The sequence below is a fragment of the Pristis pectinata genome, chromosome 8 (assembly GCF_009764475.1).
Source record: "Pristis pectinata isolate sPriPec2 chromosome 8, sPriPec2.1.pri, whole genome shotgun sequence".
In the NCBI taxonomy this organism is placed as follows: domain Eukaryota; kingdom Metazoa; phylum Chordata; class Chondrichthyes; order Rhinopristiformes; family Pristidae; genus Pristis; species Pristis pectinata.
In genome coordinates, this window is record NC_067412.1 from 73,514,815 (window position 1) to 73,620,213 (window position 105,399).

At 39.9% G+C, this 105,399-nt stretch overlaps 3 protein-coding genes across 4 annotated transcripts; all 3 read right to left on the minus strand.

Annotated features, from left to right (window-relative positions):
* Nucleotides 1-13,200: 13,200 nt before the first annotated feature.
* Nucleotides 13,201-40,463, minus strand: LOC127573481 (centromere protein I-like). Its single transcript, XM_052021745.1, has 7 exons — nt 40,343-40,463; nt 38,332-38,467; nt 36,295-36,419; nt 31,726-31,774; nt 21,948-22,181; nt 18,804-18,842; nt 13,201-14,347 (listed from the first exon to the last, which is right to left on the minus strand). Exons 3-7 carry the CDS (start codon nt 36,408-36,410, stop codon nt 14,240-14,242), a joined length of 546 nt encoding a protein of 181 aa, XP_051877705.1. The 5' UTR covers nt 36,411-36,419; nt 38,332-38,467; nt 40,343-40,463; the 3' UTR covers nt 13,201-14,239.
* A 12,011-nt stretch (nt 40,464-52,474) lies between these two features.
* Nucleotides 52,475-76,207, minus strand: LOC127573480 (centromere protein I-like). Its single transcript, XM_052021744.1, has 12 exons — nt 76,057-76,207; nt 72,504-72,629; nt 72,059-72,177; nt 71,335-71,442; nt 70,372-70,420; nt 67,762-67,808; nt 63,621-63,710; nt 57,367-57,489; nt 57,005-57,154; nt 54,464-54,583; nt 53,849-53,940; nt 52,475-52,588 (listed from the first exon to the last, which is right to left on the minus strand). Exons 1-11 carry the CDS (start codon nt 76,145-76,147, stop codon nt 53,881-53,883), a joined length of 1,083 nt encoding a protein of 360 aa, XP_051877704.1. The 5' UTR covers nt 76,148-76,207; the 3' UTR covers nt 52,475-52,588; nt 53,849-53,880.
* A 5,681-nt stretch (nt 76,208-81,888) lies between these two features.
* LOC127573533 (ADP-ribosylation factor-like protein 6) lies at nt 81,889-103,674 on the minus strand. Of its 2 annotated transcripts, none has more exons than XM_052021849.1 (7): nt 103,370-103,674; nt 97,108-97,169; nt 95,647-95,715; nt 93,307-93,368; nt 90,375-90,504; nt 87,775-87,830; nt 81,889-81,998 (listed from the first exon to the last, which is right to left on the minus strand). In XM_052021849.1, exons 1-7 carry the CDS (start codon nt 103,490-103,492, stop codon nt 81,967-81,969), a joined length of 534 nt encoding a protein of 177 aa, XP_051877809.1. In that variant the 5' UTR covers nt 103,493-103,674; the 3' UTR covers nt 81,889-81,966. The 2 variants fall into 2 exon arrangements, with proteins under 2 accessions (XP_051877809.1, XP_051877808.1); XM_052021848.1 differs by having other exon boundaries at nt 93,307-93,401.
* Nucleotides 103,675-105,399: the final 1,725 nt, after the last annotated feature.

Genomic DNA, 105,399 nt, shown 5'->3' on the forward strand with positions numbered 1-105,399 from the left:
GCATAGGGAGTGGCCCTGGAGAGCACCTTTGTTCCTGAACCTGCCTGACCATTGGCTTGTCTAAATCACCTGGCCAGGCTCCACCCGGTACTATAAAAGTGTTGCACTCCCCTGGCCCTTCCTCTTTCGACTGCCCCAGGAGTAGTGAAACCACGCTGCAGAGACCACTGGTAAGAGTGTGCACCACCATGTGGTTTGGCAGCGTCTTAGTTAGATTCCAGGGAGTGTTAGAGCCAATGCTTGTCTAGGTCAAGGTATTCAGGCATTGAAGTATTTATCCCTTGATAAACTGTACCTTGTTTATTGTGAGTGTGTGTGTGAGTGAGAGTGTGTATATATCTCATCCTCATTGTGATTCCCCCTCACATTCGCGGTCTCCTGCGTGTGTGTTTGCACGAGTGTGTATCTGTTCCCATTCATTCTGTCCCCGCGTTTGCCTTTGTGATTAAACTACTTTTAAAATCCAAAGCCTGTGTCCAGAACCCTCCATCTTTAAGATTCCAAAAGAACCTTTGCACACAACATCAGGTGAGAGGCTGAATATTCTGTGCCAAATGACGCAATTCCTGGCAGCCAAAGCCTTTCTGTTATCTACAAGGGCACAACTCAGGAAAGCAATGAAATACTCACCACTTTACTGGATGAATGCAGCTCCTAGTAGAGATCTGCTTAGGTACAAAATTAAAATCCCAACCAGATATTTTTTTTAAACATCCAATCAGACCTGGAGGTATTTACATGAACAACTTGCTATGTTGCACACACATTGTTATTGATTGAGGATAGTAATATTAAGCTGATAAAAAAAAACTCAGCTGAGCTGGCATAGCACAGCCTGACCTAACTCTGAATGTTCCATCAGAAGATATACCTGCCATTTTTGAGGTGTGTACTATCTACAAAATATACTGTTGTTACTTGCCTGGGTTATTCTGACAGTATTACTTAAATCTATGATCGCTACCATCAAGAAAGATAAATATAGCAGACATGTGGGAACCCCACCACCTGTGGGTTGCCCCTCCAAGTCACAAGTTGGAAATATGATGTTGGTCCTTCTGGTCACTGGGCCAAAATCCTGACATTTCCTACCCAACAGTAACATGGGATTCCTGTAACAGAAGGACTGCAGTGATTCAAGGAGGAGGCTTGTCACTATCTTCTCAAAGGCAAATAAGGTCAAGGAACAAAGTCAGCGATGCTCATATCCCAAAAAACAAAAATGACTAAATTAATCAGGCTAATATAATACAAGTTTCCAATGCCTATTCATTTGCACATTTTGGTTGCGACTATGAAGCTGAGCCCTTCAATGGTATTTCCACATTTTTTTTAAAAAAATGAACACATTCTTGTTACTTCTCATGGAATTGGAATATTATTGTCACATTTACCGAGGTACAGTGAAAAGCTTGTCTTGCATACCGTTCATACAGATCAATTCATTACACAGTGCATTGAGGTAGTACAAGGTAAAACAATAACAGAGTACAGAATAAAGTGTTAGTTACAGCTAATGCAGTGCAAGTAGACAATAAGGTGCAAGGTCATAACAAGGTAGATTGTGAGGTCAAGAGTCCATCTTATCATACTAGGAAACCATTTAATAGTCTTATAACAGCTGGGTAGAAGCTGTCCTTGAGCCTGGAGATACATGCTTTCAGGCTTTTGTATGTTCTGCCCGATGGGAGAGGGGAGAAGACAGAATGTCCTGGGTGGGTGGGATATTTGATTATGCTGGCTGCTTTACTGAGGCAGCAAGAAGTATGGACAGACACCATGGAAACCAAGCTGGTTTCTGTGATGCATTGAGCTGTATCCACAACTCTCTGCAGTTTCTTGCGGTCACAGGCAGAGCAGTTGCCACATCAAGCCATGATGCATCCAGATAGAATGCTTTCTATGGTGCATCAATAAAAATTGGTAAGGGTCATCAGGGACGTGCCAAATTCCTTTAGCCTCCCAAGGACGTAGAAGCGCTGGTAAACTTTCTTGGCCATGGTGTCTACGTGGTTGGACCAGGACAGGCTATTGGTGATGTTTACTGCTAGGAACTTCAAGCTATCAACCCTCTTGACCTCAGCACAGTTGATGTTGACGTGAGTATGTGCACCACCCCCTTTCCTGAAGTCAATGACCAGCTCTTTTGTTTTGCTGACGTTGAGGGAAAGGTTGTTGTCATGACATCATGTTACTAAGCTTTCCATCTCCTTCCTATTCTCCGTCACACCGTTATTTGAGATGCGGCCCACTATGGTGGTGTCATCTTCAAACTTGTAGTTGGAGTTAGAGCAGAATCTGGCCACGCAATCATGTGTATAGGGAGTAGGGGGCTGTGGATGCAGCCTTGTGGAGCACCACTGTTGAGAATAATCGTGGCAGAGGTGTTGCTGCCTATCCTTACTGATTGTGGTCTGTTGGTCAAGAAGTCAAGGATCCAGTTGCAGAGGGAGGTATTGACTCCCAGGTCTTGGAGCTGTTGATGAGTTTGCTTGGAATTATAGTATTGAAGGTGGAGCTGTAGTCAATAAACAATAATCTAACGCAAGTCTCTTTACTGTCCAGATGCTCCAGAGATGACTGTAGGGCCAGGGAGATGGTGTCTGCCATAGACCCGTTTCAGCAATAGGCAAATTGCAGTGGGTCGAGGTTGTCTGGAAGGCTGGAGCTAATGCGTGCCACGACCAGCCTCTCAAAGCACTTCATGATGGTGGATGTCAGAGCCATCAAGCAGTAGTCATTAAGGCACAGTACCTTATTTTTCTTAGGTACCAGGATAATAGTGGTCTTCTTAAAGCAGGTGGGAACCTCAGAATCAAGCAGGGAGAGGTTAAAAATGTCTGCAAATACACCACCAGCTGATCTGCACAGGATCTAAGGACACGGCCAAGGACACCATCCAGGCCAAATGCTTTCCATGGGTACAGTCTCCAGAAGACTGATCTTACGTCCACAACAGTGACTATGGGTTCAGGCGCATTGGAGGTTGTCAGGGTGGGTGGTGACATACCAATCCCCTTCTGTTCAAAACATGCATGGAATGCATTAAGCTCATCGGGAAGGGATGTGCTGTTGTCAGCAATGCTGCCTGACAGTTTTTGTAGCCTGTTATGGCATGTAAGCCCTACCACAACTGACGGCTGGTCTGGGACTCAATTTTGGACTGGTACCATCTCTTGGCACCTCTGATAGCTTTATGGAGGTTGTATCTCGATTTCTTGTAAAGATCAGGGGCATCTGATTTGAATGCTGCAAGTCCCAGACTTCAGCCCATTCATTCCTGTGATTATGCCTCCTTTCATATCTCCCCTCTCAACAGCTTTGCTTCCCCAAATCCTTATCCTAGCCTTGAATACTCAATCATCCTATGCTTCTGCTACCTTCCCAACCATGATTCTGGAGATAAATCTTGCCACCTATTGCTGATCTTTGGATTCTGCTAATGGATAACCTATATTTAGGGCAACTACATGATGAAGTGGATCACATACTATTTAAATAAGTGGGTACGTGATCCAGCGTACTTCAGTTTATATTGGTTCTGTCCACATGAGGGCATTAAAATACAAGTGTCCCTGTCAATGTGTATGGCCCTCACCACAAGAGGCCACTGCATGATTTGGAAAACACTTGCTTATTTTTGCAAATAGTATTTCTCTCTCTTCCCCAAACGCAGAGTTCTTTTAAGAATTTGTGTCCCAGCGCAAAGCTGGATCTTCTTTCTACATTTATTTTCCTTCGTGCCCTCCAAGAGTTGACCTTATGCATAAAACCCATTTCTTGATGCTTTACCTATCACATTAAACTACTACCACCGCAACATCCCATCTCAACATTTATGTTAGCTGATACTGTTATCAGTTCTCCAACATCAAAATTAAAACTATCCCTTGACCCCTTTATTCTTGCAAACTACCAACCTTCTCATTCTTGAATATTTTGACACCCCCTAAATTTGTGGCAATTTTTTCAAAGAACTCCTCATATGAATCTTAGTTTTCCAACCCTGCCAAAAACAAAATGGCATCCCAAGTGACTGTGACAATGATACCTTTACATGGTTGGCCTCCATTGACCTTCTAGGTGACAAACAATTTTGTAGTTCTATTCTTAGGTATCTAGTTATCGCAATTCACCTGGTTTGGCTCCACATCCCACTTTTACACCATCTCTGGTGTTTCCAATGAACCTTCCTTGGTCCACTCTTATTTTTCACCAACACAGTATCCCTTAATGTTGTCAAACACTCACTTCTACCCCACCACCACTTTCAAACCTCTCATCACCTATCTGAAGTACCACTTAGACCATCTGTTTTCAACCCTGTTGCATCACAGTTCTACCCTTGTTTCTGCTCATCTGCTATTGGAAGTCTCATCGACATCTTTATTATCTCTAACTTATCTGTTCCAACACATACCTTGCAAGTCAATGATGGAAGATCATTATCCTGAAATGTTAACACTGCCTTTCTATCTCTCTATACCATTTCCTGACCAGTTGAGGATTTCCAGAATTCTGTCTTTATTTAAGATATCCAGCACAGATCCAATCCCAGTATAGACCAGGGTCAAGCAAGGATTTATTATCAAACCAACCCTCTTAATTTTTCTTGTTACGGTAATTCACTTAGTCTCACTTCTGCTGGTGTGGTGCTAATCCACAAGACAAGCAGAAAACTCTTGAACTTTAATCACCTCCACTGCAGAACCACAATCATTCCAACCTCAAATCATTAAGTTAGTGTGCCAGTACAGCTTTTGTATGTATACACTTAGAAACTGAGTTCAAAACTATTGTTAATTCCTTCACTGAGATGTATGAGAAGACAAAGATCAAATGCATGCTCTTTGCTACATTTCTGAAATAACCACCCTATTCTGAGACATGTCATAGCAAGTGATTCACAGGATTACAAGGAAAACACCTAATGTCCATAAAGCCTTCTTGAAAAATGTATACAATCTCACTGACTCATGACTCAATAACTATATCATTTAAATTATATATAAAATGAATAATAAAAAATAAACATTGACCCAAGACCACTCAAAATGATGGAGAAATATACAGGAAGGCACCAACCGCTTTGTCTCTACATATTGAGGCTAACTGCAAACAGCAGAAGAAATACACAATATACTGAACAACCCACATACCCTCCCCATCAAGCTCCACTCTGGTAGATTCTACATAGAATTCATTGGTCAGCTCAGAACCCACAGAATTATCCTGTGATCAAGTCATCCAGATCCTGAGGAATTCCAGAGAAGGAAGCAATGATACAAATTGCAATAGTTTTTGTTAGAATGAGATTATCAATTTCCACCCAACACACTGGGGTAGAGAACACTCAGTTTCAGGTCTTCCAACAAAAGAGTGCTAAAGAGAGGCCAAACACTTCTCTCATGAAAACCCTAGAAAATTTGGGGCAAAGGCATGGAGTAGTGGAAATGCAAGTGCTGGTTGTTATATTTGAATAGGAAATTTTAAAATAGAGAACAACTCAAAAATTGGAGGATAAAAACCCTAAAGCTGTCATCCATAGGACAGGTATTTCCATTTAAGCGAACCTACATCTACAACAGAAGGGGACTGAACTACTGCCAGCTGTACAAGACCCTCTCTCTTTTTTTGAGTTCAATCCTGCACACTCATGGTGGTCAATCTGCTGATGATGCAGTGATGTATGTCATTTGGTGACTAACCAGGTTAACCATTCCTACAGTCTCTGACTCAATGGTCAATCTGTCAATAACTTCTCGTGATTGAGTAGGTCACTCCTCCCTGACTGCAGTGTCTTAAGTAGCTTGAAGGCTGTTCTTTTTAAACCAAAGTCTGCTGGCCATTATCAGCTTTCTTTATAGGTTCTCCTTTTTCCTTCCAACTGATGTTCACATGACCTCCCCTTTTAACCACCGGATACAAATCTGGTTTGTCATCTGGCCTCTAGTATGCAAGAAATTACTTTATATCATCTGTCTGATTCGAATCAGCATTACATTTGACGTAGCACAGCCAATAAATCACAAATCTGTAATTAAGTTACACTCCATGTTTGAGTGTAGGTCAGGTGATTCAGCACACCGCTACCTTTATCATGTTTGTTGTTGATTCATAAGTAAATCAGTTCACCATCATTAAGAAATGTCATTGTTTTATTTTGATGGGAAAAACTCTGGGCTTATTATCCTTTGGAAGAGCTGATGCATGGGTTTTTATTTTTGTGATGATTTTGATGTTTAACACTTTCAAATTGATGGAGGCAGATCGAAACATGGTGGAACTGTGGCTGTTATGTGTATTGAGTAAATCTTGTTGACAGCCAGACCACAGATGTTCAGAGAGGAAGTGAATAGTTGAACTGCAATAGTTTCTCAGCAAATGTTTTGCTCCAGATTCCAGCATCTGTGGTCTCTGGTATTTGCAATAGTTATGCATTTCCTTCACCTCATATCTTGCTCTTTAGAAGCAACATAAAAAGCACTGTAAGAACTCAACAGATCAAGCAGCATCTATGGAGAGAAAGGGACAGTCGGCATTTTGGCTTGAGAGCCTTCATCTGGACTGGAAAGAAAGGGGGAGCTAGCCAGTATTAGAAGGTAAAGGGAAGGGGTGGAGCAAGAACTAGCAGGTGACAGGTAAAAGATCTTCAGAAGTGCCAGCAATCAGGGTTCAATTCCCGTCGCTGTCTGTAAGGAGTTTGTACGTTCTTCTGTGTCTGCGTGGGTTTCCTCTGGGTGCTCTGGTTTCCTCCCACATTGCAAAGATGTACGGGTAGGTTAATTTGGGTTTAAAATGGGCGGCGCGGACTCGTTGGGCCGGAAGGGCCTGTTACCACGCTGTAAATAAAATTTTAAAAAAAGTATAGTGCCACTTGGTTCTTTGCAACATGCCGAGATATTAATTTTGGTTGTGTGGTGTGTAGCCACACAATACCTTTACTGTACAGTTGTCTAGCTCCTTTCAGGTTGGTAATATACAAATGCATGCAAGTTGGAAATTTGACATACCTCCAGCTGGTATATTTGTGTGGCACTGATCGGTCTGAGAAGAAACTCATTAGCCTTGGGCTCGGGTAATTTGATTACATCAAGATGTGGAGAAGGGGAGGGAAGGTACGTGACTTAAGAATTGAGCATGTGTACAAAAAGAGATATTAAGGAAAAAGTTCAAAAAGAATATTTCTGTATAACTGCCATTCAATGAAGTGGTTTCCAACCTGGGGAACAACTACTTCCAGAAATGGAGGTGTCAAAAGGGTCCAGGGTGCTTTAATAATGTTCAAATAATTTGATCAAAACATTCAGAAAAAAGTAAAAATAGTTTTATTGCTCACTGTCTGTAAGAATACCCATGATAACCACAGATCCTCAAAAGGAACAGCCCATGATGTCAGGTAGTTGTCTAAACAGTCCCTTGCCCCATCAGGTATCTCCTGCTCCATTTGAGTCTGTGTTTTCCACATTTGACTTTTCAGTCACCTTAGAACCCAGAAAACTGGAGCAGAATCCCCAGGGACTGCCCGAGAAAATAATGATCATGGGGAGGGAGAGATGCATATTTCATAGATTGTGGGAAAAGTGCAGTTTTTATTGAAAAGGTTGGAAAGCTTTGCAAAGATTATGTTGATAACAAATACTTCTGATAGCAAAATCTGGTTTTCCCCATTTCTTAAAAATGAAAAAGGTTACTGCATTGCATGATTCATACAAAGTCTTCAACCTGCTGTAAGTCTTAGACCAACTACAACAGAAGAGCAAATCTGTAGACCAACCTACACATCCCTCCCCCAGTCATCACAACGAAAGTTCAAGACACTACGAAACATCACTTTTTAATGTGCAGTTTCCCAGGTACATTGGTTATTCATTTACAACCCACAAGCACGTGCAAATTTCCCAGATTAGTACCAAAAATGTAAGCATGGCAATCTGAAACCATCAACACTGACTTAACTGATTTTTAACTTTGTGGCTATTTCTTTGTGTTTGAATTAAAATTTGCTTACCAAATTCAAAATAAAATCAAAAAATGCTGAAATACTGTTTTTGCTTCTATTTTTATTTCAGATTTCTAGCAGCTATAGTACTTTGCTTTTCTTTTACTCACTGAATTCTGTTTGAACTTAACTAAAACGCAGTCAGGTTTGGAAATATACAAATTATTTCTGTACAAATAAGCAGGAAACCTCATCCAAAAAAAAAGAATGACAAAGAATTAGAGAGCACTTGAATCTAGAGGAATCTTGTGTAGTTTCAGTATAAAACAACTAGGTTTTAAATAGCTCAACAAGATTACATCCAAAATAGGAAAGTATAACAGAGGCAACCCCAACACTACTATTTTAAACCAGACTATCCATTGAGAACTGTTAACTTAGTGTACACTTGTCCTGCACAAAAACAGATACTTACTAGAAATAACCCATTATGTACAGTGCACATACCAAAGTGGTCAAGATCCTGCTTGAAATATTTCCATATCTTTATATCTTTAGTAACTTATGGACAGGATCCCGGTGAAGTTCAGAGTGCTGTATTAGTAGTCATTCTCATTCTGTGGATGTAAATAGGATCACAGATACCTTTAAAATGTTATTCAGAACTTTTTCCCAATAACTCATGCAATATGACTTGCCATAAGATCCCAAGTTCAGTTATGGATTTGTGTCAAGTTATCAGATTTCATTTGGGAGAGCAAGAGAACTAAATTTATTCCTGATTTATTCCTGGGTTAGAAAGTGCATGTTGGAAAGGGATGAGATGCTTCTGCTCCTGTTCAATACTATCTGAGAAAATGAAGTGAAATGTATGGGTATCATTCTGAAAACCATACATGTCAACTATTCACAAATAATATATACAGTCATAGATATTGAACACTTCTGTATTCATGCACGGAAACCCTTACACCCGTTAACGGTAGAATTGCTCCAAAACTGTTTCATTGAATTTTTGATTGAGCACAATCAAGTCTCAAATAGATTACTGCAGCAAAAAAGTACAAGAGTCATACAGCACAGAAACAGGACCTTCGGCCTAACTGGTCCATGCTGACCAAGAGACCTATCTAAGCTGGTCCTATTTTCCCACACTTGGCCCACATCCTTCTAAACCTTTCCTATCCATGTACCTGTCCAAGTGTCTTTTAAATGTTGTTAATGAACCTGCCTCAACCACTTCCTCTAGAGCTCATTCTATATACTGACCACCCTCTGGGTGAAAAAGTTGCCCCTCTGGTTCCTAATAAATCTTCCCCTCTCACCTTAAATCTATGCCCTTAGTTCTCGATTCCCCAACCCTGGGAAAAAGACTGTGCGCATTAACCCTACCTATACCCCTCATGATTTATACACCTCCAAAGATCACCCTTCATTCTCCTATATGTCCTATAAAGTCCCAGCCTGCTCAGCTGCTCTCCATAACTCAGTCCCTTGAGTCCTCAAATCTCCTCTGCACCCTTTCCAGCTTAATGGCATCTTTCCTATAGCAGGATGACCAAAACTGAACACAATATTTCAATGTAGTCTCACCAATGTCTTGTACAACTGCAACAAAACATCCCAATTTCTATAACCAATGTCCTGACTGATGACGGCCAGTGTGCCAAAAGCCTTCTTCACCTCCAGCAACGCCACTTTCAGGGAATCACCCTCTGTTCTACAGCGTTCCCCAGAGCCTCAGCATTCACTGTGAAAGTCCCACCCTCATTTGTCTTTTCTGAAATTGCATCACCATACACTTATCTGAGTTAAGCTCCATTTGCCATTCCTCAGTCCACTTTCCCCGCTGATAAAGATCCTTCTGTAATTCCTGATAACCATCTTCACTGTATACGACACCACCTATTTTAGTGTCATCTGCAAACTTACTAACCATACCTTGAATGTTCTCATCCAAACCCATGTCTCCTCCTTTCTCCTGACCAGAGCCTCAATATCCCTCATCATTGATGGTTCCTTACTCCTGCAGCCTTGCCCTTCACTCAAACAAGAACATGCAGATCATGAACTCTCATTATTTCACTTTTAAAAGCTTCCCGCTTGCCAGACGTCCTTTTGCCCACAAACAACCTACTCCAAACAACTTTTGCAAGTTCCTGTCTAATACCATCAAAATTTGCCTTGCACCAATTTAGAACTTTAACTTGTAAACCAGATCTGTCCCTTTCTGTAACTAATTTAAAATTGATAGAACTATGGTCATTGGTCCCAAAGTGCTTCCCCACTGACACCTCAGTCACTTATCCTGCCCCATTTCCCAAGAGTAGTTCAAGCTTTGCCCTCTCCCTTATAGGGTCTTCAATATATTGTATGAGGAAACTTTCCTGAACACATTTAACAAACTCCACCCCATCTAAGCCCTTAGCACCATGGCAGTCCCAGTCTATATTAGGAAAGTTAAAATCCCTTACTATGACAATGCTATTATTCTTGCGACTCTCTGCAATATCCCTGCATATTTGTTCCTCTAACTCACATGAACTATTAGGGGGCCTATAGTACAATCCCAACACAGTGATCATCCCCTTATTTCTCAGCTCCACCCATAAAGTCTCACTGGATGATCGCTCAAATGAACATAGAAATTAAAAACTCATTACAAATAATGGCATTAATAGGATAACAAAATTACAACTGGACGTCAGAGCATATGTATGATTGTTGTCTGTCATGAGGTAAAATATATAAAGTGGACAGAACTGATATCATAAATTGATTGATAATAGGCACCTCAGAATGGTACCCAGATTGTAATCGCATGCCAAGCTCCAACTGATTGCCTTATTAAAAAAAATAGGTCTAACAGTCGCAATAAGCTACATGGGCTTCCCTGCTCCAACTCCCAAATTACATACTTTACTCCCTCTAAATACAAACCACTCTAAATCTTTAATTACTTGAAATATGTGTCATTATCACATTGTTCTTTGAAGAAGCTTGATTGTGCTCCCTACATAACAGTGACTGCACTTCAGAAGTACTTAATTGGTAAAGTATACAACCATGATTTAGGAGCAGAAGTGTGTCTTTCAGCTAGCTCAAGTCTGCTCTGCCATTTAATGATCAAGGCTGATCTGATTATAAGCTCAACTCTGCATTCTCATGTAGCCGTGGTAACCTTTATAACCCCTTGCTAATCAAATATCTATTTACCCATCTTAGAAATATTCAGACACTGGCTCTGCTGCACTTCCCTAAAGTGTTCCTAAAACTCAATCCTCTGAGAAAAGATTTTGCTGCATCTGTCTTAAATGTAAAATCTCTTATTTTTAAATGATGACTCCTGGTTCTAGATTCTCCCAGGACACCCACCATCAAGACACTTATGATCTTGTGTTTCAACCAGGTGCCCTCTTACTTTTCTCATTTCTAGCAGATAGAAACCCACCCTTTCTTAGAAGACAACCTGCCCATTCCAGGTATTTGCCAAGTAAACCTCTGAATGCTTCCAATATATTTGCAGCTTTCCTTAAATATGGAGGACACTGCACTCATTAATCCCCTATAGAACTGAAGCATAACCTCCTGACATTCTGTTAGTTTCCCTCCTATAGAACTGAAGCATAACCTCCTGACATTGTTAGTTTCCCTAATAATTTGCTGTACCTATTTGACAATTATGAATCATGCACAAGGCCAGCCAGATCCCTCTGCATCTCAGAGCTCTACAACCACTCAGCAGTTAGATAGTGTGCTGCTTTTCTTCCAAAAATCAATAATTTCATATTTTCTCACAATTCACTCCATTTGCCAGATCTTTACCCATTCATTAACCTACACCTCTTTGTAACCTTATGTTCTGTTCACAACTTACATTCTTACTTTGTGTCATTAACAAATTTAGCAACTATACCTTTGGTGCCTTCATCTAAATCATTTACATAAATTGTAAAATAAATTGCCACACTTACCATTTTGTTTTACAAATCTTACAAATAGATTCTTGTATCTTCGTTGTATTCTGTTTTTATTTAAAGCAGCAGCAGACAGATGCACTACTCTTCTATAAGCACAGGAATGGGTCAGAATTGTTCCAATTTTAAAGTAAGCAAACTGAGAAATTTAAAATAATTGCGAGTGAAATAAAAGTAAAATTAGAAACACAAAATACATTTTTTTTTACCTAGTTGATTTGTACATACATGCATAATAAAAGTTATGCAAGTACAAAGTTGCACAGAAGTATTGTATTTATCAGAATGTGAACAAATTAAAGCAGTTTGTGTACCTCATTTAAATTTACAGGATTAAAATTCATTCAGGCTGACATCCACTACATTAGCAAAGGTTTTGTTAATCTCTGTTGACAGGGTAGAAGAGGTTATTGGCAAGATATTATTACTGTCCAAGTTTAAATACCTGACTTGGAAGCAGTGGACAAAGCTGAATTGATCCAATTCTGACGAAAAGGGCATTAATCTGAAATATTGTTTGATTCTCTCTTCATATATGCTCCCTGATCTATTGAGTATTTCCAGTGTTTTCTATTAGTTAGATTGATTCCTGGATAGATAAAGTAGAAAGGACATATGATTTCTGAAGTTTAAAAGACTAAGCCAATCTTCCCTCTGATACATAAAAGATACCGAAGGGGCTCATTTGGGTGGCTGAGAGATTATTTCCTTTGGTCGGAGAGTCCGGATCCAAGGTCAGGGTCTCAAGATAAGCAGTCAGGCATCTTGGACTCATGATGGGAGAAATTTCTTCATCCAGAAGGCTGTGAATCTTTGGAATTCACCAACCCAAATACTGAATATATGCAAGGCTGAAGACAAAACATCTTTAGAACATATAGGGATTGAGTAAGAAAGTGAGGTTGAAGGTAGATAGATCAGTCACAATCATCTTGGGCAAAGACCGGAAGGCCCATGTGGCCTACTCCTATTGTTGAAGCTATGACTCTCTGGGGTGAGGGGGGAAAAAAAAATTTGCTCCTTCCTTCAAAGCCAATTTCTTTCTATCTGTAGCAAATGGTATCTGCAGTGGGAACTGAACTGATAGCCTACACTAGGCAAATATACTGCACACCTGTTGTTGTCATCATCATAGGTGTCAACTGCACTATTTAAAACAAAACTGCAGAAACCACAGATACACCAATATCAGAATTAGAAAAAGCATTCCTGCACTATTCATTTTTATATGCTCAAAAGACTTTAAACAGTCACTTTTTTACATTACATTTATCTACTAATGGAATAAAATGCTACATTCATAAGACTTACTAAAAAGAACTCCTTTGCAATTTAAGACAACTACAGGCATCAACATTTGAAGTGGTTCTCACGATCTGTTTCAGACTTCTTTAATTGTTAGAAACAAATTTCCATTGAATTTATAACATTTTTGGAAGAAAAGTGCTTTCTATAAATGATATTCCCTGTGTAAGTATAAAACTTGTTATTTTGAAGACACTTTATCATCAATAAAAAGTGTAAACACTGTAACCACAATTGAGGAAGAGTCATAAAAACATTTTATTCATCGCCCTTCCCCCACAAACATTTAACAATATGCTCAGCAGACTCTCTTAGATTCTCCTGAGGGATGCTGTAAAATTGTGTGCTCTTTTCACTTGTATCCAATATTATTTGTTACAGTAGCATTTCACTTCAGTAAGCTCTTCAATGTTTTATGCATCTCAGGGAAAGAGGATAATGCAGCAGAATACTATTACAGAACTGTCTTTTTACTGTTAAGTCTGTGGCTCAATTATTTGTCACCACAATGTCTGAAGAGTTAAGATCCTATCAGATTGATCATCTTGTCCAGTATCATTCTCAACCACTTGACACTTTCTACCAGCCTCTACTATTTCTCATTTACATACTTGCAGATTTTTCAAAATAACACAATGTTTCACACTATAGATATCATAGGATGTTAGCTTTGTTGGTACCAACCTTCTCAATAATGATGAATCATCACAGTTTACCATTCAATGCAACATTGTGCATTTTAGCTCCTGTAATATGCTCTGCAGACATCAAGTTTCTTAATAACTGACTTGCAAGGCTGTTGTATTTGGATTACCATGAGGACTAGTTTCCTTTCTCAAAGCTTTACCACACATCCTTCATTCAATATCACACTTCCATTTATTCTGATGCCTAACTCATTTCATGTATAATTATTAGTTGTGAAGCAGATGGATCGCCAGTATGTACAGCAAATTATAACGAAGTGCTGTGATATCTCTCAATTTGCAGATCTTTGCAGTGCATTGCCTGTAGCTTAATGTCTTGAGCTGGATGATATATGGGTGCTGCCTTCAAGGAAGTATTTAAGTCCATTAAGTCCTTGGTTGTAGAGATATTTCACATACCAGTTCCACACCTTTCCCTTAAAACAAAACAAATTGTAGAGTCAAAAGGTATTCCATAAGATTCAGTTCTGTCACTGGATAAACATTCTTGTTTAGATACAATATTTCACTTTATAATCATGGCACTTACAGGCTTGTTATTTAGAAATGATAAATAACAAAAGGTGAATCATCAGTAATTTATGTAGCACAGCTAAATGATAGTAGGACTTGAGGCCACAGAAAAAACAAGCAAATAATATTAAACACTGAAGGCAAAAGGGACTTAAAATGCCACCACAATAAGGAGCAAATGAGAGAAAAGTAAGGTTTGCAGGCAAAGCTGAGGGAAGGAAACAGTATTAGCTCCAAGGGTGAAAGGATCAGATGAAAGCAAACAAAAGAACTAAGCCGTATTTATATTGTATCCTTCATGTTCTTGGGAAGCGCCTCAAGATCAAAGCAGTAAAGCCAAAGTATTTTTGAAATGTAGTTATAATATAGGTTGCTACTTTATGCAAAATCCCACAAATCTGAAAGGAATAAAAAAAATACTAATGATAGCTTTTCATAATGGCATTGGTGGATGGAAAAACGTCAGTTGGGATACAAGGAAAACTCTCCTGCTCTTGTTTTAATTTTTTATATTCACCTTAAAGGACAGATGGAGCCTTGGTTTAATTATCTCATCTAAAAGATAAAATCCCTGAAATTGTAGCATTGTCCAAGTACTACATGAAAACAGAAAAATAGGAGTAGGCCATTCAGCCCTTTGAGTCTGCTTGACTATTCAATATGTCATTGTTAACTCACTAATGTGGCTGATACTTAACTCAAGGTCAATTAGGAATGATGATATATGAGCAACATTCAGATGAACATCCTGTGCACAACTAAATTACTGCAATTATACAGGGCCCTGGCAAGACTGCACCTATAAATTGTGTACGTCTGCTTTCGCTCCCCATGGAAAGACAAACTTATGACAGGAATATAGGAAGCCAAAAGTTGGGGTCAGAGTGGGAATGGGATGGAGAATTAAAGTGAGAGGCAATTGGAAGCTCCTTATGGACAGAGTGTTATGCAAAGCGATCACCTAATTGGGGTTTGGTTTTTCCAATATGGAGGAGGCCACATTGCAAACACAGCATGCATTATACTTTTTTGTAATAAGTGCAAGTGAATCTTTGCTTCATCTGAAGGAATGTTTGGGTGCTTGGATGGTAGGAAGCAAAGAGTTAAGAGGCTGGGTGTCACACCTCCTGCTGTTGCATGATAAAGTGCTTTGAGACAAGGAATGGCTGGTTCAGATGAAAGAGCAAACTAGGGAGTTCTGGAGGGAATGGTTGGGGAGGTGGGGTGGAAAGGGGGAAGAGGCGTGTCTGGCAGCGGCACCTTACTGAACCCAGCTGCATGTTACTTGAATTCTCCGTCCCAGTCTCACACCGACCACCATCTTTGAAGCCCACGTAAACACAAGCAACAGCACCTCATCTTCTTTCTAGGTACGTGCAACCCTCAGGACTCCATATTGAATTCAACAATTTCAGGTAACTAGCCTTTCCTAGTTACTCTGATACAAGGCCATTCACGTCAAACATTAGTTTCACTCTCTACACAAATGCTATCTGACTTGGTCATAGAATTGTACAGCACAGAAACAGACCCTTTGGTCCAATTTGTCCATGCCAATAGTGATGCCCACTTATGCAAATCCCATTTGCCCACATTAGGCCTGTATCCCTCTACTTCTTTCCTATCCAAGTACCCGTCCAAAATGTCTTTTAAACATCGTAATTGTATCTGCTTCTACCACCTCCTCTGGCAGCTCATTTCCATATAACCACCGCCCTGTGTGGAAAAACTTTCCCCTCAGATCTCCTTTAAATATTTCCCCCTCACCTTAAACTCATGGCCTCTAGTTTTAAATTCCCCACCCTAGGGAAAAGACCACCTACCCTATCTGCTGAAAATATCTACCCCATCTCACTCACTAAGCATCCCCAGTATTCCCTTTTATTTCAGGTTTTCCAGAAGTTGCTGTATTCTACATCTCAGAGTTCCAGTACTTCGCTTTTGTCCCCCTCCCACTCTTCTGCGCTATTTCATCTCCCTTCATTTGTACCTCCTCCATATAGATCAGCTATGATTAACAATCATTCACCATCTTCTTTTAAATGGCATCAACAGTGTGCATCATCCCCATCCTCTTGATCTCCATTCCATCACAAACACTCCGTTTGTTTTCTTCATCCTTCTCACACAACTCAAAATACGTGTTTTCTCCTTTTTCCAGTTCTGATAAAAGATCATTGATCCAACACATTAACAATTTCTAACTCCCCAGATGCTGCCTGGTCTACAGAATATCTCCAGCATTTTGTGTTTTCATTTCAGTTTTCCAGCAGTTGCATTTTCTTGCTTTTAACAAACCAAATGCAGGTTAGGCAACTGCTTGGCAGAACATCTCATGCTTTCAGCTGCTTGACAAATTTTCCATCCCACTCCTACTCTGACCTCATCTTTGACCTTGCATCTTGGTCCGACGCAGCTGTGTGCATGCTCAAGGAACATTATCTCATCACCCAGCCTTCCAAGCTCAACATTAAAGTCAACAATTTCAGACAATCAGCAATTCCAGCCTTGCACGTTTTATTTTCAATGTTTTTCAATACGATAGAGTAGTAGGTCATTCAGCCCATCAAATCTATGCTGGCTTTTGGACCACTCCCATGCATTTCCCCGTAAACTATTCTTGCTCACGTGCCCATCAACTCCCATTGATTCTCCAGTCATCTACCTACACAATGGGCAATTTACAATAGCCAGTTAACCTAAACTCTGATAATCCAGCACACCTGGGACATTGGTGGTGACAAACTGGCAAATTTTCTGGACAATTAGATATTATTGGTATTAATACACCCACACATTTTAATACAATTTTTAAAAAAAGATTTTACATAGCATGATACATTTTCCAGTGAACCAGACAAGTTCAAAAGGAGATACAAGAACTGGGGCACCAGGTGAGCATGTCATTTCATTTGGGATGTGGTAAGAAACCCAGGTCACAGGGAGAGTGTGCAAACTTCACACAGACAGAACCCAAAGTCAGTATCAAACCCAAGTCACTGTAGCAGCAGCTCTACTAGCTGTGCCACTATGCTGCCCTCTTCTGATAACTGCTAATTTTATTTGTCTTCTTCTACTCACATCTTTCCCACGCGTACCTTTTGGAATTCACAAGCCTTTACCACCCTCTTTCAGGCAGCACCACCACATGTCAAACTCTCCTGGATTCCAACCTATCAGAACCTTCCTTCTGGTTCTCTCTACCGCTGCCTGCTGTTTCTGCACAATTGCTGCTTGACCTGCTGAATATTTCTAGCATTTTCTGTTTCTGTTTTAGATTTCCAGCACCTGCAGTGTTTCACTTTTCTAGAAAAAAATCCATTGAGGTTTGCAGGGGTGAGGGATTTCAGTTTCACAATTAGACAGGAGAAGCTGGGGCTGTTCTCCACAAAACAAAAGTTGAAGCATTTTAAAGAAGTGCACAAGATCATGAAAAGTTTGGATGGGGTAAATAGAGAAAACTGTTCTCATTAGCAGATGTTTCAACAGAATATACAGACTAACTATGATGATAAAAGATATAGGGAGAATGCAAAGAAAAACTTTTGTTTTAATAAAACCAGTGAATGGTTATGATCTGGAACTTGCTGTCTATGACAATGATAAAAATACAGTCGACTGTGGCATTTAGAAGCCAGTTAGGTAGGGAATTGGAAAATGATTTGCTAGACTACATGAAAAGAGTAGGGGAGTGGAATTGACTGAATTACTCTGCAGAGATGGTATGGACTTGATGGATTGCATGTCTTTGTGTCATAATAATTCAATATACTGTAAAACTCTGATAATTCACTACCTAACTATTCAGAAATTCCCATGGTATGGCATCTAGTTCACCAATTAATGGTTCCTATAACCCCCTTCCCACTCACCTGGGGCTCCAATCCCTGCACCTCATTTTCAACTTACCTGGTTCACTAGAAAATTTAATCATACTGTGTAAAATCTAAAAACACATAAAAATGTGTTGGGGTATTAATAGCAATAACATTTAATTGTCCAGAAAATTTGCCAGCGTGGCAACACCAATGTACCAGATGTGCCAGATTATCAGAAGAATTTTACAGCATGTTTCACCACAGATTGAATTTTTGAATTCACAATCCTGAAAAAGTCCGAATTCTAACACTGACTAATATGGACAGAAGGATATTAATATACATTATGTATAAGAGAGATAAAAGTTGTGTGCGCGCGTGTGAAAGAGAGAAGGGAAGAAGAGACAGGGAAGAGAGAATAAATCATTTATATAAAATTGAAAAAGCATTATAACTAGATCTTTATATCAGAGGCCCCAGATGAATCACTGAAAGCTCATTTCATCATTTACATACCAAGAAATACACTTAATTAGCATACCTGTATTGCATGGAATCGTTTCTTTCCATTGGGCCAACCCTGCAAAAAGTTTAATCATGGAATTATCAAAAGTAAGATTACTAACCATGTCACAAGCAAATATTTCATTTTGACAATGTAGTAAACTCTACCCACCAACCTATTGAAAAGTGCACCACTGTGAAATGAGACACAAGAACCACTTAAGGAATAATCCAATCATGAATTAGTAGAAATATTTATAGAAATTATGATTCATTTTTTTCATACTTTGCGGGAAATTATAAAAGTTATATTATAAAATTTGTTGTTTTAACTCTGCTCCTATGGAACTACCATACATATTACAATAGAAACAAGTAAACATTTAAAAAATTGGGGAAAAAAAATCAAATTAACCCTAAAATCAGAAGTGGCCAACTTTTAGAGTCAAGGACCATGGAATAAAAAAAATTATAGTGTGCAACTGTCTGTTGAGCACGATGCTGAAGTGGCCCATCTGCCAACAAGGCATGCACCTACAGTCCGTAAATGTAATTTGCCCCAATCTAGAATATTATCATGATTACCATGTTTAGTTTCTAAGTTAACTTTTACATAATTCATTGATAACATTTTTGATAACAGCACAATTTTTAATATTGAGGCTAATTTTCAAAAATTGCAGAATTTGTAAGGAATCATTTGTTACACTAAGATAGGCAACACCAGGCTCTAAATGTAGTTAGAATTAGGCTCACTCTAACTGCATTTAGACAGGCAAAGAATAACATGCTTCTAACATTCTTCATAATTTCATCTGCCAAAAAAATTCAAACTGTCATATGCCAAGAAAATTCAATTCTGCAATGGAAAATTATTAGTTATCAAAACTTGCAATAAGCCACAAAAAGATTTGAAAATAAAATGCAATATCCTTTTAAAATAATTAAACAGTAGTAATATTTCACGTAACCAGATGTTCATACCAGCAAAATAATTTTTCTCCATTTCAGGGCAACCAGTAAATCTAGTGACTTTTAGATCTTTGTTTCTCATCACTTTGTAGAACCTGGTTTGTACTCACTTGTGCATGAATGGAGAAAATAAACTAAAAGCAAAATGGCAGAAGAGATTGATACATGGATTTTTACAAGTTGTACATATGAATAGAACCAAACTTGAAGAATAAGAGCAAAAGTTTTGAGCTTCAGGTATTTTGACAAAGCACAGCCTCCAAACCTCAAATATTACAGTGCTGGTTGCTACTGGGCCCCATCATATGATGCTGGCTTTTCACAAAAGATCAAAAATCTTAAACCTTAATTAAAATGTGGAATAAAACTAATCTCAGAGATCCAGGGCAAAAGGTTGCAAAATACTCATCTGCAATGAAAACCATTTTCTCATAGCACAGATGAGGACTGTAAATTACTTTGATCATTTTAGAATAAAGGCTGTAGGGATTTGGGAGAGATAAACTTAAGAGAAAGTGAAAATTAAGATACATTTAAAAAGAACCTTCGAACATCATCAAACAGTTTGATAATAATGACAACAGTCTGAAATATGTGCGGTAGTGTAGCGGTTAGCATAACGCTATTACAGCATCAGGAACCCATGTTCAATTCCGGCCACTGTCTGTAAGGTGATTATATGTTCTCCCCATGTCTGCGTGGGTTTCCTCCAGGTTCCTCCCACATTCCAAAGACGTACAGGTTAGGAAGTTGCAGGCATGCTATGTTGGCGCCGGAAACGTGACGACACTTGTGGGCTGCCCCCAGAACACTCTACGCAAAAGATGCATTTCACTGTGTGTTTCGATGTACGTGTGACTAATAAAGAAATCATATCTTAAATAGGGAATGAGGGAAAACAGCAATAAATAATGTGATTAATCATTAGGCCAAGAAATAGTGGAATAAATAGTAGTCAGAAGCAGATAGTGGATTCAGATGGGAGACTATTGAAAGATGAAAGAGGCATAGGAGAAGCAACAGGTAGTGTAGGGGTTGGGAATGAACAGGGAAATAATCAGGAGTAGGAGGCAAAGTAGACGGTATTGGAAACTAAGGAACCTATGAGCATGGCATCTGGTGTTAAAAAGGTAGGTCAAACTGAAACTTTGTTTAAAGGTTTGAATGTTTCCTTGCCTCCACAGATTGTCAGACAGTAGACTTTGAAGATAATTAGAAAAGTGCAAGATTACATAGTAAATAACAAGGTTGCTTGTACTGCAATTCATTATTCCTCGTTGTCATAATGATTGATACTGTACCTACCATTGAGTGGGGTAGGATTGAAAGGAAGCTGGTGGAAATAAGGGTGTTGAAAGTATAAAAGCCCAATATTCATCAAGTTTACAAGTAATATTAGTGTTGTACGGCTACAGGAAAGAGCGAGAGAGAGAGATATCTGGGAGTAGCTTTAGGAAAAAAAACTAGCCTCACTAACTTGATCCTCAAATATGGTCAGACATTCTAAATTAGCATCAAAGGGTTAACTGGAGATAAAAATGTGCTCGGAGCACAAGGCTGGCTAGCTAACTAAGGCAGAGTTGAAAGTACCATGAATAAGGATTTACTTTGTGCAAAGGTCAAATACGGAAAATAAGACAGCAATTTCATCAGGGCAAAAACGTGCAGGGACTGAACAGCCTGATCTGCAATGAGGACAATGAAGCAGAGGAAAGGAAGTAGCTAACAATCTAATATTCAAATGAAGCTTAAGTGCCAGAGAAGGAAGCAGACAGGAAAAATTGAGATTGCAGCAGAATTGTTCTGTTAAATTGATGAAAAATATTTATGTTGGATAGAACTTCTTGATATTACTTTAGATAATGCTAGCCTGCAGTGCTCAGCTATATGTCTCCTTTATCAATTTACATGACAAAAAAATTGTTTCCCTCCTGCTCTAAGAAAAATACAGATCTGTACAAACATTTTATTTTGCTCCAAAAGAAGAGGGAGAAAAGAAAATCACAGGTACAGACCCAGCTTTAGACTACTGCAGTTTCAAACGCAGGGTTCCTTCAAACACAACACTTAATTAATAAAGTTATTCCAAAATAACGATGAAGCTATACCAATACAAGCAGAAGAAAACTCACTCACACACAAGTACATTTTCGCATTGATTCTCTCAAATCTTTGCCCTTAAAGCCTTCAATTCTCAATCTATATTTACCTTCTGGATAAAATTTATGGCATGCCCCATGAGTGCTGGATGATTAACAATAGTAAAGCTGTCCTTTGAATCTGTAATCTTTGTTTGTGCCAACAGATCATCTTCAATCCCAATACTCATCAAGCAAATATCTTGTACGAAGTTTCCAGATGTCCACAAACAGCTGACTGCAGCTTTCACAAATGCATTGTATTGCTGAAATGTTTTCCTGTTCACCTTTAATCCCATGTGCACCTGAAAAACATTTTGACAGATACAAGTGAAGTATCCCAGTTCATCAAATGAGTTACCCAAATTTCAGTTTTAATAGGAGTTCTAAATATATCTGAATATTTTCACAACATATGAAAAAAGACATGTAAACCAAGCTGGTATCCAAATGAACTTTGATTCCTCCAGACAAACTGTATCCACAGGAATAGTTCTAGAAGTTGCTTAGTTAATTTTTAGTTCCCTTAAGGTGTGAAATTCTGGTAAAAGTATATCGAGACAATGGCTTTAGAAAGCTACAACCAACCTGTTGTGCCTAAAATAAAAACTGATGAGCCAAGTTTTCTTGAAGAGAATCCTTTTTGCTATTCTAACCAACAAGCTGAAAATATTAATACATGGGCAAAATACAGCAGACTGTAAATCTGAAACACCTGTACCCACTCTCACTGACCTGCAGAGTATTTATAGCATTCTTTAGTGAAAGAAGAAAATATTCAAGCTTGAAGTTAAAAGATAAAATGTCAAAGGAAGTATCCACCATAACTAAAGTTTACCAAGTTATTGTGTACAATGCCATGGCACAGGTTTTAGCTCAGAGGCAATGCTCCATTATAACAATGCCGCATCATAACAATGCCTGTGACAAGAAGTAAAAGTTCACACAGCACAATGCATCATCAATAACAGGTCAATTGTTGATGCAAGAACACAAGAAATGAGCAGGAATAAGCCAATTATCCTTTTGCGAATGTTCCGCCATTCAACAAGATCAAGCTGATCTTCTACCTCGATATCATGTTCCTGCCCTTTCCTTGATTCCTCTAATATTCAGAACACTTATCAATTGTGTTTTGAATGCAATCAGTGACTGAACTTCAACAGCTCTCTGGTCTAGAGAATTTCAAAGATTCACTACCATCTTGAGTGAGGAAATTTCCCCTCATTTCAGTCTCAAATAATCTACCCCTTATTTTGAAAGTAAACTCATTAGATGGGGAAACATCCTTCCTGCTTCTACTCTGTCAAACTCCTCAAGTATTTTAAATGTTTCAGTAAAATCACTTCTAAATTCTGGAGAATATAGGACAAGTCTGCTCAGTATCTCCTCACGTGACAGCTGTTCCACCGAGAACTAGTCTGGTGAATCTGCACTGCACTCCTTCTATAGCAAGTATGTCCTTATTTTTAAAGGCAAGGAGACTATACTCCAGGTGTAGTCTCACCAAGGCCCTATATGATCGAAGTAAAACATGATTTCTCTTTCATGAATACAAGTCGACTCTGCTCAACCAGATCATCATTTTCTTAGTCTCGATATCACATCCTTCCAGCATTCTCTCCCCCCCCCCCCCACCAAGCTAAGTACCAACATCAAGCAAATGTATCAGTAGTTCCTCATTTTCTCATTCCCTCCTCCTTTAAACAATGGGGTCATATTGCAGAAACCATTCCATCATTCCAGAATCTATAGAATTTTGGAAGACGATAACCAGGACATCTACAATGCCCATGGACACCACTTTCAAAACTCTAGGATGAAGATCATCTTGTCCTATGGATTTATCAGTTTTCAGGAACACTAATTTCTCTAGTAGAATTTCAATAATACTGATTTCTTTTGCTTTTTCATTTGCAGAAGACCCTTAATTCTCCAGTATTTCAGGGAAGTTTTCTGTATCTTATGTATTTTTTCTTAAAATCTTTCTGCCATTTCCTTATTCCCCATTCTTTTATTTCTGCAAGGTACCAACGTTAGCCCACACTAGTACAAACTCCTCATATATATTTATGCTTCACGCAAGTTGACTCCCTTGTTCTATTTTCCCTTTATCCAATTCTTTGCTGAAAATTTGGTGCAATTGTGTTATTTCTTTAAATGCTAGACATGGAGGGGTATGATAGTGGACAGGAAATGTAGTTTCCCAATCTTCCGCAGCCAACCTGCACGTCATCGTTCCTTTTGTTTAGATTTAAAACCCTGGTTTCAGATTGGACTTCATGATTTTTGAAATTTATGTAAAATTCTATCATATTTGCTCTCTCTCAGTTGCCCCATTACAAGATTAAACTTTCTTGTTGAATAATACTCTATCTACAAAAGCCTTTTCTTTATCAGATTCCTCAACATACTGATCTAGAAATTTATCTTGAATACATTTTACTTTGTTGGTACTCATTTGATTATAAGTTCTCCCTTCCCTCCCCATCTTGCCCCCCCCCCCCCACTGATTACTGTACTACCCATTAGATGCACCTCAGATTTCCTTTATAACATAGCCTAAGCCACAATTATTATCTTGTATACAACTTGTCTCAATGATTTCTGCCCCCCCCCTTTCGCTCCATTCAAATACTCTAATTTTACAATGCCATCTGCCAAGTTCCTTTCTAACCACTATACTGATATCATCCCTTAGCAACAGCGCTATCCCAACTCTATCCTTTTTGCCTGCCCTTCTCAAACATCAAACACCTTGGAATTTTTAAATTCCCAGCTGTAGTTGCCCTGCAGCCATATTTCCATAATGCCAATTGGATCAAACCCATTTGTGATTATTTGTACCATTAATTTATTCACTGTTAGCATTTTTCCATTCTCCAATTCTTTGTTTCCACTGCCTGTATTGTTCACAGTATTCCTAATTTACACTTCCAGCTGCTTTTCCCTCCTGACTTTCATTTCACGTTCCTATCCCTCTTCTGACTTGTACATATCCCACTTGCCCAGAAATAGTTTCAAAGTCTCAAAAATCTAAAGCTCTCCCATCAAGCATCAACTTGCTCAATCCTCCTGGTTCTGTTAGCACAAAGCACTGGGGGTAATCCTGAAATTACTAGTTCCAAATGGCAACCATCTTCACCAACATCTTCAACTTCTCACTTCAACAGTCTACTGTCCCTGTCTGCTTCAAGGAAACCTCTGTTTCCAGGCCCCAGGAAAAGTAAAGTGTCCTGTCTCAATGAGTACTGACTAGTAGTTCGAATATCAACCATAATGAAGTGGTTTGAGAGATTGGTAATGGCCCACATCAACACCAGCCTCCAGGACAATCTAGGCTCCCTACAATTGGCATACATAGAATATAGGTCCACAGAGGACACACCTCCCTTGCACCTAATTTTGGCCATCTATAACTGACTTCTGGATTTTTTGATGGGGAGACCTCAGTCGATTAGAATTTCATCCACCCTGACCTTCGACACTGGTGCTCCCCAGAGTTGCGTGCTCAGTCCCCAGCTCTTCTCCCTGTATACCCATGATTCTATGCTGTATACAATGATGAGATGGAGTACAGGAAAGAGAATCGCAAACCTTGTGACACGGTGTCAGAACGAAAATGTAGCCCTTAACGTCAGCAAGGCAAAAGAGCTGGTTGTTGACCTAAAGAAGCAGGGAGATAAACACAACCCTGTCCTCATTAACAAAGCTGCTGTAGAGAAGGTCAATGGCTCAAGTTCCTAGCCATCACATCACCAATCTCCTTGGGTCCTTCCATACTGTTGCGATGATCAAGAAGACACATCAGCGTATGTACTGACTAGGCGTCTGAGAAGATTTGGCTTATCCATAAGGATTCTCTTGAACTTTTACAGATGCACTATAGAAAGTATCCCAACAGGATGCACTTAAGCCTGGTAATGACAACTGCTCTGCTCTAAACCATCAGAACCTGCAAAGAGTGGTAAACACTGCCCAGTCCATCACAGGCTCAGCACATCCTTCCACCCAGTTCATCTTCACGGGTGCATTGCGTAAGGAAGGCCAACTATATCAAAGGTTTCCTGCCACCTGGCCATTCTCTTTTCTTTCTATCTTCATGGAGAAGAACTCAAGAACAGTTTCTTACCTACTGCTATCAGATTAACTAGTCACCTCTTTCAGATCCCCTTCCCGGTGGTGCTGCCACCACATTCTCAAACCTTTAATCCTACCTCATCTATTATGCCACTTTAGAATTTCTTTTTGTACTGCCTCAGTTTACACTACTTTACTTTGCATCATTCTGTTTTTATTTCACGTCGCTGTATTTATTACCATGTACACTGTTTACACTGAGCTTCATGCAAGCAAGAATTTTCATTGCACCCTGGTGTATATGACAATAAATTAAGCTGATTTGAACTTGGTGGTCCTGTTTTTTTTAATCTCTTTCCTAGCTCCCCAAAATTTGCATCCTTTCTTCGACTTAATTCATCAGTACCAATGTGAAGGACTAGAAATTGTGGTCCACTCTCTCCCTTCAGGATGCTTTACTGCTATCAATGATGCCCTTAGACCCTGGTATCAGGGAGGCAATATATCATTCTGAAGTCACAACTATGGCCACAGAAGCACCTGTCTCCCTATCAACTGAATTCCCTGAGCTCTCCCAATTTTCTTCCTCACCTCCTGTGTGAGTGAGCCATCTTTGGTGACACGTTTCCAGCTCTGGCTGCACTTCAGGGAAGAACCACTGCCCTCAATACTATCAGAATGGGAAAATCTGTTAATGAGCAAAATGGACACGTGGGATTCTTGAACCACCTGCCTACTTCTCCTCATCAGCCCATAGTCACCAATTCTCCTTATGTCTGCAGTCTTAAGCTACAGTGTAACTTCATCCCTAACCACTCTATCCATCAAATTCTCAGCCTCGCAGATCTGTCAATTACTCCTGCTGCCATTCCAGCTTTGTAAACCATGGTTCAAGCTACTGCAGCTTGAGACACTTCTTGAACTTGGTCTTCCAGGTCAACAGAAGTGTCCACGACTTCCAACATGACACAGTGTACACATACTACTTGGCTGAGCTGCGTTGCCAATAAAAATTCAATAGCTATCTCCTTGCCAAAAGCATCAGCAAATTGGACTTTTCCTGTATGGGTTTACAATAAATAAATTGAAACACATATTGCTTCCAATACCGAATACTGCAAAGTGGCAGATTAATTAACAAAGTAAAACAAAAGGATAATAAATAAATAGCAGATCTCTCAGGAGTGTTTGTGAAGTATAGAAACAGAAACAACATTGGCTTATCTGATACAGGCTTATTGGGCAACAAGGAAATAAAGGTAAACAAATGGAAGGGAGAAATCAAGCAGACAAATTGAAAAAATAGGTTCCAACTAAATGTGCAACACCAGGAAGAAGTATGCTTTTTGTTAAACAGAAATGCTATTCCTTTGTTTAAACATTTACAATTACTGTTAAGAACAACGTTAATTTTAAAAGTCAAAATGATTACTGTCTGAAGGAATTGAAAATATGTTTACCAAATTAAATAATTAACAGGTTAAACAAAAATGCATCTTAAATTGAGCTGATAGCAACAATGAATGGGCTTGGCAATTTGGATATACAAACAGGAAGACAATAGAACAGACCAAACAAAAGTGAGCAAACTTTAAGCAGCTATAGATAGCTCTAAATATCTTTCAAATTAAAAGTTTTTGAAATATGACAGATGTAACATGAAATTTGCAGTTAGTTTCTGCTAACCAAACTTTACCCATAGAATACATGGATGCATTCCATTAGTTTAATTTTTATGTTTTGAAGTGCTATTGTCTTTTGAAGTACTTTTATATGCTTTGAGGTGCTTTTAAGATAGGATAGGTATTTAAAAGGGAAATATATTACATCTCAAAAGGAATACGAGTTGTTAATGCACTGGTAGAGTATCTCTCCAAATGAGAGCAGTAATTGCACCAGAGTTAAGGAACATAGCATGCCCAGGGCACTTAAATTTAAGTTAAATTAACATTAAAAGATGCCATCATTTTTGGATCCCACAAAATAGGAGTTAGGAACACTAGTTTGCCAACTAACAAGATAAGTAGTCATCTCACTTGAGGCAGCAATAAAGCTGTTGACAAGTCAAAAAACTTTATTATAAATAATATAAATAAATGGATATCTTTACTAATAACCATTAGAGACATGGTTGCATAGCGACGAAGGTTGGGATTTAAATATTCCAGGATACTTAACATTTAGAAAAGGTAAGCAGAAAGGAAAAGATAGGGCAGCTCAGATATAAAGGATGAGACAAAAGCAGCTGAGTGAACGGATCTTAACTCAGAAAATGAAATATAATCACATAGGATAGACCAAAAAAAACGATAAGGGGCAGAAAACATTTGAGGTATTTGTAAACATTCAAGGTAATGTAAGGCACAGTATAAAACAGGAAATCAGAAGTGCATGTAACAAGGGTAGTACAATATTCATTTATATATACAATGAGGCAAACCAAATTAGCAGTAATAGCGCACAAGATGAATTCACAAAGTATGCAAAAGATGTCACTCTTCAACCAATATACTGAGGATGTAGAACAGTGTAATGAGAAAAGGTTAATTAATTGTCTGCTAGTTTTAGGACCTTGAGGAACAGTGATCATAATGACAGAAATTTAGATAAAGATGGATTAGTTCAGTTTGAAACCAGGGTCTTAAATTTGAATAAAGCACATTCCAAATGCATGAGGTACAAGCTGGTTACCGTAGATCAGAAAACTACATTAAAAAGTATGACAGTAAAAGTTAGCCTTATTCATTTAAAGTTAAAAGTTAGCCATTGCTGGTTTAGAGAATTTATGCATATTTTACATTTAAATATATATCCCTAATCTAAAGAGGATCTTGGGCCAGAAAAAAAACAGAAGCAGAATAAATACAAGTGGAGATAAAAGATAACAAAGGACAAAAAACAAGAGTTGGAGTGGTTTACAGGTTTGCCAACAGCAGCAAAACAACTGACGCGAATTAATCAAGAAATAGGAGAGGTTTGTAGCAATAATCATGGAGGTTTTAATTTTTACTTTTGACTGAACATTAAATTGGCATAAATAATTTGGAGGGCAAGTTCACTTGGAGTTTTCTGAAACAATACATTATGGAACCCATTCTACAGACTTAAACCTCATTTTGTGCAATAAAACAGAGTTAATTAATCATGTCATAACGAGCGATAATCTTGGAAAAGACAGCCCGATATGATTGAATCTTGTATGTACTTTGAGAGAGACACAGCTAAGTTAGAAACACAAATTTTGAAGTTAAAGCCAACTACATGTAGGCATAAGGGACACACTGGCCATAGTGGATTGGGAAATTAGATTGAAAGCTAACCAGTAGACAAATTCTTACAGGTTTAATAGTATAGATGAGGGGCTGGTGTTTCCCTTGATCAGGGTATCTGGAATCAAGAGTCCATTGCAAAATAAAAGATTGGCTTTTCAGGACAGAGATGTGAACAACTTTCTATGGAATTCACAACCTGAGGGGACTATGGTGGTTCACTTACTGAGTATATTCAAGAAAAAAAATTGATAATTTTTTTAAGCTATTATGGCAATTAAGGGATTAGTGCAGGGAAGATCTTACCAGCAGAGGGGTCAAATGGCCTACTCTTGCTTCCAATTTTTATTTTCATACACAAAAGTAAACATTTAAATAGATATTTTAATATTCTCAAAAAATGTTTAATACTCTGAAATAAAAGCTCTACAAGAAAATTGATCCATTCATTGTTAACAGAGGAAATTATAGAAACTGTACGATTAAAAGAGGCTGAAAATGTTTGGAGCATTGGGAAAATTTCAGGAAGCAACAGTGAAATGAGCAAAAAAAATAAAAAAGACCAAGTATATTAGTGAGACATAAAAAAATTGCTAGAGCTTATACAGCAATGCAACATTGTACAAAATAATACTGATCCACATGGAGACAGTGACAAGAGAAATCAAGGGCGATGAAGAAATAGCAGGGCATTAAACAAATATTTTATACTTTCATTACATAAAATACAAATATAGCAGAAATGAATGAAGGACTCAATGATCAAGGAATTTAAAATAACTAATGCCAGTAAAATAAGTACAAAGAGAAATTAATGGGATTAAAACTAGAAAAGACCCCTGGGCTCGATAAACTTCATTCTCACATTCTATACAAGTGCTACTGAGATAATGGATGCATTCCAAAATTGATAACCTTCCAAAATTCAAGACACTTTTTTTGCTGCCTTCAAATCTGATAGTACTGCTGCAGTTACGAGACAGAGACAGAGAAGTTGTTTAACCAAATGTTGGAATCCATATTAACAGGACATTTAATAATACAATTCGACAGACCCAACATGGTTTAATGAACCAAAAATCATATTAGTCAAATCTACTATGAGATTGTAACAAGCAGGGTGGATAAACATAAACTTGCGGAGGTCATTGATCCGGATACCCAAAGAGATTTGATTAGGCACGCAAAGATGGAGGATTAAAGTACAAGTACATGGGTAATATTCAAGTTGGATGACTGGTTCTAGTGGGCTCCCACTGAGCTCAGTGCCCTTGGGCCTTTATCTATGTACAGTTGATGTTAATAACTTAGATGAAAAGACAGTATGACATACCAAATTTATTGATTGCTCAAAGCAACTTTGAAAGTGAGCTAAGAGGATTTGAAACGTTGCATGGTCTGTTCCTGCTTTTTCTTTTGTTCTTATCTTTAGAAGACTCCTTAAAATTTGGTCTGACCCAATAACTTCAAATGTAGCCAAATGTGAAATTTTCTTTGATAAATATGCAGCGTTTTGCCAGATGGTATATAAATTCAGATTGCTGTTGGCTATAATGGCTGTTGACAACATTACCACCAAATCACTCCTTCAAGGATATGGGAACAAACATCTTTCCCCTCCAGCACTCGATTAAGTTACTTCAGTTATATGGTATAACTGATAATTCAGCCATTCTGCTCTTTATCACACATTTCCAGCATTCAATTGTTCCCTCCCTTCTTCCAGCAATTTCAGATATCATTAATATCCCCCTACATGCACCTCTTCCGGAGACATCTTTTGTTAAAATCTAGCTTTTATCATCTTTTCTTTCCTGTCAATACCAGCACAATTTGTGTCATTCATTGTCTAGTCTCCACCCTATTACAGACTTCTGTTCCTTCATCTCTCCCTCTTTCACATCAAGTTAGTTTCATTTCTAACTGCTAACTACTGATAAAAGGGTCATTGATCTGAAATGGTAACTCTCTCCCCATACCTACTGAATATTTCCAGTATTTTATATTTGTATTTCAGAATACTATAGAGAACTTGTGTTGAGAAATTTAGTCAGCCGGAGTCAAATTAAATCAGCTATAGTTAAAGGGGTGGTCTTCTGAGGCTGATATGTCTAAATCATAAAACTAGTTCCCAAAATATTTGATTTCTCTACCAGTGACAACCTTATAAGACTGACCACACTTATGCAACAGTCTACAAGGCATTCTGGAACGATTCAGATGTAAGATCAAACACACGTAGTTAATATATCAAATACCCCCAGTTGTTGACTCGCAGTAAACTTATCAATACTGATAGCCATCCATGACCACAAGCTTATGAAGGGTTTTAAGACAAGAAAGTACCATTGACAACATGGGCTTCAAACAAGGTAAGTGATCAGTAAAACCAAAAATTGCATTTCACTATTTTACGAAAGCACAAGAACTACATTGCAGTGCAATTCTGAAGGATTCAGTTTTGGAATTCTCAGTGGCTCTTCTACTATAATATCCTTACATTTTTGCCTGGATCCAAAGACTTCAAAGCTATAAGATTTGTACGATACCTGAAAAACAAAATAAAGAAATGATGTTTTTCTACACATTTGCATACAATTTGTACAACAAAATAGTAAACTGCAGACCACAGAACTGTAAAATAAATTTGAAAAACCCTGTTAAATATTTTCCCACTATTTTGTTCAAAAGCAGTCCAAGCTTCAAAGAGCCAACTTTACTCATTGAAAAGAAAAGGGCTCAAGCAAATGAAAGAAAAGCGTTGACTGTTCAGGTTAATAATCATGTATTAGAATTGATGAGACCAGTTTTAATGAAAGGTCATTGACAGGAAACCTTATCTTAGTTTCTTTCTCTACAGATGCTGCTGGGCCTGTTGAGTGTTTTCAGAATTTTTTTTTGAGTTTCAGTTTTTGCAATATCTCATCTTTTGTACCAAAGGAGGGGGTATGAATAGAGAAACAAAGGACTGCAGATACTGGAATCTAGATGAAAAACCCTATGATGCTGGAGAAACTCCGCAAGCCAGATAGCATCTGTAGAGAAAAGCAGGCAGTCAATGTTTCGGGTCAGGACCCTTCTTCAGGACGAGGGGGTCTGAATATTTGATCAAACAGGTGCATTTTAATGAGAATCAAAGGAGAATAGGGAAGTGGGAAAGATTTGGGATACCATTTTAATTTGTTGGTCCACAGACTTCGGAAGGCATGCCCAATGAAGAGCAAAGGGAGACATAATATACAAGACTAGAGCTATTAGGTGCAAAGACTACTGGAGAGGGAGGAAGATGTCAGGCTCGCTGAGGTTACAGAGGCGAGAAGAGGTTAAGCCATGGAAAGATTTAAATTAGAGGATCTGTTATAAAACTTTGGTACTTCAATAACGATACAAGAAAATTGCAAAGTGATGAAGACAATAATACATATTCAACAGACACTAGGCAAATACCTACAAACTGTCTCAATACTACCTGCTACTGCCATCAATTAATCAGGCTGAGCCAGCAAAATGCATTGAATTCCAAACTCAGATTTCTCCTTCTCTCATATCAATATTAGGAACCCTGTCACATGCCCTCCTTTGTTCTTTATTTAATCATGCTTACTAAACTCACACGTATATGATGTTAATCCATTAATATCAGCCTTAGTCTGTTGCTTTGTAAATTTCTCAAGCACCCATCTAACCAGCAGATTAAAAATGGATAAATTAGCTTGGTGTAGGAATTGATAGGATTGGGATGGTTGCTTTGGCTCAGCAGAAATTTATCAAGGATAGAAGATGGGTGGGTAATTGGAGTAATTGTTCATGGAGTCCTTGATCAGGTGCTTCAGCAGAAGATGGACTGAGACAGTCGGAGATTTTTTTTTAAAAACAGAGCATTACAGAATGATACAGCATGGAAGCCGGTTCTTCTGCCCACTGAGTCTGTGCCAATCATCAAGCACCCATTTAGATTAATTCTACATTAAACACACACCAGTCATCCTCATTGATGGGTCAGCGGTGGAAAGGGTGAGAAGCTTCAAGTACCTGGGCGTCAACATCTCAGAGGACCTGTCTTGGGCCCAACACATTGATGAAACCACAAAGAAGGCATGCCAGCAGCTCCACTTCATTACGAGTTGAGGTAATTTGGTATGTCATCAAAGACCCTTGCAAATTTCTACAGATGCACGGATGCATACAGATGCATTCTGACTGGTTGCATCACCATCTGGTATGGAGGGCTCCAATGCGCAGGACCGAAAGAGGCTGCAGATGGTTGTAGACTCAGCCAGAATCCATCACAGGCACAACCCTCCCCACCATCGAGGACATCTTCAAGAGGTGGTGCCTCGAGGCAGCAGCATCCATCATTAAGGGTCCTGTCCATCTGGGACATGCCCCCTTCTCGTTACTATCATCGGGGAGCTGGTACAGGAGCCTGAAGACCGACGCTCAATATTTTAGGAACAGCTTCTTTCCCTCTGCCATCAGATTTCTGGATGGGCCACGAACACTACCTTGTTATTCCTCTTTTGCACTATTTTTGTAACTTATAGTAATGTTTATATCTTACACTGTACTGCTGCAACAAAACAACAAATTTCATGACATATGTCAGTGATAATAAACCTGATCCTGATCCCATCTTTTTTATTTGCCTCATTCTCATCAATTCCTTATCCTGTCCTTCTATCACTCATCAACACACTCGGATCAATTTACATGTAACTAATTATCCTATCAATCCACACATCTTTGAGATGTGGAAGAAAACTGGAGTACATGGAGGCAACTGAATTAGTCATAGAGAAAACGTGCAAACTCCACACAGGTCAGGATCGAATCCTGGTCACTGGAGCTGTGAGGCAGAAGCTCTACTAGATGCCCCACTGCACTGCCATGAGGTGCAATAAGCACCACTGAACTACAAAGCTCAGACCCCCTGGTTTGAATGGATTACCTACTTACCAGAAAATGTTGCATGTTGAAGGCAGAAAGAGAATAGGGATACTAGAAAATGTTGCACGTTGAAGGCAGAAAGAGAATAAGGATACTAAAAAGGCTTTGGTGATGGTAGGAATCTGCAGATGAGAAAAGTATTACTGACTCACCATTGTCATATTCAAAAGATAAAACTGCAACTAACTAAGGCAGCACCAGAGAGACAGGCAGTGTCATTCATGCAAGATGTGAATGTTTCAAGCACAAGGAATTTATAATGCAAATTGTAGGGTGTGTCACCAGCCAACATTGCCAAGTAGAATTCAAAGAAATTGAGGAAGGAAAGCAGTTTTTTGATAGAAAGGACACAAAATAGGTTTCAAACAGCAGTATGCAGAGCCACTTCTGTTCACAACCAAACTTAAAATTCCAAGTTTCAATGGTGGAGAGGGAAAACATAAAATTTAGGTATGGCCATTAAAGTTTTATGATACCTTTTTGTTTGAAGCAGTCCCTTAGGATCAAGGATAACTTGCTTCTACCCTAGTTTTGTGGGTTTTGAGGTTGCTAATGAAGCCAATTCAAGGACCAAAAACTCTGCCACAAATGGCTGACAGGTCAGGTGAGTAACTTTGGGATGGTACGTTATTTCTGCCACTTATCCAGCGCTTCTGTGTGCTTTCAATGAATGGCTGAGGTCATCAATATCATCCCGAATGCTTCTGCTTCAATTTGAAGGATATGGGCCAAATGCAAGCAAATAGGACTAGCTTAGATGGGTATCTTGGTCAGCGTGGACGAGTTGGGCTAAAGGGCCTGTTTCCATGCTGTATTGCTCTATGACTCTATGAGTCCAGGAAACTTTAAAACAGTTTGTCACTCTATCAACCCATACTTCTCAACAATCCATTATTTTCCCCCACTTTTTATTTCTAAAGGCTTTCCCATCATCACTGAGTGGGGTAGAGTTGCCTAGCATGTCCTTGTACCTCTTTTTGAACAAGGGTGTCACATTTGACATTTTCCAGGCCTCTTACATGTGCCTGTATTGAGATATGAAAGATTAGCAGCCCCCTTTCCCTCAGCAACTGCGGATTTATCTCACCTTGACCAAGTGACATTTGCATTGAGTCCAGGAAAGGTTGACTACCGTCAATGTTTACCCATCCATTACCTCCACATTTTCACTGAGATTTAGGCAGCATCCTCTTCCTTGGTAAAGAGGCAAAATAATAATTTGGTATTCTAGCCTTGCCTTTTGCCTCAATACGCAAACTTAGTTTAGAATTAATTTGTCCCCACTGCTCTTAATATCTGCTTACCAAATGACTTGAAATCTGAAGTTAACAAGGGAAAGAGGGGTAAGCTATAAATTCCACATGGCATTTAGCAAGAAGCTACAGTGAATTTAAGATTTACCCAATCCACTTTGCAAACAAACAAATATTGACACGAAAGTTTATAGATTAATTTATATTACATGTCCATTACATAAACTGTTCTACTGGAAATAACAATTTTTGATGTGTGTGTGGCTGAATGGTGATTGTCAACAGCTTGGTTGACAATAGAGTTCAGCTAATCTCCAACACAAGTAGAGATGAATACTATTTAGGAGAAGAATATCAGCTATTTTTTCTGATCCATGAAACCAACAACAATTCTCAAATTCTTGCCCTCATTCCCATTGGTTAATTCAACATTTACCAGAGTTCAAACCCTCTTAGTCCGTAAGATTTTGCAGTGTTACCAGGTAGTGTTTCTCTTCACTAGCTCACATCAATCAGTAAAGATATCACTAAACCCACCGGTACCATTCCTTATTTCTGAAATTACACTCACTAAGTGAACAATCATCATTCTCTCGAATTTGAGATGAACCAATATCAGTGTATTTCTCCAGCAGCATCTTAAATCAAGCAACAATCCAGTAGGTTACCAAAATAACAAGGAAATTTGAAGAGGCATAAGCTAATCTACAAGTTCTCTCTCTGGTCTCTGAAAGCTCAAGGCATAACCTTTCCTGGTAAAAACCAGTGGGATCTTCATCTCATAATAGGATGGTAAGCTTAATTATATTACATGCGTTTCACAAATATTTTGTGCCAGTGGAATGGGACACAGGAGATCAAGTACTTACTTATACATAATGTAGCATATCTGATTCAGGCTCACTGATTCCAAACTCAACAGCGCCGGATAGAAGATACCATCAGGTGGCATAATTACCATGGGTAGACCATACTTCAAATACATATCTGAAACCTGAGAACAGAATACCATAAAATCTTAGTAAGCAAAGGGCCGATTGGAGTAAATTAGTAAAAAAATGGAACTTTAAAGGCAGCATCTATCTGGAGAAGGATGGACCCTTGGACTCCCCAGCAGCATCCATATGCGACACCAAAGAAATCCTCAACCCTCCTGTTGACGCACTTCGTATGCTTGGCAGAAATTTGCACATGCGAGTTAAAAGTTACATTTTGTTTGACTTCATCGTACATGCCCAGCTGCCTCTGTGCATTAGTGTATCAAGTGCACTGAAGTGGTGGCCCACGGACTTGTCATGAAACTAGAAAGTGGACCTCCATCCCAAAAGTTTGGAAACCTGTATTTGAGACTCAATGATTTAGGAACAGCTTCTTCCCCTCCACCATCAGATTACTGAATGGTCCATGAATCATGAATACTACCTCGTTATTTCATTTTTTGCACTATTTATTTTGTAATTAATATTAATTTTGTCTTTGCACAATACTGCTGCCACAAAACAACAAGTTTCACATCATACAAGACAGTGATAATAAACATCCTGATTAACTTGTGCAAACACCTTCACCATCTGGTGGTGGTAAACATGTACGACACAATAATTCACATTATCTATCGACACAGATGACTCTTTAATGAGACTTTCACTCCTGCATCCACTTTTTAACAAAAGATTTCACTGCAATCACTGTCCAGAAACTGGCAATTCAAGACCATCTAAATCAGACATATTAAAATAAATAAATCATGGAAGGTTTATGACATGGGAGGCTAGTCAGTCCAACATGTCAAAAAACTATTTAACCTAACAAGCAGTGTGACCGGGAGCCCTGTAGGTTGCAGCTCTTAACATATACTATTTCTGCATCTGCCACTCTTTCAGGCAACAAATTTGAGACCCCCATCAACCTCTGTGCAAAAAAAACCTTTACTCATCTCCCCTTGAACCATTTTCGCAATTGCTTTAAATTTACCCGTTTTTGACCCTTTAGCTAAGGAAAATAAGCACTTGCTATTCAGTCCACTATGGCTCTTCAATTTATGCTCAGCAATTACAGTCACCTCTAACCTCCTCAATTTCTAAGAAAACAACCCTAGTCGATCCAACATTTCCTCAGAGCTACAATTTTCCAAGCACTACTTCAGCACCCTCGCTAGTGCAGATGCATCTTCCTTGTTATGTTATGACTAGAAACTGTATATCAGATTCAGTGAGTGACCAACAAAAATTGGCTATAGTTCTAGGACAACCTCCTTGTTCTTATATTCTATATCTACAATCTCAATCCAATTATACTTCTTCCTGCCGTTAGTCTTATCACTCCTTGAACAAATCCGCTTTTCTAAATAGAACAATACTTACTAAAAAGTTCCAATTTTACTTTGAACTTCCAGATTATGTTTATTTACAGAGCTTGATTCAAACCTGTTGGATAATTAATTTTAGGCAGGAAAGTGTTTGGATGAGTTTATAGCATGGATGAAGAAATAGTGAAAATCTGTGCAAATGTTTTAAAAGTTAATTAAGGGTCTCCTTAAACAGGCAAACAGTTGATGGAACTTTTCCTAGTTGTTTTTAACTCCAGGCAAGTCCCTGGTATACATTAATTCAGCTGATCTCAGTCAGGGAATGTTGGAAATGCTCAGTAGGTCAGGGAACATCAATGGAGAGAGAAATGGTGTCAATATTTTAGGTTGATGACCTATCATCAAGCATTGTCTATTAGTTTACGTCTGTTGCCTAGATTTCAGAATAATTGCTAGCAACAGAGAAAAAGAGTAAGTGATTAAAGAATCAACCAAGATTCCAGGTAATATTAGTCGCATACTAATAACCACTCAAATTATACTTCATTTATCAATAACCTAATGCTGAAAAAATTTTCTGATCACAGGTTTTGCTCACCGTCTCATAGAAGTTGAGAATGAAGTGCAACAGCAGACTGTTGTAGCTTCTATCTGTAGTGCTACCGTAAACATTCTTGCACTAAATTCCACAAGGTTCAACAACAGAATTCACTAATCCAGAAAGGAAGGCGTTTCTGAAGCACAAACATATTTATAAAGCCTCTTAGCATGGAAAGTAAATCAATTTATCTCAATGTTAGGGAGAGCTAGAGAAAAGATAGCTGGAATTTCCTCTGAACAATATTTCTTGGAATTGAACAGAGTCTTCCAATTTAAACCAATGAAAGCAGCAAAAGGATGCTTTTATCCCCCAGCAGAGTATAGTTGTAAGGAGAATCACCTCTGGCCTAGAGGTGCTGGGAATCCAACTTAAACAGGCTGTCTTTCTTCTTTCAATCACAGATGTTTAATTCTAGATGAATTATTCAAAGAAATAAGAAATTACAGTAAACCTTCCAAAACATACAGACTTAATATACGTTTAAACATTTTTTCGTCAATGTACAACAAATGAAACATGATTAAGCAATAATCCAAATCTTGCATACAGATTGAACTACAAAACATTACACAAGGGAAGTTAACTTAATGTGCTTGTACCATTCACAATTCAAATTAATTCTCACAACCACAAGAGAATCATGGAAGCTTAAAGAACACTTGGAAGCAGTCAACCTACTACACTTGTGCTGGTTATTTACTACAGCGGTCCCAAATTAATCACTCTATCCTGTATTCTTACCGCAGACCTCTGCCATAACCTGCTGAACACATCTTTTCAATTTTTCTCTGAAAAGGTCTCACAATCCTCCATCTCACCAGGTACGTTTTATTCTACAGAACACTTATAATAAAACACTAGTTGAAAAATGACACATACTTCTGTTTAAAGCAAAAAAGGTCCTGCACTGTGATGACTCTCATCATAATGTACAACAAGTATCTTGACTTGAGAAGACATTCCACACAGAAAATTAAGAAATCAAAGGACTATGTCCAAAATTTCCAATCCAGCCAAAAAATGTGCGTCAATTAATTAATATTATTCAAGATAGAATGCTTTGAAAATGAAGCATGGTTTCCTTTCAAATAACATCCATGGCAACACATCCAGTGCCAGTTAAATGTTGCATCAAACAATCCTTCACCCCAAATTCATTGGAATGAACTGTGAATGATAGTTAGAATTAAGCAGGGAATCAAACCTCCAACATTACTAGAGGTGGTAAAAGATGCTGTGGCCTACCATAAGTCTAAACAGTTCCACTTGGAACATAAAACAAGAAAGCACTTTGGCTCCAATTACAAGCTACACAACAGTTGTTACATACAGCTCGTTTTGTTTGTATTTTTCTCAGTACAAGATCTTGTAGCAAGCCAGCTGTCACTTTACATCCTGAAAAAAGTGGACACTGGAAGAATATGGTAACTGTGATAATCCAGATATGCATCACAGCACAAGTAGATTCCTCCCCACCTAATCTCCCAATTTCCCTTGGCAGTTTCCTGTTTTAGTTTGTTATCAGCAAGTGATCCCTTGCCTGGGTAAGATTTCACAATGTGCTGCCAGGGAGGTGGTGAAAGCAGTTACGACAGTAACATTTAAGAGGTTTTTAGACTGGCACATGAACAGGCAGGGGATGGAGGGATAGATGGGATTAATTTAAATTGACATCATGATCAGTGTGGGCCAAAGGACCTGTTCCTGTGCTGTACTGTTCCATGTTCTATAATAGGGTACTGTTGCTAATTTTTCCTTCTCTAATCAGGAGTACCAACACCGATTTCAGCAATCCTCCTGCTTTCCTGCCCAAGATCAGCAAACCCCCGACCTGGGATTATCCTAATTTTAACAGTTTTGCTAAATTTTATAAAACTTACAAACCACCAAGCAAGTCCTCAATAATGCAAATAAAAGTAATAAATAAAACCATGCTTAAGGTCACAGTATACATAGGATGAGGCAAACAATCATTTACTTGGGCATTCCTTGTATTATACATACTTACTGAGGACTCTCTGAACCACTGGGAATCTCTCTGTCCATCTCCATCACATACACAGAGTACAAGGTCAGCCAGTTTACCAGTAGGTTGGTAATGCTCTCAATCACACTGCACTGTAGAGAAATATCAGTTAAGATTAGTAGTCATTAAATAACCTGCTTTTGAATTGTACACATTAGATTACATAAAATCTCATTCTCCTACCCCTGTCAAGCTGAAAAAGTAAATCTTGGATTTCAGCTGGAACAAACCTCTATTTATATAACATTCACTTCATCACAACAAAAGTAGTTCTTCTGCACTTAAAATTGCAAATATAACAGCCATGATGCACAAAGTATAAAGTTCTAAAGTGAAGGGACTAAATAATCTGTGCTATTATTGTTGTTTGAGGGATAAACAGGAGAACAGTTCTTCAAACCTTTTACAGCCTTCTCCAAGAGAGGGCACTGATTCAATATTGAACCAAATGCCCAACCCCGCTTTCTACTTTCAAGTTCAATTCTGCATTCCAAGTGAAGTTCAGTCTTTCACACAATTCTGTGTTTAAACTTGTGCATTAACTCCAGATTTTACCTTATCAATGATCTCATCAGTCACAAATTACATCCCACATGACTAAAGATGGCTTTTCTCCACATTCCATCAGAAGATTAACTAAATCTTCTAAATTAACAACCTCTAATGCCTTTCTGCCAATATCCAACTGGATGGTACTGCAAACAATAGGTTCCATTCTTATTCAGTCACAACAAGATCACCTGCAATGGCTTCTCTTCCTGCAGCATTACAAACAACCCAGGCTCCTAAGGACCTTCATTGTCTTCCTCCTATTTCTCATCCAAATGTTGCCATAGGGAACATTAACAAAAAACATGTCAGTTTCCAAACATATTGGGACAATACCCAAACTTTAAACCAACCACCTCTCTGGCTCTACCATCATCACAAAAATGTCAGACTATTTGTTTCCACATCTAGAATAAATGGAACAGAAATTTTCTGCATCTATAGGTGTAACCATAGTCAATGCCTCGAATCCCTGCCACAGACTCTGTTCCCTATTCTTCAAAATCATCCACCTCTCTGGGTACTTTGAGACCAAACAAGAAAATTCACAACCTCAATGTCACATTGATCCCTCAATTAAGTTCCAAGTACATATCTATACATCACCAAAAGCACCCAATTTCCACCTCCTTAACACATGCCCTGTTTCAGCTTATCTACCATTAAAACCTTCATCCATGGTTTGTTGCATTTAGGCTCAATTAGCCCAGAGTCCTTTTCAGAAAAAGTTTGAACAATTAAGGTAGAAGGAGGATGCATATCATTTAAAATAAACTGCAGATCTCTTATTCAACATCCTTCATAGTTAGATGGTGGAAAAAATTAATAGCTTACAATCAAATGCCCTTCTTCCATTTCCATTAAGTAACCCACCAAATACTAAACAATTGCTGAATTAAGATAACAGTGAAAGAAGGAAGATTCTTCCATGAAAGTCGTCAAGATAATGTGAATGTTAATTCTTTCCATCATCTAGGTCAAGTTTATCCAAATGTTTGGACTTAGGCCAAAATCCGATACTGGTAATTCTGGATATGATGTTTTGGTGCAAGGAAGCTATTAGGTATGTGGTAAAATTTCTATGAAGTTTATGAGGCCCATAAGAACACTCAAGTATATCTTAACTGCAGGTAGAAGTCTGCTGTGGTATTAAAGGACATTATCTGGGCTGCTGCCAGAGAGTCCAAGGAATCCTTCTTCCTTCCGATGGACACCTTGTTTAACTTTTTTCATTAAAACTGAACAGCCCCAATCAATCTCACTGCCGATTTCCAGTATTCAACCCCAAAAACAGTGCCTCAGCAGGCAGTGTTGCTGCCTCATAATTCCAGGGACCTGGGTTTGATACTGATCTCGGGTGTCATCTGTGTGGAGTTTGCATGTTCTCTGTGACTGCGTGGGTTTCCTTGAGGGTTGCACCGGTTTCTCACATCCCGTGCTGGTTAAAAGATCAACTACCCCCAGTGTAGATGAGGGGGGTGGGGGTGGGGGAGAAAGGAGGCAGTTGAGGATCAGGGTGGAGTTCATAAGCACAGGAGAGAGAATAGCTTACAGAGGAAGAAATGGGAGAATAGGATCAATGAGACCAGCATAGTTCCAAGAGCGGTCATCGACTTGATGGATCAAGTGGCCTCCTTCTATGCCATAAGAAAATATGAAATCACCTGCCTGACCATTCACCCCACCAGATTCATTTGTTCAACCATTCCTCTACCCTTCCCCAAAATCATCACTCTCAAACTTAGCAAGCTTTACCATAAGTGATATTGGTGCTTGTGCAAACTAGAATATCAAAGGCCCTTCAGCAGCCCAAGGCAAATGTTTCTGTGCAGGCGTAATTTGAGCATCTCTGATTTAGATTTACAGGAAATTTGTGCGCACGTCATATATACTTCTGTCAGCAATTTTTGAGAATTGATGTCTTTGTAAGTCACAGGTCTGATGGAGTTAAATCAAATATTAATTCAATAAAGATGCAGATTCTCATTTCATATGACTGGCCTGACAGATATTAACCAACCATAGATGTTTGGAAACTGCCCAAACCGCAACAAATGATGATAACTTTAGCACAATAAGTATAAATCAAAGAATGACTACCAACTTAAAATAATATCAGATGCCAACAATACAACAACAACCCAAAAGGGAAAAGAACTGCCCACAGTAACAGCAAAAAACAAGCAATACAAAGATAAAATTAAATTGTAAACACTGTCTTTAGAGCAGAAAAAGGCAGCAGAAACAACAGCAACAGCACAGGGCTGAAGAATGAACATCATCAGTGAGACATCCACTGAAAAACAAGATAGCACACAAACAAGATTAACGGAAAGACAGCTAACATGAAACAAAGTGGCTCATGTGTGAAATGAAGGAAGAGAGAAACATCAATGGGGTATGAAGATGGGGATCAAGTAGTTAACAAGAATGGGGAATCAAATACTTATTAAAGATGACCTTCATAGCCTCCATTTCGTGCAGCAATCAGCCAATCCTTATAGCAGTTTATTCACTTTTTTTTAATGTAAGGATTCGGGTGGTTGGAATGAAGAGCATTTATAGCACATCTCTAATTGCTCATGGTTGCAGCTGGTGAACTAGCTTTTTGAACTTCTGCAGTCCTAGAAGTGAAGGTGCTCCTACATTGATGCCAGGAAGAAAAATGAAGAAACCTATATAATTCCAAGTCAGGATGGCATCCAAATTAGAAGGGCAACTGAAGACCTTTGGTAGAGGTCATGGCTTCAGAAATGCTGTCAGCGTAGACTGGATGAGTGACAGCAATACACTTTACAGATTGAACTGCATTCAAAGTTCACTAGAGAGAATTCATGCTAAGGATGGTAATATTAATGGGATATTAATCAAGCAGGCTGCTGTGTCTCGGTGTAATACATCTTGAGCATCGTTGGAAATGCATACATCCAGTCAAATAGAGAGCATGCCATCACTCTCCGAACTTGTGCTTTAGACAGTAGAAACATTTTGGGATGTTTTGAGAGTCACTTACCACAGGATATCCAGGGTATTTCCAGCTGCTATAACCACAACACTTATATGGCTAATCCAGTTGAGTTTCTGGTCAATTCAGATCCCGGGTATATTTATGGTGGTGGACTCAGCAATAATGCCATTGAAAGCCAAGAATATGCAGTCAGACAAACAATAAAGTGTCTGACAATAGAAATCATCATTCCTTGGGGAATTCTGTGATACGAATACTACTTGCCACTTATTATCCAATGCCCCAAATGCTGTCTCTGTTTTGCTGCATGCGGTTGTGGAGTGCTGCATTTGCTTCGGAGATATGACTAGAATTGAACATCATCCAATTGTCAGCAAAGACTCCCACTTCTGATCTTATGACAGAAGCATGATTACTGATGTAGCAGCTGAAGATGGTTGCCCAAGATACCGAACCAAGGAACTCGTGCAGAGTTGTCAAATGGTAGGGATGATCAAACAAAAAACCACAACCAACTTCTTCTTTTCAAGTAATGACTTGAGCCAATGAGGTGATTTCCCCTTAACGCCCATTGACTTGAGTTTTACAAAGGAGCCTTGATGTTGACTACAGTTAGGCTCATCTCACCCCTGAAATTTGACTCTTTTGTGCATGTTTGGACCAAGGCTGGATCTTGGCAAAATCCAATCTATGCAGCAGCATGTTATTGGTGATTACGTGCCCCATGATAGTCCAGTTGCTTACAGCTTCCATCACTTTTCTGATGATTCAGGGTATGTTGATGAGCAGTAATTAGATGGGTTGGATTTATCCTGGTGTTTGCCAACAGAAAGTACCTGTGCAACTTTCACATTGTCAGTAGGTGATAGGTGTTGTAACAGGACTGGAACAGATTGGCTAGAGACACAGCTAATTCTGGAACCCAAGTCTTCAGTATTCTAGCCAGCATGTTGTCTGGTTCCAGAATAATAAACGAACAGAAGTGGTGATCCACCACATTGGATCTCTACTCATTTGTGCAACCATTCAATTTGTTATTGGCATTTCTGCCAGACATGCAACTGACTCATCCCTTGTTGCAGTCATGCATGTAAATAAAAGCAGCGACAAGTGCAATTTCATGCATTCTATTTCCACTATTGATGCCTCAATTATGCCGTTTTAAATAGAACCAGAAATAAAATGGTATTCTGTGCATGCAAAACTAGGTTTTAACATTCCAAGTTATAAATATATACCTTTTTCTAAGTTAATTTATGCTATGTTGTTTTGTTGCTACTTGGCTTCATGCAACTTGCTGCGAGTCTGCTAATTATCTATCACTTTTCACTATCCGTATCACAACCTTTGAATCCTACTCCTCAAAAGAACAAAGGCTACTAAAGTTGTACCTAACTGGAAAAAGGAAGCTCTCATTTACCAATGACTCTAAACCCGAATATAAAGATTAACCTACCTATTATAATCAAGAATCAACATCATCTAGGGACTTGGAAGCCACTCAAGTTACACCACAATTCAAGTGTACCTGCAGCCCTGCACCCATTTCCACCACACCCTGTTGCACTGGCAATTATAACCATCATCATCCTCCCACACTACCACTTGGAAGAGTTGAAACATACAGTTATGATCAAGTTGTAGAATTGCTCTTCAGAGCAAACAATTCCATTAGCTTTTCCACGGACAAGTGGCAACAACAAGGCAAAGATCTACAATTTTACTGACTGGTAAGAATCCCCAAAGTCATATCATCACAGACCACATTGTTGTCTGCATGCATACATTCTTTCAGAATCCACAGGCAAACCCACTAAAATGTAAAGTGTATTGTTCTAGATCACTCATCGGGTACACGAATGCTTGCTTCCCTGCCAACCAAGTTGTGTTGTTATCCAGAGATAAATCAATATCACTTGTATAAATCTGTGGCACACTGCAAAATCTTGCTAGTCTTTAAACTAGCAAGAAATCCAATCTAATGTAAAATCTTTCATGATTAGTTGAATTCAATGGAGGACAAAAAAATCATGCAACCAGCACTATTGTTTATTTTCACACATGGGATGTAGGCGTCACTTGCAAGGCCAGTTATCATCTTTCCCTAAATAGTGCTGGTGGTAAGCACCTTCTAGAACTGCAGTTCTGATTGTAAAGGCAAGTCCCAGCCTTGTGAGGTGGTAGGTTCAAGGAATTTCATCGACTGACAAAGTAGTAGTAGAGGTATATATCATCTGTGATAATTCTCGCAAATTTTTTTTATTTTAAATGTAACCTTTAGCTTAGCATAGTACAACTCGTGTTTAAAAAGGTAACCTCAGTGTGGCGGAGAACACAGTTAATGTTCTTAATGCATGGTGGCTGCCTCAACTATTTGGCGGGGGGGGGGGGGGAAGAAAAGGGGGCTGGAGGGTAATGTTAATGTATGGTTAAAGGACAAGTGTGAAATATTGGATGGACAAACAGTGTGAGAAAATTGTTAAGGGGTTTAAACATCTTTGAAAGGGATAAACTGGCAAGGCTGGAGGAAATATATCCCAGGCTGTTAAAAGAAACAAGAAAAAGAAAATTGAGGAAACTGATAATTTGTCAATCCTCCCTAGCCATAAAAACGGTACTAGAACTCCTGGTAGCACTTTGTGTGGCAAAACACAACTCCTCTGCCCGAAAGGACAGTAGAGGCCAAAACCTTCATCACAGTTAAAAGGTAATATTATGCTTGAAGAGCATGATCAGCAGGGCCAGAGGCATAGTGCTGGAAGGTGGGATTAGGCCAAGGATATCCTTTCAATTTACATAGACACCATCGGCTGAATGGTCTCCTATCATGTTGTAAATATTCCATAATTTATGACAGTTGATCTTGTAAACTTTTGTGTTGATCCTACTTGCTTTTTTGCCTTTTTTCTAACACATAATTTCTTCTCATTCTTTATCTTTTATTTACACCTCCCCAGTAATACCTTTTGTTATTCACAAGTCTTGATTATTTTCTTTCAGCTGGTCTCACCACTTGAGCCCATTCAATTTCTCCCAGTCTCCACCCTTTTGGAGACCTTCCTTTCACCCTCCCATCTTCCTCTGCAACTTAAAATTTATTTTGCTTCATACTTTTCCCAGGTTAGACAAAAGGTCATCAACCCAAAATGTTACCTGTTTTTCTATCCTTGATGCTGCCTGACTGCTGTGCATTTAAGCATTTATTTTCATACTGAAGAAAACATTTTGCTTCCCCTTTAGAAACAGCCCCACAAAATGTAACACACAAAATGCTGGAGGAACTCAGCAGGTCAGGTAGCATCTGTGGGGGGAAATAAACAGTTGACGTTTCAGGTGAAGAGTCTCTACCCGAGACATCAACTGTTTATTTCCCTCCATAGATGCTGCCTGACCTGCTGAGTTCCTCCAGCATTTGTGTGTGTTGCTCCTGATTCCAGCATCTGCAGAATGTCTTGTGTCTCACAAAATGTAAGCTGTGCAGCAGTTAGTATTTAATTGGCCCATGATCAGATAGCTTTTCTTGGCTTTTTCTCCAAAAGACAGTATTTGTTCAAGTCAACTGCTATTGTAAATTTATTATAGGGTTTAAATTCTTCAATCCTATTGAATGTAACTTGTCACTTTTCAGTGCAATCTTCCGCAAATTCAAGGCCACATTTGCCTTTACAGGTGCTTGCAAAAAGAAATTACCACAGCCTCATTTGTAGTACAGGGACATACATACATATATAATATGGTGTCCTAGATGATATTTCTTCCTCACCATCATAAAGGTGGAGAAATGGGATGCACAAATAGCTTCAATATTTTCATATACTGTAATTGTGGCTTCATTAACAGGTTTCTAATCAGCTAAAAAAAAGTTCAATGCCCTGAAGTCACAAAAGATGGTTCAAATCTTCCTTAGCTTTTACAATCTCATGCAGTGCTGGTGTTTTGGTCAAGATATGCAACGGAAAGAGACTACTGTGGTCACACAAATTAAATTAGAATTGATTAGTTTTGATGGATGAATGGCCCTTTTGTAACTGCCACTTTTCTTACACTTATTACAATTTCTGCATTTCTCATATCATTTATCTGCAAATACTGAGAATGAAAGTTATACATTGTTGACCCATAATCCTAGAATCTGCAATGGGTGATTGTTATTCCACCAACATGGACTGAATTGGAGAAAAGATGTAAAAGTGAGTGTCTAGACTTGATACTACCTATTTTCTGGCAGGAATGTACTCTCTACTCAGCTATTGCTGGCAGCTCCCAACTCCTTCATTAAGGTTTACCCGATACAGTATTAATCCAGTTTCTCTGTATAATCATGCAGAACTGTACAACACTATGCATTATATTTAAGAAATGAACCAATTTTTAAATAATAGAAGCATTGTTACTTATGCAATGCTGACCGTTAAACTTCCCTCTTCAGACACAATAACATTGATTACAGTTGAAAAGCTTTTAAGAGAAAGGATAAAAGTACTATTAAGTTGAAGTCTCCTTACCTTGAAATAACCGAGGAAGTTGAAGAACAGTTTTCATTAATGGATCAAAATAAGAGAAATGATATCTGTAATTACACAAAACATTGAGCAACAATGAGAATATCTCCACAAAGACAAGTTGTCATGGAGAATATACATAGGGAATATTCCACTGAAATCTTTACATGCAATCATAAAGGTGACCTGTGTGTTCTGTCTGCATTAACCTCTGAAGAAGGCCCCCATTACTGTCAAAACACAAATTATCCAACACCACTATTGATGACATTAGCGTGCCCGAGTTGTGCATTTGCATCTCAACTTATATCCTTAAAAAAAACACTTAATAATGCTGTTAGTATACAAGGAGTCTTGCACATGGACCACACATACCCTACATCAGATCTTCAAGATCAAACTGAAATATTTACTGTTTCTCTCTCCACGGATGATGATGACTGATGTGCCGAATATTTCTAGGATTCTCTTTGTATTTCAGATTTCTACCATCTAGATTATTTTTGCTTTAGTACTAGGTCTTCAGTTCCTGCCTTCACTACTTAAAAATTAATTCTTTTTTTGTGAACTTGTACATTGTTATATGCAGACAAATATATTGCTGTTTTAATGAACAGCAGCTGTACATACCCAACCCAAACCCAGAATTATCTTTATATCTGTAATAATCTATTCATAGCTTCACGTTGGCAACATATTTCCATTGCTGAAGGGGAATATCAAAGAACACAAAATGATGAATGGCCAATATTGCCATCAATGCAAAATACTTGAGTTATTGAGCTGGGTGGTGCTACAAGCCACAGTACTGTTCATTGGAAGGAAAGTATCAGCCCTTCCCAAATTCTGAAGCCAAAATGAAGTGGAAGGGGGCTGGATGTAATGAAGATGCACTGCAGCCAACTGTAATGGACAAAGTCATCAGCAAAGTGAGTCAGAACAAAACCAAACTTGATCATAAAAGCTCCTGAGAAGGACTCCATACTGTGCTTAAGATTCACATTTACCACAGAAGGTCTCTGCAAAACAATTTGAAACTGAATTTTAAGCATTTTATAGAACAGTGATTAAATTATTACATCAGCAATCCAGAGGCCTGGACTGATGATAGCAGACAACAAATTCAAATCTCACCACACCAGTTAATTAAATAAAGATGAAAGAAAGAGCCAACATAAATAACTGTAATGACAAAACCTTTAGACTGCCATAATAAACCATCTGGATCTTTAGGGAAGGCGAGCTGCCATGTTCACCTTCTGGCCTATGTGCGAGTCCAGATCCATGCAATATGGTTGGCTTTTGGCTGCCCTCCAAAATAGCCCAATAAGCCACTTAGTTCAAAGGCAGTTCTAAATGGGCAATAATGATGACTGTAGAAGCAATGCCATATCCAAGAATTGAATAAAACATTTGTTTTAAAGCTCCATACATGTCAAAATATTTATGATACAAGCATTCCAGAAATAGGTGCCAAAGGGAGGGAGGAATTTAAACAAGCACCATCTGTAGAGAAGAGGTACTAGGCAAATTAAGGGGGCTACAAGTTCCTCCGGGTATAACAACTGGCACGTAATGGGTACAGTGGTAGTGGATTCTTTTGTCATGATTTTTCCCAAAAGTGTCCAAGATTCTGGAAAAGTCCCAGTAGATTGGAAACTACAGTTTTAACTTCCTGTTCAAGAGGGGAAACAGAAAGCAGGGGAAATCCTCTTAGTAGCAGCAAGACATTTAGGATGTTATCACATATGATCAGGACTGATCTTTTACCTCACTTTACTGCCTGATCTCTCGGTTCCACTTAATATTCAGGTATCTACTAATCTGTTTTGAGTGTAATCAATAGTTGATCTTCCACAGCTAATGTAGCGAATTCCAGATTTAAATGAAGAAATTTTTCCTCATTTTAGTCCCAAGTGACCCCACTCACCCATTCCACCAAATGAGAGTTCTGACTCCTTATTTTAGATTCCTTAGCCATGTGAAATATTCTCCCCACATCTATGCCATTGAGCCCTCTGAGAATTTTTCAATGAGGTCACCAGTCATTTTACTAAACTCTAAAGAAAGCACACACATCTACTTAATTTCTGATATGACCAAGTCAACATCTCAGTGACTGGTCTGAAGAATTTTTCCTCTCAGAGGTCCACAACCTTTGGTATTCTATACTCCAGAGAGCTGTGAAGGCTGAATCTTTGAATATATTCAAGGCCAAGTGCATAGATTTTGGGTTATTACAGGAGACAAGATTTATGGGGAAAAGTCATGAGCTATTTGATTGGCAGTGCACCTCAAGGGGACAAATAGTTTGTTTCTCTGCTATTTCTCTATAGCCCCAAGAATTTCTTTTTTTTTAAACGAAGATTTGAAGAAGGAATAGTCATTATTTTCACAAAGTTACAACTGTGCATGCTCTTCACTTTCAGACAGTGCATTCCAGATCAGAACTTACTGAATAAAATCTTCTCTAATCTCCCAACGTTAATAACTGATTAAAGTAAGATGGAAGTCTAAGGCAAGTTTCAAGGGATCAAAACAAATTAATACTCAAGTCTTGTATATATTTTAATGAACACAGAGGTGCACACCAAATTGGAAGCAAGTTCATGTGGTGCCCACATTTAAAACAGATATATCAAAAAATACCAACATTCTTACTTCAGTGTCATGCAAATAATGCAAAATAAAATCACGACAAACAAAGATTGATGATCGAAAACATGAATTCCATACAAAATATCCTACTTAAAACTAAACATTTTCACAACACTGGTACTCTGCTTAGCACTACCCTGCAGATATGTTATAGTGCACTTGATCCTTCAGTTCAAACTCTGACCAGTTACAAACCAACTTGTACTAAGAAAAAATCCTCTTGGGCCGCAACCTACTGTTCCGGAAACTAAGTATGAGGAATTCGGCATAAACCCCTTCTACCACACTGCTGTGCTGATAATCTGGTGCAGATCTTTGGCCTCCCTGCTACTGTGCAGGGAACCAGGCTCAGACCCTTACCTCGCACACTGCTGCATGCTGCTGTGCCAGGAACATTGAACAAATCCCTACCTGCCACCAGTGCACCTGCAGCAATAAATTGGCTCAACTCTATGCAGAAAGGTTGACAGCAAAGGACAGGTATTGGGGGTCCAGGATGAACAGTATGGCCTCCCACCTCCGAGATATGAGACTCAGAGCTGCACCCTAGCTGGCATGGTCAATGTGGGCCGTTATTGGGAAATGGCAGCACCTGCTGGTCTCTCTTCACCTTCTGTTGGATGTGATGGAAGCTGCCGTCTCCCCTTTATTCATTTGGCTGTCCAGTTCTCTCCAAGCCAACTGCCAAAGCCAAAGACCATCATTGAGCTTGTAACCACAGAAAAATATCTTGGCCTGGGATAGTTACTGTGACCGATTGTGTTGATAGGTGCAGTTTTGAGCTGCACATCTCAGAGCCGAGTGATCACATAATGTGCCTGTGTTTGCCCAGGCTTGCCCAAGATCAGCCCCCGGAGGCAGCCTCTCCATACGTGACTTGTTGTGGAGAGGCCAGCAGAGGGAAGGGGTTCATGCCAGGTTCCCAGTGTAGCAGTACTGTCAGTAGTACATGTATTGCTATATAAAAAAAACCTTAGCACTGATTCCAATACCGTTCTTGCTCCTGGGAACATACCTTGAGTACTATGTGGCAGAAAGTTCAAGACCGCCTTAGTTCAACTTCAAAAACAATTCAGTTTTTCAGGGACACATGGTAAGCTTTTTAGGTACGTTAGATAGCCAAAGAAAAGCAATAGGAACCTGAATATATTACATAAAGAATAGAAATTCAGGGTTTGCAGTGAGGGCCTTGTAGTTTATAATTTACATTGACGACTTAGATTCAGAGACGTTATAATTGGAGTAATTTGCAGATGATAAACTAGGAGAGGCAGCTGAATCACAGGACAACTTGAGAACTGTATATTCTTGTGGCTGGGTAGAATAGTGGACTGTTGAAATTTAAAGTGACAAGTTTTAAAGTGAGTACAAAGAGGTTAAAAACAAAATGTGTGCCACTAGTTACAAGAAATATCACACAAAAATATGACAGCTACCTACCAGAACTTGGTGGAATCCAGGTGAGCAATGCAAAGATCTGAGAGCTACACCAAAAACTATCCCAAAGAGATAAGCTCTTGAATACAAAATCCCACAGCAGGAGAAACCTTCCTGAAAAAACAATTACATTTCAAGCTGTAAATCAAGTACCAACTACATACATTGGATGTCTCTCAATACATTCAAAAGAATTCTATTTTAACCAGGAAAAATTGTTATCTTCCCTTTCTTTTATTTTACACCATCTAATGACCGTCATATTATATCAAATATCAAGTGGAAGTCCATTCCCTGGAGCTACAGCCCGAAACCAAGCTAAATACACTTAATTAGACAGCAAATGTCACAACTTATAGTCAAATGGTAACATGCGTTGGAAAATTACTTCGCTGGTATCCCTGCATTCCACAAAAATTCAAAAACACCATGAACTGATATTTAGCTTGTCCTGTTATAAATCAATAGCATGGAACCTGCTGTTGCCAACCCAAAAGTGCCCTTTTTCTGCTTAACTGTCATGATATAATGAATACGAGGGCTGCTTGTGAACATTTCCTTCATTAACTGTGACAGACTGTTTCAGCAGCAGGTTTGATACTTTCAACCTTATATGTGGCAGAACTCAGATTTTTCCAATTTTTGGTCTAACTACCAGAAAGTTCAGTGCCCTATGTAGAAAGTTCATGTGAATATTCTGCCAGATGGAGAGAGGTGAGGGGATTATGGTTAATGGGAAAACAACATTCATTAGTCTAGGACATCTGTGAAAGGCTGTGCAAATAAAAAAGTACAGGTTACCCCTCAATTTAGAAATGTTCTATTCACAAATTGTCACTAATGCAGTTGAATTTTCTGGATAACATCCTTGATTTACAAGGTGTTTTTTTTAACTATGACAAGTGTTGCCTAATCCTTGCAATTAAGACAACCTTTTAAATTCCTATCAAATAAACATTAATCTTTGTTGATACAGCTGATAAAGGAGTGGGGTAAATTGGAGAAAGAGAGCAAAGGAGATGGGTGGGAAGGAAATTTATTCTAAATTTATCTGGTCTAAACTTAAGCTCTGGAATGCAACCAGAGTTTTTAACTAATGAAACTAATGGGGATTTTACAAATTTATCCTTAATGCAAGCTTATCCTGGAACATAACCTCTTCATTAATTGAGAGACACTTGTTTATGAAATAACCATCAACTACCAATACTCAGCTCTAAATACTTTCGTACTTTCAGACAAGTAACAATAGTCAAACAATGACAGAAAAGTTCCAAATTATCTTTCTTACTTTGCATACAGTTTTATAAAAGCAGATTCCTATTTTTAAGTTGCAGCTTGTAAAAATGTACTTGCTTGTAAAAATTTACTTACTTGTAAAAATTCCTGGGTTCTTATGATGATGTTTAAAAACTCCTTGAATTCCTCCTCTTTTTGCAAGGAGTCCCCTTTGCAGTCTGCAAACTCTAACCAAAAAGAGGAAACTTTAAACACAAATTTGCTTTGACAAGAAGCCCACAAAAAATGAAAAAAAGGGTTAAGTTTACCAATATATCAAAACTCCAACTATTCAACAGGAAACAATATTCTTGGTTAATAGTGGCCATCAAATGCTTAGTCAATAACTTTAGCATGGAGTTGACAGGACTAGAAACAGTAAAACGAATGAAGAGGAATTTAATTTTTTTCAAACAACTCTTACAAACATCAAAAATTTCAATATTTATAGGTAAAAGTTGTATATTATACTAAACTTCCAGAAATTCAGCTTGTTAGTAACGGGGACAAACGTACACTTGTCTCTCTCACTCTAGAGTGCCTATTTTATGTTTCATTGCTACTTTTTAAAGAGGCATCCTGGGAAAAGATATCAAAACAAAACCTTGCAATACTAGTATCCTTATTGTAATTCATTACTTGTAGACCGAGTGTTATGCATTTTATATTTTGCCCTCAAATATTACCATATAGAATCGGTCATTGACTCACCCTCCTGAAGAGTTTGAGCCAGCCAGAAATCCAGACGGAGGAATGCGAATCATCTTTTACCCAATTAATGTAATGAAGTAACAGAGAAGACCTCAGCACTGAACCCATCTGTGCAGGAAACTGAATAAATGGGGAAAAAAAAATCGTACAACTAACACAGATGAATAAGGTATCATTAGAACATGCAAGCCAATAACCAGCTCCCAAACATCGAATAAGTTCCAAGACTAACCACAGGCCATCCTGTTCATTAAATGTAAAAATTTTACTCTTTATGGAGTTGAGGGCACTATCTCGCACAATATTTGAATCTTGGTGTGTGCTGATAATTTAGCTGGAATGAACAAGAATGGCAATGGACTAGCATCAATATAGGTAAACCAGGGAGAAGAGAATAATCAGAATATTGACTTCGCTCTTCCTAACCAGAAACCAAAGACATCTGCTGAAATGGAAACATACTGTACATGAAGAACAGAATAACAATCATTCTGTTCCTTTGCTGGGTGGTACCCTGAAACTCAATTTCTGATTTGCATACAATATTTTAACAGAAGGCATCTGGTTAAGATAAAAAGTAACCAAATACTGGTTGTTAAAACTGTAACAGAACAATGGGTGAGTTTTTAAAGAGCAGATATATGGAGGGGAGGGGGTCACCTTGGTCCTTGCTTAAAGCTTTCTGTATACTTAAGAATACTAAGTGGGTAGTGAGAGGAGGGTGGCCTCCAGGAATAAAGACTGATCTGTGCATAGAAGCAGAAGACATGGCTGGAAAATTAAGAGAATGCTCTCAGTTGGACTTTACCAAGGAAGATGCTACCAAACATTTCAGTCGAAGAGGAGATTACAGAGAGAGAAGAATGAGGTAAGTATCAATTAAGATGGTACCAGAAAGGCTGACCATGATTAAACAAGACGCCAAATGGGATGTATTCAAAGTTGTCTATGGAGGTGGGCACAGATGGTGTCAAAGGACTTCCTGTAATCTTCTTATCCTCCCTGCAATCTTCTTATCCTCCCTGCATTCAGGGGGAGGTGCCAGAGCACCTGAAAATGGCAAGTGTAATACCTTTGCTCAAAAATGGTTTTAAGGACATGCCTATCAGCTACAGGCCAATCAGTTCAGCCTTTGGTCTATGAAAGCTTTTGGGGGCGGGGGGGGGGGGGGAAAGGAGAGGGGGGAAAAAAAAAATCAGGAAAAATATTAATCAAGAATCCAGTTGATTAAAAAAAGAGACAGCACAGGTTTATCAAAGATAAATCCTGTTTGACTAAGGTGATTGAATTTTTTGATGTGGTGGTGAGAAGAATGCTGAAGGAAATGCAGTCAATGATATATACATGGACCTTCAGAAGTCTTTTAATGAATTCCCACACAAAAGGTTCGTTAACAAAGGCTATGTAATTAAAGGGTAACTAGCAATGTGGCACAGAACAGAGACTATAGCAACTGGTTGATTTTGAGATTGGAAGATCGTAGTGAAATTCTTTCAGATTTGGATCATAGTGTCATTTCCCAGGAATGGTGCTGGGCCCTGCTTTTTTGTTTTATATAAATTACTTATACATGGCTGTGGTAAATAGTGAGGAAGATGGTAATAGATGCCATGAAGACACAGGTACATAGAATGGACAGACAGGTGGCAGATGAAATTTCAAAGTGATACACTGTCACAGAAAGAATAAAGAGCGACAACAGAAAGACTAAAAGGCTAAATTCTGAAGAATATGCTGAAGCAGAGATACCTATACAAGCATCTTTGAAATTAGAAGGTAGCACTGAGAAAATGGTTAGGAAAGCATGGGATCCAGCAATTCTTAAGAAAAAGCAGACAGTACAAAAGCTGAGAAGTTAAAATGAACTTGTAGAAAACAGTGCTAAAACAACTAGAACAATGCATCCAATTCTAGTTGCCACACTTTGGGAAAAATGAGAACATCAAAGAGGGTGTACAAAATATTTATTCAGATGTTTCCAGTTACAAAGGATTTCAGCTATACCAGAAAAGAAAAACTAGATTGTTCTCCTTGGTTAAGAAGAAATTAGATTGAGATATACAAGATCATGACTGGTGTTAATAAGGCAATGTGGGAAGTTGTTCCTCTTATTGCACAGGTTGAGGACCGAGATCACAGATTTAGTATGTTGTTGGGTAAAGGTCACAAGGAGGTATGATATGGAATTCGCTGCCTGTTGATGGTGATAGAAAGAAAATCAACCAACACCTCCAACAGAGAAATGGATAGGCACCTGAGAGAGAACAGTTTGCAAGGCAAGGGGTAAAAGAGGCAGGAAATGGAACTGATCTACTTGGAGCCATCACAGAATTGGTGGGCTGAATAGCCTTCTCCTGTGCCATAAACATTACAGGAGGATGCAGAATTGTTCAATATTGTACAACTGTAAAAAGCAATTGACACAAGTAGGAATAACTTTACTCAGTCATCCACTCTTCAGAGTTTAAAAATATTTAGTAAGTATTTAGTTGTATAAAGAATATTCCTAGCTCCATTGTTTCAAATACTTTCTTTCCTTACCTCAATCCAATCAAAGTTCTGCAGTAGTTGAGAGAATGTGGTTAACTGCTCCAAAGGAAAGGTTTTGCTCTGAATTAGGGAACGAGGCAGTTCAGTCATGTGTGCAGCACTGCTGATATTTGGGATAATTTCTTGATGCATCTTTCTCTTCTGCAAAAGTGGAGTTTAAGACTGAAGCCCATTCATGAACACCTCACAAGTCTACAACCCAATCATATCAGTATTTAATTTCATTACTTCACATCTCCTGTTACAATCACTTTATTCTCATCATTTCTACAAAACCAATTTGTTATCAAGACATTGGAATAAATTCAGTAAAAATGGAGTGCATTCAGTGACAATTCATGAAATTTACCTACCTTTTTCCGCATCGGAGGCTCTATTAAATTTACCAAACTTTGAGTTTCGGACAACTGCCTGTAACCATTGTTTTGGATCCTTTCAATGGCTTTCTTCCAGGGTGAACTAGATGCATTAAAATTCTGTATGGAAACAGGAACTTTATAGTTATATGATAAATTATTTTTGTAGTGCATCAATCCAAAGGTCAAATATATCATTAAAAGAGAGTCAAAATAAAACAAAACAGAAATACTTCAAATCCATACCTGTTCGCATGAATTAATGAAAAGAAAAATAACTAAAGACTTTGCTATTTGGCACCTAGATTTACATCCAGTCAAGACTGATGGGGCTATGTTCTATGCAACACTGCATAAGCAAAAGTGTTTCCTATACTAGTAAACATGCTATTAGAATAAAAGGATACAAGGTTAAATAACAAAACTTCCAATACAGTATATCATATGAACTATACAAAACTTACAGCCTCCAATAGCCAACTAAGGTGCATCTTATTACGCACAATGTGCTGTTGTATTCCAACTCAATACAGGTGACCCCTGTGTAATGGTAGCTCAGGTAATGGAAAGTTGCTCTAATAGAACTCAAATCACTACCAAAAAATCTGAGATTGAATTTTTATTACACAATCTTACAAAACTTACGCGGAAAGTAAGTAAATAAACAAAGTTTATTTTTTTTTCCCCCAACTTGCATTTCTTGACACACGCATGGTTTCATGTTACAGAAAATTATGGTACAGACTATCTTAATAGGAACACAACAACCGCCTCCCACCCCCGTAATGCGGCGGGTGGGGGAGGGGGGCAGGGTCACCTATAAGTGTCTTCATAATCCATATAAATGGCCTGTCATAACCCAAACTTCAAACTAAACATTTCAAAATATTTTACAAAATGAACACCTCTTTTATACGTCCTTGTCTCACTGAGCCAGAAAATAACAGGTTGTGAGGCATTTTTAGTTGTGATTAGAAATGTGTTTGGAAAACTTATAGTTATGATAGGTAGTTCAATTCAAACAAATTGGGGTATTGTAAGTACACATTATCAATCACAGCACTCAATGTGAAATATAGTATTTGAATACTAGTTTTGAAGTTCAGTTCAGTTCTGCTATAAGCAAGGCATTGTGCATGTGCTACTATTAGTGCATACAGCAGGGGACAAATTTCAATTGCGTAAACTTTATAGACAGACTAATTTAAAAGCAGAATAGTGCATGTGTGCCGAAATAACACAAAATGCTGGTCATACACAGCAGGTCAGGCAATCTGGACAGTGTGAGAGAGAGACAGAGAGAGAAACTGAGTAAATGCACAACACTAAATGTAAATAAGACACTAAATCCAATGCAGTTTGCTAATTCTATGTTTGATAAACTGCATTAATGTTTTAAAAATAGTACTTCAGGACAAATAATCCTTAAATAACATGCCAAATACTGTTTGAATATGGGCCAGTTTTGGTAATCTGGGAAAGTTAATAATGTAAGCGAGCGAACCGGCTCGGCGATCAGGTCGCGCGTCGTCAGAGCGGCGAGACCCAAGATGGCATTGGGCCTTCGTCTTCCCCGAAAGGTTTAATGACGTAGCGTATATGTCATTTCCGTTTTTGGTGAGCGGGAAGTCTGTCTTAAAAGGCCCGCGCAAGGCGGGAAAATAAACCAGTTCTTGTTCTGAAACCCATCGATTAGTGTCTTGTTTTCACATCGCAGTAGCAGCCGCTACATTGGTGACCCTGACGGTCCAAACGGATTTTGGACCCGCACAATGGACGACAAGGCAGCAGCCAATGGAGTGGCACTCAAGCTGCCCACCTTTTGGACGCTTCATCCCAGCATCTGGTTCAACCAGGCTGAAGCACAATTCCACCTTCGGCAGATCACCTCCGACTCCACAAAGTACTACCATGTGGTCAGCTCTCTGGACCAGGAGGCAGCTGCCCAGGTCGGAGACTTCATCCAGTCTCCTCCTCCAGAGGATAAGTACCCAGCTTTCAAAGAACTTCTGATTCAGACCTTCAGCCTCTCCCGTCACGAGCACGCCGCCTGCCTGCTTCATCTCGACGGCCTGGGGGACAGATCCCCATCTGCCCTAATGAATGAGATGCTGGCATTGGCTGAGGGACACAAGCCCTGCCTAATGTTCGAACAGGCCTTCCTCAAACAACTACCTGATGACATTCACCTGCTGTTGGCCGACGCCGATTTCAGCAACCCACGTGAGGTAGCTGCTGGGGCAGATGTCCTGTGGAAGGCCAAACGCGAGAGCGGTTCATCCGTCAGCCAAATCGCCAGGCCGTGAGACCAACGCCTGCCTAAACCAGTCCCAGCAACCGAGCGACCACACCCCAGAAACACAGACGACGACACTGGTGATCAGCTGTGTTTCTACCATCAGAGGTGGGGCATGGAGGCCTGTCAATGCTGCCCACCCTGCAAGTTTCAGGGAAATGCCAGGGCCGGCCACTGCCGACGGCTACGACGGCTGGCCGCCGACAAAGCCTCCTATTCATTCAGGACAAGCAGTCCGGGCAGCATTTCCTTGTCGATACTAGAGCAGAGGTCAGTATTTTGCCCTTGACCGGCCACGACACTCGTAGCAGGCAACAAGGTCCTGTACTCAGTGCCACAAGTGGCACAACGATACGGACTTTCGGTACCCGTACACTTCAATTACAATTCGGCGGCAGCCATTTTACCTGGACCTTTACCTTAACCCTTGCCACCATCGCCCGACCACTCCTAGGAGCCGATTTCCTTCGGGCCCACAACCTGTTAGTCAACCTGCGAGGGAAGCAGGTAGTCCACTCCAGAACTTTCCAAACCTACCCCCTGGGAGAAGCCAACCTACCAGCCCCTCGCTTGGACTCCATTTCCCTGTCCGGCAACGAGTTCACCAAGCTCCTAGCCGAGTTCCCATCAGTTTTGGCACCTCAGTTTACAAATTCTATGCCCAAACACGGGGTGCAGCACCACATCATTACCACAGGGCCACCCAGTCATGCCCGAGCACGACAACTACCTCCAGACAAGCTCCGCCTGGCAAAGGAAGAGTTCTGTTGCATGGAGGAGCTGGGGATCATTCGCAGGTCAGACAGGCCCTGGGCCTCCCCCTTGTACATGGTCCCAAAGCCACCGGTGGGTGGAGGCCCTGCGGTGACTACCGCAGGCTGAATGACGCCACCACCCTGGACCGCTACCCCATCCCTCACATCTAGGACTTCACAGTGAACCTACATGGGGCCCGCATCTTCTCCAAGGTGGCCCTCGTTCGAGGATACCACCAAGTCCCGGTCCACCCGGATGACGCCCCCAAAACTGCGATTATCACCCCATTCGGCCTCTTCGAGTTCCTTCGAATGCCATTTGGCCTTAAGAACGCCGCGCAGACTTTCCAGCGGCTGATGGACGCGGTAGGCCGAGACCCGGACCGTGTTCATTTACTTAGATGACATACTAATCACCAGCCGTGACCGCCAAGAACACCTTTCCCACCTCCGCCAACTGTATTCCCGTCTCCATGATTTCGGCCTCACGATCAACCCAGCCAAGTGCCAATTCGGACTTGACTCTATCGATTTCCCCGGCCACAAAATCACCAGCAACGGAGCAACACCCCTACCCGCCATTTTGCCCGTCCCAACATGTTCAAAGGTCTGCAGGAATTCCTGGGGATGATCAACTTTTACCATCGGTTCACCCCTGCAGCAGCCCATATCATGCGCCCTTTGTTCTCACTGATGTCTGGCAAGGGCAAGGACATTGCCTGGAACGACGGGGCTGCGGCTGCCTTCGTTAAGGCCAAGGACGCCCTGGCAGACACCACGATGCTTGTACACCCTAGGACAGACGTCCCAACCTCCCTCACGGTGGACGCATCCAACACCGCGGTTGGAGGAGTACTGGAACAACCAATCAAAGGCCGTTGGCAACCCTTGGCATTGTTCAGCAGCCACCTTAAACCACCCGAACTGAAATACAGCGCTTTTGATCGGGAACTTCTAGCGCTGTACCTGGCGGTCCAGCATTTCCGGTACTTTTTAGAAGGCAGGCCTTTCACTGCTTTCACTGACCATAAGCCTTTGTCCTTCGCCTTCTCCAAAGTCTCCGACCTTTGGTCAGCTCGTCAGCAGAGACATTTGTCCTACATTTCCGAATTCACAACGGATATCCAACATGTCTCCGGAAAGGATAATGTCGTTGCTGACGCACTTTCCAGACCGACCATCCACAGCCTGTCCCTGGGTGTAGACTACACAGCCCTAGCTGACGCACAGCAAGCTGACAATGAGCTGCCCAGCTACAGATTCGCAGTCTCGGGCCTGCAGCTCCGAGATTTCTTAGTCGGTCCAGGTCAGCAGACTCTCCTTTGCGACGTCGCAACAGGTCAACCCCGCCCAATAGTTCCTGCAGCCTGGCGGAAACGCATTTTCGACTCGATACATGGGTTGGCGCACCCGTCCATCAGATCAACTGCCCAACTGGTTGCCAGCAAGTTCGTCTGGCATGGCCTGTGCAAACAGGTCAGTGAGTGGGCCAGGACTTGTCCGCACTGCCAGACATCAAAAATCTAACGACACACCAAGGTCCTGCCACAGCAGTTCAAGCCTACCCGTAGAAGGTTCGACCACATCCACGTCGACCTCGTTGGTCCTCTGCCAGTTTCAGGAGGAGCCCGGTACCTCCTTACCATCGTGGACCGGTTCACAAGGTGGCCAGAGGCAACCCCTCTATCTGACATCACGACTCATTCCTGCACCCGGGCTCTGCTCACAACTTGGGTCTCACGTTTTGGTGTTCCGGCCCACATCACTTCAGACAGGGGCACCCAGTTTACCTCCAGCCTCTGGTCTGCATTAGCGAACATGCTGGGGACGCAGCTGCACACCACCATGGCCTACCACCCTCAATCAAACGGGTTAGTGGAACGTTTCCACCGCCATCTAAAAACAGCCTTGATGGCCCGCCTCAAGGGTCCTAACTGGGTCAACGAACTGCCTTGGGTCCTGCTCGGCATACACACTGCCCCCAGGGAAGACCTCCATGCTTCGTCAGCTGAACTCATGTAAGGGGCGCCCCTGGTTGTCCCAGGGGATTTCATACCCGCCCTTCAGGACCAAGAGGAACAACCCACAGCAGTCCTGCAAAGACTGCGCAAGAGGCTTGGCAACTTGGCACTGATTCCCACTTCACGGCATGGTCAAGCCCCAGCCTGTGAGCCCAAGGAGCTACAAGACTAAGTTCGTTTTCATTCGCAGGGGCACACCCTGGGCACTGTTGCAATAACCATACGAGGGGCTGTTCCGGGTCACCAGGAATAATGGGTCCACCTTTATTTTGGACATTGGAGGCAAGGAAGCGGTCTTCAAAATGGACCGCCTCAAACCGGCTCATTTAGATCTACAACAACCGGTCGAGGTTCCAGCATTGCGACGCAGAGGCCGACCTCCTAAGCAACGGCTCACACAGCCCACGGACCTTGGGGACCGTATCGCTGGTTTTTCGGGGGGGGGGGGAGGCGTGGTTTGTGTAGCGACTCACCGTCCGAGCAAGTGAACTGGCTCGGCGGTCAGGTCGCGCGTTGTCGGAGCGGCGAGGTCCAAGATGGCGTTGGGCCTTCGTCTTCCCCAAGTGACAGGGAGAACCCGCGTGTGGGAAAGGTTTGATGACGTAGCATATACGTCATTTCCATTTTCGGTGGTCAGGAACAGTCTCTCTTAAAAGGCCCGCGCAAGGCGGGAAAATAAACCAGTTCTTGTTCTGAAACCCAGCGACTAGTGTCTTGTTTTCACATCACAGTAGCAGCTGCTACAATAACGCTGATTCACAGCACATTTGTTCTGCAGATGCAAATAAAATCTAACTTCATATAATTGTGAAATAGCCTCAGAGAAAGTTTTTAAAATATCAATTCAAGCAATGTTCTCTTAATTATTTCTGGATCATAGAAAAACAAAGGATATAAACACAATATGTTGCTGTTTAATGATTTCTCAAATCCCATATTTCTTACCCAGAGATCCAACTGGCTGTCCATATACAAATTTGAATGAACCAAGTAAAAATTTAAAAAAACATCCTCCTCCCCACCCTCACTGAAGTGCAATTTTTAATAATGGTCAAGACAGCAGCCAATTATCTATAATTACCTCAAAAAGACAAATTTGCGCAAAGGAGTAAAAGCACTAATAGCCCAGACAGAATGGTACCAAATATTTTTAAATTTAAATTATACAGGAGGACTTACTTTGGGTTTTCCAGATAGCGTCAAAGAAACATATTCAGGTGCATGGATTTTGTACAACAAGAGAAGGGCCACCAAATGTGTCTGCATTCCCTGTAAAAGAGATCATATCTGTATACACAGAGCAGCTTACTAATAAAACCAAAAAATACAGGCTCAGTAGTTTTTTTTATATAATTTCAACTATCTTCCTTCATTCTGATAATTAAAACACCAACAACAGGTCATTTAACCACTTCAACCAATTCTTCCATTCCGTTTGATCCTGACTGCCACGTACCTTGTCTCTTCTCACTTTTATTCCAGATCTTTTGATACTCTTACCCAATGATTTATGGTCTTCTAGGTAGAGTCCCATGATCATTTCAAAACAATATTTCCCAATTTTGCTCCTAAACAGTTAACTCTAATTATATTCAGTCTCTTCTTCTGGATTCTAAAGAGACAATAAATTTCTGCATCCACTTTGAGATCTTTAAATCATTGCTGGATTGAACAATCTCCAGATCTCTGAACTCAAGGGTATATAAACTACCACAATGTCAAAGGACCTTGTGATTTAACCAATTAAACCTTGGTATCATTTTACAGAATCTGTATCGTATCTGCCCTGAGCAGATAGTACTTTACTAAGATTCACCGACCAAAATTCAACATGGTTTTCCAGATTTGGTTTGACCAAGGCTCAATACGTTCGAATTCCCTAGAGATAAAGGCCAACATTCTGTTAGTCATTGTGGTTACTCTTTGCGATTTGAATAGTTAAATCTGTTGGTTATCTACCATTCCAGAATTTGAAGTATTGTAGAAGTTATGTTGCTTTTATAATCAATAAAGGATAATAGTGCAGAGGGAACAGATAGTAATAATTTCAGGAATCTAGTATCATCAAGTGGTATCCGAGGAAACATATTACAGATCTAAGGTAAGATTTCACCCACTGTATTCCAAAAATGGATCTCAGTCCAAACTCAAGAACACTATCTTTCATCCTGTGGCATCTCTATAAAATTACTGATTTCGCAACTAGAGATTCTTTGGTATCGTGGACCCACAATCAGCAAACTTAATTAAGGTCGCCACATAACATCTTTAGAGCCAAGTGATGGAGAAGTGCTGTCTACATTTGAACACAGAATTCATGGATTCTGTATTGTCATCGCCTCATCCACAAGATCATCTAATCTACTTTAGTGTATCCACCAATGTTAAATGTTGAAGCCATTTTGGTATATTGGGAAGCACAAATGTTACTTAGCATGGTACCCAAAGACAGTTTATTCTTTACCGAAGGATACATGACCTCTTCTTTGATTAAGACAAAAATACTCTCTATGCTGAAAATTTGAAATAAAGGGCAGAAGATGCTGCAAGTCCTAAACAAATCAGCACCCTATCTGGAGAAAAAGTGAAAACAAATACTTCAACAACTAAGCTGGAAACAATCACCAGACCTTGCAGCAAATGACAACAAAATCTTTTGGCTTTCACCATCACTCCTCCATAAAACAGACACGATTTCCCAGATTTACACCCATACGTAGCTCAGCACAAAATCCCAAACTTATGGTCAATGATCCAGCAAAATTTCACAGGCTGCAGCATTTGCAACTTTCACCAGTCCAATCAAGCTGCAATCAGTTTTACAACTTGTAAACCTGTCCCAATACAGAACATCTTTAAATTTCATGCTTAGTTATACGAACTTAAATAGTTTTAATTGCAAACCAAAGTATAATTATTGTTTAGCAAGATGTCTGGCCTAAAACAGTTACATCTGTATATTGTAATCTTTTTTTTTATTATTTTAAGTACAAGTGATTTAAAAATGCTTATTTTCCAACTTTCTACTCTAATCTGATCTGAAGGACTATGCTCAAATTCTCATTTCATACTTTGTCTAATTATTTATCCTAGCTTCCTGTGCGACTTCTTATTTTTCAGCTTTTGGACACCATGGTTCTCTTCGCATTGAACCCTGGCTACTGGAGACATTGGGCAAGGGCAAGTCCTCTGCCAACACAATATCTTTGTAGGGAATTTCAGAGTCAGCAGGAATTATCACCCTTTTATTGCAAAATTCTGGACTATTATTTCTCTCTCTCCTTTCCCCCAATGTTCCCTCCCACCCCCAAATGTTGTCAGATCTGTTGATCATGCATTTTCTGCTTATATTCCATTCTCCTGTTGATTGGTCCATTGAAATAGCATGTTAATACAACAATTAAAATTGGCATTGATTTAAGAGCATAAATAGTAGAAATAGGATTGGACCAAATACACTTTGAACTTGATCAGCCACACAATGCAATCATGCCTGTTTCTCAACCTGCTCCCCTTATCTTTCAATTCAGTTTGTTCAAAAATCTATCAATGTCATCCTTTAATATACTCAACAAGTGAGGATATAGTCCTCTGGAATGGAGAATACCCAAGATTCTGTGAAAAAAAAATTATCATTCTTACTCCTAAATAACAGGCTCTCTATCCTGAAACTATGCCTCCTAGCTCCAGAATCACCAGAGAAAAAAAAACTTTTGTGTACTAGTCCAAGGGTCCATAAATGTGGTAGCATGGACAGATAAGTAGTGGAGAAGGCAGACAGGATACTTGTCTTCATTAACCAGACCACAGAATAAAAGAGAAGGGATATGAAAGTACAATTTTATAAAACATTGGTTAGACCACAGCTGGAAGATTGTTTCATTCAATTCTGGACACCACACAATAGGAAGGACATGACTGCACCAAAGAGGGTGAAGAGGAAATCTACCAGGGATGTTGCCTAGGATGGAGAGTTTCTGTTATGATGAGACTGGAGAGGCTGAATTTGTTAACTTGCAGTGAAGGACCTGATAGAGTTATACAAAACTACTAGGGGGATTATTAGGGTAAATAGTAGGAAACTTTTCCCCATTGCCAAAACCAAAAGGCAGAGGTATAGGATATGCCTTAGGAGGTTCAGAGGGGATCAGAGGAAGATTTTTTTTCCACCTGGAGTGCAATTGAAATTGGAAAACACAGCCTGAGGGAGTGGTGGATGCAAACTCATAACATTTAATTATCTAGATGAGCACTTCAATGGCCAAGGCATAGAAGGCTCCAGACTTTCAGATTAGTATAAATGGATTCTTGATGGTTGGCATGGACATGGTGGGCTAAAGAGCCTGTTTCTGTGTTATATGACTCTATAAAAACAGTTTCTCAATTAAGCTCTTATTCTGCTCCTACTCTCTTCTCACGATATTTTACTTGCTCATTTATGGAATTAATTTGGCAAAAATGCACAGCATGGAATTCAACATAAGCTTGCTCCTCCTCGGGTACATAAACAAATACAGCATATTGCACCAAAACCTTGAACAGTTACAGTAAGACTTCCTTACTGGTGTACTCCAACCTACTGTAATAAAAGACAACACACTGGTTTTCTACTCGCATCTTGATAACTTTGGTTATTCCACAGGCTTCCAGATTTCAGGAAGCAGCAATTCTATAACCTCTTCTCAGAAATTACTATTCAACTTTCATGTTGTTAAATCTACACTGCATCCCTTCCAGAATCAATATATACTTAAGGTGTGTTCCCCAAAAATATCCACTGCACTCAGGTATGGTCTAATCAGATTTTTGTATTGTTATCTTAAAACCCAGGACACCTGGGTCTTTGACTTCTGATAAAAAAGAGAACATTCCATTACTTGTTGATAATTTTCTGTACATAATTTACTATGACATTCTAATGATACAAATAAATTACCCCTAAATATCTTTGAACCTCCAGTTCTTCTAGCTTTATACCAATTGGACAGTTCTATCCTTTTTAATGCACAAGTTCACCTTTGGCAACACTGAAATTGATTTGTCATGGCTGCTATCAGTACCTTTGTGATTTTAGCATGCAGAAATGCTGAACATTTATCTTGGGAAGCTGTTAGGGCCCCCAGCTAAGCTTTTATATTCCAACACAAGAACAACTGATCTTATTTTTTGTTTTTTTCCCCCAAAGCATTAGCAAACTCATCAAAATTTTAGCTGAAGTTACTGGCTACATCATATCTGCTGTTGGATGCCAATGACAGTACATACTGAATGAAGCATTATACCACTAGAAATGGACAAATCAAAATGATTTTGGACTTACCATTTTGGACTGTAGATCTATTAGCTTCTTAACTCTGAATCGTTTAACTAAGAAATGGTAAGAAAGCACAAGGTATGAGATGAAAATATCTGTGGAGGCCAGCTCATTGAGTATATTTATATTTAAAGTGGAGGTTAATAGGTTCTTGATTAGTAAGGGTGCCAAAGGTTACAGGGAGAAGGCGGAGGAATGGGGTTGAGAGGGAAAAATAAATCAGCTATGATCGAATGGCAGAGCAGACTCGAAGGGCTGAATGACCTAATTCTGCTCCTAAGTCTTATGGTCTCATGAAAATATGGCCTCTCCAAAAAAAAAAATTCTTCCTTTTGTTTCATATCTCACTGAGGAGCATTTTGTATATTTTTCTGTGTTACGGGTCTTTTACAACTGCACTTTCATGAAACTTGACACTTTGATGGTCAAGTTGCAAACTGTAATTTGCAGCATGAAGAAACAGATGTAAAAGATCGAGGAGTTTATCAAAAGTAAACCATCCAAAATTGGCTTGTGTTTTCTCAAGCAACACAACCACAAACCAAAATCAAATGCAATGTCATATGACTACCATATTTGATCATGGCTATCTCAAGGTATTATAGGACAAGTATTTCCATTATGCCTGTCTAGCAACCTTAAGTATGGGCAGTGACTGACCACCACTAGCTGTGCAAGTCTAACCTATGGTTTTAATAAGAGACAACAAAACAATTTCTTATTCTGTAATGATTGACCTTTACTTGAATTTACAGATTACGATAACTCAAATCGCCAATATCCACCAATTACAATCTTAACTGCATGTACTTTGCCATCCAGGTGGTTTGGTCCATCAACAATCCAGTTATATTTGCCTACTGATGACAACCATATCAGACCAGATCACCCCTCTCTGACTGTACTATCTGTTGTTTTCCGGTAACTGACCAAGTCACCCTTGCCTAACTACCAAGCCTCAGTAGCAGAGAGGACTTTTTAAGGCCAAACTCTGCAGGCCATTATTAGCTTCATCCCCACCACATCCCTGCTTCCCCTTCGTTCTCCTGTTGAAGTTCACACTATTCCCAATGCCCACCTTTTAGCTGAAGCTCCAAATACTGTATGTTAAATCTCCAGATCCCTTGGCCTCAAGTACTGAAAAGATCTGCTCGGACTACATTATCCTGTTTGTGTCTCAGCCTCACATTTGTCTCACTGCAACTAAATAGATCACAGAGCTATAATTAAAGAGATGAGAGATAAGATATCTTTATTAGTCACGTATACATCAAAACACAGTGAAATGCATCTTTCGCGTAGTGTTCTGGGGGCAGCCCGCAAGTGTCACCACGCTTCCGGCGCCAACATAGTATGCCCACAACTTCCTAACCTGTACATCTTTGGAATGTGGGAGGAAACCGGAGCACCCAGAGGAAACCCACGCAGACACGGGGAGAAAGTACAAGCTCCTTACAGTGGCCGGTATTGAACCCGGGTCGCTGGCGCTGTAAAGTGTACGCTAACCGCTACACTACTGTGCCTGCCCTTCATATTATGACATGCACTGTGTGAATTTGCATGTCTTTATACATGTAACTGTTTTTACTTTATCACTTTCATTTCTTTGCACCACATGTTATAAATTCAATGAATTAGTTGATTTAATGAGCCAATCCATTGCCTTGAAGGAACATTCTCTGATGCTTGACCATTATAAGAAGAAGAGAAATACAAGCGATCCCTGCATTACGGAGGGGGGGGGGGGGGGGTGTGGGGGCAAAGTGTTCCATTCCTAGAAAATAACCAGTCTCACAACTTCCTATAATGCAAAGCCTTGTCAGCTGCACAAGCATTAGAAACACAAGTTGAAAAATAAATTTTTGCTTCTTTATTTTACTCCCCCCCACCCCCCCCAACAAATTCTGTAAGAGCGAAGTTTATTCCTTATCTCAATTTTTTGGGTAGTGAGAATTCTGCAAGGGCAAATTTCCTTAACCAAAACAGCCATAACGTGGGGGTCGCCTGTATCCCAGCATTTTGAATGGCTGATGAATGAGTTCACTTCAGCGACAATTTGAGCAACATCATTTCCAAATGCTTTTTCAGAGATCAATCCAGACTTGGTGGAGCCAAGGTTGTTACTTTTCAACTCAGCTTTGAACTGCAGAAAATGCTGACGAGTTCCTTCAAAAAAAAGTTCAGTACAAACCACTTAGCTTCCTCACTGCGCGATGGGATTTTAACTATGGTCAATTTATTTTTGTATATGCATGAAAGCCCCAAAAATGTCTTTATAATACACTTGTCTGAGCCAATAATATAGGCTTAGTTAAACATGTCCTTGCTGTAAGCTTAGCAACAGCATAAAACCAATCATATTCTGCAACAGGCAACAAGAAAACTTCACATCTGTACTGAATAAACTGGCTGGAACACCTCCCTCATGACAAATGAAGAATTGTGGCATTGGTCAAATCTACTGATTGGAATTATATTTTTAAACTTGGAACACTGAACAAATTCCAAGTGCAATTTGATTCTCAAGATACTGAACGCCATGGCATTTATGATACACAACCATAGCACTGCGAAATACAACTGTGCCAAATCAGTAGAGCTGTGGTCAATACTTACCATTTTCCTTTTTTGTCAACAGGTACAATAGGTGACATATGTAGGGGCACTGGAAAGAATAAAATCTCATTTAATTCACAATTCTTATAAATATCAAAAAGATAAAATCTAGCATTTTTTTTTAAACATAAAACACCTTCAAAACATTAGTTCTAAATTTTTTTTTTTAAACATACTAGTATAGATTGCAGATAATTTGTCCATTCTCAACCATTAGATGGCACATTACAAGCAAACTCCATTGCTTCCAAAAATGCTTCATCATGAATATGCTTTTCATTTAATAAAGAGAATTATAACTGGCTCTTTATTTAACTATATCTCTTGCAATTAGAAGGTTGAGGAGAAATTTAACTGAGGTGTTTAAACTTTTAAAGGAATTTAAGGGAGTTAGATACAAAGGAAGTATATTCAAAGAAGAGACCATTCCCATGTTACAGAAGGGCCATTTTGGAATGAAATTAGGAAGCACTTCTCTCTCCTCCCCACCCCCAACACACACACACACACACCCAAAAGGTGGATTCACAAAACTATGAACATGAAGCCAAGGGAAATTTTCAAGACTGACAAAGATGCTCCTTTATGGATGAGAGCCATAGAGTTTTTCCTGTTAAAATAGGGCATTAATGAAATTGAGGTATAAATCAGCAAAACTCCCTCAGACTTGAGGGGATGAACAACGTCTATGTGTTTCTACACTGTGGTTCTTCCTATTCTTGGTGGTATCCTGCATTTTAGGTCATGGACTTTCATGAAGTATTGACATTTTAAAGTTAAAAAAAGCCCAGTCACCACAATACAAGTTCCACAGTTAAGATTAAGTTTCTGCATTTAGGTAACCGTACTTAGCATTTCACCCATTACTAAGCTACAGATCCACTTTCCCTCCTCATCATTCGGTAAGAACAATCTATTATGGCACATAATTTACCTAATAGGAAATTCTGAAGTATTTCTTACCAGTTTGTCATTCTGAAGGTAGTAGAAAATTATACCATACAATGAATGTAAATGTTCCTTTGAGTTCAACAGATCAAACACAGCTAATAGCCATTTGATAAATAGCACCTGAAGAGCAGAAAAATAAATTTTTCATCAACATTGTTTAACTTGTATGTCAATTCCATGCAGTCTTCCCTACAAGCTTGGATACATATCAACCCTCTGGTAAAGTCCCACTGTTACACCAACTATGATGAACAACTTCGATGCCCTGCTCTACAATATTTTTTTTGAATTGAACCTTCTGAACACACATCGAAAAACAATTTGGTAAAACTGAGACTTTATATTCTGCATCCAAGTCTGGTTGCCTTCTGACAAAACTTGCCCAAAGTAAAACAGAGATACAATTGATAGGAAATCTTCTCCATATTTGGTTCACTTACAAATCTGTTCTAAATCACCTGGACTATTTTGAATTCCAGGGAAAAACTAAAAGTTTAATTTGTTTTCGTGCTTCTCATTGCAAACTAACAATCATCAATGGAAACACATGAATGAGTAATGGTTTGAAAACACTGTTGAAATATAAATGTAATCTAAATGAAATTCCCCAAAGAATTGTATGAAATTCACTGAACTATGAAGTAAGCATCCACTGTGGTTCAGATGCAGGCCTGGACTTCAACTGTGTCTTAAATCAGGCATCAGTCCCCTGTTCTGCACAGCCATTCTGACCAACCTGGATATTGATGCTAGGTTTCCTTGTACACATCCAGGAAATGGCTTTAGTCACTGCATTTTCAGGAACTACCAAGGCAGGAATAAGGCATTTCAAGATACGTGTATTAAGCCTGTCAACTGTAAAAGAAAGCATATCATCAAGGCTTCAGTACCAAAACGAAAATATTTAGTTGCAAGAGAAAAATGTGAGAATATGTGAAAATATTTTGCACTTTACCATCTAAAAGTCCAATTTGGAACTGCTGTTTGTTCAAGTACACCATAGGTGGTGTCATTCAAATCTTTGTTATTTAACAAAACAAGCTTACTTGGAGGTTTCCACGACAGCATTAAATTAATATTTAAAGAAAAGCAAATTCCTATGTACTCTTCTATATCATGCTTTTTGTTTCCCATTAAAATTTTATTTTGTACAATAACTTTACATCATTAAGATTATTTACCTAGTCTGGCACTCATAGCCACATCCAGAAGTGCCTCAATCACATCTGGTAGCAAGCCCTTCTCAAAAGCAATGCCTTCAATTGTCTCCAGATGAAGATTTCCTTCTGGTGGATTTTTCTCCTTTACTGAACCAAAATAAAAAGTACAATTAATGTGATTTCTGGTGCACACTTAAACCTGATCCCATCTCACTCAGCCTCTGCACACTTATAATATACATCTTGGGAGGGAATCATGAATGAGAAATCACGTTAATTTTTCCACTCCTTGACTCAGAAGTGTCATGCAGGCAGAACCAATTGTAGATTCCACCTGCTAGAACATGTGGTACAGCAGGACAACCCAAATGAAAACAAGGGAACTAGGGAACCACAATACATCAGCTGTAACATAATACTAAAGTTCCTTAAGTGCAGTTTCCTGGCATTGCAATCTTCTACCATATCAAAAACAATTAAGGTACTACAACCAAAAGGCATCGTTCATAAGAAATAGAAACACGAGTAAGCCATTGAACCCCTCATGCCTGCTCGGCCATTTAGTAAGATCATGGCTGCGTGTCACTTCAACCTCACACAACCTTATACCTTTACCCTCATTCTAGACACCTCCATCATAACAAAAATATTCCTACTATCTGCCCTATCTATCGCTATCCCCCTCATAATTTACATACATCTATTAGGTCACCCTCTGCTTCTATCACTGCAGAGAAAACAAACCCAGCTTATCCAGTCTCATTACTGAAATGCTCCAATCCAGGCAATGGTGAATCTCCTATGCACCCTCTCCAGCACAATAACACCTTTCTTACAGTGTGGTGACCAGAATTGTACACAATACTCCAGGTGTGAACTAACCAATGTTTTATAAAATTGTAACTTGACATCCTTGCTCTTACATTCAATGCCACGGCTGATGAAGGTAAGCACCCCATATGCCTTCTTCACCACCCAGTGCTGCCACCTTCTAATTTAAAATACATTTTCCTTCTTTTCCAGTTCTGATTAAAAGTCATTGATCTGAAACATTAACTCTGCTTCACTCCAAACAGATGCAAGCATTGATTTTTAGTAAAGACACTGTTACGAACCAGCAACAAAAGAAACACTCCGAGTCATGTGATAAGTGTTTAAAACTACTTTATTAATAACTACTTATGATAATAAGAAAAATAAAAGTAAAAATGTTAGAATGTTAGAAGTAAAAATGTTAAATCTTAAACATTAACCCCAAAATCTAAACTCGTAGTGTGTGTGTGGCAAATTCCCAAACTCCACGTCCAGGAATGGTTCTTAAAGTTCCGTTCAGCAAGTCGTAAGGTGAAATGTGATCAAATCAAAACCACTGTTGACTGAAGACAAAACGTAGATGTAGAGAGAAAATAGAGAGTAATTACAAAATCCAAATGTTCCACTTTGGAACCCAAATGACACCTCAGTGTCTACTCAGTAGTGACTATTCCACCACATCTTCCTCACCCTGAAAGGCTCTCAAATCATGGCCATCCACACAAATACCTATTTCCTTCTACAGGTCAACAACAAAGTGAACTCCTCTGCTTTGTTCCAAAGTATCTGCCACCCCAAAAGGAATCCAAGATGTGGCCGTTCACACAAATATCTGTTTCCCTCTACAGGTTAACGACAAAGTGGACTCCACTGGATTACTCCAAAAATCCATACGTGGATTGTAGTGACAGACACAGTTATTGTTTTTCATCCATTGATAGAGACTAGCAGGCTGGTCTCGCTCTCTCTCTCCTTCAGACTGACTCCGACTGACTGCTTCAAAAATGTCATTACGTCCTTTATCTTCTGTTGACGTAAGCACGCCACACACACACACCACTATGCTCTATCTTAAAGGGACATTCACCAATAGTAACCTAGTCCGTAACACCATCATTATCCTCCAAATACATATCCACATCTCCCTATTCAAGACCCAAAAATTTCAGCATTTACCAGCACATCACTCTGACTAAACAATTTCACCCACCTAACCAGAATTCATCATCCTACCTAATTTGTCACTTCTACTGATTATGGTTGTCACCGCCAATGGTCTTCCTCAGCAGTACATTTTACAGCATTGTTCTGTAAGGGTTTTATTTAAATCAGAATCAAAAATGACACTACTGTAAATTGTCTTGCCCTTAAGATTAAAGAATACCTATCCATTCTAACAAACTCTTTCAATCATTTCAACTATCAGCTCAGGTATAAAATTCCTTGTGCTTTGGAATCATCTTGCATTTTCTTTCATGAAGCCTTTGCATGTCCCATACACCACACCCATCCATCTTTTATTATTCGTTACCTTTATCACCCTTTTAACCAGAACCATCACCTGTGTCATTCAATCGATTGTAATCTCCATACAAACCCTGATACCCTCCCCTACAATTTTCTCTACAATTTGAAATTTACCATCAACTTTTCTCAGTTCCTCAGTTTGAAACATTATCCATTTCTCTTCACAGAACTAATGCAGGACCCAACATTTTCTGTATTGACAGATGCTGCCTGGATTGGAGAGTATGGATTATGAGGAGAGACTAAGGGAGCTAGGGCTTTACTCTTTGGAGAGAAGGAGGATGAGAGGAGACATGATAGAGGAATACAAAATATTAAGAGGAATAGATAGAGTAGACAGCCAGCGCCTCTTTCCAAGGGCACCAATGCTCAATACAAGAGGGCATGGCTTTAAAGTAATGGGTGGGAAGTTCAAGGGAGATATCAGAGGGAGGTTTTTCACCCACAGAGCGGTTGGTGCATGGAATGCACTGCCTGGGGCAGTGGTGGAGGCAGATACGTTGGTCAAGTTCAAGAGATTGTTAGATAAGCATATGGAGGAATTTAAAATAGGGGGATATGTGGGAGGAAGGGGTTAGATAGTCTTAGGCGTGGTTTAAAGGTCAGCACAACATGGTGGGCCAAAAGGGCCTTATTGTGCTGTATTGTTTTATGGACATTATAATTCACTGCATATTTTAGCTCTTCCCCCAAGGATTCTACACTGTCTTTTTGATCACCTTCAAAAGGAACAATTTCTTTAAACCAACTGAGGCAGGATCGTGACCCAAAACGGTGACAATTCCTTTCCTCCCACAGACGCTGCTCAACCAGCTGAGTTCCTCCAGCAGATTGTTTGTTGCTCCAGACTCCAGCATCTACAGTCTCTTGTCTCTACATGTCTCCAGCATCTCAGTTTCCACTATACAAATTTGCAACTTATGCTGACGACCACTGTTGGGCACTTCCATCAGACCATCCTCACCAAGTACCCAGGTACTCCTTAAGATCAAATTCAAGACTCAAGACCCAAGACCCTGACTTCACCCAGCCTACCTTAGTATCCTCTGTAACTCCACATCCTCATACCCTGCTCGCTCTTCTCTCCATTTGCTTCACTCAACTATCCTTTACGTGTTCGATCACTGCCAGGCTTTGGGGAAAAAGGGCAACCCCGCATAGTGAGGCTTGCCCACTTCAATCCGGCATTAAGGTACTTGAAGCGGAACGGGATGCGGTCACCTGTCATGCTTACCGGTGATAAAGTACTCGACCGCTTCCTGCAGCGACTCCGAGTCGCCGCCGACCTCCCTGAGACGAACACTCGGCCCTCGGCCCCGCTCCATTCCGATGAAAAAGACCGGGGCGCATTCAAATCAGCGCGCGCGCACCGCCGGCCGTTGGCGCCTGCGCAGAGCAGCGAGGAGGAGCGGCGCTAACGTTCGATGTTCGCAGCCAACGGGCTCGGAGCATGCGCATTGGGAATGCGGGCGACCGTGGAAAGAAGCCAATGGGAGGGCTTAAAGGGGATGCCGCCGGTCATCAGTGGAGGCGGCAGCTGAAAGAAGGAAGCCGAGGAAGAAGCTAAATACATGTTCGTATTCGATCCATCAGTTTCTCCAGTTAAGGGCGTCCATCCTCTGTTCTGTAATGCAGCAGAAAATTGCTGGAAATATTCAACACATCAGGTACCAGTTTTGGAGAAAGATAAAGTTAATATTTCAAGTTAATGGCTTTTCATCAGAATTGGAAACGTGAGAAATATTTTTAAGTTGTTGTAGGAGGATGATGAAGGAGGAAGAAGGTTGCTGAAGAAAACATTGGGAATGTCTGGGTGGAGACTGGGGTTGTCCAGGTGACACAATACGTTGAGAGCTGCCCAGTTAACAGAAAATGAGACGAAATTATCTTCTTGGTCATGCAACAGTTAGTACTTTGCCCCAAAACTCCAGGGACCAGGGTTCCATCCTTACCACCGTTGTTGCCTGCGTGGAGTTTGCACGTTCTCCCTTCTGGTGCATGGGTTTCCGTCGGGTGCTCCTCTCACCTTTCACAGTAAATTAACCCACGGGGTAGATTGTAAGTAAGAACACATGTTGGAACTGTGAGAGGCAAAGTTGCTGGAAATCTGAGATAAAGAGAATGCTAGAAATACCCAGCAGGTCAAATTGCATCTGTGGCGAAAGGAAAAACTGAGTGAGTGCTTCAGGTGGATGACCTTGCATCAGAATTAGTCAGAAAGGCTGTTTATCTGAAATTGTTAAATTCAAAATCTAATCCTGAGGGATGCAAGCTGTTACATTGAAAATGAAGTGATATCCTTTGGGCTACATTGGGCAGGGGGAGATCAAATACAGAGGTCAGAGTAGGAAGGAGAATTGGTGACAGTTGATTAGGTAGCCCCTGTGGACTGATGGGTTGTAGAGCATGGAAATGGGTTGTTTGGGCGAATGTGTCATGGCCAGCCATCAAATTCCTAACTGTACAAGTACAATTTCCCAGCACTCAACCAAGCTCTCTATGCTAAGGACATTTCAAGTGTTTGTTTTAATACTTCATACATGTTGTGAGAGTACCTGCCTCCATCACACCCTCATGCAGAGCATTCCAAATTTCACTCACCCTCTGGTTGAAAAAATCGTTCTCAAATCCCATCCAAATCTCTTGCCTTTTAAATGTATGCTTTCTTGAATATACATCTCTGCTAAGGGGAAATGTTTGTATTCAACCTATTCCCCTCATAGTTTTGCATACCTCAATCTGCTCCCCCTTCAGCTTTCTCCATTCAAAGGAAAACAAATCAAGCCTATCCACGTAACTGAAAACACTTCATACTGGACCATGTTGTGATGAATCTCCTCTGCAACCCCTCCAGTGCATTCACATCTTTTCTACTGTGTGGTGACCAAACTGCATACACTACTTCACCTATAGCCTAGCTAATGCTTCATATAGTTATGATATTAAGAGCAGGGAGGCTATGATCCAACTTAAGGCAGCAAATATTCTGTATGCCTTCATAATCTACATCTGCTATCATCAGGGATCCTTGGACATGTACACCAAATTCTAGCTTAGGAGGGGGTGCAGAGGAGATTTACCAGGATGCTGCCTGGATTGGAGAGCATATTTTATAGGATAGGCTGAGTGAGCTAGGGCTTTTCTCTTTGGAGAGGAGGAGGATGTGAGGTGACTTGATAGAGCTATACAAGATAAGAGGCATTGATTGAGTGGACAGTCAGAGACTTTTTCCCAGGGAGAAAATGGCTAACATGAGGGAGCATAATTTTAAGGTGATTGGAGGAAGGTATGGGGGGGGGGGGATGTCAGAGGTGAGTTTTTTTACACATCGGTGGGTGCATGGAACGCACTGCCGGCAGCGGTGGTGGAGGCAGATACTTTAGGGACATTCAAGAGACTCTTAGATAGCCACATGAATGTAGAAAAATGGAGGGAAGGGTTAGATAGATCTTGGAGCAGGATAAAATGTCGGCACAACATCATGGGCCGAAGGGCCTGTACTGTGCTGTAATGTTCCAAATCTCTCTGCTCCTCAGGACTTTCTCAGTACTACCAACCTGCATTCGGTTTCTATAATATAGAGGAGACTGCATTGTGAGCAGCAAATACAGAAGACCTGAAGTGCTCACCTGGAAGAACTGTTTGGGTTCCTAGATGGTGGGAATGGATAAGTTAACATTTCATTTTGATGAACTGTCATTGAAATTGGAGAATGGAAGTTCTTTGATCCAAAATATTATTTTGATTTCTCTCTTCACAGATATTGTTTGACCTGTTGAGTACGGACATATTTTTTTGTTTTTTTCAGTATCTGTAGTATTTTAAATTTCTCAGAATTTTACCTCAAGGATGGATAGTACAAACCTGGGAAAGGTTTCCTGGAATTTTGGAAAAATGCTGATTGGAGTTTTCAAATATTAAGGGAACTGAGGATGGGGGAGAATTATTTCCATGAGATTTGAAATCTTAGAGAAGACTGGGTCTCTCAGGGGTGAAGTTAAAAAGCAGTTGTGATGGAAATTAAGAACATTGCATCAAATGGTGGTTGATTCTTCTCCAACTATAAATTAAAAACTTAATATAGTTAATAGTTTTGTTAACCAAAGATATTAAGAGAGGAAGAAAATGTATCAAGTTAGATCACTTATCAGTCGTGATCTCACTGAATCATGGAACAGGCTCACGGGCTAAATACTGTTCTCTTTTAAGATTTGTTCAACACCTTATATTAAAACAAAATTAGTTTGATTTTTTTTCCACTCAGATTAAAAGTTCTTTATTTCATTACAATATAAAAATGAGAAACACACAGATACATTGATTTATTCTCAGTATTTCAGTACATTAATTTAAATACTTCAGAGTAATCAGTGATATTAATTTTGAAGTTTTAATTCTTTAAATAATAGTTACAGGCTGTATCCAGGTTACGAACACCCACTTATAGATAATATTAGTTGTGATCCCATAATTATATAGAGAATATCCCATATTAAATTCGTAAGTCCAGCATACATACATGCATCCATTCCTATGAATGGCAAAACTAGTTTTCTCTGCATTTTTAGTAATTTTTCTCATCAGTCTTATGTGCTTTTGTTGCCATTCATTAACATACTGTGGAGGTATCAAGTTTTTTGTGTATTTTCTGACATGGTCAAAATCGATTTATGGGTGTCTGTAAAAACAGAACTCATTCGTTACCCAGACACACCCTGTATGCCTTGAATATGACATCAAATGGCAACTGTGTAACTATCGTGGTGCTTATCCACACCAATTTATTTTTGGTAAAGCTAGGAAACTTGGAATAACAATAAGGTTTAACATTTTTTGGGAATTTCAGTAAATAGATATTTATTATATGTTCTGCTGTTGTAGATGGAGTCATTCTCCAAATCCCTCAAGTGAGCCCTAGACATCAACTCTTTCACTAGTATTCCAAATATAAATCACCTAAGTCCCTTAATTTCAGTGAGAATATTTTCCAAAATGGCAATAAATGTGGAAGACACCAAATTGGATAACAAAGTCAATGATGCTAACTAATGTGTAATAGTGAAAGAGGACCTTGAAAGGATAGCCACAGATTTTGTCTGTGTGACTAAAGGATATACTTGGAGCAGCTAGACACACTTGAATGATATCAGAAATGAGGGACCTGTCCTTTGAAGTGAGATTAAGATTGACCTATATTTGCTGAGGTTTAGGTAATCTCATTGGGATGTACATTGGAGGGCTATTTCCACTAGCTGTATATTTCTAGAACTAGGGGGCACAATGTAAAGTTAGGGGGTTGGCCTATTATCATAATAACAAGGAGAAATTTGTTCACTCTATGGGTTATGAAGCTTTGGATTCCCAAGGCTGAAAGATTTTTGGACACCTAGGGAGTTGATGGATATTCTGATCAAACTGCAGATTTAAAACAAAATGCTACACGACTGCTTTTTTATCATTAAGTATTTTTTCAAGTCGAGTCTTGCACAAGTACATGTATGCATAGGTGCAATGAAAAACTTACTTGCAGCAGCATCACAGGCACATAGCAACAGTCACAAGAAAAACATAAATTAAACATAAATTATACAAGCAAGAACACAATTAAAACAAAAATATTGTCCATCATATCGTTGCTATACTGAGGTAGTGATTAGGATTGTGCAGGTTGATTCAAGAACAGAATAGTTGAAGGGAAGTATCTGTTCTTGAACCTGGTGGTGTGGTATTTCAGGTTTCTGTATCTCCTGCCCGATGGTAGCTGCAAGAAGATGGGATGGCCTGGATGGTGGGAAATTTTGATGATAGATGCTGTCTTCTTGAGGCAGCGCCTCGTGTAGATACTTTCGATGATGGGGAGGGATGTGTCGGTGATGTATTGGGCTGAGTCACTTTATCTTAATGGTAAGCAATGGAAATAGATACTTGGGGTATCAATATTGTTAAACATCTCCTGCACTGTAGTTGAAGCTGCCTCTGCTACTACTACCGGCAGTGCATTATGGATCCCAACCACTTGCAAAGTAAAATTGTTTTTCCTCATGTCACATTTGGTTCTTTTGCATTTGTTATTTGTTTAATATATTTTGATGCTTCTGCCAATGGGGACAGTTTCTCTTTCTCTTTCCTTCCTTACTCTCTACAATAACAAAGGGTGTATCCAGGTGACTTGTTTACTTTAAGTTTGCTTTTCCAGGTATTCAAAATCTCAACCACATCTTCCTTTGCTGAAACACATACAGCATCTTCTTCATTGATAAAGACTAATCTAAAGTACTCACTTTGTATTTCAGTTATGTCCTTTGTATGCATGAGTAGATTTTCTTTATGCCCCATGATTGGCCACTCTTAGAATCCTTTTCCTGTTTGCACCATAATAGAATATTTTTGGATTCCCTTCAATGGTCGACCTTTCTCATGTTAACAACCAGTGGCATCTGTCATATGCTCTTTTATTTTCCTGCTCTATTTTCTCCATTTGTTTGGGCACTCATTGGGCCAGTTCAGCTGAGAGAATAATAGTGGAAAACACATCTTTTGGATAATGTTATCATCAAGATACAATCTAAATTAATAAAACCAATATTAGTGAATTCAAGCAACCTTAGGACAGTTAAACCACAGCATAAATATGGTCATTGCACTAGCATAGTATTTTCCATGCTATCAATTTTAGGAACTTGGGAACCATTTTTATTTAATGTTAAGGATCTATTTCATTGATTCCCTTAAGATTAACCAAATGCCTGTTGCTTAGACCAAGCATCTTCGCTTAATTTTTTCACTCTCTCAATTTATTAAGAACTATGATTTAGATGCAAAATCGTGTTTCCAAGAAAAAAATTGAGGTTCCCAAAATAAGCAAATGAATTGATCTTAAATGTTAGGACCTACCCCATTCCAGCCCAGCAACATTGGTAAGAGTTCCCTTTGTCAAAGGATAGACTGCCTGTTTTTATTAACTTCCTTGCAACAAATAAAGGTGCTATTCACCATGTCCAAATTGTGACACTAAATATGTACAAATGGTATTTAGATTAATTTTAAAATGCATAAATATAACAAGTGTATGAGATGGAATTTATTCATGGCATGCATAAGTTTCAATTACATCTGCTGGCTTCAGCGAGCTCAACGTGGGTGTTCATTTCCTTTTCATTTCTTCAATGATACGATCTGGAAAATATAAATCTGCATAAGGACATTTTGATGTGGTTGTTTACTCAAGTTTTTAAAAGAGCATAAATACTGGGTCCCACTCTTTTTAAAAAAAAAGACAAAAATCACTCAAACCTAATCCTATGGGACTATCTTTACCTTATCAGGTTGTTCAAGTAACAGAAGTTTTTTAATAACTAATGCAACCACTTAAAAAGTAGTGTGAGTTCCTAAAATGTGAGGAACCAATCAGTGATTGTTTCACATCTTTCTATATTTCCAGCAAACACCCAGCTCTATTTGTAAGATATATGGCTTAATTACAGCGTGACAAAATAAACATGCATCCCACTTTCTTGTTGCTCCAACTTGGTGACATTAGATAAGTGAATTTCCTCAAAGCTGAGAATTGGTGCAATCATAAGCCTGATCCTTTTTGACTTTGAATGCTTTTTTTCCCCTCTGCTTTAAACCAAACTGCAAAGAAATGTCAAACCTTACATGGAACTGAGGCGATTTCTAAAAGGAAAATATGGACCTAGAATTGTAAGGTTTACCAGGCTGTAATATATTTCCAGTTCACGGAGCAACACTAGCTGCAAAGGACTGCTGCATCCTGATTCTGACTGAGACATGGCTGAATTGCAATATTCCTGACGTTGCTGTGGAGCTAGAGGGCCGCACACTCCACCGTGCGGATAGAACAGTTGAATCCGGTAAGAAGAAGAGAGGCAGTCTCTGTATGTACATTAATACTAATTGGTGCACGGATACAGCTATTTTGGATAAACTGTGTACACCCGACCTGGAATACATCATGGTGAAGTGCAGGCCCGAGGAAATTCTTTGTTGTCTTTGTGATGGCAGTTTACATACCACTGAATGCTAATGCTGAGTCAGCACTGGAGTTAACACACTCTGCCATTAGTAAACAACAGAATACTCATCCTGAAGGAGTTTTCATCGTGGCAGGAGATTTCAACCAAATAAACCTCAGGTTAGTCCTCCCCAGATTCTATCAAAATGTTAAATGCCCAACCAGGGGGAAGAATATTTTAGATCATGTTTACACCAATATAGACAATGGTTTGAAAGCCTGAAAAGGGCGAAACTTAAACCAATACAGAAGGTCGAACTGTTGAGGACCTATATAATACCACGGGTCTACTATCAATTGATTTTAACCGAGGCCTCCCAGAACATATTGATGGACCTTGACAGGTTAATAAGAGCGACGGTCAAGGAGATACTCCATCTTCCTCATAATACCACCAATGGAGTGTTGTACTCCAGATTGAGAGATGGAGGTCTGTGTTTGCCTAAATTGGAAGTCCAGATCCCACTGGCGATTATAAGAAAATGTCAGTCCCTGGAACAATCAGAAGATACAGTGATCAGACACTCTTTCGAGTGGGCTGGCGAGGATAACAACGTTACTATCGAGAAATTGAAGGGACTGGCGGTGATAAAAGAGTGTTATACGGTACAATGTGGTATATCTGGTGAAGGAACGTCACAAATTCCATCTGAGAGTTTCTTCGTTGGTATGGAGGAGAGGTTGATACAAACTGGTAATGATGAAGTAAGACCTGCCAGGTTCAATGTTGATTGGAGGTCTGCAGACTTTATGAGATGGGCAGCACAGATCCATCAAGGTTCTGGTGTCAAAGAATTTAAGAATGATAAAATCTCAAATGGCTGGTTAAAGAAGAATGCTACTTGGAAGGGGTACCAGGTAGTAAATGCATTATTGTTGAGATGTGGCCAATACCCCAAGAGATGTACACGTGGTAGAGGAAACCCTGAGGCGGTGAAGACCTGCCGGAGGTGTGGTATTGCGAATGAGACCTTGGCCCATATCTCCGGGCAATGTCTGGCGGTCAAGCAGAATAGAATTAAAAGACACAATAAGATTCTTGAAAAGTTTACAAGCATACAAGGCTGTGCCGTGCCCCCACCTAGGGCAATCTGATCATCTCTCTCTGTTAATGCTACCAGTGTATAAACCGTTCATTAACAGGGTTAAACCATCTAGTAGAGAGGTGAGAATCTGGCCTGAGACACCACTATCACAGCTGCAGGACTGTTTTGAGAACACTGACTGGAGTCTTTTTGCTGATAACAACCCTACTGCAGAAAACAACGCTGCTATAGACCTTGAACAGTACACCTTATTAGTACTATCATATATCAACTTTTGCACAGATAATGTTACCACTGTTAAGAAAATTCAGGTGTTTCCGAACCAGAAACCCTGGATGAATGCACAGGTTAGGAAGCTGCTAAAGATTAGAGATGCTGCTTACAGAGCTAGAGACACCATTGCCTATAGTCTAGCTAGAGCAAATCTTAAATGCAGCATCAACACAGCAAAACATGACTACAAACTTAGGATCGAGGACAGTTTTAACAATAATAATCCCTGTCGTATGTGGCAAGGAGTACAGGCTTTAGCTGATTATAAAATGAAAGACACCCAGCCTGTAAACAGTAACATCTCATTGGCAGAGGACCTTAATAAGTTCTTTGCCCACTTTGACAGGGAGAACTACAGCAAGGAAATGGTTAGACTGCCTCAAGATCCTTATTTACTGGTACTTGATACTAATGAGGTCAGTAGGATACTACACAGTGTCAACGCAAGGAAAGCAGCCGGACCTGATGGTGTACCAGGGCGTGTGCTTCAGGCATGCGCTAACCAATTAGCTGGGGTTTTTACTAACATCTTCAACCTCTCCCTAACGTATGCTGTTGTCCCTACGTGTTTTAAATCAACAATTATTGTGCCCATTCCTAAGCAAAAAATGTGCTGCCTGAATGATTATCGCTCCAATTGCACTTACACCGATCATAGCCAAATGCTTCGAGAGACTGATTTTTGAAGCACATTTAATGTGCTATCCCTGCCACCGTGGACCAGCATCAGTTTGCCTACCGGGCAAATAGATCAACGGAGGATGTAATTAGTCTCGCCCTCCATACTGCTCTAGTGTACCTGGAAAGACCGGACACATATGTCAGGATGCTCTTTTCAGACTTCAGTTCAGCCTTTAACACAGTTATTCCCAGCAGACTAGTGTCCAAACTCCACAGCCTGGGCCTGAATACAACAATCTGTAACTGGATTATGGACTTCCTGACCAATTGTCCACAGACTGTCAGGTTAGGAGGGCACATATCTTCCACCCTCACCCTGAATACTGGTGTTCCCCAGGGGTGTGTGCTGAGTCCCTTCCTGTATGCCCTTTTTACTCATGACTGTTCATCTGTCTATGAAACAAACACTATCATAAAGTTTGAAGATGACACGACAGTCATTGGCCTGATCATGAACAATAATGAATTGGCATACAGAAATGAGGTACAAAACCTGACAGCCTGGTGTTCTGCCAACAATCTCATTCTCAACACCCAAAAGACTAAAGAGATTGTGGTGGATTTCAGGAAGTCAAGGAAGGTAGATCTTGGTCCAGCGTTCATTGGTGGCAAGGCTGTGGAAAGAGTCTCCAGTTTTAAATTCCTGGGGGCATACATCACCGAGGGCTTTTCCTGGGCGATACACACCTCAGCTGTCATTAGGAAGGCACAGTAACGCCTATATTTTTTGAGGAAATTGAGGAGAGCCAGACTGTCTCAGAACATTCTGGTGAACTTCTACCGGGGTGCAGTGGAGAGCATCCTGACATACAGCATTACTGCTTGGTATGCCAGCTGCACTAGGAAGGAGCAGAAGGCTCTGCAGAGGGTCATCAAGACGGACCAAAACATCATTGGGACTCAGTTATCAGCACTGGAGGACATCTATCAGGCTCGATGTCGGAGCAGGGCTTTAAACATCATTCGAGAACCAGCTCACCCTGCTCACTACCTTTTTAAACTACTCCCCTCTGGTAGGCGATACAGGACAATACATGCACACACTACAAGAATGAAACACAGCTTTTTTCCCAAAGCTGTTAAATTGTTGAACATGGACTGACACCTCCTACACATACATACATATACATACTATGTCTTCCCCCCTTTACCGGCTGGACTCATCATGGTGTTATTTAATATATTGATATTGATATGCTGCTGATTATCATTATTATTATTATCATGGTTCATTTGCACACTTCCTTTTTATATTTTTTTATACTTTATATTTGTGTAAGTATGTTTGTTTTATTTTATAGTTATAATTGCTTTTATCAATTTACTGTTTTGGTTTTTATTAGGCAAGGGAGTGCCATTGTAATCTCGTTGTGTTGTTGTTGCAACAGTACAATGACAAATAAATATGAAATATGAATGAATAGTTGCTGTAAAATGTAGATCTGAATTAAATGATTAAACTTGTTGAGATGATCATGAGTGGAAGCATACTGTATGAAAATCACAATCAGCAAAACCAGCTCCTTTCCAAGCTCTCCTCCTTAGTGTAGAACTCAGCTACACAGGCGAAAAAGGTCTTTCAAACTTCTGGTTTATGCAAACATCACAACCAGGAAGAGGACCATTACTGTGCCTGTAAGTGTGTGCAACTGTGATATGAATACGCATGACTGTGTGTGTGTGAGTCTGTAACAAAACTTGCTAAGATTCTAGGTTCTGCTCACTATCTACCAAATCTTCCTGGAAAGAATGTACATATTGAGTGATGGTTAAATCATTTTGATCAACTGGTCCAACTGATAATGTTCATAATCTAGTGCTACACAAAAGGACACCTTCCAGATTTATTCCCAGAAGACTGACAAGGTGAATCTCAGATTCCAAATTTAAAATATTTGATAAACTAAACTTATAAATACACACAGACAGAAGAAATGAATAAAGTGGAAAGAAAAGAGCAGGCATATAAACTGGAACATGAAATGCTAAGCAATCTTTTGGGAATATGTCAAGTTATTTATGATTTGATACTTTAATAAGGCTTTCTTTAATCATTGTTTGGGGTACAAGCATCGTTGTCATGACCAGTATTTATTGCCCATTTCAAAATGGCCTTCAGAAGAGGTGGGAGTTTCCTCCTTGAACTACTAGAGTCCTTCAGCTGAAGGTACTCCCACAATACTGTTAGGTGGAGAGTACCAAGATGTGGCTCCAGCAACAGTAAAGGAAAGGGGAAATTATCCCAGGTCAGAATGGTGTGCAATTTAGAGGGGAACATGCAAGTGGTAATGTTCCCATTCATCTGCTGCCATTGTCATTCTCTTTGGTGAGAGGTCTTGGGTTTGAGAGTACTGTTAGAGTGGCTTATGTCAGCAAGTGCAGTGCATTGTGTAGATGGCACACATTGCAGTCATGGTTCACTGGCAGTGGAGGGAGTGAATGTTTATGGTGCTGAATAGAGTGCCAGTCAAATAGGCTATTTTGTCCTGTAAGTGCTGGACTTCTTGAGTGTTATTGCAGGTACACAAATCTAGGCAGGCAGAGAGTATTTCATCATTCTCCTTATGTACGTTGCAGATGGTAGAAAGGCTTTGGGTGTCAGAAGGTGAGTCACTCACTGCAGGATATTCTTGTAACCTTATAGAAAATCATGAAATCAATTGCTCTACGACTATATTCAAGATTAGAATAATAGCCTATGGAGTCTGAAATCTAAGGTGACACTACAACATTTGCCTTATCTGGAAAGGATATACTGCACACCCAGTCCTGCACTGGACACCAGGGCAGAATAGATTTGTCTTATTTCCAAATCGCTTTTTCTAATTGTATGACTTGCTGTATTGTTCAGCCAAGTGGTATGAAAAAATAAGCTAATGAAAATACAAACATTTGGTAAAATACTCTCAACTCTTACCTTGTAGCCATTCCATTCCTTCTAGAAGTCCCTCCCCTGTCAGAGCACTACAGAGACTACAAATATAAGGATGAAAATGACAATGGTGCTCATAAAACCTTTTCCTGATCATAGAATCATACAGCACAGAAATGGTCATTGGGGCCAATTCATCCATGCTGACCAGTGGGCATCTTCCATATTAATACTATTGCCCAGCACTGGGTCCATTGGCCTCTATTCCTAAGTGATTCAAGTATTCCTCTAGACACTTAAGTGCCGTCAGTGAGCTTCAACATTCACAGACAGTGCACTTCAGTTACTTCCCATTCTCTGGGTGAAGAAGGTCCTCCTCATCTCCTCTAAATCTCCTTCCCCTTATCCTAAACCTATGTCCTCTAGTTTTATCTACCTCTGATGTGGGGAAAGGTTTCCTGCAGTCTACCATATCTATACCCCTTGTAATTTTATATATCTCATTCATGTACCCTCTTGTGCTCCAAGGAGAATGGACCTAGCTTCTCTAGTCTCTCTTCATAAATGATATGCTTAACATCCTGGTGAATCTCCTCTACATGATCTCTACTGCCAACACATCTTTCCTATACCTTAATGATACCATCTGCTCACAGTACTCCAGCTGAAGTCTGATCATGGTTTTACAAAGTTGGAGCATAACCTCCCTACTTCTGTACTTAATGCCCCATCCAATGGAAGCCTATATCCCATATGCCTCCCTTACCACATTATCCATCTGCATTGCCACCTTCAAGGATCTAAGGACTTGTATTTCAGCATCCCTCTGTTGCTCAATAGTCCCTAAGACCTTACTGTTCAAGTCCTAGCCTCACTAATGCTCCAAAAATGCATCCCCTCGCATTCGTCTGGATTAAATTCCAACTGTTATTTTTCAGCTCATTTCACCAATGGATAATATCTCTCTGCAACTTAATATTACCTTCTACAAGATCTCCTGATCTACAAGAGACATCTACATGTTCAAAGACAGGGAAAATGTATTCAAATCAATGAAGCAAAAGATTTTTATGTTTTAATTTTGTTTTTGAAAATAAGATTTCATTCCAAATGAGGTTGTCCCCTTTGTCTACTCAGTACAAATCTAACCACAACGGGATCCTCTAATCAATCTTTCATTCATATGAGAATTCTTAATATGATAAATATTTTTATAGACAGTAGATCACATGTCCACATAGAAGACTTAATGAAAATTATTTACAACTCAAAAAAGAGATGATGAGCTCCTTCTGTTATTTACACTGGGCTTTCATGTGCTCCCATTGCATTGGCAGGGAGTTTTTCATTACGTCCCAAATGCTGTTGCTCTACTTTGTGTTCATGGGACAGGTCTTCTTAGGTGTCAGCAGGGATGTTGCATTTTTATCAAGCAGACTCTGAAAATATTCTTGAATGTTTTCCTCTGCCTACCTGATAATCCTGAAGTGTCTCTTTTGGGAGACTGGTGTTGGACGTGTGAATGGCACAGTCTACCCAATGGATCAGACTGAGTATAATTAGGGCCTCAGTGCTGGTAGTAGACTGGACTGGAGAGGACATTGATGTTGGTTCAGTTATCCTTCTTGTAGATTGGGAGGATTTTGTGGAGATAAAATTGGTGACATCTCTGCAGTGCCTTAAGGTACCTGGTCTAGGTAATCTAAGTCTCAGAAGCAAAATGGAAGCCAGGAATTGCTGCCTGGTAGAATTTTATCACAGATGTCTGCCATCAGTGAGAGAGAGCTCCTAAGATATGGAAAGTGGTCTATGATTCACAGGGTCTTACAGTGAACCTTTATTGTCTGAGGGCAGTATTGTACAGTAGGGCCAGATTGGTAAATATGCTTTGTTTTGTAGATATTGAATATACAACCCATCCTCTTGTATGCTTGTGAACAAGTCATCAATGACTTGAACCTTGGCTTCCAAACATGCACAAACCCAATTATCATCTGCTTGACCACTGAGAAGGGACTGATCTTGGCTCTGTAATGAAGGCAATGTAGTTTGAACAGTTTACCATTAATCCTATCAACTAGTTTTGGTCTGGTAAGGAACTTATTGGAAACAAGATACAGCAGTGCAGTGAGAAAGAATTGTTAGTGCAAGGAACAGGCTTGCTTGACACTGTTCTTCACTGAGATTAGCTCTGTTGTGGACCTGTTAATTAGATCAAGGCTTACATGCCATCATGAAGAAAACATAAAAGAATACAAACTCTTGACTTTGAACACAACAATATTCTTTCCTGTCATAGGTTATTTCCTTATTTCTTCAGCTATCAACATGTCTAACCTATCTCTGAAAAATCAAGCTCCATAATCTATGAAATGAAACCTGCCTCTAAATTTAATTTGCCCTTTTCTGCCAACCACTTATTCAAGATTGGTATGTATATATTTTTATCAGTATTAAATTGTGCATGAGTACTCCTAATTACTATAAACAATAAATGGAGTACCAATTATGATCACTTTCAGAACAATTCAGGTTTTAAATAATTGTAGATCTTGTGATCTTTTTCAGTGAAAATCAGTAACATCCATCAACAGAATGATTGGTTTCTTTAATCTACCATAACCAACATGATATGTTTCACCTACCATAGAAACCAAGGTTTCGTTTGGATGTTATAAAGTCTCAATATCTGGGTCAGCATACCTGATGACATAACATCTTTCAAATCCATTTTATTTGCAAAAAAAAGAATGGGGATTTGTCTGTGTTTGATATCTGCAAGCACAAATGTGATATTCTGTTAGTTTCTATGCAAATACATTTCTGTGTAGCACATGAGAACATAACCACAATATCCTTTTTCTCAAACATGAGAAGCTACAAAGCTAGAAAGGAAAGTGAGAATGCATAGTATATGCAAAGGCTAAGTGACAGGGCAAGAAAGTGGGAAATGGTGTATAATCTGAGGCAATGCAAGGTTACTCATTTTGGTCAGGAGAAAAGGAACACAATATTCTTGAAATATTTTTGATGGATTTTTTTCTGCTGTCTAGTACATAGAGTCATAAAATTGTTATGGCACAGTAGGCCAGTCAGCCCATTGAGACTATGTTGGTTTGTGATACAACAATCCCATCAATTCCATTTCCACAGAACCATAGAACAGTACAACACAATACAGGCCCTTTGGCCTACCATGTTGTGCCGACCTTTAAACCACGCCTAAGACTATCTAATCCCTTCCTCCCCCTATATATATCCCCCTATATTAAACTCCTCCATATGCTTATCTAACAATCCCTTGAATTTGACCAACGTACCTGCCTCCACCACTACCCCAGGCAGTGCATTCCATGCCCCACTCATTCTCTGGGTAAAAAACCTCCCTCTGATACCTCTGTTCTTTTTCCATTGCCCTGGAAATTATTCTGTTATGTGTCTATCCAATTCTCTTCTGAAAGTCCTGGTTGATTCTGATTACAAAAAGCAAACATGTGAGTAACAGAATGTTGGCCTTTATTACAAGGGGTTCCAGTACAACAGTAAGAGGTCTTGCTACAACTGTGTGGGGCTTCAGTAAAACCACACCTGGAGTAATATACAACAGGTCTCACATGATGATGGGAGATCATCAACCTGACGAGGTTTGTTTTATTTCTATTTTCACAGATGCTGTCTTCTAAGTATTTCCTACAGTTTTGTTTTTTTATTTCTCTAACTTTATTAAATTGATTCCAGAGATGAAAGGTTTGATCTTGAAAAAGGTAAAGTAATAACATTTGGGACTTGTAAGAATAATAAGTGAATATGAAGAATGATCTCAAGAAAGAATGATGAAACATATAAGATTCTGAGCGAGGTTGATGGAGTAGATGCTAAGAGAATATTTTTCCTTGCACAAGAGTGCTGAAATGCAGGGGGAGCGGGGTGGAGATTGAGTTGGGGTGAGGACAGTGTCTTGAGAGAAAGTGTTGGCACTTAGGACTGACATGATGAGAAATGTCTTTATCCTTGAGGATTGTGAACCTTTGGAATTCTCTGTGTCAAAGGGCTGTGAGTCCTCAAAATCACTGAGGATACTCTAAGGGAATCCAGGGATTGGGTCAATGAGAGGATTGAGGAAAGAAACGGCCATAATCTTATTGTACAAGATAAATGTACAGCATATTTGAGGATGCGAGTGGCCTAACCCTGCTTCTATTTTGCATGTTCTGAAGTAAAGAGTTTGGCTGCTCTTTACTTCTGGAAACAGTCTCAGTACAGTAACTCTAAATTTGCTCGTGTGTAAATATAGACAGTTTACAAGTTTGAACTTGTTTGATCATGAAGGATATCATCACTCCACTTCACCCAAAAGCCACACACATGCCTTTCCTTGCAGAGAGGGATGGTTAGACAACAATAGATGCCAGACATCAGCTAGATCAGCAACAGACTGAAGTGGAGCAAGAGAGCCCAAATGAAAGAGAAGATAAAAAGTCAGCAGGTTTTCACCATCTATATCACCAAATATAGCCCTGGCAAAAATTGGCAAAAGCCAAGGAACCATTACTATTGCCTCAATGAAAGGGCACAAATTATACTTCAGGATTCTGCCAAGAGGAAAATCAAAATAACAATAAAAAATGCTATGAAAACTCTACTATCAGAAAATTCAAGTGACATACCACATTCCTTTGTTATCACTAGCTCCCAATCCTGGAACTTCCAATCAATCAGCACCATGGAAGCACTTTCACCAAAAGGACTGTGGTGATTCTAGAAGGCAGTTCACCACAAACTTCTCAAGGACAATTAAATTGGTTTATTATTGTCATATGTATGGTCTTGCATACCGTTCATACAGATCAGTTCATTACACAGTGCATTGAGGTAGTGCAAGGTAAAACAATAACAGAGTGCAGAATAAAGTGTTACAGTTACAGATAGTGCAGTGCAGGTAGACAATAAGGTGCAAAGTCATAACAAGGTAGATTGTGAGGTCAAGAGTCCATCTTATCGTACCGGGGCACCGTTCAGTAGTCCTATAATAGTGGGATAGAAGCTGTCCTTGAGCCTGGTGGTACGTGCTTTCAGGCTTTTGTATCTTCTGCTTGATAGGAGGGGGGAGAAGAGAGAATGTCTTGGGTGGGTGGGGTCTTTGATTATGCTGGCTGCTTTACCAAGGCAGCGAGAAGTATAGACAGAGTCCATGGAGGGGAGGCTGGTTTCCATGATGTGCTGAGCTGTGTCCACAACTCTCTGCAATTTCTTGCGGTCCTGGGCAGAACAATTAGCATACCAAGCCGTGATGCATCTGGATAGGATGCTTTGATAAAAATTGCATCGATAAAAATTGGTGAGGGTAAATGGGGACATGCCAAATTTCTTTAGCCTCCTGAGGAAGTAAAGCTGGTGAGCTTTCTGGCTATGGCATCTATGTAGTTGGACCAGGACAGGCTGGTGTCAATTGGAGGTGGGCAACAGATGTTAGCCTTTCCAGAGCTATCCACGTCCAATAAATGAATTATAAAAATTATGTGGGTTGAGTTCTCTACATTATCTACCATACACTGCAGTCCATAATTCCAAGATTACCTGGATGAATGAGAAGGGTTTCCAATTCTTCTTTTGCCACAACGATCCTCAGTTTATCCGCACTGTCAATGACAAAAATAATGGCATGAGCATCCCTGAAATAAAAGAATAAGCAATTAGGAGACAAATGGTACTACTTTATTCAGAAATAAATTAAATAATTGTATTAATTTTCACCATTTTATTCATAAAACACAAAAAGCTTCCTGTTGCCACTGAAGGAAAAATTATTGCCTGGTAAAGGTTTTATATTCTACACATGCAGAGTCAAGGACCAGAGACATGAAGCATAACTTGAATGGCTCCAACCTTACTCAACATAGAATCATAGAGCAATACAGCACGGATACAGGCCCTTTGGCCCAATGAGTTCATGCTGACCATGGTGCCCACCCAGCTAGTGTCAATTTCCTGTGTTTGGCCCCTATCCCTCTATGCCCTGCCCCTCCATGTACCTATCCTTAGGATATCTGGTTATGTCAAGTAATACACACTAATCTAAGATTATACAACCAACTTCTAAATCATAAAGCCTAAACACCAAACACAGTAGATTACTTGTTTGTTAGCTCATCATTATTTTCAGAAATAATTATCACCTCCCACATTTAAAACCCAATATACTATGGGCTGAAATAAAAATTGTAACCTTGCCACCTGGCACCTGCCCCCTGCCGCCATCAAACCTAGATCAGCTACAGGTCCTTTTCCAAAAGCAGTCCAGAGAAACTGGCCTGCAGTTTGCTGGGTATGGTTCGCCACATGTGCTTGCTGCTGGACTCACCTTCTGTTCATCCATAAAAAAGAATTTTCTGGTTAAAAGCCTCCTGGATCTGACGGACAAGGCTCTGCCTGGCATGGGTCCACAGCCTCACATTGGGTCATGTAGGCAGGTCAGCACAAATCCCAGCCACGTAACCCACACCCCCAATCTGGCCAGCAGCCAAAGCTGTCATATTTTACAATACTTCTGAATGTGCCTAACATTGAAAAGCATTCAAACAATATTAAAATAAAATAATTTAAAAAAACAAACATCGCCTAAAACATTTAAAACAAAATATTTGTAAACACAAATAATTAAAAACAAAACTACCTTGTTCTTTTTCATTCTCACAGCCATAAAATACCCATTCAAATGAATGGGTTAGTGCATCCCACATCAGGTTTAACCTAGCAATAAACCTACAAGCAGATTTGGAAGCTTAAACGTGAAGGAATTCCACCAACGTGCTCTGCTACAAGACTCTGTGTCCTGTGATGTCAGCAGATTACTACAGAATTGCCAGCATTCTCAAGCAAACCCCAGGCCAAAATCTTATTCAACTCACAACCTCTTCAAAGGCACATCATCCCTCCAGCTCTCCTTGTTCACATCAAGACTGCGTCTTACCTCTTAACCAAGCAATCTTTCCACCCATCTCTTCCAACAGCAATTAAGCTGTCATTCACCTTAGCCAAGTCAAGCTGACATTCTGCTCTTAACTGCCCTCCAAACATGCACCTTCCGACACAGTAAAGAAGCTGAAGTAATCACATTTTTACTTGTCCTCCTTAGGCAAGATTAAAGCTGTAAATGTAAAATAATGGTGATATCCAGTCAAACAATCTCATATCCCCCAATCAGATAAGGATCCTTTTGAGTTATCTTCAATTAAAATAAGGTGCTCAACTTATGATAGCAACTAACTGCATTGAACCAAAGGAAGTTCCTCATTCCCTTTCAGTTAATGCTGCTATCTTCCTTCATTCCCTCACCTAAAAGCACTGCTCCCTGTTTTATCCTTCTCTCCCCCCCCACATACAAAGTACCATTCCCGACCTCTCTCTCCCTTCGAACTTTTGCTCTCCTTTTTATCTTTTCTCCATTCACTGTGCACCATTTTTTATTGTTTTATAACTCAAGAATATACTGTAGGAAATATATAAATATATTGTTGTAAATGAACCAGACTCTGTACAAAACACACAGTGGCACTCATGCATTTTACATTGCACATTATTTACTTTATTATTTACATTATTAGGGCAGGCACAGTAGTGTAGCAGTTAGCGTAATGCTATTACAGCGCCAGCGACCCGGGTTCAATTCCGGCTGCTGTCTGTAAGGAGTTTGTATGTTCTCCCCATGTCTGCATGGGTTTACTTTGGGTGCTCCAGTTTCCTCCCACATTGCAAAGATGTACAGGTTAGGAAGTTGTGGGCATGCTATGTTAGCGCCAGAAGTGTGGCAACACTTGCGGGCTGCCCCCCAGAACACTCTACGCAAAAGATGTATTTCACTGTGTGTTTTGATGTACATGTGGCTAATAAAGAAATCTTATCTTACTGGCCACTTACTTATAGTAGTGTTCCCAGAGGTATCGGTATCTTCCCTGGCCTGACATATCAAACACTGTAAAGGACAAGCTGAAATAGAATAAGGCAACTAATTAGGAAAAGCAAGTGAAGAAAGAATAAATGATTACTGTAATTTTCTGAATGCAGTTACTTTTCTCCAAACCAGCCAAATTGTCATTAGAAGTTGTGAGCATACAGCGAGAGCAAGTACAGAAGAAAAGTGAAAAGCTCAAGTTTATTGTCATAGGCATACATACACAGGGTATAAATGAAGCTTGAAGCTTGTGTTGCTGTTAGTTAATGAATTATCCTCAAATCTGGGCCTTATTCTGCACTTGGTCTAAATTAATACCTCTGTGTGAGAGCTGTGATATATGTATCTAGAAAATTCCAAATCTATTATTATTATTATTATTATTATTATTATTATTATTATTATGCACACTTTTTCCCAGGGAAAGGGAATCAAAAACTAAGGAGCATAGGTTTAAGTTGAAAGGGGAATAATTTTAAAGGGACGTCAGGGGCAACTTCTTCATGCAGAGGGTGGTGCATATATGGAATGAGCTGCCAGAGGGAGTGGTTGAGGCAGGTACAATAACAATATTTAAAAGGCACTTGGACAGGTACGTGGATATGAAAAGGTTAGAGGGATATGGGCCAAACATGGGCAAATAGGAATAGCTTATATGGGCATCTTGGTTGGCATGAACCAGTTGGGCTGACAAGCCTGATTCCATGCTGTATTACTCTATGACTCGATTGTGCTTCTCCTCTACCAATCCTATGCAGACCCCAAAAAAAGAAAGAGCCTGAAATTTGGACAACTCACTCTTGAAGTCACTGAAATGGCGTGCAAAACAAAGTGCACTTGTAATTCAATTATTTAGAGCCATAGAGTCATACAGAATGGAAACAGGCCCTTTGGCCCAACTCATGCATGCTGACTGTGTTGCCCAGTGAGCTAGTCCCATCTGTCCACGTTTGGCCCATAGCCCTCTATACCTCTCCTATCCATGTACTTATCCAGATGGCTTTTAAATGTTACTAATGTGCCTGCCTTAACCACCACTTCCGGCAGCTCATCCCAAATACGCACCACCTTTTGTGTGAAGCAGCTGCCCCTGATGGCCCTTTTAAACCTCTTGCCTCTGATTTTAAACTTATGCCCTCTTGTTTTTACCATCCACTCCCTGGGAAAAAGACTATGTGCTTTCACCCTGTCTATGCCAGTCGTGATCATGTATACCTCTATCAAGTCACCCCTCAATCTCCTCTGTTCCGGGGAATAAAGTCTTAGTCTACGCAACCTCTCCTTGTAACTCAGGCCCCCCAAGTCCAGGCAACATCCTGGTAAATATTTTCTGCACTCTTTCTTGTTTAATAACTCTTTCCTATCACAGGGCAACCAAAATTGTACACAACACAACTAGTGCAACCTCACCTTTGTCTTATCTATACCTGACTGTGGAGAATTTCTCTACATTAAATCCAATTGTCGGTGTTATCTCTTGGACTTGTGCCTGAAAAATAGGAGGTAAGTTAAGTTCAATGTAAGACAATTGAAATATAAAAATTATGTTTTCAGTTCGGGTATTGCAAAGCCATTTTTATGAATTCTGAAACTGCACATGACAATTAGTTGCCTACTGGAATATAAAACCATGGAAGCCAATTTCATTTTTCGGTCAATGCAAAATTAGTTCTTCTCAGCCAGCACTATGGATACACGAGATAAAGGGAAGACAAAATTAGCTTGGGTTGTCACACTTGGTCACATTCCAAAGACTCCTGCTGTTTCCAATACTGGTCCAGGTATTGTATTGTACAATACTGTTACATTCAAATCCTTCCTACTTTCTGTTCTTATGAAATGTAAATGACCATAACCAAGTTACAGATGAAATTCTGAGAAACAGCAGTATCACTCATCATCCTCTTCTGTCACAGCCACTGATAAACCATCTTCCTTCAATGTCTCTGCCTTTTTATACAGCTCCAAATAATTGCCTTTGATTGACTTCACTCTCACCTATTTGAACAAAGCAAGAGCATATCAATTAATGGCTTTCGTTCTGTGTCTCTAGTCATTTCCAGAGAGCCCAGATGATCCATTTTTGGCTTTCTGCTTCTCCATCCATCTGCCATACCCCAGCAATATTAGTGTTATAAACTATAAAGTCAGCCAATGACACACAATTCTGTCTCTTCAGTGCATCTCATTCTTGACCAGAATCCAATCTCCCTCCCACTAAGTATTACAAATATTGAAGCTACAACTTCAGTCCAAGCCAAAAATTCAATTTCCATGCCATTTCCTCCATCTCCTTGCTAGCATCAGGATCAACCAGAACTGGAGCTAAGCTTTTGATTACATTGCACCCATCAAAAAGACAACTTGCTTTTATCTCTATGGCATCACCAGCCTCTTTCCAGCCTGTTTACTGTTAAAGCCCAAGTTAGTGCTTTTGTAATTTCCACAATCATGTAGGTTGTGGCCAGGATGTCTTTACTCTATGCTTGCCATAAACTTCAGCTCATTTAATACTCAGCTGCTTGTGATAAATTTTACAACACTATTTTAAAGTTCAATTTTAAATGTCTCATTAACATCCTCTTTTCCTTCCCTAAATCAATTCCAACATTGGTCCAAATACACTTAAAAGAGCCAGATTCCAGAAGTTAAGAATGAAAACCCCAAAAATAAAGCAGTCTGGTGCATTGTGTACCAATGATCTTTGGTAAAACTGAGGCCAGGACATTATGGGGAAAAAACTCTCCTGTAAGTGAAATTATACCAAGGAAGGTAATTATCTCAGCCTCTGATATTGCTGCAGGGCTTCCACATACCAATGAATTTCTAGGCCTAATAATCTTTAGTTGCTTCATCAATAACCTTCAGTATATTATAAGATCAGAAGTGGATTTGTTCACTGATGATTGCAGAGTGCTCAGCTTCATTTGCAATTCCTCAAGTGATGAACCATGGAGTTTGATGGAGTGATAATCAGTCTTGCAAAAAGCAGTAATAACATTCACACCGTACAAGTGCCAAGCAATTTTGGTCAAGCCAGTCTCGGCACCTCGCCTTGACGTTCAATACATTCCCATCATCAAATCTCCCTACCATCAACATGCTGAAAACCCTGCATAAAAGGCATGACTACCAGACTAGATTAGAGACTGGATACTCTATGGAGAATGTCTCAATTCTTGACTCTCTTAAGTTCCTCCACCATCTTAAAGTTGAGTAAGGATTGTAATGGATTACTCTCCACTGCCCAGGTGGGCCCAACTTCAACAGTGCAAAATGCTCAACATTACTCAATGTAGTCCACTTTTTCAGTATTTCATTCACCACTCTAAGCAAGTACATTCTTTGCTGCTGATGGTACCTTCCATGCAATGTATTATCAACAGGATTTATTACATCAGCTTGCCGAATCTTCTACACAGGAACACGTCCAAGACCCATTCCCAACAAACATTATCTTGACTTGGAAATAAATCATCATCACTGGATCAAAAATCAGGAACTTCCTACCTACTAATATTTTAAGAGTAACTTTTTCCATATGGATTACAGGAGATCAAGAAGGTACTTCACTACCATCTTCTCAGGAGTAAATAAGGATAAGCAATAAATGGTGGCCTTGCAAGTGACATCATTAACCCATAAATGAATGTAAAAGAGATGAGCACAAAGGAAATCTTGCAATACGGAAGAAAGGAAAGTTGAATAGCAGAAACCAAATAGCAGAAACTGAAATTTCTATGGAAGTTCAAGCCCAAACAAAATAGTTAAACTGCAGAAAAGGGCAGAAATAACTGCTGAGCTAAGGCTACATGAGACTTAAAAGCAAGGCAAGTTCAAAACATCTTATATTAGAAGTGGGAGCTACAGGATTGTGTGGGTTCTCTGCTATTTTACTCCTGCAAGCATATGATAATTCTCTCATCTTTTAAAGCAAAATTGTATCATTTTTTTCCCCTCAATATACTGCCATCCAACTCCCACTCTTAAAAGATCTCTATGCCTTGGTTCCAGACACCATAATTATCCTTTTGGTGGTGTATGTATGTGAAGATCCCCCTAAGTGCCAGATTTTGCTGTTCATTTGAGTTTTACTGCCTTCAATAAAGGATGTTCTGTTATTGCCCTGTCTCTAACTGCCAATGCACAGAAATCCAGAAATTCCACACCTTTCAGTGATTTAGACCCTCATTTGATATATCCAGCTTGGTAAATTCCTAGCAAATGGCATATTGGCAAGAGGGTTGGAGTTTAGAAATAGCATTGTTACAATTGTAGAGGGTACTGATGAGGCTACACCAGGAGCACTGCACAGTTTTAGTACCCTTAGTTAACAAAGGATATACTGGCATTGGAGGCAGTCCAAAAGAGATTCACTGGACTAATTCCTGCTTTGAGAGGGTTGCCCTATCACAAATAGCTAAAGAAATTAGATCTATATTTAGAAGAATGGGATGGTCTTATTGTCCTTAGGGGGCTTCACAGGGTAGATGTTGAGATATTTCCACTAGTGGGAGAATCTTGAATGAGGAGATTCCTGGGAGAATCTTGAATGAGGAGATTTTGTTCCAAGATTGGGAGGAATGGTCATTTAAAACTGAGGTGTGTAGGGACCTCGCAGAGAGTGGTGGATCTCTGGAATTTGCTACCCCAGGGAGTTGTGTAGGCTTGTTCACTGGGGATGTTAAAGAGGAATTGGATACATTTTTGAAAGGTTGGTGAATTGATGGCAATGGGGAACTGGCACAGAAGGGGAGATGAGGCATGGGGCAGATGAGCCATGATAATATTGAATGGCTGGGCAGGCTTGCGGGGCTGAGTGGTCAACTACTGCTCCTATTTTCTTATGTTCCTGGCCTGTGATGACTTTAGGCTCTCACCAGTAGGACACCAACATCCCATGAATGAATTTGTTAAAAGCATATCATGAAGGAACTAGTAGACCAAAAAAATCAAGTCCAATGTATAGGAGCAAAGCATAACTAGAAATCCAACAGAAACAGAAAGCAAGAAAAAAATAGTGAGTGAATGAGCACAAAAGGTTAACAGCACAAACTAGTAGTGAGTGAGCACTAGGAGATGATAACACTTGTGATAAGATAGAGGCCAGTAGAAAGTCAGAATCCAAGCCTGTAACCATCAAAAATTGTGTAGAGTTCTGGTCGTCACACTACAGGAAGGATGGGGTTGTGCTGGAGAGAGTGCAGAGGAGACTCAACAGGATCAAGTCAAGTTTTATCATGTGCACAAGTATGGTGAGGTGCAGGTACAATGAAAAATTTGCTTGCAGCAGCTTCACAGGCATGTGGGTACAGACAACATATATAATATAAGTTATACAAAATAGTGAAGAGAGAGAGGAAAAAAACAAGACAGTGCATAAACAAGACAGTGCAAAAAAAGACACAATCAGAGACAAGTCCATGGTAGTGCAAGAGGTGTTCTGTCACTGAGGTAAGGTTAGGGTTGTGCAGGTTGGTTCAAGAACCTCATGGTTGTAGGAAAGTAGCTATTTGAGATGGTGGGGATCCTTGATGATAGATGCCACCTTCATGAAGCAGCGCCTCTTGTAGATGCTGTCTATGGTGGGAGGGCTGTGCTCATGGTGGACCAGCTGTGTCCACTTCGCTCTGCAGCCTCTTACATTTCCTTGCATTGGAATTGCCGTGCCAGGCCATGATGCAACCAGTCAGAATACTTTCAACAGTGCATCTGTAGAAGTTTGTTAGAGTATTGACATGCCAAATTTCCTTAGTTATGGCAAGAGATTGGATGGTCTGGGCTTGTTTTCCCTGGAGTGGAGGATATATAAAATTATAAGAGGCAGATAGGGTAGATTGAATTCAGAATAATTTTCCCATGGTAGGGGTATCAAAAACAAAAGGGCTTGATTTAAGGTGAGAGGAAGGAGTTTTAAAGGGGATCTGAGGGGAACTTTTTTTTCCCCACACAGAGAGTGGTTGATATCTGGAATGTACCACTAGAGGAAGTGGTAGAATCAGATACAATCACTACATTTAAGAGACATTTAGACAGGCTAGGCAAAGCATAGAAGGATGTGGACCAAATGCAGGCAAATGGAATTAGTGTAGATAGGCAAAAAGGTCAGCATGGACATTGTGGGCCAAAGGGCTTGTTCCTGTGCTGTATTCATTTACACTATGGAACATAATTGTTAATGCAGACAAAAATCAATGATTTTCCATTTTTAAAACAGCATTACCTCGATTTTAAGTAAACAGGTGATAACAAGCCTTAGATGCAATGGGGTCACATTCCTCTGGCCCCCTTCAATTCTGTCACCAAACAACACAAGATTAATCAGTTCCTGTTGTTTGATTTCAAGCAATCCTACCAGGCATATGGGACATCCTTTCCTAGTGTTCCTAGGTACTATGCACTTCCACTGCAATGCCTTGACCATGTCTCCAATACTATCCACATTCTAGGATTTTCTCCCTGTACTCCCAGTACCTGGAGTTCTCATCACTGATAACCCAAAAGCGACCCTAATTGAAGACTCCCACAACTCTTAATAAACCTCAAAGATTAATGAAAAAAATCAGGTGATTTGACTCTTGTCTGCCACTAGGTGGACAAGGAAATCTTGTTTTGCATAAAGTGAAACAATGAAACTAACACAACAAAAATTCTCAGAATCATACTTGGCACTCTGTTTTCAAATCTATCCTGTGCTCCAGTGTTTTACCTTCCTTACAGTACAAACAGATCTGTGTGTGAGGTAATGGAAATTTTTAGACAAACAGCATCAGCAGTTTTATCAGCATCAAGGATGAGTAGCCCTTGCTTCTTGCAGATCTGCTTCAATCACAACTTAATTCAAGAAAATCCAGCAGATCCACTCATACAGGCAGAGTTTTCCCAAAGTTAAGCAGTTTTCATTATCATCGTTCGTCTCAATTATAGTGGTGCCATAGGGAGAGGGACCAAAAACATTTAGTTCTCAAAAGGTGAACATGTTAATGTTTGTCAGATTCTGCCCATAAAATCAGTGGCATTTCTTTTCATAAATGATCCAGATGCAGAGGCTGCTGCTGAAATCTGGCAAATTGTGCTCGCAGGCAGCAGAGAAACCTTACCATTGGAGGAGTCTTCCCCTCACTGAAGAAGATGGGTGGACGTGAGCGCATTGAGGGAGAGGGTCTGGGAAGAGGCTATTCGTCAGTGAGGTTTGCACGGAAGATACTGTTGGTTCATTGGAATAAAACAGAAAATGCTGAACGTACACTGCAGCCAAGGAAACATTTGCACATTCTGCATTTTCCAGTATTTTCTGTTTTATTTCAGATTTCTAGTATCTGCACTCTTTTGGTTTTAGAGTGTCTAAGAATAAGCCATGGGGAATTGGAAGGCAAGATTGAAAAAGGTTTTGGAGATGTCTCTGGATAAGGGAAACTTTGGCACTCAGAGCTGAGCAAAACACAGAGAAATGCATAATACTCTTACTGTGCCTCTAGAGCTCTCCTGACTAACTATTAAACTGAAAGGTGGTTGGGTTGTCAGACAATTTTTGCAGTGTTATTGGCACAAACACCTCATCCAATGCTAGTTATATGTTATACACGGGAAAGAATAAATTACCTACTCATGGGGCGGGGCAGTAATCAATAATAACACAGGAAAGAGGGGAAGTTTAATGCCTGTGTGAAGAGCCGCTCTAGTACTCACACCGGCAGGTTTCAAGCGATCGATGATAGTACTCTTCCCGCTGTTGTCCAGCCCCAAGCAAAGAACATTAACATCCCGGCGTCGCAGCCTCAGACATGCAACTAGTTTATCTAACAAGCCCATGTCTGACCTGGCCGGTAGTGACTCACGCCCCTGTTTGGTTGCGGTCCCGTAGCTCTCTCTTGTCTACGGTGACGCAACTGCAAAAGTCAGCGTCGGTGCCCGTGCTGCAGGCGATGGGTGGGGGGAGTTGTGTTTAAGATGGAAAATAAGAGGGCTGCAGACCAGGGACAAACATCCTCTGGCAACAGGTGACGTGCTCCACTCCGGCCATTTTAACGCCATAAATATTGTTCCGGCATTCCCTCCTGGAGGAGCACATGACCGCAATCAGACAGTGGTGTGCCAAGCACCACCGTGTCCCTTTGCCCATCTTCCACATAAACCGGCCTCCACCTGCTTTCAGTGAGGAGTCTGGAGTCTTGATGAGGAGTCACCATTCCAGGCCTGAGCGTTGTCTCATTGACTGTGCCAGAGATTTCTTTAGAGCCTCATTAGCATACTGAGTTGATGAGTCCAACACTTAAGCAGTCACCGAGTTGTCCCAGAACTATGGTTTGCACCTTGGTGGTCAACTCCCTGTTGAACAACGTGTGGTGTCGCACAGCAGGCTCACTCTAGCCTGATGGTGTCAGGCACTCATGATGCAGAGGAAGATAGTGGGCTGAGAAAGTGTAAGTTTACTGGCCTCTGTTTTCTCTGGGCCTCAGCCAGATAAGCTTTCTGTTTCTGCTTGCACCTTCTGATGCCCTCCTGAACAGTCACCCTCCAGAGATCTCAACTGTCAGTAGCCAGTTGGCTCTGTCAACATCAGTCAACTTTATATCTCACTTACAGGAACCAGAGATGTGGACACCCAGCAGTTAGTGACCTTAACCAGTTTGCATTCAGAACATCCTGAGGGAAACCGTCACAGAGATGGGGTGAAAAGAAGGGAAAACAAAGGGGAGGGATTACAGGAACTTAGAGAAATCGATGTTGATGCCATCAGGTTGGAGACTACCAAGGCGGAATATGAGGTTTTGTTCCTCCAACCTGCATCTGGCCTCAAAGTGGCAGTAGAGGAGGCCATGGATAGATATGTCAACTTAGGAATGAGGAGTGGAATTGAAGCAGCTGGCCACCGGGAGATCCTGGCTTTTGCGGCGAACGGAGTGAAGGTGCTGGACGGACCGGTCACCCAATCTGCTCTGGGTCTCACCGATGTAGAAGACGCCACACTGAGAGCTCCAGGTGCAATAAATGACTCCCTCAGATTCACAGGTGAAGCACTGCCTCACCTAGAACGACTGTCTAGGGCCCTGAGTGGTGGTGAGGGAGGAGGTGTAGGATCAGGTCTAACACTTTGCCTGGTGGCAGGAATAAGTGCCAGGAGGGTGATTGGTGGGAGAGATGAGTGGACAAGGGAGTCACGGAGAGACCGATCCCTGCAGAAAGCGGAGGGGGGTAGGGGAAGATTTGCCTGATGGTGGGATCCCATTGGAGGTGCCGGAAGTTGTGGAGAATGATGTGTTGGATGCAGATGCTTGTGGGGTGGTAGGTGAGGACAAGTGGAACCCTATCCCTGTTATGACAGGTGGGTGGGAGGGGAGGGGGTGAGGTGAGGGCAGACATACGGAAAATGGAGGAGATATAGGTGAGGGCTGCATTAATAGTGGTGGAAGGGAAACCCTGTTTACTGAAATAAGGGCATATCTCAGATGTCCTTGAATGGAAAACCTCATCATGAGAACAGATGAGGCAGAGGCGGAGGAACTGAGAGAAGGGAATAGCATCTTTACGAGTGACAGGGTGGGAAGAGGTGTAGCCAAGGTAAACGTGGGAGTCAGTGGGTTTATAAAAGATGTCAGTGAATAATCTTTCTCCTGAGATGGAGACAGAGGGATCAAGAAAGGGGAGAGAGGTGTCGGAGATGGACAAAGTAATTTTGAGGGCAGGGTGGAAGTTGGAGGCAAAGTTGATGAAATTGA

Bases quoted from the DNA above. Each gene is read 5' to 3' on its own strand.
- LOC127573481 (XM_052021745.1), bottom strand. From the start codon at position 36,410: ATGTATTTGAAGTATGGTCTACCCATGGTAATTATGCCACCTGATGGT. The intron at 22,182-31,725 runs GTAAGGATATTA...AATGTTTTTCAG, and splicing joins CTTTGGATCCAGGCAAAAAT to GTGCACATGGGATTAAAGGT. The intron at 14,348-18,803 runs GTATGCTAATTA...TTTTGTTTTAAG, and splicing joins AACGATTCCATGCAATACAG to GGAAAGGTGTGGAACTGGTA.
- LOC127573480 (XM_052021744.1), bottom strand. From the start codon at position 76,147: ATGGAGCGGGGCCGAGGGCCGAGTGTTCGTCTCAGGGAGGTCGGCGGC. The intron at 63,711-67,761 runs GTAAGTCCAAAA...TCTCTTTTACAG, and splicing joins TAGATCTACAGTCCAAAATG to GGAATGCAGACACATTTGGT. The intron at 57,490-63,620 runs GTAAGTCCTCCT...GTTTCCATACAG, and splicing joins CGCTATCTGGAAAACCCAAA to AATTTTAATGCATCTAGTTC.
- LOC127573533 (XM_052021848.1), bottom strand. From the start codon at position 103,492: ATGGGCTTGTTAGATAAACTAGTTGCATGTCTGAGGCTGCGACGCCGG. The intron at 93,402-95,646 runs GTAAGTGGCCAG...CTTTTATTTCAG, and splicing joins CTCTGGGAACACTACTATAA to GGATGCTCATGCCATTATTT. The intron at 90,505-93,306 runs GTAATCTTGGAA...TTGTGCTTGCAG, and splicing joins AACCCTTCTCATTCATCCAG to ATATCAAACACAGACAAATC.